This window comes from Callithrix jacchus, chromosome 1 (genome assembly GCF_049354715.1).
Source record: "Callithrix jacchus isolate 240 chromosome 1, calJac240_pri, whole genome shotgun sequence".
NCBI classification, from domain to species: Eukaryota; Metazoa; Chordata; class Mammalia; order Primates; family Cebidae; genus Callithrix; species Callithrix jacchus.
This window is the reverse complement of record NC_133502.1, coordinates 166,118,823-166,263,001: the sequence shown is the minus strand read 5'-3', so window position 1 is coordinate 166,263,001 and position 144,179 is coordinate 166,118,823. Positions and strand designations below refer to the sequence as shown.

Below are 144,179 nucleotides of genomic sequence, written 5' to 3'. Positions count from 1 at the left end.
ATTTCACAGACACTCTGTTGACTGAACCGTCCTCATTTTAATTTTTCATGGCACATCAAGGAGGAAGACACCTGTGGGTCATGAGAATGGACCAATCCTGAGCTTGCAGGCACTTACATCCCACCCCAGGGGCAAGTAATCTTTCAGAAGTAGACAGCTAAGTCGTTTTCTACTGTTCAAAACTCCTCTTTGTAAAAAACTCTATCATAAACCTTCATCTACCCCTTGGGATCCATGAAATCCTTCATAATCTGGCCTTTGTCTACTTCTCCTGCCTCAATATTTGATACCCTCTCCCATTCTTTTTCTGTTTAAAATATTTTGAATGAATAGTAAAACTAATAATTACTATTGGTATAATAATCATTTTAATTATTACTACTGCTATTAGTATTTACTACACTCTTACTATATATAAAACACTGCTATTCGTACTATATTTGCATTAGCTTTTGTGGCCCTCCTGACTGCTGTGGTAGGTGCTGTTCTTATTTTAAATGTGAGGAAAGTGAGTATGGGACCAGCCAAATTACTTTCCCCAAATCGAGCTCCCAAGAAAAGGAAACCCCAAGTTATACTGGAAGACCAAGTTCTGTCTTTTAAAATGCAAGGGGTTTTTTTGTTCTTGTTGTTGAATTCTATCCTACATTCATCTGTACATTCTTTGAGGGTAATTGTCTCCAACAACCAGCAGAGCGCTTGACACTTAGAAGTCCGTCAAGGAATCTGCTGGGTCAAGAACAAAGGAACATTCCTCTTTTTACTCAATTATAGCTAGCAGTGCTAGCATCTAGGAGAGAAAGGCTGTCTATATAGTCATCATAGCCTAGCTAGAGATGCAAATGGCAGTACTTCCTAAAACAAATGTCTCAAAGGACCAGAGTCCTTGCAGTGAAGTCCACAGAAATGCTCAAAGTAGGATCAGCTCAGAATTACTCAAAGATCTACTGAGCAGCTTGATGGAAAGATCTTTGCATATTATTCTGCTTGTCTTGGCCACACAGGCCAGGTATTCTCCACCTTAATAATATACTTTTTTTTTCCCAAAATGAAGTCTCACTCTGTTACCCAGGCTGGAGTGCAATGGTGATATCTCAGCTCACTGCAACCTCCACCTCCCAGGTTCAAGTGATTCTCATGCCTCAGTCTCCTGGGTATCTGGGATTACAGGTACGCACCACCATACCAGTCTAATTTTTGTAATTTTAGTAGAGACAAGGTTTCACCATATAGGCCAGGCTGGTCTCAAACTCCTGACCTCGTAATCTGCCCACCTCTGCCTCCCAAAGTGCACATTTCTTCAGAAATGTAAGATCATCTTATATGCATATATTTAAGGAGATACTAAGACTAACTGCGGTTTAAAGACTAACAATAAAAATAGTAATAATAGTGAAAATAAAATAGTAACTATTTATTACATGTCTAGACATACAGTAGTAATGTCTGATGCTATCCAAACATTATCTGTAGTCTCAGAAGAACACTATTAAACAAATTATTAGCTCCATTTGACAGAGGAAGAAACTGAGAAATAGTTTGCCCAAGATTAGCTATAACTTGAAAAAGCAAGAATTCAAATTTAGGTTGTTCTGACTCAAAAATATTTTCATACTGTTTCTAAGTAATGCTCACTACTTCATCATCTTTTATCTTAATTTTTAAATATGTTATTTAGGTGTTGCTGTTGACTGAAGGCTTATTTCACAATGAAGAGGATAAGGATTTACAGCCAAAATATAAAGGCTATTTTGGAGGGAAAAAAATGACCTTGAGTTTCATGTCCTTTATATTGCTGGCCAAAATTAGCCACATACCTCAGACTACAGTGGATGCAGACAGTTCAATTAACCAAATATGGGGAAAAATAGCATTGATTAAGTAGAAATCTTAAGAAGTGGTTAATTACATTTCCTGGATAACTGAAGACATTTTGTGTTTCAGCCCATCTTAATGAAAATCTAAATATATTAGGCCCTTTGCAGAGAACAGATCACAGTGCCTTTCTCTGTGTCCTTGAAGTTTATTTAATCAGGTTTTTTTCAGAACATATATACTGCCTTCTTCAGTGTCTCCACTATACTTGTGATATGTAGTAATGGTTTCTAATTCCACATTGTTTCCTAAATGTTTGTAATCATTTTGTGGTATGACATCACAACACTTGAAAGCCTATATCACAGTCAGGCATCTCTAACAATTGGGAATTCATATAATTTCAAGTTCATTCTTCTGAACCTCATCAATGTCTTCTTCCGAACTTGTCTCCATCTTATCCTAAACTCCGTTTAAGTCATTTTGGGGTAAAAAACATAGAGTTGTAAATGATTTTCTGAAAGGGAGATTGAGCAGGGACAATTCCCAGGGGGATGTCCAAAACTTCTAAATCCTTGTAGTTAATTTAAACAATAGATTCTTGGCAGCCCTACATTTTCTCTTTCTACTGTTGTAGTTGTGGTTATTTTTAATTTTCCTTAGCTTATATTTAGAGTATATGAGTTCCTGTGCTTTCAAGCCAAATGTATAATCTCACCAATCAATAAGTGTAGATATGGTAACATTAATATCAGTGCCCAATTTTCAGTTATTCTGAGCCTACTCTGCTGTGTTCCCTCAGCCCTGCCTTCAGCAGGATATTGATTCTCTTACAGGTTTAGGAGAAAGTTCACTTATTTTCTATTTTTCATACTGTTCAAGCCTTCTTCCCACTGCCCCTGCTTCATTGGGCATAGCCACCCGTACCTGCTGATTACCCAAGTTTGCAGAGTCATTGAGCTACACTTTAGTAAACAATAGACTATCGAGGGGAAAGGATTTGCCCACAGTTCAGACTTTATCAGATGGACTTCAGAGCAGAGTCCCCTGAGCCTGGAGTCTCTCACATTTTGCCTGAGCACCATTTCCTCACTTTCTATTTTGCTTAGGAGTTCAAATCCGATTCATTCACAGGTGGAAAAACATATGCCATCTCATCTATCATCTTCCTGTTCCCCCAGATGCTTTGAAGGAAAATAAAGAAAACCAACAATGACAATAACTGTTCCCCCTTCATTTAGCCCATCCCACTGTTGCCTTCTCCAGAGAAGATGCTGTAACAGTGTGTGAAGAACAAGATCTTTACTCTGCTTTCTGTCTAAGAAAAAGGGCATAAGCAGAATTGTGCAGAGAAAGAAAGTGAACCACAATGTAGGCCCAACAGTGCATCTATCGACATGGCAAAGAGCAAAGTGAACATTGCTTCTCAGACATTGCATGGTCAGGAAATTACATCCCTGCCTGGGTGAGTCACTGGATGTAGTATCCCCAGGAAGGGCATGACCTCTTCACGGTAGATTTCTGCAGTTGAGACAGACCCTGAAGAAGATGTCAGATTGAGGTCGTTTGCTGACAACACTCCTTGTAACAGAATAGCTACCACTTCCTTGTTTCCTTTGGCCCTCAAACAAAAGACCCATGCAGCTCTTTGGATAGAAGTGAATATATAGACATTTGGGTGCTGCCTACATCTTCTCCTAGAAGCATCTGAGCTTTTCACCGACGTAAATTTAAAAATTGACTTTTTATTGAATTTAAGAGGGACATATTCAAAGGCCCATCTGTGAAGAATATGAAAAATGCACCACAGAATTCCTAACATTTACAGTAATTTAAAGGACTCAGCCCATCTCAGTGATCACCCAGAGACAGATGGTGGAGCCAGAGAACAGTGGTCCGCCTAACCAGGCTTGAGTCTGGATCACAGTGTTAGAATACACAGTCCAAAGATATCAGAATTGGTGTGTTGAAATATACTAAACAAAGAGAGCAAGCATGGGGGCACAAGTATTCAGAGTCAGATTGCTAAGTCAAGGCCGTAGATACCTGAAATCAGAGATGAGAGGGATAGAGACTCATTTCAAGACGGAGACACACTGCTTGAAGCAAAGAAACACCAGAATGGCAAATTCTTTTTTCTTTTTTTTTTTTTTGAGACAGAGTTTCCCTCTTGTTACCCAGGCTGGAGTGCAATGGTGCTATCTCGGCTCACCGCAACCTCCACCTCCTGGGTTCAAGCAATTCTCCTGCCTCAGCCTTCTGAGTAGCTGGGGCCACCACGCCCAGCTAATTTTTTGTATTTTTAGAAGAGACAGGGTTTCACCATGTTGACCATGATGGTCTTGATCTCTTGACCTCGTGATCCACCCTCCTCAGCCTCCCAAAGTGCTTGAGCCACCGCGCCCAGCCAGAATGGCAAATTCTAATAAGATTACCTGAAATGCTTTGGCCTCATCACTAACATTGGTTTAGTTTCATTAGTAACATTGGTTTAGTTTCATTAGTAACATTGGTATAGTCTAACATGTTTAGGGGCATATCATGTGTAAGGCACTGTGTTGAATCCAGTCTACACATTATTTTATTCATCTTTAATATAAACCTACAATTTAGGAGTTATTCTGTCCATTATACAGGTACATGAATTGATTCTCATTTACGTGAAGAAATTTCCCTAAGTCAACAGCTAGTAAACAGTAGGACTTCTCTTCTCAGTCGGCTCCTACTTAACCCAAAGGGTACAAAAAAACACCGACAATTGTGAATCAGAGTGAAGATCTGGGTTAAGTGCAAGAAGCGTTATAATAAGTCGTCCAAACACAATTGGCTTTCCTGGTGAGGATCTCTCCATCCCTGGAAAGATTCCAACAAAGATAGGTGGCCATCTGTCATGCACATTGCAGAGTCGGATTCTGACTGGTTGGGCGGTTGAACTTCTGATTTTACAACACCTTTTCCAAGCCGGAGGCTCTAATTTTAAATCCCTGGTAACCCCTCCAGTTTCCATTGCAATCCTCCTTCTGAGGCATTATACAGCTGACATGCTTCTCTAATATTTTGGCTTTCTCTTGATGTAGAGTGGACATTTACAGTCAGGAATAAAATTTGGATAATTTGTACTTTGATACAATTTGTCCTGGAAAAAATAGATGCTTAACTGTACACTATGCCAGCACAAAACAGATAAAGCTGGAATATGTTAGGGTTCGCCTGAGTCCAGTGTCACATTCAGAATCCTAATTTAATATGAACAAATATTTGAAAATTTAACAGGCTATTTAAATCTGCAATTAAGTTTCAAAAAGTAAAAATGTGCCACTCATAATACTAAGAAAAAAAGTACCTGCTTAAAATAATTTTTCAAAGTGTATTTTCCTCATCCTTCAATGAAAGGTAGCTGCCCAGCAAATATTTTCTTTTCAAAATCCCAACCTCTTCAAACTTCAGCCCATGCCAAACTTTCCCACTCTCTTATGAGTCTACCTTTTTATCCTAAGGGCACCTCCTCTCTCTTTCTTGTTTAAAACAAGTTGATGAACATTTTTTCTTCTTTTTCCATTTAAACATTTTCACTCACTAACCCTTAGAAGGCAGGAAAGAAGGGTCTGAATATTCCTGTTTCATTATCAAACGTTAGTGATATCTTCACAGACTCCACCAAAGAAAGTAATAATGTCTTTTGTGCCATCTGTGCATCCTTATCATCTACCACCTGAACCTCTTCTTCCTGAACCTTCTTCTCATATTTTACAGTGGAATCATGTGGGATCTTCTAGAGGCTGAGCTTTGACTGTATCCATTAAAATTACTTCTAATAATCCCAGGTATGAGTAACTGAAACCTAAGTTCAGTAGCAATCATGTTGTTATGGGGTTCAATTACCTCCCAGTCCTGGCACTTTTCCTCCTAAGAAAAAAAAAAAGGAAGGTTGGTCGACTCTGCTGCCACACAGTTACAGTGCGTGTCTTGATGTTCCTCTTCATCTTTAGTTTGACCTTGATATTGTCTTTTCCATGCTGGGGTCTAGAGTCGACCAGGAAGCATCTTCCCTTGAGACTGATTTTATCATAATGAAAGCAGCTTAGGTGATGCAGTTTCTGCTTGCTCCTGAAGCATCGCTTTTGGAGTTGAAACCACTTACCTGTGCCTACCTGGGTCACACTTTGCGGGATCCAGATTCAGGAGGCTGTAACATGCCCTTAGCACCGCATATTCTCATGTCTTACCTAGAGTGTCAGTCTGAGTTTTGCTATTTGATTTGTTACCAGGGAAACATGATGGTCACCTTTTTTCCTTTTTCTCCTTTATCTAATTGGCTTTAGTAACAGCAAGAATTCAGACATCTCCTCATATAGGGGGTGAAGTCTGAAACAGTTTTTTAAACTCTTGGCTATAAATTGCTACTTCACTGACCTGATCTAGGAGTTTCTGATCCTCCAAGCCACCTTCCACCACCTGCTGCCCAATTACCAGCTACGGATCTACCTCCAGTCTGGAAGAGAATGCAGCTTATAAGTTACTTTTCTGTCAATGTGAAGATATCAACTAAATACAGACATTTCAGCCCCTATTCACTGTTTCTAGGAGGTTCTGTCAGGCAGTTCAGCAGCAAAATAGGTTGCAAAAAGTGCATAAATAAATCCTAATCTGAAACTCTATAGACTCTTAATTCCCAACATCTCTCCTCTTCCCTGCACTTCTTGGTTCACTGCAAGTTTATTTACAACTCAATGTTTCATTTGTCTGTTTGTTTATTCCCACATTGTCATTATCATGTTCCCTGCACATTGTCAAGTTTCTTGAAGTAATAGTACACTCAGGGTTATTTTGGTACAAGAATCATAACTTTACAAACATCCTATAATTAAAGATTAATCTTGACACAGGCTATCAGATCTTCCCATTTAACAGCTGAAGTCATGCTGCCCTTTGGCTCTCTCAAAGACAGTTTATAATTCATTGAGCCAACTTTCACATTATTAAATTCTTGATGAATTGTTTTTAATTTGGGTGAGTCACAGAGTGTTAAATATTGTGCACAAAGTAAGACTTATTGATACTTTATATGATAGTATGTCTAATTTGCAGAATTCAAATGTACATAAAATGCCTGTAATGTAGATTCTGCAATGTGCGTGGTGGAGCAGAGTGAAGCTGAAGCTTAATTCTCAGGGATTTTGTCTCAAAAATTTGTTCTAGGTAAAAAGTCTTGAGTTAATACGTGATGTTTTCTACTGACTATCTCTCTCTTTCGAGAAAGATCTATGACTCTTTAAGATATTACATCTACAGGAACAGGTAAAAACAATAGACACATCTAGCCTAAAATTTACTGTAGTAGCTATGAAAGTGCACAGCTCAAATCTCCTGCAGAAGTGGGAGTGGAGAAGCAACGTTGACAGATAGCCCCAGTGGTTGCACTAACAAATCTTCAGCACCTCTGAGGCCATGCATTTCACAGATGCTCTCAGCTGATGACCAAGGTCAATGAAGGGGCTAATGCTGAGTCCATTTCTGTGCATAGCAGGACTCCTCTAACAGGTGATTTGGCTCTCCTTGGAACTTCCTTAAGCCACCTAATATAAGACTGTTTTTACCCAATCCCCCCAATCCTTTTCTTCTCTTCTCTGGTGTCAGACCTGCCATCCCAATTGGAAATCTGTCCCTGCCTTCTGTGCTTTTTCCCCTTTACCCTTCCTAGACATTTCTCTTCCAATAAGTCTTTTGAAGATCTAATCTTATCTTTCCTTCTGCTGCTCTACAGTCATGTTCTTTCAACTTACTCAGTTTAGTGAACATTCACTTTTTCTTTTCAAAAGTCCCAACCTCCTCAAACTCCAGTCCATGCTAAACTTTCCCACTCTCTTATGAGTCTATCATTTTATCCTTAGTGGTCAACAGTGTCCCTCTGAAACTAATGATCCATTGATGGACCTATGGCACTTGGACACATCTGAGGATCACTACAGGACCACAGTGGCTCATACTGGATCAATATCCATCCATATGCCATACATCTAACAATTTGGCAGTCATGATGAAAACACATTCTTAGCTTCATTTCAGGATGAGGATTTGAGTTGAGTTGAAGCTGAGCATTGCACTTTTTATCCTAATTCCAAGATGAGTTTACCATGATGAAACCAAATAATATATTAAAACACCATTTGAATACAATGATATCTTTATAAGAAACTTGGATCTGACATTTTAAAAATGAAATGTATACCTTATTTTGTGGTCATTTGTAATACTTGAAATGGAGGTGTGAATTAAGAAAACACAAACATTTTGAAATACCAGTTGTTTAAATTTTCCAACAACTGCTACATGCCCTTTCCTCTTTCTCTCCAAACTTTCTGTTTATTTCATACTTACTGACTATGAATGCTTATATTGTTCTCAATCCCTCCACACAGTTTACTAGATCCTTCCTCTCTCCCAAGAGAAGCCCTGCTCTTTCCAGTGTAAATAAAGCTAGCATTTTTGTTTTTCATTTCATACTTTACTGATGGCCTTTTTTTCCTTAGGAAACAAAAAAAAATGAGAAAAAAAGTATCAGCATTATATATGAACAATTGTCTTTTTCCTGTCTCTACATAAGTAAATGTTACCCACATCTAAGTGCTTTTACTGTAGCATCTTCTCCTACTCTGAGCATCTTTCATGCCTGTGAAAAACTCAGACTGGCATTTGGTTCCTTCCAAGTGAGGATATCATGAAACTAGCCCAAACATTAGCAATTCAGCAGCTTTCGTGATGAAAAATCTTTTCGTCCAAGCAAATTTAGGAGGCAGCAGCATGTCTGGCCTTGTGGCTAATTCAGCAGTGATCTCACATTCACACTACTGAGATCTGGCAGCTCAGCTGGGAGTTGGCTAAGGCTAGAAGAGAAAGAAGTACATCCCTGCAGGCTAGTCATGGTCCCCCTCCTGCCACCCCTCCCTACTTCACACCCCATAATCAATCCTGGCCACCATTGCCAGCTTGCTACCACCTAGCCTGAATTGGTATTCTTCCTGCCTTACCAGTCTGCACTTAGATTTATGATTTATTTAGAATTGGATTACATCAAGGCTCAAGGCCAAGGCTCCATAATCCGTCACCGCCTCCAATGTGGCCAAACACAAACATTTGTTTTAGCTGCATCAGCATCTCTAAACCCTGTGGAAGGATACCCATTGTTAATCGCTATAGCAACTGCATGCTTTTGTGTTTTTTTCTTCCCTAACTGCAACCTCTTTGCCTCCCTCCTTTCCTCTACCAAATGAAAGCATTGACTCCATCAAGTAATAGATATTCATAATTTAACAGAATGGTGGCAAGTCTAAGCTATGCTGTTGAAATACATCACACACAGGGTTGCTTTGTTATTTGTTTTTGTGCTGAATATCAGCAAGTGTTTTAAGTTATGGGTCTTTCACACATATAACAAGGAGGAAGGAGGTATATGTAATTGTCACCAATATTGATGAAGGCTTCTAGCCTGCTGAGTAAAATTTCAAGCAGCAAAATTAGGATACTTCTTCTTTAACTAGTGTTCGTGTCTTTCATATTTTATTATTGTTTATTAATACTAGTAAAACTATTTGATATCTCAATAGTTCATCAAAGTTAACAGAAAGTAAATATTACCTCACCTAAACTTTACAATATTTTGTTAAATGAGGATGTTTATGTTCTGTTTTATTGATGAGGAAACAGGCTCAGAAAAGTGAAGTAGTGAGCCTGAGCTCACAGACGGAGAACTGAAGGCTGATCTTCAGATTCTAAACCGAGAGTTTTTTCTGCTACACCATCATTACCTCCTTAACAAAGGAGGCATCTATGTGGACTAATTAGCTCACACATCAATTTAAAATAAATTTCCTGAAGGGCAGCAAGTGTGTATCTCAATGAGATAGAGCTCTGTTAAGTTACACAAAAGTAGAAGTACAATGGGTTAAGTAACCAACACTTTTGAGGATCTAGGGCATGCCTAGGCACTGGAAAAACAAATCAAACAACAAATTATATAGAAAATGAAATGGACTGAGGAGGCCCAGCTTCTAGTCAAGCTCTGCTATTAACTCACTGCAAGCTATCTTTCTTCCCTGAGCTTTCGTTTCTTTGGGTAAAATGTGGGAGTTAAAATAGATTATCTCTAAGCTTAAAAAGTTTTATATTGTCTGAGTCTCTCTTAAGCACACATTGCATGCTTAACCTTGAGTTTGACACCTTCAGGAACAGAAACAGAAGAAACAACTGGTGTTTCTATCCTTCATATCATATAATATAACGAATGTTCACAAGGCTCAGATAGTGTCACAAACACATACCATCAAACAAAGCATCAGAAATATTTTTAAGTGTTATATTTTAAAGTTCATATGTAAAAATTGTAGTTGGCCAAAGAAAGGGAGTTCAGAGAGAGCTAGAATGATCAAGAAAAATATTTATGTTATAAGAAAAAACTAGCTGAATGATGATAGGTAAGAGAAATTTGAAGGATAGTGTATTGGTTGGTTCCTGTATTGTTATAAAGAAATACCTGAGACTGAGAAATGTATAAAGAAAAGAAGATCAATTGGCTCATGGTTCTATAGGCTATTCAGAAAGCATGATGCCAGCATCTGCTTGGCTCTTGGGGAGGCCTCAGGAAATCTACAATCATGGTGGAAGGGGAAGGGGGATCAGGCATGTCACATGGCAAAAGCAAGAGCAAGAGAGCAAGGGGGAGATGTTACACACTTTCAAATGTCCAGGTCTCACAAGACCTCACTCATCATCATGAGGCCAGTACCAAGGTGGGTGGTGCTAAATTATTTGATGTAGTTTGGCTCTGTGTCCCCACCGAATCTCACTTTGAATTGTAATAACTCCCATGTGTCAAAAGCGGGACCAGATGAAGGTAATTTAATCACAGGAGTGCTTTTCCCCATTCTGTTCTCATGACAGTGAATGAGTGTTCACAAGATCTGATGGTTTTATAAGCATCTGGCAATTCTCCTGCTGGCACTCATTCTCTCTTCTGCCACCTGTGAAGAGGTGCCTTCCACCATGATTGTAAGTTTCCTGAGGCCTCCCAACCAATGAGGAATGGAGACAATTAAACTTCCTTATGAATTACCCAGTCTTGGGTATTTCTTCACAGCAGCACGAGAACAAACTAATATACTGTCCATGAGAAATTCACTCCCATGATTCAATCACCTTCCACTAGGCCTCACCTCGAACATTGTGTATTACATTTCGGTATGAGATTTGGACAGGGATACACATTCAATCTATTAATATATCAGGTAGGAAAATGAAAGTCCATAACCAATGAAGAAGATAATGTAAGTGAAAGTTCAGTAAAGGGAGTGAACTAAAACATTTCCATCTAGCTAAGAGTACCATAGCTTTGCTGTGAACTTTTGAAATTGGACCAAAAGTAGGTATAAAGGGGACTAAAATAAACATATGAAAAAATGCTCATCATCACTGGTCATTAGAGAGATGCAAATCAAAACCACATTGAGATACCATCTCACACCAGTTAGAATGGCGATCATTAAAAAATCTGGAGACAACAGATGCTGGGGAGGATGTGGAGAAATAGGAACACTTTTACACTGTTGGTGGGAGTGTAAATTAGTTCAACCATTGTGGAAGACAGTGTGGCGATTCCTCAAGGCCTTAGAAATAGAAATTCCATTTGACCCAGCAATCCCATTACTGGGTATATACCCAAAGGACTATAAATCGTTCTACTATAAGAACAGATGCACACGAATGTTTATTGCAGCACTGTTTACAATAGCAAAGACCTGGAACCAACCCAAATGCCATCAATGATAGACTAGACTGGGAAAATGTGGCACATATACACCATGGAATATTATACAGCAATCAAAAATGATGAGTTCGTGTCCTTTGTAGGGACATGGATGAATCTGGAGAACATCATTCTCAGCAAACTGACACAAGAACAGAAAATGAAATACCAGATATTCTCACTCATAGGTGGGTGATGAACAATGAGAACACATGGACACAGGAAAGGGAGTACTACACACTGGGGTCTATTGGGGGGAATAGGGGAGGGACAGCAGGGTGGGAGCTGGGGAGGAATAGCATGGGGAGAAATGCCAGATGTGGGTGAAGGGGAGGAAGGCAGCAAAACACACTGCCGCGTGTGTACCTATGCAACTATCTTGCATGTTCTGCACATGTACCCCAAAACCTAAAATGCAATAAAAAAAATAATAATAATAAAAATTAAAATTAAAAAAAAATCATCCACCGTTTACTCAAAATTCAAGCTTATATAGGGAGAGGATGTAAAGAAAAGGAAAGAAGAATAGAAAAGAATAAAATATAAAACATAGCAAAATGTGAAATTTTAGTACTGTAGGGAAATGTGATCCTATCTAGTCCAATCAACTAAATACATATGGACAAAAGGGGGCCACCGAGATGAGGTGGCATAGTGTAATCTGGCATACACTGTGCAATGGCATAGTGTAATCACAAACACAGCATGCCCACGTGCTCCGTGCTCCTCATTCTGGTGTGCCATAGCTACTCTATGGAAGTAGTAAAAGAAAACTAGAAAGGAAGATAAAAAATAAAATGAGTGAAAAGGAATAGAAGGGAGAGGGGAGAAGGACAAGAAAAATATGCCAGTAGGAATTTTTACAAATGTTTGTGCTCACCCAGACTTAGGAGGGCTAATTCAAAGCCACCCAAAACAACAGAAAACTGGAATAAGGTTCCTGCTCTCTCCTTATGATAAGTTTTTCTTCAGGTATTTAGCTGACTGACAAGGAAAAGATGTCACCATAGTTATAACTTCATCTATTCATCTGTCTGCTTCTGTCTGTAATGGGCCCCCTGTTTGGAGAACTTCAGGTGGCTAAGCCGTTGAATCAGAACAAAGCCAATTTCAACAAATGGTGACCTAAACCACTGGTTCTCATTCTGAACATTGAAACATCTCAGGATATTTTGTTTTAATCATCAGTACAATTTTGTTTGTTTATTTTTCTTTCTCCAGATTATTCTAATTTGCACCTACATTTGAATGTCTTTGCTTTAAGGGGAGAAAATGAAACAGTAACATCAGTCAGAACCAATATCTGATTATCCCAGGTAGCTGTATCTGGAACATGAGCCAGGCACTGCCATAAATGGGTATGAGGATTAGGATTAGAGGATTGTCCTGACAATTCACTCTCATGCCAGGAAATTAAGTATTTTAGGGAGCTATGTATCCACGTTCTTGTCAGCATTTAAGACCCTTCCAGAGATGATGAGTTTCCTAAGAAAACACCGTAAGAAATGAACACTAAAGCCCCCAGGAAACATTCTCCCCAAATGGACAAAATCTCTGTGAAAAGGACTATTGGGCTCAATAATAATCTGTTAGTTAATGTCTGAACTGGGAAATATGTGGCTTGTTAAAGGTCACTTAGCTCTGGTGATGACTGATTTGAAACAAAAATATGAAATGATTCAAGCAGGAAGTGGAGACCTTGAGCGTCCCTCAGCTGGTCAACCCTTTCACTTCCCCAGGTTGGCCTAATGGAGCAGAGCTGGCTTTTCTAGAGCCCAGACCGTGGGCCTAAATTGGACATGTCTTTCTAAGAAGAGTGAAGATGAAAAAAGAGAAAGATGTTTGTCTGTGAGTCAGAGGGTAAAGTAGGCTCCTGTGGGTTGGTGGAATTCCTCTACCTGTGCTTTGGGCTGAGAACATCAGCACCTTAATAAGAGCTGTCAGTGCCTCTGACCTCTCGTGCACTCTTAACTCTGGAGTCCTGATCTCTCTTCTGGGGAACGCTGACCTCACTCAGTCTGCTTCTACCTAAAGAAAGCTGCACAGAAACTCTTTTCCCATGAACTGAACAGAGACATCATGGATGAAGGGAATTATGACTGCGCCTGGGGACATTCTGAAGGCAAAACATGCCAGCTCCCGCCACGGCACACATGAAGATTCCTTTTCTGAAAAATTCTGAAGTTTTCATCTGTTGGTCAAATTGATGATGATGATTCTAAATTATTTGTAAAAGCTTGCTGCTTTCTAAGCACCATGCTGAGTATATACACACCAACTTGAGAACAATGAAAGCTTTACTATTAACATGCATGTCTTAAGTATTGAACTGGAGAACTGAACAAAATGTTTTAGAAGCATTCATTGGGAATGGCCCATTTTTATAAGAAAGTTGTGGAGGGGATAAAAACACATTTCACAGAGGCAATGATTTCTGCATTAGATTTTGAGGGTGAGGTATTAAGTTGGGCTGGGAATACTGGTAGAAACATGCTGATTAGAGTTGAGATTAGGAAGATAACTCAAGATTTGTCTGACAACCCAACTAACTTGGAGAGATTGTCTAGCATGGCTTGGAAACACAGCTGGGGCGGCATAAACCACAGTGGTCACCTCACTCCCTGAAACCCTTTCATGGCTCTCTGCTATCCTTAGTACAAAGCTCAAACTTCCTAACTTGCAATACAAGGCCTTCGGGATTTTAGTCTGTGTTTCTCTGCTTAGACTCATCTTTTTCCTCATTTATGTTGGCTACCATTTAGGCCCATTCTTTTAGGTTTTTCAAACAGTTCATGTGTTCCTTAATTTCTACAGTTTCTAAAAGGCTTTTACATAAAATAACCATCCTCCTCAATCTTCATCTTGTTGATACTTCGCCCTGATATTTCAGTTTAATCACTTTCTTAAAAGGGCATTCCTAAGTCTTCAGATCAAGCTAGCTTTTCCTTCCATTTCCCCCTTTATAATATTTATCTTTAAAATTACTTTTTCAATTCCCACTAGACTGCAAAATAGGCTGTGTCTTTGTTACCTATGTGCCCTTTTTAGCTGGCATTTCCCCTAGCATCTAGTAGGTTTTCAGTAATACTTGTTTAAAAGAGAGGGTAAGGTAAGATTGCAAAGGTTGTTGAATGTCAGGGTCAGGATATAATCCTATAGCTGGCAGGGATATGCTGCAGATTGGTTTAAACTAGGAAGAATGCACTATTGAAGCTGAGTACTGACAGCCATCACTGTGTAGATGATGCTGGAATGAGTACAGTCTGAGTCTTCTTGCATAGAGAAATGCCTTGACTGTATCTTAATTTACAAGTCATATTAACCAGTCTATCCCTGGACCAAATCCTGTGTTGTTATTGTTTTTACTGCAGAAAATGATCCTGCTTTAGCATCCCTGTCATGGTCCCAACTGATGAAAAACGGCCAATCGGGTGAAGTAGGGATGAGGAAGGAAAAGGAAAAACCGGTTCTTCAATCACTTTCAAAATCTCCCCTGTGCTTTGATTTGCTTTCAGAGAACACTTTAGCTCAACAAACAATTGCAGAATACCCAGTTGCAAGGTAAAAGAAAAAGCCCACAGGCATTAATTATATATAGAGATATTAAAAAAGAAGCTACTGCTTAATTATTGTTTGCAAATCTCGGTATTTAAATTGACTTATTTGCAAATGTCTGTTTAGAAATTGACTTGGTAATTATAAAATCAGTGCAGGGATGTCTCAGGCCCTGGAGGAGTCTCTAACGAGGAATGATAATGTAACAGCCAGAGTGAGACACAGTGAGCTGCATTTTCATAACTAAAAGTGGTTGGTAGGGGGCTGAGATGCTTAATGTAAAATCCCTAAACTGGCAAATTAAGGGGCCAGGGTCTCTCTCTCTTTTTTTAAGGTTGGCAAGGGATCATTGGAGGAGACACGAGGGTGCAGGCAGGGAGCAAAGAATTTGAAGACGGGTGAGGCTGGGGCAACTGGGAGAGAGAACCAGAGTGTGTTGTGTTCTGTGTGGAAAGAAGTCCTCCTTTGAAACCAATTACAGAGGTTTCAGGAAATCATCTAACACCAGTAATGCTCTACCCAATTGTTGAAATCTAGAGGTACGATGGTAATATTATTTCAAAATGAACTGTGTCCCTCCAGAGTTCACATGCTCAAGTCCTAACCCTCAGTACTCCAATTTGTGTTATTATTTGGAAATAGGGTTCCTGTCGATGTTATTAGTTTAGATGTAGCCACATAGAAATAGGGTGGCCCCTTAATCTGATATGATTATTTTCTTTATAAAAACAAGGAAATGTGAATACAGACTCACACACAAGGAGAATACCATGTGAAGATGAAGGCAGGGATTAGGCCAATGCTTCTACCAGCCAATAAAGATTGACCGCAAACTACCAGAAGCTAGGGGAAAAGACGTAACACAGAATATTCCTTACAGTCCTCATGAGGAAGCAATCCTGTCAACACCTGGGACTCAGTCTTCTAAGCCTCCAGAATTGTGCAACAAGAAATTTCTGTTGTTTGAGCTGCCCAGTTTGTGGTACTTTGTAACCCTAGGAAACTAACAAAGCTGGCATATTGGACTCACAATGGCACTACCTAGCTCTATGAAGAAATGGGGAGATGGACCAATCTGGAGCTAACCGGAAGTTCTTTCAAAATACTAGAGTAGTAGACATGGAAGGGATTGACCTTGACACCCTCTAGAGTGATCAATGGATCTTGAACATGGTTATATTTTGGAATTACCTGGGGAGTTTAAAAAGTACCAGTGCCTATATTCTATGCTCAGAGATTGATTTAATTAATCTGGGTACCTCCTGGACATCAGGCTTTTAAAAGCACCCCTGGAGAGCTCCTTTGTAGCCGAGGTTGAGAACCAGCCTTCTAGATTTTACATTATCTCCCTCATTTAACAGGAGAGGAAATTAAGGCTCAGAGAGGTGAAGGAATAATTGCCAAGGGTCACATTGTTAATAAGTGGAAGAAATGAGAAATGACCCAGACACTCGGACTTTCTGTGCACTGTTCTTCCCGTTGAGCAGGATTTCTGTCCCTTGGCTCTGGATACAGAATACATGTACTGATTTCTGTTTCCCTGGGAGCCCTCTAGTCCTAGGCAAATGGTGGCCTTGCCCATTAATACTAAAGGAAAGTTGTCAACTCTCCATGTCCACAGTGAGTTTACAAAATACTACACACATACCTCATCCTATTTCTTTATAGCAACTTTATGGTATTAAGTAGGGCAAGTATGTCCCACCTGTTAAAGAAGATTAAGTATAGAGAGATGACACTGGCTCTCAGATTCCACTGTTGGTTAAAGACAGAACCAGGATTCAAATTTGGGCCTTTCTGAAATGACTCAATTATTTTTTTCACCACTTGCCCAGTGAGAGTGAAGTTAAACTATATTGGTCTAATCTTTGATCAAATATTTCTAAACAACCTTGGCCACATTTCTGCTTTGCTTCTACTTATGTCAATGTAATCCATTTACTCTGGAAAGATAAAAGACTTGCATGAACGTTGGGCCTTCGTTCAAATGTATTGCAAGGCTGAGTGGTGATGGAGAATGTGGTCATCACATTAGGGAAAGTAGCTCTGAAGAAGGGTAATGTTCTCATTTTCCATCTAAAGACAGGTCTGTTATTCTGCGTTAAAATGACCACCCCAGACATTCCACTTATCCCCACCACTAATAGACACAGATATCAAATTAGAGCCATTTGATTTCTATCTGTAATCCTAGTTGCACACTGAGTTTGTGTACTTAAGAGATATAGGTCCAAGTCTTGGAGTTACTATTCATGAATTACAGGACTGTAGGGAAGTCAAATACTTTGAGCTTTAATTTTCTCAACTGTAGAATGGAAAGAGGAATGCCTATTTCTTGTCTGGTGAGTAAAGCTGAGATAGCCAAGTATAAAGAGGTCCCCGGAGGACTTCTGACTGGCCTGCGCCCTGGGAGAATGGGGTGGAGCCTCGGGAAGTTCATGGCCTTTGGAAGGGGGAGGAGCCTGGCCTCTCCTGTTACTGGGTGGTTACTTGGAATTCAGTCTGTGAGATGGAGGCCTGTTAACAGCAACTTCTCTCGCTTCGTTTAGGTTTTTTTTTTTTTCCTTTTTACCCAATAAATTTCATTTTTCTCACACTTCAAAGTGTCTACGAGCCTAATCTTTCATGGTCATGTGACAAGGACTCTGTTTTTAGCTAGACTAAGGAGAAAGTCCTACAACAAAGTGACCTTGGGTAAATAATATTTCTTATACAGACACACCTTGAATTACAATGAGATTATATCCAGAAAAAAGCAATCATGAATCAAAACATTATAAGTTAAACCATTGTAACTCAGGGACTGTGTATATATATTATGTCCTCAATGATGTGAGTTTTAATCTTTTCTTCCACATAAGTAGCTAACAACAATGGTTTCAAAACAATCAATGTCTTGCCATGCTTTGGACCATTAGCTGTATTGTTCCTATTCCTAAGTCCTATTTTGCAATTTCACTTTTTTTGTGTCCCAGTTTTAAAGTCTTTGCTTCAGCAAACTATCCAGGACTCCATTTATTTGCATTGAGCCCAAGCTTTTTCTTACTAATTCTTAAAGTGACTTACATTTTCCTGATGATCCAGCTCCCATTTTTAACTTCTGTGGTACTCCTCTGGAACATCACTAAGAACGCTATTCATACTCTGCCTGCCTTCTGTGATTCTGCCTCTTGCCTCACAGTAGGTCTCCCTGGTGTTGACAACCTGAAGAGGCTTAGGTTTTAGATATTTCTCAAAGAGCAAGAGCATAAATGGAGTAACAATGGTAGAATGAAAACCTTCATGCTATTCAGGAATACTTATCTCTATAGGGCAAAGAGCAAAGTAAAGAAAGTGGTACACATATTGTTAAGGATCAAGTGCCCAGAATAACACTCTGGGTCCATGTTATAGGTCCAAAGCTCAAGTCTTGGATCCACTATGCATTACTGTAGGGAAGTCCAATACTTTTAATTTTCTCGACTGTAGAATGAAAAGAGTAATGCCTATTCCTTGTCTGGTGAATAAAGTAACCTCATGCAAACAATATTCCTTATACAGATGCACCTTGACTTATAATGGGATTATACCCAGAAAACCAGATCATTAGTCAAAACATCGTAAGTTGAACCACTGTAAATCAGGGACTCTGACTTATAATTATGGGAGAGGTGGTGTTTGATATCTCTTGAGTGATATCCCTCTTCTTCTAAGAAGCCTCTGGACTTACCTTCTTTTAATGTATTAAACCAGTCTGAGGAAAGTCATCAAGGTGGTCTGGCCCTCAGAGACTGCATAATTGGAAGGTGATGTGTACTGTATATAATTTATATTATAATTTAGAATTATATTTATAATGTATAATTATATTTATTATAATTTATTTATGATATCACTTTTAATATCCTGCAATCTGACTTGATTCCCTGAAACTGTTAAAAATGTTTTAAGTAAAGCTCAAAATTCCAGTGAATACTCCCAACAATATTTATGCATTTTATTTCTTTCTAGTATACAGGACATAACATTGGGGAATTACATATAAAATAATGTTAGAACCTGCAATCTGTAGGGCACTTTCCATGAGCCAAACATATGCTGAATCTTCGTAATATCATATGACAACATATGTATTATTACTGATTCTATTTTGCAGATGAGAAAACTGAGGCTTAAGAAAAAGTTACTAAGTTATTCAACACCGACTTAGCTCATCCCAAATCATGCAGTTAGCAAACAATAAAGGTGCAATTTGATGCAGCCCTGTTAGATTTCAATATCTATTCTCAGAACTACTAAATGATCCTATTTAGAAAACCAAAGAAAATCCACTTTCTCCAAACCCCTCACTTACTTTCTTCAGGAGAGAACAAGATAGAGATTCACCACTATTATTTATTTACATATATGGATATTTCCAAGCCTATTTCATTATCTGTAAAAGTAGAAGGCTGAGCTCATCTAGAAAACCCTTTGAAGCGCCAATATTTTATTATTCTGATACAAATGCTGCCAGTAAAAGCACGCAGCCACTGCTGAAGGGAAGACATTAATGCTCTACAATTAATAGCCCATTTCATTAACAATTAGATATGTTAAATGCCATTCAATTTTGTTTGCACCATCAAGTTCTGGGAAGATGTCTACGTTTCTTATAACTTCCCAGTAGTTCTCCATCACCAACTGGGTTAATTTTCCAAGCAGGCAGACAACAGATTTTAATTCTCAACCTTTAATATTTTCCAGCCCTTGGGACACTTGAGGACCTACATGAACTGATTCAGCTACAATCTTAATCCAAGATTAGGATACTTCCTTTGGGGTGAAGTCCATGTGGGCCCCTCCATGTACTAAAAAGAAAACCCTAACAAAGCCCATATATGGAATGGTCTCCATATCCACCCCACACCCACACCCACTGATTTTCTGATGGCAGATGCTGTAAATTTATGAGAGAGAGGGTTTTCAGACTATACATAAATATCATATGTATATCCTACATATGATAGGAGAAGGCTTATTCACTTAAGGCTTCTCCTATCATAGTTTTAAGTGAAAGAATCATAGAAGATCAAGTTTTAAAGAAGATACAGTAATAACAATAGTAATAATCCTAACAGCAAAGCAGCAAGAGAAACATTCATCTTTGCAGCTACTACATGCCAAATACAGTGGCTATCTGCTTTGTATACATTTTTGCTCTTAATCTTAATCCCAATAAGTGGGTACTATGGTCATCCCCATTTATGTGTGAGTAAATTGATTATTTACTTTATTGGTTATTTACATATTGGTTATTTTATTGGTTATTGGTTACTGATTGTTACATAATAAATTTAGCAGCATAAAACAATACATATTTCACTCAGTTTCTAAGGGTCATGAGCCTGGGAGTGTCTTAGGTGGATGATTCTGGCTTAAAGTCTCTCATAGGTTTGCAAACAAGATGTTGCTCAGAACTGAGTCATATGAAGGCTTGACTGTGGCTGGAGGATTGACTTTGAAATTCAGTCACGTGGTTGTTAGCAAAAGGCTAATCCCACCATGTGGGCTTCTCCTAACAAAATGGCCACTGGTCTCCCTAGAATAAGTAAACCAAGAGAGGGAGAGGCAGAATCTGTAGTTGTCTCTTATCGCTTTGAGAGTGACGTACCACCAATTATGCATTATTCTATTAATCATATATCCCATCTCTGTTATGATATGGGAGGGGATACACAAGGGCATAATACCAGGAGGCAGAAGTCACTGGGGACTACCTTGGAGTCTGTCTATTACACAAACTAAGATTATGCAACTAGTAAAGTAGCAGTAAGGAAGTGAGTTTATAAACTCAAGTTATGTCAACCTTATAACCCATGCTTTAAACTACATGTTTATTGGCTTCCTAAAATGTCTTCTGTATATCTCACTTTCTAAGCCTTTCACTTCAGGTCAGGGTTTGATCAGAGGAACAGAATCACTAGGGATGATATAGAATTAGGTATAGTAAGTTGTATAGCAAGCTGACATTTAGTATAATATAGAAAATTGGTATTATATAGTTCTGGATGCTGGTTATGAAGTCTTTGTGTGGGCTGGAGTCTACATGGAAGCCACTAGAATAAGAGGAAGAAGAAGGAGGAGAAGGGAGGGAGGGAGGGAGGAAGGGAGGGGAGGAAAAGGGAGAGAAGGAGAAAAAGGAGGAGGAGGAGGGGCAGAGAAGGTGGGCAAGAGGGGAGTAGGGGAGGAGGTGGAGGAGAGGAAGGAAAGAGGATACAAAGTGGAGAAGAGAAAGAACAAACTACAACCTGAGAAGACAAAATATAACTCACAAGGATGAAGTGGAACCTGCGTTAGGCTCTCAGTGCCTCCAAGCTTGCAAATTTAATGGGATATGTAGGTGATCTGTAGGAAAAGCTAGAGCTCTTTGTCATGGGAAGCTTGAGAAGATTAAGGAAGAGATCTGATGGTAGGTGAAGGAATTACAGGGGTGCTGCTGCCCCAGACCACAAGATAAACTAGGAGTAAGGAATAATGTGGGTAATCTGTAGCAACCTCTTGCACCCTGCACAGACCTTTCAAGTCTAAACAGAATACAGTTCCTATTTCCCTTCCTCTTTTCAAATCTCATATAAACTGTCTCTTGTGGCCCATGGTATTCCTGAATTATGCAGGGTAGGGAATCCTTGGAAAGTCAATACCAGCTTAACTCAATTGACAAATACAAACCCCTGTCTCCTCTGTTGTGTTGTCCTTTTCCATAGCAGCATCTGCAAGCCCATATCCAAATTGTACCCATAGACACACACTATCACTGTCTTGTCATTTTTAATAATTTTTGTGCAAGGGACCACAAGGTGTCATTTTGCACCAGGCCCCATAAATTAGATAAATAATGCTGCCCCAATCTATCCCTCATCCTCTGGTAGATATTTTTTCTTTAAAACTCACTTGGCAAACTCACCAAACTTATGTGTCACTTAGGAAAAGTTTTCCCACCCAACAATTCTACTCCCCCCGCCACCCCCCCACACACACACTTAAAACAAAAAATCATTCCTCTGAACTACTTCTGTGTGTTTGTTAGCTACTGGTTTGCACTTATCACATGAAAGGTCATTATTTACTTCTCCAGCTTTACTGTAAGTTATTCAAGAGGCTCATCTTTGTATTCCTGTGCCCAGCACGGAGCTTAGCCCACCAGCTGAGTTGAATACTTTACAGCACCTCTATCAGCTCACTTTCCAGCCTCTGCAGCAATGTCTTTACCGTGAGCTATGTCATTACTTCACTAAGGAGCCAACTTTCGACAGCTTTCAGCAGCTGTGGTAGCTAGAAAATTCTTTCTCATAAGGAAATCTAATTTTATCTACACTTGTCTTCCTGTAGATTCTACATGCTGATCATAATTTTATTCATTGAACATAGACAAAATGAATCTGCTTTCTTCTAATGATAGCTCTCAGGTATGTGAAGGCTACTCACTATTCTGCTTATATTTGCATACTTGTACCTCTCTGTGGCCTGGATCCATGACTAATCTATGTCTCTGTTACCCACAAGGGCTAAGAGTCCTTATATTAGGAGCATATCTAGACTGTCTGGGTCTGGGGCAACTGGAACTGCTTGACTCTTCTTCATGTGTTTCTTACCCTTCTGCAGGGTATTCCGGATATGTTTTCATGGTGAGAGAAGAGGCATAATAATGGTGACAAGCCTACCTAGCAAGTGCGTTGCTACTCTCTGCTTGTGTCACATCTATTGACCTCCCACTGGCAAGTGGAGTGACCAACCATCTTTACTTTTGTGTAGCTGAAGGCTGTCCCTGGGCCCAAGGGGCTTCCTATGGTGTAGGATCTTCAGTGCTAAAATGAGGATAATTGGTTACCTATTTAGTCATGTGACTAGGCTCAGAATCAGAGTGAGAAGCACTGCAAATTGGATGTGTAGATGATCTGCTCATCTCTTTGTTATGGGAAGCACATTTCTAGGTGCTGGGGTACAGCATTAAGCAACGTCTCATTGCTCATGGAGCCTGTGTTCTAGTGTAATAAGAACTTTCACTCCCAAACAAGTTGTTAGACCAAATCAATGCATGTTATATTCATTCTTCATCTTAAACTAAAAAGAGACCAGACAAAGCCACAGAAAATGAAAGGCATATTGCTGAAGAACACAGTGGGGTTTGTTTATTTTGAAAATTCTCATACAGCCATCTTTCAAGTTGATAGCAGAAGTCTCTTGCTCAGCTGCTCCCTAGAGCATTCCCCAAACAAGCCTATATGCTTTCCAATTAAACCCAGGTGAACTTAGCCCCGGCCTGTAGCTCAAGTGTCAGTGCAATGCCAAAACAACTGGATGAAAAATGTAAACTGCACTGAGCAGTTTTTCTTTCTGTGTTTCTTTTGCCTCCACGATTGCAAGCAATTTTTGATCAGGTTTTTCTCAAATCAGGCCAAATTCATGCACGATGACCTGGTGGGCAGACCCTTCAACTGCTGCCACCCACCTGTCCCACTTATTTCCCTTTTCTCTGCCTCATTGACACTCTGCTCAAAACAGGAAGTGCTGCTTCAGCCAGGTCATTCAGTCATTAGTCACTTATTGGAAACCCGTCATTGGCTGGTTACCGTGCTAGGCCCAGGGAATGTGGGGAAGAATAACTCTGAATCAGTAACCTGAAACAAGCCAACAACAGATACAGACTTCTATACAAATAACAAGTGAGAATATTTATATAAGATAAATGCAAAAGGCACCACCATAGACATATATGTAAGGTAAATGCAAAGGAACAAACTGCTCTCTTTGCCTAGGCAAGTCAAGAAAGATTTCAGAGATGAAGTGCCTTTGGATTAAGTCTTGAACGATGGTAGAAGCTCACTTGTCTTAGAGCAGAGCAGTTAAACACATGGACTTCGGAGTCAAACAGGCTTTGGAATGGTATTCTGTTACTGGCTATCTGCATGACCTTGGGCAAGTTAATTGATTTCCCATTTTTCTGAATTTTAAATGTTCTCATAAATAAAATGGTCTTTTAAGAATTACATGCGATGAAATTACGTGTGGGTGTATATTATATAAGTACACCCACATACAGTTCATAGCATTGTGCTTCTCAGAGATAAGTCCCTCAAAGTACAGCTATTACCATTGTAATCACTTCTGATAGTGGCAAAAGTGAATTGAGCAGAATATTTCAGATAGATAGATAATACAGTAAGTTCACGAGTATCAAAAAGCATAACATGTTCTTGGCTTTATAAAACAGAAATTTAACTTGGGCATTGAGTGTTATATGTCAAAATTAATGGCAGAAAGCCCAATAGATTGTTAAGAAGATAAGGTTGGAGAGGCAAAGGATACCTGAGGCTGAAGAGTGTAAAATTGTATGTCAAGTAATAATGTATGCAATTGGGAGGAGTTCATCACTAACCAATAGAAAGAGGTGAACTTAATATCCCAAGAGGATCCACTACAATGGAAGATGGATAAATACAAGGACCATATCTGGCTTACCACTTCCTGTAGGGACCCAACAATGCCTTTCTCCTTGTAGAAGCTCTACAGACTTTTGCAGAATGAGCAAGTGAAGAAGTGGCAGTGGTAAGTGAAAGACAGACAGAAGTTTGCTACAGCAGTTCAGTTAAAGAATATCAACCACTTGACCTATGGCAGAGGAATAGTTTCAGAAACGTTAGGAGGCATAACTGTGAAGACTGGGTCACTGACTGTGTATGCTGAAAAGAAGGGAAGCATCAAGGGTGATCTAGACTCTACCATGGGTCTTCAAAAACAGGATTAATAGTGAATTTACACACACACACATATAAATATATATATATTTTTTCTTTTTCAACTGGTCCAGTCAGGTGTTTCTGACATATTTGTGTACAACAATGTTGAGAGAAAGAAATGAGATCATAGGTTTGCAAGTGCTTTGCAAATTGTAAAGCAACTGTGTAATAGTAAATGATATTTATCCATTCACAGATAATTGGATAGCTATTGTGGGCCAGGCACAAATCTAGGTGCTTGCAGAGCATTAAGCAATGTCTCATTGGTCATGGAGCCTACATTCTGGTATAATAAGAACCTTTCTGATTTTAAGTTAGCCAAGAGTTACACATTCTCCTCCACTCACTAATAACTAACATGGATTAAATTATTTCATTATACCAGAAGTTTCATAGAAAGAATATTTAATTCTGGGAGAAAACATGAGATGAGCATATCATTCCTTATGTTGAAGATGAGAAAGCTAAGACTTCACATATTTGAGTAGCATTTCAAGATTCACATAGATTCAAAGTGGTAAAGCCAGTATTTGAAACTGGGTGGAGAAGGGGTTACTACAGACTCTTTGGGGTAATGCAAGAACAGCAAAATTCCATATAATTTGGAAAGGCATCATAAATAATACAAATGCGTATTTGGAAATTAAAATAAGACACTTTTTATCATTATAATATAAACTACAAATCTAAAGCTAAATCAGTCTAAGGTGAGAAGACTGTTGTGGGTATGAGTTTAAAAGTCTAGGAAATTCTTTCCTAGCTAAAATATTGACAGGACTTTCATAAGGCCCCTTCCCAGTTAAGAAACCCAGCCACTTTCATTTTCAACCTAAAACTATTAAAAACAACATCGCTACAACCCCATGAAGTTAAATACCCTTGTTAAAGTGATCACCTATATTTCAGCTAAATAATAGCCGTGGGAGAGGGCAATTAGCGGATTCGGTCAGGAGAGAAAAAGATATGTTTTCAGATGAGATTGGAAATGAGATGGAGAATCAATGAGGCAGAAATATACAAGACACTTTTTTTTTACCCTGAGGTTTCTTAAATTCTGTTACTAATGATACCTTAAGATTCTTAAAGCTCTTACCAGAAAAGACACATTGTGATTAAGGAGGTTCAAGGAGACTTTCACAAAGTCCAAGCACAACTGATTTCTACCTAACTCTTTTAGAAAGCAGTGTTCTTCCTCCATCCTTGTTGCATTTATTGACCACTTGACCTGAGAAAGAATCAGTCATTCTGGGCAAAAGAAGGTACAAGTCTCGTTTATTGAAAAGGAGAAGGGCATCAACCTGAAACAGCAGGCAAGGTACTCAACTCAAAGTCTATTCCCTGATTCCTGCAAGTCTGCTTCAATTCCACCACTGTTTGCCATCATTCTGGATTTTGATGGATTTTGGCCTTCCAATCTGGCTGCAGAAAGGCAAATATCTATTTGTAATCTTTCAGAGGATGCATTGTACTTTTAGTTAAAAAGATGAAGGAAGATGGTAGAAATATCTGTGGGTGAGTGAGGAGGGAAAAAGGATTTTATGTTTATGTGAACCTAGCTTTAATTTCTGACCCGTAAATTTATTAACACCTGCTCAACTTGTCCATCATTGTTTTTAGTGAACCAGGAAGGACAACTCAATAAATATTTGTTAGAAAATAAATGGATGACTTTGAATAGCTCTTTTCCTCTCTCATTTTCATTCTCACCTACTACTTTCTCTCTCATCTCACAGAAAAAGCCCATCAGTAATAGAATGTGAAGCCCTGAATGAAATAATATGGACAATTCTGAGCCAGCTCCTGGTTCACAATAAATGTCAAAAAATTACATTTCTCTTCCTCTAGAATTAAGAAAGTTTAATTCCCAACTACACAATGCAGTAGCCATTTCTTCGACCAGATCAACGATTCTCTGAGGCTTGGTTTCATCACTGTTACAAAGGGAGGGATAAACATCTGTTCCCATTCACCTCTCAGTTGCTCTGAAGATTACAAGAGTTTATGAAATTAGATACATTTGGTAAACAGCACAGCACTGTTTAAATGTTTATCACCATGATCCCTATCACAATTGCATAGATGTGGGTCAAATTCTCACTGGAGGCCCATGTTTCTTTGGTTGCGGGAGCATCTACTGTGTCCATGGCGATCTTAGAGTCATTATCTTTTAAATCCCACTATGTTTTCATTAACTAAATCTACCTTTAAGAAGCCGGATGCTTTCCAGTGCAACTAATTGCATAAAGTGTAAGATCCTAAAGGAATTTATGTGGCCTCAAGGAGCATTATTAATGGATGTCCCTCCTAGAGATGTAATTTTGGAAGCAATTTTCCATGAAATTGCTGAATGTGTGCATCCATATAAATTTGAGCCCATTTGATACAATTATAATTTAGCCCAATGATTGCACTAATGACATTTTCAGTAGATGTTCTGGTTTAAAAGAAGGGATTCATTTATTACATGTGTATGTAAAACATACTTCAAACTGGATTGTCAGATAAATATTTCCATGAGGGCTTCCATATGTCTTTTTTATTCATAGTCACTGACACATGACCACAGTGGGTTTTACAATTGAGTAAGGAAAATATCTGAGTCTGAATTGTCTTTAGTTAAGGCTGAAATATATCTCAACAAAAGGAATTACATTTCATCACATTTTGTGACCTGACAGACTAACAAAACAAGTGGTTTATAGGATGGATTTTGGAACCAGCCAGGGCCAGTTTTGAATTCTGGATCTGCCCCACATAGCAGATGGCACTGAGCTTTAGATTTCCACCCTTGAAAAGGAAGATAGTAGTATCAATCTTTAAAGGTTTCTCAGGGTTGTCAGAATAACAACAGTGATATGTGCAAATGTAGGTAAAGTTCTTAACACGCCTGGCATATAATGCACTCTTTAAGAGATTAATGTATATGACATCTTCCTAAGATACTGATGCCAGCCGGAACCAAATTAAAGTGTGTATGTGTGTGTGCAATGCACACTTCTCTGTGTGTGTGTATAACCAGAGGTTCAGAATGGTTGTGCAATGAGTTCAAATGGGTCTAAAGATACACAATTCATTAGGCAGTTGTGCTGGAGGCAGAATGAGCTTTGAGTGACCTCAGAGATGAGTCAGTCCAGTCTCTTATGTTTCAAGGACACTGAATTCAGAAGGAATAACTGACATGCCATAGCTAGTGGAAGCAACAAGACTAGCCTATTAGACTTCCCTAGTTGAATTCAATATTATCTCATTAAAACACACCTTTTCCCAGAGTGCCACACAGCCTATTCTCCAACTGCCTGCCTTCAGCTTATCTTTGCTTCATGTACCCAGGTTATTGCGCTTCTCTTTTACAAATGAAATACATATGGAACTCTAAACCATATGTCTTTTCTATTTTTTCCCAAGACAGCAGGAAGGTGTGGGTGTTGGAGAGTGTTTTTCATGTCTTCCACTTTCAGAAATTCAAAATACAGCCTTAGCAGCCTGTGTGTATATGTGTGTGTGTGCACATACATATGCATGCACATGTTTGATGTTCCTTTTCAATTATACTTCTGTAGGACATCAGGAGAAACTTACAGGTTACCATGCTCCTCCACTATCCTCAAAGATATCAGTATCAGAGGTGATCATAGTAGTGACAATGATTCTATACATATTGGGTATTCACAGTTATTTTGCTACCTTGATTCTACAATCAGTTTCTCTTGCCCTCAGTCAGCCATCATCATGACAACACCATTGTTAATTTCCACACATGGCTCTCTTATGCCCCTTACCCACTCACCAAGCCAGTCTACAACCTTCTATGTTCAGATGCTTCCAAAGTAAACCATTCTACCTATTATGTCTTCTCCATCATCCTTCAAAAGCTGATGGGGCTGACTTTATCCACAGGAAACGTAACATGTTGCCTCTGCATCCTCCCCACTTACATCCTCTAACTCTGTAGGCATGGTTTGTGCCTCTTTCTCTTTTCTGCTGTTGCTGTCTCTCAAGAGAGCAGACTCCCCATTGGTAGACAATTACTTCAGGGATCGTTTATTTATTTTTCCCTTTAGAACGTGTGGCACTAATCATCACGTTAACTCCACTGCTTTCTAACTTTGAGTCTTATACAGAAAAGAAGGGTGCTCATGATGAAAAAAGAATAAAACTGTGCTGATATGAGTTACCAAGAAGACTGACAAGAAAAAAAAGTCTTATTTTGATGCATTGCAGTTAATCCTCAAACTTAAACATGTACTCCAGGGCCGTAGTTCTTTCCTGTTATCCAAGATTATCACAATTATGGTGTTACCACTCTCCACCCCAGGGTTTAAACTTCTCCCAGCCTTTTTGACACTCACTTTAAAATTAGAGAGCCTTATGCCAGACTAAAGACACAGCATTGATAGCAGAGGCTAAATCTTCTCAGTTTGGGATTTATTTTCTTGTTTAATTTCATGTATGCATTACTTTTATACAATTTATATGAAATAGATATTTTCTCTCTTGTTGGATTTTGTTGACAACGATTTCTAGTGCCGTAGTTTTGCTGCAGTGTTTGGGCTTGAACACCTGACTTTTGTGTCTACAAGTTCTCATTTACCCCTACCTGTGAAATGGAATCAGCTAACAGGTTTTCAAAAATTTTAACAATAAAACCATTTTTAATAACAAGTTTTAGTCCACAATATTGAAATTTTACTGAGATTCTTATTTCATTTCCAATTTAATTATTTGATAAGATAATATAATCAGTATAGTGGATAATTATTTGGAATTTGCTGAAACATTTGGACTTTATATCATTAGATGAGACAAAATCATAAATGATTCATTTTCTTTGTATATTGCTAGGTTTATTAACATGAAATATTCTCTTTTCTCCATTATAATAAAACTTTTTGCCCTAAATTTCAGTTTACCTGATAGAAATATTGCTATTCAAGCTTTCTCTTGGTATATATATTTCAATATATGTTTTTCTCCTTTATTTTGAGATAAACAACTCTTGTAAGTAACATATTCCTGGCTGTCTCTATTATTAATTTTTTTGTTTACCTACCTTTCTCTTTTTAAAATTATCACTTTCCTGTTTCTTTTAAATTGATAAAGTTTGGGTTTCTGTTTTTTCCTGTTCTAGTTTGTAAGTTACCTATTTTGTTTCTATTATTTGTTTCCGACAATTGTTATCAAATATTCTATTAATTTATTTTTTTCTAGCAACGTCTAAGATTAATCTGTTATCTATCTAAGACTCAGTTATGCTTTTACCTCCGACTTGCATCACCTGGTTGGAAGCATGGGAATTTGAATTCCAGATCATTATAGAGAAAAAAGTACATATGTTTGCCTTTCATGTCTAATTTAGACGTGAATGTGTTATTTTCTTTACTCACAATCACTTACTACCTATTATTACTTCCTTTTGCATTCATTAGTCTTATACATGTGGAGTATCTTTAACTTAAAAAACCAAAATCCAAAAAGTTTCAGAACAGAACTCTTTAAGTGTTTACATGATACTCAAAGAAATGCTAATCAGAAAATTTGGATATTTTATATTTTCAAACTGGGTATGCTCAACTGGTAAGTATCTGCAAACATTTCAAGATCTAAAAAAATACAAAATCTTAAACACTTATTTTCCCAAGTATTTTGGATAAGGAATATTCAACCTATGGTATATTCTTTAATCATTCTTTAGAAACATTTTTGCTAGTGATTTTTTAAGTTTTTGTCTGTCCATAAACTTCATTATTTATTTCTCATATTCAAGTTATAATTTAATTGCATTTAGCATTCTTATTTTACATTTATTTGTGATATAGTTCCAGGGATTAAGTTCTGGATTGGGGACATTATTCCCCAATACCTGTGAGTCCTTGCTTGCCCCATGTTTCTTGGCTTCTCTTTTGTGCTTTAAATCTTCCTATACCTTTCAGATGCTGTGGTAGCTTTGGTTTTCCAGGAAAAGGATGCTGTGGCAGAGTTGACACGCTTGAATGGTAACACCTGTGAAATTAAAAGGGCGTGGCAGGATTGGGTGGGTGAGGGAGCTGTCAGCATACTATTTTTAGCTGGCAGCCCCTGATAGCCTGTCAGGGACCTGCAAGGTCACCCATGAGAGAATTTCCAGCTTCCCACTGTCTTGCTTAGTCTCTGGCTAAGGCTGCCCTGAGAATAGCATGATCTTGACTCAAAAGCTGGGGTGGATGCTTATGAAGCTCCTAGCTGAAGACTGTCAGCTAAGCACAGTCCTGCAGCTGGACAGTGAGTTGATCTGGAGGTGCATCTCGTGTTACAGAAATTCATTCTGAGATATTTTTACTCTTCCAGATCACCACTTTCTCCTTGACTCTGTCCATCCTACTATTCAGTCTCTCTCTTCTGCGGTTCCTGTTATTCTTTCCATTATATAACCATGTCAATTTCATTACTAAGACCTCCTGCTCCTTCTTTTATACAACCTCTTAATTTTGCTTCATGGACGCTCCACTTTCCTATTTTGTTGATAATGTTAATTATGCTTATTCTAAATTTCTTTTCTGCATTTTTCATCAGCATTTTCCCCCTTTATTCTCTCCCTTTCATTGTGCTAGTTCTCACATATCTTGTAAGTCATGTCGATAGCTTATGCTTATGGTTGACTTTAACTTCAAGACTATCAGCTAACTTTTTTTTTTTTTTTTTTTTGAGACAGAGTTTCTCTCTTGTTACCCAGACTGGAGTGCAGTGGCGCGATCTCAGCTCGCCGCAACCTCCGCCTCCTGGGTTCAGGCAATTCTCCTGCCTCAGCCTCCTGAGTAGCTGGGATTACAGGCACGTGCCACCATGCCCAGCTAATTTTTTATATTTTTAGTAGAGACGGGGTTTCACCATGTTGACCAGGATGGTCTCGATCTGTTGACCTCGTGATCCACCCGCCTCGGCCTCCCAAAGTGCTGGGATTACAGGCTTGAGTCACCGCGCCCGGCCATCAGCTAACTTTTTAAAGGGTGGAAGCCTCTACTGAAGTCTTTCCCTTGCTGTTTTCAGTAGGATTAAGGAATGGGTGGAATGCTGCAGGAAGAGAGGGATTTTTTCCACTGATCTCTCCAGATTGCTGGCCACTCAGGTTCTGTCTTGTCTACTACCTGAAAATGGTTCCTCTGTTTACAGCTTCTCGTTACTAAAAGCTTGGAGTGGGAATGACTCCCAGAGCCTGGGCACATCTCAGCCCCATCAATATCATTCTGCCCCTTGTGTGCTTGGCATTCCCAGCCAGGGGTAGGAAATGCTCATGGTGTCACCTCTATGCCCTTCAGTGCTGTTATTCAGTTTCAAGTCTCTGTACCTTCTGCTTCCTTTAATCAAATCCCATCTCTTCTTGGCCTCTCTTAGATTCCTACTACTCTTTATTCTGAACATGTTGCTGTACTTACACAATTAAAACCCTATTTTTGACATTTCAGGTCTTAGATGCAGGTCACAGAGAAAATAGCATGAACTGCAAATGCCATGTTGACTAGAAGACCCAGATTAATACAATTTTATTCTCCACTCCATGTAGGAACATGGAGCTGCTCTCCCCAAAGTGAAAGATGGGACCAGGATCCCTTAACCCCAGAGGTCCCTTTGCATCTCTCCTATGACTGCATGGAACATGGTATTTTAAATCATCAGGTTGGATGACTTCCAGGGTCACTTTGACTCATACATTTTATGATTTCAGGGTCTAAGAATGATGGTATTACATGTAAGAACTCTGAAGCCTCAAAGAGAAGGGTAAGTAGAATTCTTCTTTCTTTCCTATTGTTCCATAAATAGGCTATTGAAATGACTAGTAAAGAGCAGGAACATCTCATAGGCTGTTTCCTAGTTCCGATACTATACAAAGAGGGAACACCCTATCCTCACTTCCCTTTTAACATGTCACATTTCTTCCTTCATCTGTCAGTGAAAATTTCTCCATTTTTCCATATTCAATATTTATCCCATTTTATTTAATTATTAATTATCTACATTGAGTATTGCCACCAAGTTGAGGGGAACATGCAGAGAAGCAAGTTGTAAATATCAGTAGTATGTTTGGTCCAGGTTGGGGAAACTGCTTTAGAAATGACTGGTCACTTGTGGAAACTTGGCAACATCTCATTCTCATTTTGACAAAAAGTACAAAGTCAAGTCTTGTTTCACTTTTATTTTTGTTCACTTTAACACAGTTTTATTTTGAAAGCTGAGTTCAAGAAAAGGCCTTGAAAATACCAATTAAGTGTCTCTATTAAAAGCCACTGGTAGGAAAAAAAAAGTCTCTATTGTGTTTCAGAAAAAAAAAAAGTAAAAAAGAGAATCACAAAATTTCTATGAGAAAAACTCTGGGTACTATTAACCTTCTCCACACAACATGGAATAATATGAAGACAGGTTTCTTCTAGGTGTTCATTGAAACTCAGAGCACATGCATAAAGAAAGAATGTTGGCCAAAGCAATATTCTATAAGGGACTGATTACCTGATTCTGTCAACTCTGGAAACCTACATGTTTGCTACAGTGAGATATCAGCCTATGAAAGCATTTCTCAATGTGTGCTTTATAGAACAGTTATCTTACAAGATATGCTGTAAAAAAAGACCCTGTGATCAAACAAATTTGAAAAATACACCATATTCTCTCCTCCTCTTGGAGATTTACTATGCATATTATCATGTCATGTAGTTTAATTATCTTAACCCAGCATTTCTCAAAACTATTTCCCATAGCATCCTCTTTGTTCTGGTTACTTGACACCTGTTGCTAAGGGCAGGTGGTATAGCAAGGTGGGTAAGAGCAAAGCCGTAGAAAATGAAGAACCTACTTTCAAATTTTGTTTCTTCTACTTAACAAGTGAATCTCTTTTGGTTTCACTTCCCTTGCCTATAAAAGAGACACAATAATCATGATCTTGTGGAATTATGTTCACAGGCAATACTACATCTAAAGAACCCACTCCGTACCAGCCATGTGTGAAGGCCTTGGAAAATAGTAGCTAAAAGAGTATATAGTGATTCTTTGCTTGAACTTGGGAGGCGGAGGTTGCAGTGAGCCTAGATTGCTCCATTGCACTCCAGCCTGGGTGACAGAGTGAGACTCTGTCTCAAATTTAAAAAAAAAAGTATATAGTGATTCTTGAGGTTAGATTGATAACAATAATAGTAACCCAAAAGATTACTAAAGATCTGGAAGCCTAGAGGGTTGTAAATATTAATGCATGGATTATTTTGTTCTTCCCTCCCTTGGTCCTAGAAAAATGTTAGAATGAGAATAGCGACCTGGAAAAAGCTTTGCTTTAGAGAGACAGATTTTTAAGTACTTCTTAAAGTTAGTTTTTATTATTGCCCTTTAGTGGAGCCCTTTCTGCACTTATGTCCTTTCCATCAATGTCCATCCAACAGAATATTTCCTTTTTCTGTTCTGCCATTTCCATTTTTTTTTTCTTGAGACAGAGTCTCTCTCTGTCACCCAGGCTAGAGTGCAGTGGCATGCTCTTGGCTCACTGCAACCTCTGCCTCCTGGGTTCAAGGGATTCTCCTGCCTCAGCTTCCCAAGTAGCTGGGCCTATACCTGCCAGCATGACTGGGTATTTTTGTATTTTTAGCAGAGTCAGGGTTTCTCCATGTTGGCCAGGCAGGTTTTGAACCCTTGACCTCCAGCGATTCTCCTGCCTTGACCTCCCAAAGTTCTGGGATTAGAGGTGTGAGCCACTATGCTCGGCCCTCTGCCATTTACTTTTATACCTACCCCAACAAGGGAGTTGCTTTCTTTAACCCCTGTGTCCTTCTTGTTCCACTAGCACTTTCCCAGTGATGAACTCTAAAGGTTCTCAAACATAGTCACTGCTCTGTGTAGAGGTGCAAGAGGAACCTGAGGAGAGATGCGTTTTTGCCATACATTGAACCTCAGGTGAAATTTGAAGTGAGAGTTTTCAGCGGCCCTGTTTTCATAAAACAGCTGACCCTAGCAAGGGGCGGTAGGTTTGAATTTCACTGTTAGCTTCTTTATTGCTAGATTAGGTTGAAAAAAAAAAAAAAAGAAACAAAACATTCAAATGCATTTGGCAGGTGGTCTTATAACTCCTGCATGGGTGCTCAGGATTTCAGTGTTAAGCTTGGAATGATTCAGAATTCAAGGAAAGGAATATCGTGAAGTATAGAGTCCATGAGCTTTGGTGTTAAAATCTGGAATCTGCTTACGTGTGGATAAAATAGCTTCTACAGGACTCATTTTTCTTACCTTTAATTTTTAAAAATAAAATGATATCTAAATCTTAAGATTTCTGTTAAGTTTAAATGAAATAATGCAGAGTGTTTAGAGTATGTGCTATTCTGTCGGTTTAGGTGGCTGTTCGCGTTCAGGAAAACGTGTCCGTTGATAGACTTAGGAGTTTTTGTGTGAGTTAGATTGCTATCCTAAAATGGGAATTGTGCTGTTCGTCCATATATTAATGCATCCTCTGTCCCTAAAATAAGTGGCATACCAGGCCGTAAACAAGATGTTATGTTCCAACGTCCAAAATGTTAGACTAGAAGGTCAAATCTTTTCTGATATTTGACAGATTTTGCCATCCCAGAATCCATTTGTTTCTGAGGAAAAGTTACAGAAGATTTCTAACATCAAAGAACTTGAAGGCTGTTCTGCTAAATAAATGATTCGGAGCAGCTGTATAGGATGTGCTCAGGAAGTTGTGCTTGCTCTAATCTAGTTCTCTTTGACCCAGTCTAGTTTCAAGTATAGGGGAGGGAGAGAAAAAAGCAGTATAATAAGGCTTGGTCCATCGTTTTCAGATAAGGGACCCAAGGCCCAACTCAACCCATTCCCTCTTTGGTTGTGTTGAAAGTGCTATTTCATTGCTGTATTTTGTATCAGATGACTATTTTAATTTTGATTTTATATACCTGCTATATTTCATTATATTTTAGACATTTCTTATGGTTTTAATGCATCTTTGCGTCTGTTTTTTTCCTAAAAAAGACATACTGATTTTGTAGTTATATCATATGGTTCCATTAATTGAAATGGTAGCAGATCTTTATCAGCTGTTTCTTACATCTGTTCCCTCTTACTCATGGTGGATCATTTTCTTTTATGTTTTTTGCTTTGGGGTAGTAATCTCATCTTCCTGTGCAGCCTGAGGTGAGGGTATATCTCTCCAGAGAGTAACTGTGTTGGAATTTTCCAGGTGCCCAAAGGGGACCACAGACCTGGGATCATTTGTATGTTAATAGAAAAGCTTATGGCTTCACAAACCATAAAGAAAATTTAAATTCAAACCTGACTCCCAAAAGTGAAACAGGATTATGATTTTAATTTCACAGATTCTTGGAGGATTTTTTTCCACTCAGAGACTAGAGAGAGTTGGATATGTTTTCTTGAATTCATTCTATGCTGATAGCTAGTTTTATATACTCCCTTCCTTCCATGAGAAAGTACCACTTTAATGGATTTTACAACCAATTTTCAGGTAGACCTCTGGTGAGCCCAAGGTCACATCTTCTGTTTCTGAATGTGTGTTCAACACCCTAGTCCCTAGTTTAGGAGCCACCCTTACCCCAGCAGCAGTATTAGCTCATGCACTTCTACTCTCATTTATAGTTCTATTTTTACTCATAGCACGAGGGGATTTTTCTTTTGTTATGACTAGTTGGGCTATGCATGTAGAAGTTTGCACCATTTTGTTGACAATGTCTAAGTGTTTATTGCAAGAGGGTGCTATGATCTAAATGTTTGCATTCTCCTAAAATGTATATATTGAAACACTGTTATTAGTCAGGGTTCTCTAGAGGGACAGAACTAATAGAATATATATGTATATATAATTCTCTCTCTCTCTCTCTATATATATATATCTAGAGAGAGAGAGAGAGAGAGAGAGAGAGAGAGAGAGAGAGAGAGATGGGAATTTATTAACTCACAGAATCACAAGGTCCCACAATAGTTTATTAGCAGGCTTAGGAGCAAGGAAAACTAGCCTGAGTTCCAAAACTGAAGAACTTGGAGCCTGATGTTTGAGGGCAGGAAGCATCCAGCATGGGAGAAAGACGTAGGCTGGGAGGCTAGGACAGTGTCTTTTTTCACATTTTCTGCCTGCTTATATTCTAGCTGAGTGGGCAGCTGATTAGATTGTGCCCACCTAGATTAAGAGTGAGTCTGCCTTTCCCAGCCCACTGACTCAGATGTTAATCTCCTTTGGCAATACTCTCATGGACACACCCACTATCAATACTTTGTATCTTTCAATCAAATCAAGTTGACACTAAGTATTAACCATCACAAAATCCTAATCCTCAAAGTGATGATATTTGGAGGAGGGGCCTTTGGGAGAGGATTGGGTTATAAAGGTGGAGCCCTCATTAATGAAATTAGTGCCCTTATAAAAAAGACTCGAGAGAGCTTCCTCATTCCTTCTACCATGTGAAGACACAGCAGGAAGGCACCATCCATGAACCAGAGAGCAGGTGCTCACCAGACACCAAATATGTTGGCACCTTGATCTTGGACTTCCAGTCTCCAAAACTATCAGAAATAAATATTTATTGTTTATAAGCCACCCAATCTAGGGTATTTTATTAAGGGAGCTTGAATATACTAAGACAAAAGGGTCTTGAGTTTTTGTTGTCAACCTTATTGCCTTAACTCAGAGTCAAGTAGTGTTGTTTCAACCTAAAGTCCTTCAGTGAATTCTGGGGACTTAGCAGCACTAAAAAAGATATCCAATATGCCAGCTCTCAGACCTTCCCCTGCTCTCAGGGGCACTTCTTTGCTTTTGTGTGTTTTATATACTGAACTTTTGAATGACAATTAGTTACACATAATGGTTTACTCTTTCAAAATAAAGTTTTAAAATTCTGCATCAAGATGTGGTGTGACAAACACAAATCTCATTGAACAATGACATGAGCAATTAACAAATTTCAAACTGCCATAATTATTTTACAAATAAACTTGGCATCTCTTTGAGTACCTGGAACAGAAATTACCTCCCAACTTGAGATGCGGTTAAGACAATCACACTTCCCAAGGGAGTAAGCCACTCTAGGAAGAAGTTGAACAAGACTGGAGCCCTGTTAACACTTGTGAACTAGGACAAGTTTCTCCATTAATGTTGGCAGCGGTGGGGACCTCATATCTGGAGTCAATAATGCATTACACTACTTAAGCTGGAGAAAGAGTTCATCGACTATGTTTTTTTAAAGGCTCTCGTCAAGGGACTTTACCCAGGGAGGCAAAAACTCCTTGAGTCCCAGAGAGGCTCTAAATAAGGTAGAATATTGGCTGTGAGAACACTGTCCTAGAAAAAGCATAGGAAGGGGAACAGAACAAACACAGGGAACTGAAGAAACTTTGTAAAATAAAAGAAGATAAAAGTAGAAAGAGGGAGCATATGGCTCCAGAAGAGGGGACAAAAGCACACACTAATATGGGCATCGTCTTTGACATCAAATGTGAGAGGCTATTAATACACACATATTAGAGTCTAAGACATGCTAGTATCAGAAAAAAAAAAAAAAAGTCTAATGCAACTAACCTCCAGGTATAAATACTTATCATGTCTGACAAAATCTGACTAATCCCAGCCCTGCCTACCTCCAGCCAAACTCCCTCCCAATGGCTGGTTATTCTGGATTGGCTGTCTCTCTGTCCTGGGAGCAAGCCAAGCTCCTTCTGACACTGAGCATTGCACATGCTATCACTTCTACCAGTGGCACCTCTCCACTGGGATTTCTGGTCTTACTTTAAATGCTGCCTGTCCAGGGATACTATCCTTGCTCTCCACACACCTGCACTCAAAGCCAAATGTGGTTCTCCCTTGACCCATTTTCTTAGAATTTTAGGATTGCTGTTTTAACGCACTTATCAAAACTGTAATGGTATAATTATGCCTGTCATTTTAAAAAACATATTTTTTCCTTACTAGAGTATATATTTCATGAAGTCAGAAATAGTTTGTTCTCCATGTCCAAGGTAGTTCCTGACACTCAATAAATATTTCTTGGGAGAATAAATAAACAGATTAAAAAACAGAAAAACAGGTTTTTAAGAAAGTTAAATACAATCAGTCTTGTAGTCTTGTACTTTACTGAGTCAACTGTTGATTTCCCAAAGATCATCAGAAAAGTCTATTGATCAAGAAAAGCTCAGCTTATTAGATTTACTGGAGACAGTCTTAGTAGTGTCTCAAAATAGAAATAGATATGGTTTTGGGGTCTTGGGTGACTGGATTTAAGGAGAGTCTTACAAGATAGAAACTATTTGGGATTGAACAGAGATTATGCCATGATAGCTTTGGATTGATGGTCACAGTGCAGAGGGTCTTGAAGTAATTCTGGATGAGTCAAGTGTTATTCATGAGAAGTAAGCTGTTTAGTTTGTTCCCAGACTTATCTTCCAGAAGCAGGTATTTCCTAGAGCAAGAGCTAAATTATTTCTGTTTATTCTCAGCATTGCTTAGCAAAGAAAGAGGTAGAATCCATCATCCTAGACTTGTTTAGCTCAGAGAGAGGGAAATACGCCTGTTTCCAGTGTTGTCAAACACAGGGACAGAGAATTATTGTGTGTTCTTAGTCCACCTTTGAGTTGTACTGCAGCCTGAGCTTGGGAGTAGGTTATAATTGTCTTGAGATGTGATCAGTCCAGACCTCCGGTGCTGTTTGACTGTTGCGTCACCTTGTAGAGTGTCTGGTGGTAATCTTTTTGATACTGAAACGTATCAGATTATCTTATTTTTTCTTGCTGAAAGTTTGTGTCCTCTCATTTGATGGGACAGTGGCTTCATTTGTGCACAGTGACACAACTCTGAAAAGAGAGATTATAGTTAGATGGTGCAGTCCACTTTTAAACCAGAAACAATGAGATCTGAATTAAACTAGGACACAGGTCCCATCCCTATTTGAAAGTGCCCACAAGAAACTACATGTGGGGGATTTTGATAAAAGTCTAATTTCAGCTTATTTGCTCCAGCAAATCCCACCTCCAACATAAGATGATAAATACCCCAAAATCTTTTCTTTACATTGCCCAGTTATTCATATTTAGATTCAATCCTGTAAGCCTTGAGGGTTACCCCTACATGAAATACCCAGGGGAAGAAGTTGGAGAAAAGGGCAATTTGTTTTTTCATAACCTACTATGTGCTGCCATAGCAACCCCGTTAGTTCTGACAATAAAAATTGAGGCATAGAAAAGGGAACCACTTTTCTAGAAATGGGGAAAGTAATAAATATTGAACAACGGGGAAAGTAATAAATATTGAACAATTAATATAATCTGAGTCCCTCCAACTCCAAAGACTGTGTAAACCCCACTGTGCCATAAAATCTCCCTTTGAGGAATAACACCACAAGCCATTATCAGTAAACTCTGGGTATTTTTTTCTAATAATATAGTTATATCACTCTTGCTTGATATTTAAACAATTTATCTTTTGAAGGATAAATGGGGGCTTGGATTCTTCTTGGAAGCAATGGGAAGCCACCGAGGGGCTGAGATGGCACTCGCAGAATCAGTTTTGCTCTTATTGTAGCCACAAGTGGGATGATAGCAAACAAAACTGGAGTCAAAGACATCTCTAATTATACCCATAGAGGGTTAAAAACAAACTTTTTCTCCTTAGAGAGAAGGGTATCGGCACAGATTCATTGTCAGATGGGATGAGCCGTTGTTTCCCAACTTTAAGAAGGATGCATAATTTAGGCCAAGATAATCACCAGTGATGCATACAACAGAGATTAATTTGAAAATTTAATATCAAAAGATTGGAGGACTTGCTTATGAAGCCACAGCTTCTAAATTATAGTGAGGCATTGGTTGGTAACAAGTGCTCAGGAGCATCAATGTGCAGAAGAATATTAAAAGATACCACATGTCCTCTAATTAAAATCACAGCAAAATGGAGTAATGATTGCAGATATATTAGCAAAGGGTAGGAGGAGGATTGGAAAGCAGTGCCAGGAAGGCAACAGGGGTTGGAAACCGTGGCCTCCGTGGGGATAGGCCTTTTCCAAATTGCAGCCAAATCCCTGGAAATTAGCAAGAGCTAGAGGGAAAGCTAATGCGAGTTGCTGGCATTATAGGAAATAAAAACACTTCTCTATCACACATGATTTGGACAAAGGTTTGGTCTGTTCAGAGCAAAGTGACAACTGGGAGTAATTAAAAACTGAGCCTGAGTTTGCAAGTGACTCACACACAGTAATGGCAATGAGATGGTCACATGTACTTGATGCTTTAGGAATGTTAGGTTGGTTGATCGTAATGTCTTCTATTTTTTTTTGTTTGCTTTGTGATTTTTTTTTTGTTGTTGTTGTTCGTTTTTCATAGGGGAGGTTGGGGGAAAAAAACCAGCAAAAATGGGAAAAGCTTCCATTCATTACTAAAAAGGCAATATTGGGGCAAATCAAGAGGACTGGCAGACTTTTCACATTTATATCAATCCCTTTATGAAGCAGGAATAAAAAGCTGTGTTATTAGAATGTGCCCAGAATTTTAGAGGCATGCATTTGTAAGGCAGGGGAATGTATCTGGTATGACGTCAGAGAGTAAGGCAGAGTCGTTTTTTGTTGTTGTTGGGTGGGTTGAGGGGGAGGTAGTGGTTGTGTTTTGTATTAGTTTGTTTGTTTTGATTGTTTCTCTACAAATTCATGAAACCTCATGGAAATTAGAATGAATAATGGCCAATGAGGTAATATTAAGGCATGTGAGAATAATCATACCTCTCTTCATCAACCCACCCCTATTTAATCCTCCTAACTGAATGCTACTCTTCTATAGCTTGTACTTATCAGGGCCTAGCCAAATAATGCAATGGAGCCCAGAACAAGGTCATACATTGTTAGCAGGGTATATCATGTATGTTACACATATACTGTCACTTCCCCGTTTGATGATCACTGCAGATATTAACAATCCGTTACAGCATTTTTTCCTACTGACTCCAAATACATCCTAAGGATCCTTTTCAACAGAGAGTCCCAAAAATTGCTATCAGTATTCAGAGGTGACATGCAAGATGCCAACCTCTGCTAGGGAAACTCTGGAAGTTTAAGAGATTTCTGAATACTTCTCATCAACAGGAAAGGAAGACAGAAAGGTGTAGCAGTCAGAGTCTGGAGCTTCTATTTCCTCTTCTACTCACTACCCTTGTAATTTTGGACACGTGATAGTACTTCTTTGATTGTTAATTGTGTCACCTATAAAACTGAAGTAATATGTACTGGTAATAGTTCTGAAAGTAATACAACAACAAAATGCAGTAATTGAATAATATGTCGAGTCATGTGATGATAGGAAAGAGAGCTGTTATTAGTGTTAAACTGGTAATCACTAATTCTCAGTTGCTTGCCTCTTTTCTCAGTGGCAGCAGAGCTGCTAGTAGAAGTTCTTCAGTTATCCACAAACTACTTCAGTTATCCTCAAACTTGAATGGCCATCAGAATCACCTGGATGCACTTGTTAAAATACAAATTGCTGCCTGGGCACAATGGCTCATGCCTGTAATTCCAGCACTTTGGGAAGCTGAGGCGGGCAGATCACCTGAGGTCAGGAGTTCTAGAGCAGCCTGATCAACATGAAGGAATCCAATCTCTACTAAAAATACAAAATTAGCTGGACATGATGACACATGCCTATAATTCCAGCTACTCAGGAGGCTGAGGCAGGACAATCACTTCAATCCAGGAGGTTGAGGTTGCAGTGAGCCAAGATAACACAATTGCACTCCAGCCTGGACAACAAGAACAAAATTCCATCTCAGAAAAAAAACCCACGCAGATTGCTAGGCCCCACCCTCAGAAGAACTAATGTGGAGCCCAAGAATTTGCAGTTCTAATAAGAATTCCCTTTTGCAAGCATCCCCTGCAATGCCCATGGTTGCACTTTCAGGGACATTACTGTAGGAACCTCTGCATCATCTAAATTCTACATTACAAGGTTTAGCTCATTTTCCATATCTTTTAGGAAGCATCTGCAATAAACCTAACACCAGTTCTCATTTCTCAGAACTAGTATACCACTGACAGTTTTCTACCATTCCTGGGAGGCTTAGCAGGCTTATGTTTTTTAGGAACCTTTTTATTTGTACTTGTCTTGCCTTCCCAGAGAGACTGGGAAGTTCCTCGAGGCTTCAGCTTTATGAATTTTTGTCTCTTTTTCTCTCACTAGTGACATGGATCCAAGCACTCATCTGTTTTATTGCTCTCAAAGTATTTTCCTCAACATATCTCCTGGATAATTCTGAAGATCCCCTAGACTGTGGCCTAAAGGGTCCAGAGAACAGCCCCCAACCATCGTTTTTTAACCCCTGCCACTCCTATCACCACACTGCTGCCATTTGAGAGGTTATTCTTCCACTGGACATAGCTGCCCTTTGCTGGTGATTACCTTCTGCTACCATAGCTCTGGTCCCCCAACTGCCAGTCTCCTTTACCTCGAGACTCCCATAATTAGGTCTGACCCCTTGAAAATGTTCTTTAGTGGCAGAGAGGAGGCTATTCTGATGTAAATGATTTCTCTAAAGAGAAAAAATATATAAAAATAAGTAACTGCAAAGGTTAATTCATAATTAAAGCCTCGGCCCAGACTATAATCTTGGCTATCTGACTGGCCCCCGGGGAGTTTCCACCTGGCCAGGTCCTGCCACTCACAAGAAGTAATCCTATCTTCTTTGTAGGTTGAACTCCTAGATCCAGGGAATGAAAGACCATCCCCCCTCACTATAGTCCCAGTCACCCCAAGTCCTGGTTTTCCAGCCGCTGTCTCTTGTCAGGACTCTTCGAAAGTGGAAATATTCCATTCCTGCAGGGAAAGCCTTGCCTCTACCCAAAAAGAATGATTTCGCTCCACAACCCTGGTGATAAAGTCACCAGGACATCAATGCAGTTCTGAAATACCTATTATTGATTCTTACAAACTACCTCATATGCCTCATTAATACGGATACAATTATGATGCATCAATGAAAACTCAAAAAAATTTGAAAAATCTTTAAATGTTTATTATTTAAAATATCAATTTTTAAAACAAAATTTTTAGAACATTTATTATTTAAAATATCAATGGCCATTCCTTTCTCCATCTCTCTTTACCTAGATTAAAAAAAAAAAAAACCTTGGTGTTTACTTTTACCCAGAGTCATGTTGTTACATGCATTGAATTGCATTGAGAATGTATTAACAAATAAATGTGTATACATAAATGCTTATTAATTTGATCTATTAGTATTCACTTATAGGCCACTGTGTGTTGGGAAACAGATTTAAATAGTCGAAACAGAACTGCAGACTCTCCAGTCTTTCCTCTGCTCCTAATGTTCTTCCTGTTTACATGTAGCCAACTACTGTATCAAGGTGGTTCTGTAGTAGAGGAAAGTCCTTGAGCCCATTTGGTAACATAATGGGCCAGCCCTTTACTAATTCTACTCCCCTACTGAATAGTTCTCTGCTTTTCGTCTGCCAATGTTGTTACCCAGGCAGCCGCAGGTCCTTGCTTGGAAGGCCCTGCCTTGAGCAAAGATTGCTGGTTGAGCCAGAGCAGTGTGCCCCCTTTGCTTATTTGTTAAGATGAGCCTGTCCATCTGTCTGCATGCCACAGACCCTGGGTGGCAAAAAGCAATAAAAGCAACACACTCTTTGACAGCCCTCTCGGCATAATGCCGGCTTGAACAGAGGTTATTATCTTGTAATGTCACTGTTATTTCCAACAGCCCCCAGTGGATCTGCTGACTGGGCTAGACAAAAGGGGAGATGCTGTTAACACAGCCCTACACTTCCTAGGGGCAGCATTGTGCTGGGCTATCAGAGTGGCTTTTACTGCCTATCGATTGGAGTATTGACTGCAATTAAAGGCCCCCTCTCCCATTGAAGTTGCCATTGGTATATTTATTTAATAAATCCCAGCTTGGTCCCTGACCACTGCAGGGCTGACCTAGCTTCTGTGCTTCTTGATACACTGGGGAGACAAACGGGATAAAAATGTGAAGATGTCCTCTAGCCCCAGGCTTGCCACTAAATTGCTATGTGACCTTGAATGAATCACTTCTCTCTGGGCCTCAAGTCCCTCCTTATATTCCAGGTCTGACCCAAGAGCAGTCAACAATTCTGTGATTCTTATTTCAAGACGTCTGGCTCCCGTGGGTTGTGGCATGAACTGGTTGAGAAAGCCCCCAAAATAGCAGCCAAGTAACTGCAATGTATATTCTAATAGCAGCAGCTGTAGTAACAGAGCCACCGCCCTCGCTGGGCTTCCTCTTTAGGGGTGATATGCCAGAATGAGAAACAAAATTACTGTGTCTGTTCAGCAAATTCCTCCTGACAAAATCTTTAAGCGTTGACAAGAGTAATACACTGAAAATTAGTTTAGAAGTGTTTCAAGTTTCAAAAATCAATCAAAATCAAATTAGGTTCTGAAGATGCTGTCTGTTGAGTTTTAGGAAAAAATAAAGATTCGCTTCAGCAACTCAGGGAAGTGGCTTTGACCCTGAAAGAGGTGACTCTTTCACACAAAGTGATTGTTCTTCTTTACATCTTCCTTTAAGGCCTTTGCCAAGGACTTGCCCAACTATGTCCTTGTTCTATTCTCTCAACCATTTGTAAATAACTTACCAGCTGACCTACATTTTAATCCCATTTCTCTCTCTTCTGTCTCCCAACCCCTGAGCCCCATCCATAGTTAAATGAAGAAAAAAAACTAAAAAGTAAAACTTAGTCTTAATTCCAAGGATGGTTAAAAAAAAAAAAAGGCCTGGAAGTGGTGGGGAAAGGGAATTAATAGCCTGTGGCCTTTCTTAACTTGGTCTATTTGGCAAGTGCAAAAGAGCTATATTCCACATGTAGGCATGCATGCCTCTGTGGGGTTAAATGATGAACAGGAACTTCAGCTTTGGCTTCATTCTTTATTCTCATATGTAACTTAAAAATCAGGGTCTTTTGTAGCCTCAGAGGAAAATAGTAATCACTTTGACATTTATGCTTAAATGACAGTGGCTCATTGCTTCCTTCATACAATGACTTACCCCACGCACCCTACTTGCCCTCTGTTCTTAGTGGTTTTGGGGAGTTCTCAGAAAGTTTACCACATGTTAACAAACCAGGCTGGCAGCCACAGTCACCACAAAGAGGCCCTTGTGTCTTTTTCTCTTCTGTTTTTCAATGTCTATTATCTATGAAACTGTCATAGCTGGCATACCTCCTGAAAGCTACCATTGCCTGGGCCAAGGATGTCATTACTCGATGTTTCCAAAGTCTTTTATCCTCTGAGTAGAACTGGGAGAGTGGCCTCCCCCTACTCTGTGCAATATGGATCTCCAAGCATTTCTGTTTGATCTAGAATCTCTTTGTTCACAAATATTTTGTTAAAACAATGCATTTAGTTTCCAGCAAAACTCCTCTAACCATCAGGACTCCAAAGACTACTATACCAAAGACAAGGGATTTGACAGGATGTGTATTTGTATGTAGGATGTGTCTATGTGTCTATGTGAGTGTGCATGTGTACATGGGTATTGGCTGTGTGTGGGTTGAGTGATTAGAAGTGATACTCTGCCTTGCTATGTCCGCTTCATTCTAATCTAAGCTCAAAGCTTAACTTTGGATATATTAACATGGGTTATTAATAACCAATATAAATGGTTGGCAGTGGAGTTTGCTTTGTCTCATAATAAAGCTCTTTCAGCTAGTCACTTGGGAAAAGAGAACAGTCTGCTCCAGATAATAAACTTCTCCAATATTGAGGAAAAAAAAGGGAAAGAGAGAGAGAGAGAGAGGGAGAGAGAGAGAGAGAGAGAGAGAGAGAGAGAGAGAGAGAGAGAGAGAGAGGTGGGGGGAGAGAGAAATGTAAAGAAAAGAAATGCTGTTTATTTGGAAATGATAGATTTCCAAGTTTCAAAGTCTCAACAATCTTAGGACTCGTAGAACAAAGTTTCAGATGTTGCCTTCACTATATGTGAGATTTCCATCATGGCCTCTTCATGACGAAATCAGTAGTTTCTAACCTGTTCATTTAGAGCTTTATGCTCTGCCTATTCTCTATCCTACCTCAGAGGCATATACCTACACACAAATGTACCTGCACACAGACAGAGAGTTGCATTGTCAGATCTATGGACCCATAATTTCAAATCATCCTGTCTCCCTCTCCTCTGCATAGTTGATATTTCTGAAGGTTCCATTGATGTTTTAAATTAGTAACAACTTCCCTTAGACCCACATAATGGGTCTCACTTTTGGTATTTATGGTGGGACTTGCTTTTGGTCTTTATCTCAATTGCTTTTCATTCCACACATATGTGGAATTACATGAGATGTAGCTTCTCTACTACACCAAAGACATTTTCCCTTTATCTTTCCAAGCCTACAGCAGTTACTTCAGATACATGTGGAGAACTTATCTATCGGCATCTTCCCCCTCTACATAGCTAGCTCTATTTTTTGACAAATATCTTGAGAACCAAATGACCCCTGATTTGTCCTAATGCGCTTTCTTCCTTCGGCAAAATCTGGGGTTACTGTACTGCTTGATGCTAGCTCTCCACCAGTGACTTCGTGGCTTAGAACCTCTGGAAGACACAAAAATTTGCTCATATTCTATCCCAGCAGGCTAGAAAAGAACTTGGCACACAATGTATACTTGATCAATGTTCCTTGATTAACTAATGTAATTAAGGAAAGAAAGAAGGAAGGAACAAAGAAAGAAAGGGAAGAAAAGTGAATGACAAATTTAGTCTGTATTTTCTGGCAATAATAATCATAATAGTATCATGTTAAACAAAAGCCTGCCCTATTAAAACACAATTTTGTCTGCTTAATAAGTACCACATGGGCATTTGGGAAATTTAAATATACAGACAAAATTAAAAGTTGCAATTAATTCACTGTCCAAGTAAAACTACTGTTAAAATGTTTCTGTGTTTTCTTAACCAAATACCACATGTTCTCGCACATAGGCAGGTGTTGAACAATGAGAACGCATGAACACACGGAGGAGGGCATCACACACTGACAAAGGGAGGTGGGGAGGTTGGGGAGGGATAACATGGAGAGAAATACCAGATATAGGTGACAGGGGGATGGAGGCAGCAAACCACCTTGCCATGTATGTACCTATGCAACAATCCTGTGTGATCCGCACATGCACCCCAGAACCTAAAGTACAATAAGCAAACAAAAGAAATTAATTTAAAAAGTGTTTTTGTGTTTTTCTTTTTCTTTTAAATTCTTTAGGTTCTTGGATACATGTGCAGATCGTGCAGGTTTGTTACATAGGTATACATGTGCCATGGTGGTTTGTTGCATCCATCCCCCCATCATTTACATTAGGTATTTCCCCTAATGTTACCCCAAACCCTGTTATCCTTCCCTTAGTTCCCCCACCCCCCAACAGGCCACGGTATGTGATGTTCCCCTCCCGGTGTCCATGTGTTCTCATTGTTCAACTTCCACTTATGAGTGAGAATATGCGGTGTTTGGTTTTCTGTTCTTGTGTCAGTTTGCTGAGAATAATTTCCAGCTTCATCCGTGTCCCTGCAAAGAACATGAACTCATCCTTTTTATGGCTGCATAGTATTCCATAGTATATATGTGCCATATTTTATTTATACAATCTATTATTGATGGGCATTTGGGTTGGTTCCAAGTTTTTGCTATTCTAAACAGTGCCACAATAAACAGATGTGTGCATGTGACTATATAATTGAATGTTTTATAATCCTTTGGGTATATACCCAGTAATGGGATTGCTGAGTCAAATGGTATTTTAGTTTTAGATCCTTAAGGAATTGCTACACTGTCTTCCACAATGGTTGAACTAATTTACACTCCTGCCAACAGTGTAAAAGCACTCCTATTTCTCCACATCCTCTTCAGCATCTGTTGTCTCCTAATTTTTTAATGATTGCCATTCTAACTGTTGTGAGATGATATCTCAATTTGGTTTTGATTTGCATTTCTTTACTGACTAGTGATGATAAGCTTTTTTTCATATATTTGTTGGCTACATAAATGTCTTCTTTTGAAAAATGTCTGTTCATATCTTTCACCCACTTTTTGATGGAGTTGTTTGTTTTCATCTTATAAATTTGTTTAAGTTCTTTGTAGATTCTGGTTATTAGCCCCTTGTCAGATGGGTAGATTGCAAACATATTTTCCCATTCTGTTGGTTGCTGGTTCACTCTAATGATAGTTTCTTTTGCTGTGCAGAAGCTCTTAAGTTTAATTAGATCCCGTTTGTCTATTTTGGCTTTTGTTGCCATTGATTTTGGTGTTTCAGTCATGAAGTCCTTGCCTGTGCCTGTGTCCTGAACGGTATTGCCTAGGTTTTTTTCTAGGGTTTCTATGGTGTCAGGTCTTATGTTTAATTCTTTAATTCATCTCGAGTTGTGTTTTCATATGTCCATTTTACTCTAAGTATCAGCAACATATTTTTCTTAACAAAATTCTTATTAGTACATTTTGCTTTATAACCTCCCTTATTTTTCTACACTTATACTATAAGAGGTTTTTGTTATCTAACATGCTTTGAAGTTTTCTTGTAAAACATGGTTTTTAATGCATAGTATTCTATCTTAATATGCTCAGATTAATTTATAAAACTATATTGAACTAATTTCTTATTCTTTGATATTTTGTTTTTTTCACTTAAGTTATAGGCAAAGATGTTATTATTTATACATTTCTGTGCATCTATGATCGTTTTTAAATAAAATATTAGGTCAAAGGTTCTAAAGGGTAGACAGATGTCATGCAGGCAAGTGCCAGTGTTAGACATTCTCACTTTTGGGTACTCTTTGAATGCAATGAAAAAATGAACAAGACTTCAATTATAATTGCCTTTTATAAATCAATTACTTAAAAGTTATATAAATAGAATAAGCTCACAATTTCCCTGCACTTTAAAAGCTGGGAACAATTTTGATTCCTCCATCACCTTTCCTGACCTACAATGAATCATTAAGTCCCGACTGTTTCACTTTCATAGTGAGTTTCCCAAACATTCCTTCTTCTCCAACCCATCTGGCACTGTTACAGTCCAGGTCCCCTGTTTACTTTCCTGAGTTGTCAAAATTGTGCTTTGTTTAGGTATTTTGCCTCTTAACTTTCTTTTTACTGTAACATTTCCCAAAGTGTTTTCTATGAGACACTGGTCCTATGAGATACATGATGAAAGAAGTCCCATGACAAAATTATGCAATCTTACTTAATCTCTTCCCTCTTGGGGATATACCAAGCATATCAGTTTGCTAGATTTTCTAAAAAGTCCTACAGTTAAACAATCAAAACAAACAAAAACAATAAGAACATTCTTATTTAGCTTGCTTGAACAAAAATATACTAAATCCTAACTCACTCATTATTTCAACAAATAGTTGTTTGTATGATTACCATGGGTGATGGCCGGTGTGTGAGTGTGTGAGTGTAGAGGTATGTGTTGTGTGTGACATCTTTTAACCATCAGTTGAACCTGTGCCTTAAGCATACAGTTTAGGTGATACTTTTATGTTGCATTTCACACAGCTGATCAAATAATTTTTAAAAGAATAGATATAATTATATATTTTCAAAAACTCTCCAGTAGACACTCCAAATTACTACAATGGCATTCAAGATCCCTTAGAGTTTGCCTTAATCATAATTTTCATTTTATGTCCCACTGTGCCCCTGCATCATTAGAAAATCAAAATGTATCAAAGTTCTCTCTCCTCTCCAAATGTGAAATAGTTTCTCAGCTTTTTATGCCTGATTTTTGCTATTTCTTCTGCTGACCTTCTCCAGTGATACCTGGTTTACCACCAGTAGCAAACAATAAAATCTTGCAAAATCGTGCCTGTCTTCTCCAGTGGTCACTTAGCCCATATCCTTCAAGTTCCAATGATGGCTTCTCAACAAAACATTTTCTAATGCCCTGAAAAAGCTGCCTCTTCTGCCTTAACGGCCTCTAGGTAGGCAGACTAGTACTGCTTGCCTTCCTTTTGTATATGAGAAAACTGTTTGCATAATTGTGGGTTCTCTGCAGGTTCTATGGTCTTTGCTAACCATCTGATTACATTTCAGAAGATAAGAGGTTAGAGAGTGAGGAGTGTGGAGGGAGGGAGTGTCTAGAGACTTCTGGAATCTCAAAGGGGATGAACACTTAGCTAAGACACAAGAGGCCTTAACTAAATATCAAGTTTGTTTATGGCTGTCAGAATTGTACCTGCCATGTTCAGTTCTGATTTTCAGGGATTTACGTCCAGCTGGCAAAGGAAGTTGTATAAATTCAGGAAATGGGACAGGAATAAATATGAAAGAAAGCTAACTAATCAGAATCTATTAAATTCACAAAAATGTGTTGGCTTGAATTATAGTTTTCAGGGAGATATTATTAGTAACTATTGGCCTTTTGGGTCCCTAAATTAGCTGTTTACTGACTTATTTAAGGCAATCATAAAAATTTCCACATTCTGACAGACTGCAAGAATTTTGGGGCAAGCTTGATGAATATGGTTATTAACAGCCTATATTTTATTGATGTGTAACACTACATAGAATGGTTTTACATCTAGAACACTCACAATCACCATAATACCCATTTTATAGAATGGAAAGCTAAAACTAGCTTCTGATAATGTTAAGTAATTCTTCAGAGCTAACTTAAATAGGAGTGACCAAGTTGGGCTTGAAGCCATATACTATAAATCCTAGTGATGTCAAGAGGACTCTCATAGCTTGGAATGATTTAGTAAGCACCTACTTCTTAATTTTTAGGACCCCTCAGGCATGAGGAAGCAGAGGCATCCATGAGACAGAGGGAGGAAACTCAGAGGGCATGAAGCTCTCCAGACATAATGTTGAGGACAAGGGTAGGGGCCAGAGCCTGTCTTCCTGGTTTGTTCTTTCTGCTTCTGAATCTTGATTTTTATCAGGAATGAAAGCATTACCTGTGTTATCTGAACCATGCTCTAATCTCTTTCAGTACCTGGTGCTGAGATTGATTTGCTAGAACACATTGGGAAGGGATTGATGTAGGACTTGAAAATGTTATTAACTGCAAATAGCTGAATTTTTAGATAAATGATGATGAATATATGTTTATTATCTTGATCACTCATTTTATAATGTTTATTGAAAGTTTACAGTGTCAGACATCATGCATAGCTCTCAGATATATGAAACAGATGAAGCTCTTTGTATTTAAGGGGCACAGACTCCCTCCAGCAGACATGTGGTAAGGTAAATCTTAACCTATGTGGGGCATGTGGAACCGTTCAATAGACAAAAGTTATAGATATGTTTCCTGGAAACATAGACACACACATATATGTGCTCATACACTTTTATTTATGGGCATGGAATGACAAATTCAGAATCTATTCAGATTTCTCTAAAAATCACACATTTCCCTCCTAGATATCCATAAACTTCAGGTAAAGGATTCTAGGACAGAGCATCATTACTATGAACAAATTTTTATTGCCTCCTAGAGTATTTATGGCAGTAGAAGTAAAAGGGTAATGTCCCATTGACTGTTGTCAACTCACATCACTTCCACATCCTTCTAAGCCTCCTTGACATTGTGGAAAGGCAGCTGAATTATATTTTTAAGAACCTATTTGCCCAGTGTGGTAGTAGTTCTAGATTAGAGTTTGACAGACATTAGACATTAGATCTGGAAAGTAGAATGGAGAAAGAATCCATTATTAACTGAGATATTTCTAGCCAGTTACATTGGGAAGTCATGAGATTTACAATGGCTTGCCAGGAAGCTCTTGAAAAACAAATGTACTTCAGCTTTGTTCTTTTTGCTTAGGATTGTCTTGGCTATGTGGGCTCTCTTTTGGTTGCATATGAAGTTTAAAGTGTTTTATTCCAGTTCTGTGAAGAAGGTCAGTGGCAGCTTGATAGAGATAGCATTGGATCTATAAATTACTTTGGGCAGTATGGCCATTTTCATGATATTGATTCTTCCTAACCAGGAGTATGGAATGTTTTTCCATCTGTTTGTGTCCTCTCTTATTCCTTGAGTAGCACTTTGTAGTTCTCTTTGAAGAGCAATCCCATTACTGGGTATATACCCAAAGGATTATATATCATTCTATCATATTCACATTCCTAGGTATATTATTCTCTTTGTGGTAATTGTGAATGAGAATTTGCTCATGATTTAGCTCTCTGTTTGTCTGTTATCGGTGTATAGGAATGCTTGATTTCTGCACACTGTTTGTATCCTGAGACTTTGCTGAAGTTGCTTATCAGCATACGGAGATTTTGGGCTGAGACGATATGGTCTTCTAAATATACAATCATGTCATCTGCAAATAGAGAAAATTTGACTTCCCCTTTTACTAATCGAATACCCTTTATTTCTTTTTCTTGCCTGATTGCTCTGGCTAGAACTTCCTCTACTACGTTGAATAGGACTAGTGAGAGAGGCCATCCTTGTCTAGAGCCAGTTTTCAAAGGAAATGCTTCCAGTTTTTGCCCACTCAGTATGATATTGGCTGTGAGTTTGTCATAAATAGCTTTTATTATTTTGAGATATGTTCCATCAGTACATCATTTATTGAGAGTTTTTAGCATAAAGGGCTGTTGAATTTTGTCCAAAGCCTTCTCTACATCTATGGAGCATCATGCTACTTGACTTCAAACTATACTACAAGCCTACAGTAATCAAAACAGTATGGTACTGGTACAAAACAGAGATGTAGACCAATGGAACAGAACAGAGGACACAGAGGCAATGTCACACATCTAGGACCATTTGATTTTTGACAAACCTGAGAAAAACAAGTAATGGGGAAAGGACTCCCTGTTTAATAAATGGTGTTGGGAAAACTGGCTAGCCATGTGCAAAAAGCAGAAACTGGACTCCTTCCTGACACCTTACACTAAAATTAACTCCAGATGGATTAAAAACTTAAATATAAGACCTAACATCATAAAAAACCTAGAAGAAAACCTAGGTAAAACCATTCAGGACATAGACATAGGCAAGGCCTTCATGACTAAAACAGCAAAAACATTGGCAACAAAACCAAAATATACAAAAGGGATCTAATTAAACTCCAGAGCTTCTGTACTACAAAAGAAACAATCATTAGAGTGAACCAGCAACCAACAGAATGGGAAAAAAAATTTTTTTTCTACCCATCTGACAAATGGGTAATAACCAGAATCTACAAAGAACTACAACAGATTTACAAGGAAAAAAAAAAACAAACCCATTCAAAAGTAGGTGAAGGAAATGAACAGATGCTTTTCAAAAGAAGACATATACAAGGCCAATAAACATGTGAAAAAATGCTCATCATCGCTGATCATTAAAGAAATGCAAATCAAAACCAAATTTAGATATCATCTTATACCAGTTAGAATGGTGATCATTAAAAAATATGGAGACAACAGATGCTGGAGAGGATGTGGAGAAATAAGAATATTATTACACTGTTGGTGGGAGTGTAAATTAGTGTAACCATTGTGGAAGACAGTGTGGCAATTCCTCAAGGATCTAGCAGTTTGACCCAACAATCCTATTACTGGGCATATACCCAAAGGATTATAAATCATTCTATTAATATGACACAAGCACAGGTATGTTCATTGTGGCACTGTTTACAATGGCAAAGACTTGGAACCAACCCAAATGCCCATCAATGGTAGACTAGACAAGGAAAATGTGGCACATATACACCATGGAATACTATGCAGCCATAAAAAATGATGAGTTCATGTCCTTCATACGGACATAAATGAATCTGGAAACCAATATTCTCAGCAAACTGACACAAGAACAGAAAACCAAACACCACATGTTCTCACTCAAAAGTGGGTGTTAAACAATGAGGACACATGGACACAGGGAGGGTAGCATCACAAACTGGGATCTGTTTGGGAGACTAGGGGAGGGACAGTGGGGGTATGGAGACTGGGGAGAGATAACATGGGGAGAAATGCCAAATATAGGTGATGGGGAGATGGAGGCAGCAAACCACCTTGCCCTGTATGAACCTATGCAACAATCCTGCATGATCTGCACATGTACCCCAGAACCTAAAGTACAATTAAAAAATGAAAGAAAGAAATCTTCCTGATACTCAGGTTATAAAGACATTATTCTACCAAAAAAAAAAAAATGACAAAGGTGACATTACAACTGACTCCAAAGAAATACAAAAGACCTTCAGAGATAATTATCAACACCTCTATACACAAAACCAGAAAAATCTAGAAGAAATGGATAGATTGCCGGAAACACACAACCTCCCAAGATCCAATCGGGAAGAAATAGAAATGCTAAACAGAACCAAAGTTGAGTTTTAAAATTGAATCAGTAATAAAAAGCCTACCAACCATAAAAAGCCCTTGACCAGATGGATTCACAGCCAAACTATACTAGACATACAAAGAAGAACTGGTTCCAATTCACCTGAAACTATTCCAAAAAAATGAGGAGGAGGGATGCCTCCCTAGCTCATTCTATGAAGACAAGATAACCCTGATACAAAAACCTGGCAAAGATACAACAGAAGAAAACTGCAAGCCAATATCCCTGATGAGGAGCAAAAATCCTCAACAACATACCAGGAAACCAAATACAACAGTTCATCAAAATGTTAATTCACCACAATCAAATAGGCTTTATTCCTGGACTGCAAGGTTAGTTTGACATATGCAAATCAATAAATGTGATTTGCCACATAAGCAGAATTAAAAACAAAAACCATATGATTATTTTAGTAGACACAGAAAAAGCTTCTGATAAAATCCAACATCCATTCATGATAAAAAACCCTAAAATATCTGGGCATGGAAGGAACATACTCATAATAATAAGAGCCATCCATGATAAGCCCACAGTCAGCATCATATTGAATGGGCAAAAACCGGCAGCATTCTCCTTAAGAACAAGAACATGACAAGTATACCCACTTTCAAAACTATTAAGGTAGAATAGAAGAGAATAATTATTTTTAATTTTTATTATACTGTAAGTTCTAAGGTACATGTGCAGATTGTGCAGGTTTGTTAGACAGGTATACACGTTGCATAGTGGTTTGCTGCATTAATTCCCCTGTCATCTACATTAGGTGTTTCTCCTAATGTTATCCCTCCCCAATCCCCCTACCCACTGCTATCCCTCCCCTAGACACTCCCCAACCCCTTGTCGGGCCTTGGTGTGTGATGTTCCCCTCTTTCTTAGCAAACTGACACAAGAACAGAAAAGCAGACAACACACGTTCTCACTCATAAGTGGGTGTTGAACAGTGAGAACACATGGACACAGGGAGGGGGAAAATAGAATAATTATTTGGATTCAACAATCCAAATAAGAAAAGAAAGTGTCAAATTATGTATCTTCAATGGTGACAGGATTTTATACCTATTAAACCCAAGAAACTCCATCAAAAGGCTTCTATAACTAAAAAATGCTTTCAGTAAAGATCTAGGATACAAATCAATATACAAAAATTAGTCACATTTCTGTACACCAATAACATTCAAGCTGAAAGCCACATGAAGAATGCAACCCCATTTACAATAGTCACAAAGAAAATAAAATGCCTAGGAATACATTTAACCAGGAAGTATAATATCTCTATAAGAAGAATAACAAAACTGTGCTGAAATAAATTATAGATAACACAAACAAATGGAAAGACACTCTATGCTCATGGATTGAAAGAATCATATCACTAAAATGGCCATACTGCCCAAAGAAATCTACAGCTTCAATGCTATCCCTGTCAAACTACCAATGTCATTTTTCACAGAATTCAAAAAAAAATTTTAATTCATATAGAACCAAAAGAAAAACCCAAATAATAAAAGCAACCCTAAGCAAAAAGAACAAAGCTGGCGGCATCACATTACCTGACTTCCAACTATACTATAAGGCTACAGCATAATGCTGTTACAAAAGTGGACATCTAGACCAATGGAACCGGTTACAGAACACAGAAATAAAACTATACCCCTACAGTTATTTGATCTTCAACAAAAGTAAACAATAGAAAAAGGACTTCCTAGTCAATAAATGGTGCCGGGATCACTGGGTAGACATGTGTAGAATAATTAAAACAGACCCCTACATTTCATCACATACAAAAATTAACTCAAAATCAATTAAATATTTAAATATGAGACCTTAAACTACAAAATCCTTAGAAGAAAACTTAGAAAATACTGTTTTTGACACATTCCTTGGGAAATAATTTGTGGCTAAGTCCTCAAGAGTGATTGCAACAAAAACAAAAATTGACAAATGGGACCTAATTAAACTAAAGAGCTTATTTTGCACAGCAAAATAAACCATCAACAAAGTAAACAGACAGCCTCCACAATGGGAGAAAATATTAGCAAACTATGCATCTGACAAAGGTTTAATATCCAGGATCAATAAGGAACTTAAGCAACTCAACAATCAAAATACAAATAACACCATTAAAAGTGGGAAAAGGACATGAACCAGTAATTCTCAAAAGAAAACACACATGCAGGCAACAAACATGAAAAAATGTTCAACATCACTAATTATCATAGAAATGCAAATCAAAACCACAATGAGACATCATCTCACATGAATCAGAATGGTCATTACTGAAACATCAAAAAATAACAGATGCTGACAAGGCCCTGGAGAAAAAAGAATGTTTCCCTACTGTGGGTAGGAATGTAAATTAGTTCAACCACTGTAGAAAGTAGTTTGAAGGTTTCTCAAAGAACTTAGAACTGCCATTTGACCAGTAATCCCATTATTTGACATGCACCCAAAGGAAAATAAATTATTCTACCAAAACTACACACATATGTTCATGTGTATGTTCTTCACACCACTATCCACAATAGCAAAGACATGGACTCAACCTAGGTTCCCATCAACAGTGGACTGAATACAGAAAGTGCAATACATATATGCCACAGAATGCTATGCAACCATAAAGTAGAATAAAATCATGTTTCTTTTGCAGCACATGGATGGACCTGGAGGCCATTATCCTAAAGGAATTAACACGGAAACAGAAAATCAAATACAATATGTTCTCTTCTACAAATGAGAGCTAAACACTGGGGACACATGGGCATAAAGACTGGAACAGTAGGCACTGGTGACTACTATAGAAAAAAGAGTGGGAGGAGGTCAGAGGCTGAAAAACTACCTGTTGGGTACTATGCTTACTACCTGGGTGACCGCCTTACTCACAATCCAAACCACAGCACCATGCAGTAAATGCGTGTAACAAACCTGCATGCGTGCCTCCTAAATCTCAAATAAAAGTAGAAAGTGTTAAAAACAAAACAAAATGTATTGTACCCTACCCAAAATAAATTTGGCATTGTTTCTTATAACAATTTTAGTTGGATTTTAGCTCTTCACTGTTTATATTTCATCATGTTTTATTGAGTTTAATTATAAACCCATACATGTTTGTTAAGAAATGCTGGTTTGATATTTTCCAGTGACAATCACATTTTATCCAAAGGAAAAAGAAATGTATTTGAATAGAAACTGCAAAAAACTTTACACATAAAAATAGTGAGCAGGCCAGATTTGTCAGGCAGGCAACGTTTTGCCAACTTCTGCTTTAGAGATTGAGTTAATAACATTTCTCAGTTCATGGCTTACGGTCCCACTGATCCATGCAAGTTCTCTCTGCAAGTTTTCCCATTTGATTTTTTAAAATTTATTTATTTCCTATATACCTATTCACCTCCTCTATTCCCTTCCTCGCTAGTCATTCTTATGTGATAGATAGATAAATAGACAGACAGAAGATACATGATTGATATAAAATGGGTATTCATTCATTTTAATATGTTCAGTATAGATTTTTCCTTAGTGTAGGTCTTTACAAAACGTGTATAGGTATTTCACATATTTTAACTTTAAAAGAAATTAACTTTTATATTATATTGTTTCTTTCTTCATAAAATGTCATGTCTTTAATAGTACACTGTACAGTCATAATGTATTAATTTAGTAGGTTATTTCTAACTGATAAATAGGTAGGAGTGGTAGATGTTAGTATTGCTCACCAATATCTAGTTCTCATTTCCAGAGATATTAAATAAAGTGATTGTTGACCCAGAATGTTTGTCTAGACACTCACTGGATTCTGTATCAGTAAAAATTAAATACGTTAGTGTTCATTTACTACCAGAGTATTACCTATGCTATCCTTTTATGTTGCTTTTAAGTACTCCATCGTGTACGTCCAAACCATCAAACCCATCTAACATCCTAGGAATGGATCACTGGTTTGCTTAGGCAGTGTAGCATAGTGGTTAAACTCAGTCTCTGGAATCCAGGTGTTTGGTTATAATCCTGATGCCACCACTTACTAAACATGTAATTTAGGGCATGGTTGCTTACATTTTTGGCTTCAAGTTCTTTGTTCCTTGTCTGTAAAACAGGGGAATTTATAATGCATACTGTGTGGGGTTATCAGTAAGGTTAAATTATTAGAGCCATACTTTAAAACCTTAAAGTAATTTTTAGCATTTAAAAATTGTATGTTTTTAAATTTAAAAAATAAAATAAACTGCATATCACCAACATTTTTAAACTTAGGATTTAATCTGTTGGACCTTTCTGTAGTAAATATTTCATGCTTGCTGAGGATGAGCATGGCAGGTATCGTGCCCACAATTTGCAGAAAAGAAAACCAAGATTCAAGAAGTGAAGTCGGTTCTCTAAGATCATGTTGCTTGTAATAACAAAGCACGATTCAAACCTGTGTCTTCCCGGCTCTAAAACAGTAACTCCTGAGTTTCTTTAGTCCATAGTAATAAGGGACTCTATGTATGGAAAAACTATTCCACAGAACCTATTATGACGGACATTAACGCAAGAGCTCCAAGGGGAAGACTTGCTGAATTCTAACCAGGCAGTGGTGGAGGTGGGGAAGTTAAGGGAGGGAGAATGAAAGACAGGAGTGTGGGAGGGCAGAAGCTGCCAGTGAGGTTAGGAGAGATATTTCTCCAAGGATGGAGGAAAGGAAGGTTAAAGGGATATTGATCTTGAGTGGGAAAACATTCTCCTGACTTTTTATCCTGCCTTCAGATTATCTGGCATCAAAAAAGGGTCTGTTACCAAGCTCAGCTTTGGAGATGGGGCAAAAGATACAACAGAGGAACAACCATTTGCTGACATGGAGGGCACCAATGTGGTTTTTGATGATATGAGCTAAGCTGCAAGATAGATGCAATGTAGGACCTGATAAAACATGCTTCTAGTGGCAGGCAGGCTGTAGCCAAGCTCAAGCATCATCTCAAAAAATAACCCATTTCCTGACCTAAATATGGGGCTGGCTTTCTTTTCAAAAGAAGTTGCAAAACATCCAGGTCAAACACACAGGGGCAACAGAGCATGTTATACTTTCCAAGGTGCTTCCCCTACAATTACCTTCTAGAATTCTCAGAGCTATCCTGTGATAGTAGGCTGGGCTCTATTTATTGTTCTCGTTTTACAGATGATGAAACTGAGGATGAGAAAGGACAAGGACACAGGACCACAGAGACAGTGGGAGAGGTAGGAGCAGATCACGACTTCCTTATAATTGCCCGATTATCTTCGCACCAGAGCACATTATATCCGGCCAAATTGACTTTTCACAAGGTAGGGTTGATGGTGTCTCTGTGTGAATATATATGAATGTACCTATCAACCTAACTCAATTGTATATTTATGTGTCTTCATTTCCCATTCATCTTTATAATCTATCACCTATAATCAATTCCCATTACCTGTTAATATTTTTATAATTATCTGTATCCAAGTAGCTATAAATTATCTGTCTATTATATCTTCTGATTGGTCATCTTTACAGAGCTTTTACACTGACTCATGTGTTGTATGTATGATTAATCACACCATGAAAGAAAGCACAAGAGCATTGAAAACATCAATCTATGGTTATAACCCTTGTATTCTTAACATTGTCTCACTGATTTACTTAACCTCCCTGAGCCTTAGTTTTCTACCTTGCCAAGTAGAGATAGAAACATCCCTCTCCTGGGGCTGGGAAGCTCTCCCAAGATAGTGGTTATAGGATGCTGGGCATAGTGCCTGAATCAGAGTAGACTCCCAGATGTAATTCTTCCTTTCTGCTTGCCTCCACCAGAACCTTGTTTTCTCTTAAGGTTGTTTAGTTTTTCTATTATTTCTAGTTGGTCTTCATTTATCTTACCTCTGAACCTCAATGTCATATATCATATGAGTGGATTATTTCAGCATTTTTTCATGCAGTTTTGAGAATTACCAATTTTAGGTCAGATGCCATGATTTGCCAATCAGGCTGTAAGCTTCCTGAAGGTAGAGCTTCTCATTTATCATTTAGAAAACCGAGAAGTAATCCTAAATTCCCTACTCTGAATCATCTGAAAAACTTTGCATAGGGCTTTACTCCTAATCAGTATCAAGTGAATATTTAATAAATTATAGAGAAGCATTCTCAAGGAGCATATTTGAGCTCAGGAGAATGTAGGCATATAGGCATACAGGAGTTGATTTTCCACATACATACAAGAACTGGGATGGCAGAATCCTCTGAAGTTTTCCCAGAATAATTATTTAATCAATTCCTTCAGTCTGTATTTCTTGACCAACTAATCTATGCTGGGTCCTGTGATATGTGCTGGGGTTTCAAGGGTAAACCAGACACACGTCTGCAATGTGCACAATAAAGAAACAATCTCATTCTATTATGATAAGGGCTGGGACAGAGAAATGCATTGGAAACATAAGCAGAGAAAGATAGAGGGCGTGGTGTTGGACATCTGGTATTTTCTGCCAGCATTCTTTTTTTTTTTTTTTTTGCCCCTTCACCTTGTAAGAGCACACATTTATTTTGAAGAGCTAAGTTTCCATCATTTAATGGTGTTCCTGGCATTCTCGTGGCCACTGTAAACCCCTCCACTCAAATTTGGGCATGTGACCCAAGGTGATCCAATAAGGTCCTTTCCAAGGTCCTTCCCTGGAAATTTACAAGCAGATACTAATAGGATATCTTTCTTTTCTCTGGATTACCAAAATCACTTAACACAAACTGGGAGATACGTGCTGCTTGACCCACCACTCTACCCATTGTATGGAAAGCTACTTCATGATATAAGAAAATAAAATCAAACCATAAGGTGAAGCGGGTAACTGTGATAAAGAATAAACAAGTTCCGGATAAGTTTTAAGTGTCTAGAGCTCGCTGAGGTCGTTCTATCTTTGTATTTCCCAGTCACATGAGCCAGCAAACTCTCATGTTTATTCAAAATTTGAACTTCATATACAGCTATTTTTATATAGCTGTTTCACTACTTCAAATCTGCACAGTATTTTGTACCATTATCTTGTGTGAATTCCAAGACAATATTGTGAGATCAGTTGGTATTATTTTCTAATTCTATTTTCATGAGAAAACTGAAATCAGAAAAGTAAAGATGCAACTGAGTTTGGTGAAGGTAACTGTGGCTGAATATGAGAGATAAATAAAACTTTCTGGTATTTAGGACAGGGTTTATATCACATTCATCCTGAGGTCGGATTATCAGAACACACATTTTAGTGTTCATTCTTGGCATGAATATGAAGCCTATCACAATATCCTACTATCTCATATCCATAAATATTGGTTGGAGTTCAGTTAATACTTCCACATTGCTAACAATATGTGAGTTTAATGTTGCTCTCTCTCTCATATATATGAGATATTTATAGCATATGAATATTTGTATGAGAGAGCCAGAGAAATGGCATGTATATACATGAGATACATATAAACACACAGGTTTAAGTATATATAAATTACATACATAATATATAAAGTAACAAATAATATGCATGTAAAATACATATATAATGTATACATATATGTATATTTGTGTGCATATGCTATATTTATATGTATATCTGTGCATAGGCTATATTTATCATTCTGACTCAGAGAATTTCATTAAGAGAATTTCATTAATTCTAATTGCTTTAGAGGTGTTGAGCAGAATTCCCTAGATAAGTTCCATTGCAACTACCACTTAATAATGATACGTTTCTCGTGTTTCCAAAATATGGCCTGTCAGCCTTACATTGAAACAGGTTGATGCAATGTGGTCACATTACATCAGTGTGACTTTAGATACAGTGGTAGGTTTGAAATGTAAATGTGTGATTGGTTTTAGTCATGTCTTTTAAAAGCTTGTGGTCACTAGTTTTGTACAAGCCAGTTTCTGAATTACTGGATATGCTTGAAGTACCTGGTCAGCTCCTCACTGGCTATTGTTGAAAGACACCAATTACCTGATCGCAAGTGATATCAAAAGCCTTTCAACTGACCTCACTCCTGGGAAGAAGCTAGTTAAAAAGCTTGTTATTGATTTCTTCTTCCAAATATTCTATCTTTAAATTTTTATTAATTAGACTGTCAAAATCTTATTAATTTAGAGAGCATCCATATAAATTGATTCTTTTATGGTTTTAAAAATATACATGTATCTATTAAGATTTTAATGTCAATATCTGCAGTATTCTTGTTGCTGCTGTTATATGGATGTGGGGATGGGAGTTCCTTGTTGGTTGGTTTGTTAATGCAAGGCTAGAGTATAAAAAAAAATACTCTCAGAAGATTGATTTTTTTTCCAGTCAAAGCCTTGTCTAAGACATAATTTAAAGTGCTGTTCATTGACCCTTGTGAAACACCCAAGCGATAACATCTATTTAATGTGTATCAGAAAAAAAATTATGTCAGGAATGGGTATGCTTACTGTGTCAAACCAAGTTTTACCTATTCTATACCACCTTCCTTGAAGGTAAAATATACATTTAATGCTAAATAGTGGGTTTTTTTCTCCAAACTAATTTATTCAATAATCACTATATCACAAGCACCACTCATTGAATGATGACGGTCTGCTAAGCCCTTTGCTGATTCCTTCCATTCATTATCTCATTTATCTCCTCCATGAAAAATTTTTTTGGATTTCAAAATATATACGTCCCCATGGTTTTAAAAAATGATCAGAATGGTTTATAATGAAAAAGAGTATTGCCATACTGCATTCTTTATTCCTGATATTCAAAAGGAATCTCATTCTCAAAATCAATGCTGCCATTATTTTCTAGTATTTAGCAGCATACTTCTAAAAGTTTATGTGCCTGATAATACTGTGTGACTTATCGACCTTGGGCATGTTTCTCTCCACACTTAACATCTTTCCATAAAGTAAGCATAATTATATTAAGTTTCACTTAAAATAAAATACATATGTTCATATTGTCATATTTACATAAATGAACATAAAATTTGTTTTTTCTTCCTTAAATATTTTTGAGCACTTTAGTGAAGTTAGTAATTGCCTATCTTTACTTTCACAATATTCTCTAAGCTAACATCATTTTTTTTTTTAGACAGAATCTTACTGTGTTACCTAGACTGGAGCACAATGGCACGATCTCGGCACACTGCAACCTCCACTTCCATGTTCAAGCGATTCTCCTGCCTCAGACTCCTGATTAGCTGGGATTACAGGCACCCACCACCATATCCAGGTATTTTTTTGTATTTTCAGTAGAGATGTGGTTTCACCATGTTGGCCAGACTGGTCTTGAACTCCTGACCTCAAATGATCCTCCCACTTCAGCCTCCCAAAATGCTGGGATTATAGGCGTGAGCCACCACACCCAGCCACATCATTTCATAATACATCATTACATATACTAAGCACACACCCATTTTTTTCTCTTAAATGATTGTTTCAAATCATCTATAGTTTTTTCGTTATTTTTTAATTCCATGTGTCAGACCTATCTTATCTTGTTCTTTTGCTCCATTTTCAACAGTCTGTTCCCTGAGTCTGATACAAAATGATTCACCTAGAACTTCTTTCCAACATAACTGTATGACTTATTTATGAGATTTTTTCTAATATGAAGAATTATTAATTAAAACATGATATTGCAGTAATGAGGAATTAGCTGGTAAAAGGTAAAGATAGCAGATATAGGTAGGGCCACAATCCCTAGGGTTATAATAGAACATCAAGGAAAAATCTCTCCCTTACTTCTCAGGTGGATCTACATTTCACTGGAGACGACGTGACCATGGATCACTGAGTGGTAGAGAAGTTCACAGAGGTGCTTTGCCAGCAGGACTTACCACAGTCTGTACTCCGTAGTGCCATGGTGTAGCCTTCCACAGAGAGGTACCATGCCTATAAACACAACATAAAACCACATGAAAGCATTCTGGAGAAGTGAGGGAGGTCCCCTGTACTACTGACCACTGGGCCACCTCACTCTACAGGGGCTGGGTGCTGTAGAAGCTGGGTGTGCTACAGGAATCTCGGGAGAAGAGCAAACTAGAACCTGGAAGAAAAGGCCCTTCATTCTCTAGTTTTCCTCCAGTTTCATGCCAACTGGCAAAGGGGAAATATTCATAAGGCCCACCTCCCTTGTCTTAGAGAAGGCTATAAAGGATGCATTTAGAGCTTACAGGAAGTACTTGAAAACTGTCCCACACTCTTTTTAACTTTTTGCCATTTTCTACTATCTGAATATTTTCTTAACTTTGTCTTGTAACTTTTTATTGCATTAAAAATTTCAGTCAATGTATGCATATGTACATATATATGTACATATACACATATAATTTAATAATTATTTTCTGGTTTTTATTATCTTTTATGTCATCCTCTTTATACAGATACACCTTCTAGGCTTACATTATTAATAAGCTTTGGTTAAGAAGTTTTATTTCACTCCCTGTCATATCTGTTTTCTTCCAGCTTTTCCTTTTGTTTTTATTGGTTTAGAATTTTCCCAGTCATTTTGGATGCCTCTAAACTATCAGTTGATCCTTTACCTGTTTTTTACCTTCTAGGTAGGAAAAAACTAATTTGAAGCTTTGAGCACATTGGAGGGGTTTATGACTGGGCTTTATTATTAAAGTGAAAGCGTAGGAAATTGCTAATTTCAATGGCTGATGACAATAACCATATTTGAAAGTCTTTTTCTGGAGCCATTCAGATTTAATCCATTCTGCCTCTGGTCTCTGGGCACACTGCTGTGTGGCTTACAAGAACTCAGGAGATAAGGTGATGTTCAACTCCTTCATACAAAGACATTTAATCAGCCCCCCAATTTTTATCATCCTCACATATCTGTTGTTATGTATTGACTTCTCAGGATGAATTGGTTTGCCTTTCAACAGTGTCTCCCTCTGCAGGCACTTATTTTGTAGTTCTGTCTCTGTTGAATCTTCCATCTTCAATTCCTAAAACTTGTTGAAGTCTCTTACATAGTGCCCTTACTTCTTGCATGCTATTGGTTCTTGCAGATTTATATGATTTTTTATTTCTTTACTATCACTTGAGAGACGCATTGGGAAAGGAAAAGATAAATGTGTTCTTCTATTGTATGTTATTTTCTGATTTAACCACCTTATTGAACAATTGTTTATTGAAGCCAAAATTATTCTTAGAAATGATCTAGTCACAAATAATAAATATTAGAAATTAATCTTGAGAAAATGATAATGTGGAACGGTAAGAGAATACGTGAAGAAGGAAAAAGTTGGGTGAGTGAATGAGGAAAGGAATGAAAGCAGAAATAAACATTTGTCATATCGGTGGAGAGCTGGGTGTAGTAGAAAGGACAGTGGGCTGGCAGAATCTGAGTCCCTGGTTTGTGTTTCACTTGCTGTAGAACCCTGGGCAAATCAGCTTTTCAACTGATCTGAATTTTCTCATCTGTACAGTGGGTCAGGAAAGGTTGGGAACAGAAATACGAAAGCTCCTTTCAGGACTTACATTCACCTCTGCTCCTTATCTTCATTTTTTTTTTTTTTTTTTTTTCCTGAGACAGAGTCTCGCTCTGTCACCAGACATCATGCTGGAGTGCAGTGGCCTGATCCTGGCTCACTGAAACCTCCGCCTCCCGGGTTCAAGCAACTCTCCTGCCTCCACCTCCCAAGTAGCTGGGATTACAGGTACACGCCACCACGCCCTGCTAATTTTTGTATTTTAAGTAGAGACGGGGTTTCACCATGTTGGCCAGGATGGTCTTGATCTCTTGACCTCGTGATCCACCTGCCTGGGCCTCCCAAAGTGCTGGGATTACAGGTGTGAGCCACTGCGCCCAGCCTTCATCTTCTTTTTTTAAAAAAATAACAAATACGTTTAAGAATAAGGAAGCCCAGAATTTTCTTAAAGAACTGGTTCTCAACAACTAGGGTGCCACAGACCCCAATGAGAAGCTGATAAATCTGATGTGGTCTTTAGGAGCATGTACATATATACAAGGAAACATTCTCTTTACAATTTCAGAGAATTCTCAGGCATCTGAAGACTCATGAGAGGATTGTCATTGCCACGAGGGAATGTTGACCTTAGAGCTTTTGTTCTCCTCCAAGGTGATCTCTGGCCTTTGTCTTCAGCCGGGGAATGGTGAGGTATGTTTCCTTGCGATTTTGAGGCAAACCAGAACATAGTGAGAAAATGGCAAAGAAGATTTTTCTTGCTTATAAACCTTGTCATTCAGGTGAACCAATTTACTCTTTGTAAATCAGGACATTTGCAAATGTTTCATTAGCTTTGGCCCAGATAACTCCATAACAAATGCATTTGCTGTGTGGTGCAGATAATGTATCGCACAAACAGCTTTCTGGGCCCCCATTAATTATATAGGGAGAATGAAGGAATTATGAAGATGCAGTCACAAAAATTCCACTTAGGGTTATATTTCCCTGGGAGAACTAGGTACTCCACATTGAAAGAATCCTATAAGCTATCTGACCTATTTTTTTTTTTCAACAAACATGACAGTGCATCATTCATTCTTTGTTTCATTTAGTTACCTAATATTTATTGAGCATCAAGTAAGGATGCTAGGTGCTAGAGATAAATAAATAAACAAAAGAGATATAGCCTTTGTCCTCATGGCACTAACATATGGAGGTGATAGTAAGAAAACTATTGCAAAAAAGAATATGAAATTACCGCAATTATCAGTAGTTAAAAGATTTAGGGGGTGGAACACATGTGTTAAGGAGAGGTCAGGACATTTTAGCAAACGAAGTTACCTTAGAACTGAATTCTGAAGGATAAGTTGGAAGTAAATGGGCTGAAAGTTTGGGGGGAGGGGAGGTAAAGAATTATAATACCTTGGGCTGTGGTACATGTTCAATATTTGTTGAAAATAAAAAAAGTCCAGTGATGCAGAAGTGTAAGAATATAATTAGAAGAGATTGGAAAGGCATAGGGGTTACCCATTCAGGGTCTATAAATATCTGAAAATTTTGATTTTTATTGCAGGGGCAATGAGAAGCCTATCGGGGAATGGAAAGGATACAGATATTAATCAAAACAACAATGCAAAGAACTTTAGGTCAAGAATTGGCTGGCACGAGAAAAGCATTTTCCTGAATGTTTCCTGTGTGTACCATTAGAGGATCAACAGGCAAACTTTTCTACCAAAGGTTACACAGTAAATATTTTAGGTTTTGTGCGCCGTAATGAGTTTTTTATGTTGCATTTATTTGTTTTTGTTTACTACACTTTACAAATGAAAGCCAATCTTCTCTCAAAGACAATGTCAAAATAGACTCAAGGCAGGATTTGGGCCCCCAGTGTGTGCTGTAGTTTTCCAACCCTTGCACTAGATGGCCATAAGCTCTATGAGGAAAGAAAGATAATAGTTCTCAGCCGGGCGCGGTGGCTCACGCCTGTAATCCCAGCACTTTGGGAGGCCGATGCGGGTGGATCATGAGGTCAAGAGATCCAGACCATCCTGGTCAACATGGTGAAACCCCATCTCTACTAAAAATACAAAAAATTAGCTGGGCATGGTGGCGCGTGCCTGTAATCCCAGCTACTCAGGAGGCTGAGGAAGGAGAATTGCCTGAACCCAGGAGGTGGAGTTTGCAGTGAGCCAAGATCGCGCCATTGCACTCCAGCCTGGGTAACAAGAGCGAAACTCCGTCTCAAAAAAAAAAGAAAGATAATAGTTCTCTCACTCATTATAGAATTTTCAGTGCCCAAAACAGCACCAGAACACATTAATTTATTAAATTAATTAATGGCTGAACCAGGTGTTTTAATTACTCAGTATATCTACCAATGACCAAGACAATATGCTAGTATCATTGTCATTGACTTTTTCATTATCGTTGCCATTGTCATTCTTGCTGTCATTATTCACAAGTCAAGGATAAGAAAATAGTTAAATTTGCCCAAGATCATATAGTCAATAAGTGACAGAGCCAGAATTTAAACAAAGTACATTAAATTTCTAAGCCTATGCTCTTTCTTATGATTACTCTGCCTTTTTGTAAATGACACATAAACACTGTGTCCTATTAATAAACAGCAGATGACAGAACCACCACCAAATACTAAGGGGAAAATGTGACATTCAGAATGGGGAACAGAGAACATCCACCAATCTCTTTCTTCTTCCTGAGATGGCAATGACTGTTAAAGAATGTTTATGGGCAGAAAGCTTGAATGAAAGAGAGAGAGAGAGAGAGAGAAGAAAGAAAGGAAAGAAGGAAAGAAAGAAAGAGAGAAAGGAAGGAAGGAAGAAAGAGAAAGAAAGAAAGGAAAAGAAGGAGTGGGGGGTGGGAAGAGGGAAGAAAGGAGAGAGCACAGGAGAGAATAAAACAAAGAAAGTTTGATTGATGAGAGAAGCCAAACACTTTTCAGGATCAGATGAGACCACTCACTGATGAGGCAGAGTGTGTATGCATGAAAGGGATTTTCACTGAAGTAATAATTACCTGCCTAATATGTTACAGATACGAATCTCTCTTATAATCTCCTATGTTCAGGTATTACTGCAGGCTCTGTGGATTTTATCTATCAGGGAAGGAAAGTGTCTATCTCTTCTCGTAAGCATTTAAAATATTTATGTTATTTTCTAGGCATTCCTATTACTTGGCTTGGAAGATGTTGGAAGACGTCCCTTTTCCTTGTCTCATGGAAGAAGAAGAGGAAACAACTTATCCAGAAAATTACACTTTTCACAATGGCAGCAAAAAGTCAGGTGACTCAAACGCCTGCCTGCCATCCCCTTTACCTACCCTAGTCTTCTTAAGCAGATTGAGGAATGAGGAAGAGGGATGCTAGTGTTGTAAATGGAGGGTTGTTTGCCGGTTCCTTGCAAGATCTAGGGGTCAGACATGAAGGAGTATGGCCCCAAAGTTGATAATTCTTAGGTTCTGTTTAGAATATAAGTGACAGGATATTTTATCTGTAGCTTTGGGACTTAGATACAATTTAGACCACATGAATAAACATTTCATCAAACAGCTTATTATAGCAATATTCCATCCAGTTTGGAAAAATAGCACCGAAAATTACAGGACATTTTCTGAGGGATACTGATGGTGGGAGTGATTTGACAGACGGTCCAGTGTAATTGTTAGCTTGGAAAGACCTGAAGATATCATAAAAGGACAGAGCATAGAGAAAAAAAGATATTCAGAAATCCTGGAAATAAACACATACCCCAAAAACAATAATATGCTTAAAATGTAAAGCTAGCTAAAGCATGACATAATTTTGAGCTATTTTATGATTGTTATCAGCAGAGTCTACAATTTTACTTGTATTGCAAACATCCCCCTTGGCCTGATGGTGGCCAATGCCATCAGAAGCAATGTGAAAGCAAAGTCGTAGCATATTCTTTAGCTTTATGTTAATTCAGTTTTCTTTTCTATTTTTATTTTTTTCTAATGGAGTCTCACCTCGTTGCCCAGGCTGGAGTGCAGTGGCACAATCTCAGCTCACCACAACCTCCACCTCCCGGGTTCAAGTGATTCTCCTGCCTCAGCCTCCTGAGTAGCTGGGATTACAAGCGCATGCCACCATGCCTGGGTAATTTTTTGTATCTTTAGAAGAGACAGAGTTTCATCATGTTGGCCAGGCTGGTCTTAAACTCCTGTCCTTGTGATCCACCTGCCTTGGCTTCCCAAAGTGCTAGGATTACAGGTATGAGCCACCACACCTGGCCAATTCAGTTTTCAACTTCAATGGTTTGAAGCAGACTAGAAACACACCACAGAGGACTGAATTAGGTGGCACTCTCAGGGTCCAAGTTCAGCCTTTGCTCTACTTTCCCTCTTAAAATTTTCCCCCTTATTACATTGCTTGCCTGACCTTAGTCCCAGTTCTAGCATTCCTGACCACTATGTAAGGTTACATTATTTTATCTTTCTGTCATCACTAAAGCAAAGCGACTGGCATCATATAAGCCCCTGCCACTCAAATAGTGGTCCAAGGACCAGCAGTACGAGCTTCCTCTGTAATTTTTGTGAAATGCAGACTCTTAGGTGCTACCCCAGAACGACTCTAAAAGTTTAACATAATCTCTAAATAGATCGTATGTTCATTAAAATTACAAATCACACTGCCCTACCTCAATTTTCTTTCTTACCAAGAACCTACTTACTCTTATACCCATTTAAACTAGTTGTTTGGATTTTGTTGTTCTTGTTGTTGTTATTTTAAAGCTGTCACTATAAAATACAGAGAAATCTCAGAATGAGAACTGGAAAGGAAGAGTAATACAATGGTGATGATCACACAGTTTGGAGTAGGGCAGCGTTGACTTCTAGTTTTAGTTTCACCAATATATAGCTGGGCTCCTATTTACCTTTCCTTAACTTCAGTCTTCTCCAACAGGCACATTAGTCAGTTCAGGTTTGGCTACACTGTGTAACATATGGATCTCAAATTTCAGAATTCACATCTATATGTCTATGTATGGCTATGACTCTCCTCTGCGTTTTCTTTGCTTTGAAAAGTAGGCTGACTGGGCAGACTCAATCTCAGACCTTGTCAGTCTAATAGCAAAGAAAAATGAGATATGACAAAGCCCACTCAAAATCTTGAAGCTTCTACTCAACAGTGACATCTGTCACTGCTGCTCACCTTCTGCATCACCACGTCAGCCTTCTGTGATCAAGAAGCATACTCCTCTCACAGGTGGAGGCACTGCAGAGAGGCAAATGGGGGTGCTAGGCAAAACAGTAATCAACAATGGAAAGAATAACAATACTACCTACCTCTCATATTAGTTTGAGAACTGAATGCCTTAAGACAGAAAAAGTCCTTGATCTTTTATTCCATAGCTGGGTAGCCATTTCCCCTTCCAGAACTTCAGTTTTCTTACCCGCAAAATGAGAATAATGAAATAGCAGCACATAATAAACCTTTAAAACGCATGCCTGTGTGGCACATAGTAGGTACTTAGCGAAAAGAGACTATGGACACAGCAGAAATAATTATCTTTTTTTAATGCTTGCAGAAGTAGAAAATGCCTAATACAAAAAAAATTCTGAGTTAGAGGTGCTGGAGGAGGCAGACAAAACTAAGAGTGCTTCATTCTCTCTTTCCTCTGGGTTTGCATCCTTCTTTGCAATAGCTTGTCAGGAAGCCTGGTATCCTTTGGAAGCACAGGATGGAAGAGAGTGTATGTTTGCAGAGATAACATGGAGTGAGTTCAGGGGTTACTAATTGGGTGTCTGCTTACCTTTCATATTCATTCAGAATCCCAACCAGAACAGGTGTTACAGCGGCCTCCCTCCATCTCTCTCCATCCTCTTCCCATCTGCTGACAGTACACATGTCTCTTCCAAAGTCACTTCCCCACTTAAATTGTAAGTCTAATCAGAAACTGATGTGGCTGCAAAACTGGGGAGAGACAAACATGTTGCCTATGAAGATATTTTGAGCTTGGATTTGATTGTACAATAAAAGTCCACACAAGGAATGTTTAACTCTCTCCTAGAAGTGGAGTCTGACAGAGCCCTGACCCTCTATGTGGCCCACAGTTACCCCTTATAGTCTGATATTAGATCACGGAATTTAGAAAATGATGTCCAATTGCAAAATTCTTTCGAGTTTAAGAATCGCTTCCATGCAGTGCAGTTCATTTAATCGTACCTAGAACTCTAAGGAGATAAATGTAGCTATCATGATTCTAGTTTACAGATGAGGACACAAAAGATCAGCAAGGAATGTAACATGTTCTCGAACTGCTGTTTTTTGGTTTTTTTTTAATTGTTGTTGTTGTTTTATTTTGTTTTGTTTTGTTTTGAGACAGAGTTTTGCTCTTGTTGCCCAGGCTGGAGTGCAATGGTGCGATCCCAGCTCACGGCAACTTCTGCCACCCAGGTTCAAGGGATCCTCTTGCCTAAGCCTTCTGTGTAGCTGGGATTACAGGCATGCGCCACTGTGCCCTACTAATTTTGTATTTTTAGTAGAGACAGGGTTTCACTATATTGGCCAGGGTGGTCTCCAACTCCTGACCTCAGGATCTGTCCACCTCAGCCTCCCAAAGCGCTGGGATTACAGGCATTTGCCCAGCTGTGTGACATGCTCTCAAGGGCACGATTAGAAAATGGTGAAGGCAGGGGGAAAGCCCATGTCCTTTTACTTCCTTGTCCTTCACATGGTGTACACATTCCCTCTGCCATTTTTTTCTCCAGAATCCCATTACCTTTTGGTGCAGAGTTAAAGTAGAGTTTCTGGAGCCATAAACCTGAGAGACCAGACTCTAGACAGCACTGACCCCTCTGTCAACCCCTCCACTCTCCTGCTCCATCTGATGAGGTTGTTTATTTTCCTATCACCTCTGTCACTGCTGCCATTTAGCCTCCTGGCTTCAAGCCTTTACTAATTATATCCACAAAGCAACCAGAGGAATCTTTGTCATGCAAATCTGACATGTTACTTTCTTCTCTATTCCTTCAAAATGTTGCTTAAAAAAAAAAAAAAAAAAACAGGTACTCTGTGATATGACCTACAGTGCTTATTTCCTGCTCCCCTCTCTTACTGTGACCCTCTCCATTTTCTTTCTCACTTTTGTGCTTAAGCCAGACAGAACTGTTTGAGAATCTGATTAACCCAAGTTTCTTCTCTCTTTGCATTTTGCAAATCCTGTTCCCTCTGCTATATGGTTCTCCCTTCACTTCTCTTCCTGTTCAATCACCTGTCACCTATAGAGACTCTACTAAGGTGGTGCCTAGAAGTGTCCATGATATACTCCTCGTCAGGGAGGGAAAATGTTCTGAAAGTACTCCATGTCCCCTGCAACTCAGTACTTCTTGCCACACTAGCACTCTTCCGCTACTTTCCCTACCCTTAACAGACACACTAGACTGGAAGATCCTTGAAGGCAGGAACTTTTCTTACCCATTTCTATACTCACAGCACTGAATAAAGCCCTACATCAGTCAATTTGTTAAAAACTAAAAATTCTTAGGATGAGAGATTCTTCCACTTAATCCAGATCACAGAAAAGTAGAGTGTGAAGCTATCTCCGTCTTTCTGTAATTCCCATGCTTTATATCATCCAAATTGCCTTGAACTTAAGGCTTAAGAAGATTTATGTGCAATCCAGCCTTCCAGCTTCATCTTCCTCTCTCTTCCTTTATCCATCACATCCTCTATCTGAATAAGGGGACACATATCTTATGAATATCTAGAGGACTTTTTCTCCTGTTTGCTCACTGTTTCACTTCTAGAACCGAGAAGAGTATTTTTCAACTCTGGCTGCATATTACCATTGCCTAGGAGCCTTTTAAAACATACTGATGCCAGAGCCCCATGCCATGCCAATTAAATAGAATTACTTAGATGGGCCAAAGATCAGTATTTCTTAAAAAGTACACTAGGTTATTTTATTATGCAGCCAGGATTGATAAACCCTGGAACAAAATGCCTGGCAACAGAATGGGTATTTAATAAACATTTGTTTAAAGAATGAATCCATAAATACATGAACAACCTGTGTTAAGATGTACTTACTAATATGCATTCTTTATCAGCCCTAAGCCCCAAATACACATGCATATACTGGCTGGGAGCTGCTTGAGGGTGAACAAACTGTATTACATATTTTTGCTTCTTCAATTCTAACATATAATAGAAGCTCAATGTTTATCAAATGAATGTGCTGTTGTGTATACCCAGGACAAGAAGCAACAAGATCTACTGGACAGATGGAGAAGAGTGATGTAAATGAGGATGCATGGAAAGAGGACACTTTGGAGTCAGATGGATCTGATTTTGAATTCCAACTTTATTACCTACCAACTCTGTGAACTCTAAGCAAGTTTTCTCATTTCTAAATGGGGGTAAATTACCCCTCTCAGCATGATTGTGCATCTTAAATGGAAAAACCAGCATGAAAGTATTTATCCCAGTACCTCATACATTAAAGATACTTAGATAATGTCTTTTCCCTTCTTTTTTCTTTATCTTCTCTTTAACACAAGTCTAGCTAGGCTGATTATGTTGAACTTTGAGAGATGATCAGAGAAAACTGGAGAGAGAGAGAGAGAAGAAAGCTAGAGAGAGAGAGAGAGAGACAGGCAGACAGGCAGAGGAGGGCAGTGGGCAAAGACAGAAATGAGTCAGAGGAAAATCAGATGATGGTTATAGAATAATGAAATAACTGTTATCGACCACAGCCAAGACAAAGCCCAGTCTTTAAGCCTTGCATTAGGCAGCCTTTTTCCTCTGCCCAATCCAGACTTGTAACATAGCCATAAATCACTGTCCTTCTTCATAAGCACCAGACAGTAAGTGCCATAAACTCTAGTGACACTATTTATCACTAGGTAAGCAATTCCATATAGGGGTTGCTTGGGACAAGCTCCTAACCATTTGGAAGAATTCCAAACATGATGCCTCATACCTTCTGTCCTAGGCTTTCTTGGAACAAGGGTTGAAAAAACAATGCTGACCAGGGAATGTAAAGCATCTGGGTTTAGCTCACTTTTTATGTGGTCACAAAAGTATTCACCTCTATAATGGAGGCAGGGACTCAGTGAGATTGTCACTCAATGTCCCTTCCAGAATTTCATAGATCTGGGGCTCTGGGGCTCACTGAAAGTGTATTTTATCTCATTTAAGCAGTTAATACATTTGGCCAATGAGAGTACTTCTAAGGATATTTTACTTGATCTCATCTATGGTGACGCTAAGATAAATTATTTTTTTCCAATGGGTTGAACTACAAATTTGAAGTGAAAATAAGAATTTTGTAATAGTTCTAATAATTTACACTAGTTTGCACTTGCCTTAATAACATGAATTCTAACTTTTGAAACTTCTCTACTCTTCTGATTTGACCAGAACCTACAAGGTTTCCCAAAAAGAGAAGTTACTCCAAAGTGTAATATAAATCTGAAACTCTTCCAAAGGGGTTGTTACTAACTTAATCCTTTCAGGGTTGTTATTTTTCTTTAGAAGCAATCTCTCTCTCTCTAGCTTTCTCTCTCTCTCTCTCTCTCTCTTTTCCTAACCTTCCCTATATTTTTTTCCCTTTTTAAAAGCTTTCCTTAAAAATGATATATTAAAATTTCCCAACCTTCACCAAACTTGAAGCTAGGCAGAGCCAAGGAAATACCATATGTCGACAAATTAGATCAGCTAAACTTACGGAGAAAGTCCTTTACTTCTGATGTATCTTTCTTTGAGTTTCTCTTTGGACATGGCTTTTCTCATCACAGTGGTGATTCATTGGTAAGGGCAAGAGTAGTCAACCACATGGCCCAGTTTAGCTTACGATATAATCATTCTGGAGTTTTGAATAAAGAATATGATGAAAGTACTCTGTTTCTTCTCTGTCTGTCCCCTGTGAAAATATGCTTTTCTTAGTGCTCTCATGGGCATTGGCTGGGTCAAGAGAGAATTTCAACATTCAAGAATCCAGGGTTGCATCAATTGCCACCATTCCCACTATAATCTACAGATACTAGAAGAAGATACTGAAGACTAGAAAGTGTACGTATGCAAAATTGACAAGGAATTAGAAATCCAGTTGGTAACCAAATATCTTTCCAAAGGAATTTATTCTTCCCTACCAAAGAAATACTCTATACTAATCTTTGGTTTTCTTTTCTCATTGCAATCTGCTCTTTCTTACACTTCCTAAAGCTTGCATACCCTCTCTCCCAATCTCTGTCTCCTGCTTCGTTCTTAGCCTCATCTCCCAATATACTCCCCTTGCCCAGACCACTCCAGCCACACATCCTCCCTACAATGAGAGCCTCGAGGCATGCTTTACCCACTATGGTGGAATATTTTAACACTACTTTCCCTCCCCACACCCAAACATCAACTCCAAACACAATTTTTTTGTCTGATCTTTTGCTCCATGAAGACTAAGATTTTGTTCTGTTTTGTTGCTATAGTTTCCATGTTTGTCCCTTCTAAATCTCATGCTGAAATGTGATTCCCAATTTTGGAGGTGGAGCCTGTTGAAAGGTAATTAGATCGTGGGGGTGAATCCTTCATGAATGCTATAGTAACAAGACTGTCACCCCTTGTGATAAGTGAGTTCCTGCTCAGTTCATTCATGTGAGATTTAGCTGTTTTTAAATGTGTGGCACCTCCCTGCAGCATCTCACCATGTGATGTGCCTACTCCCCCTTCACCTTCCACCATGATCAGAAGATTCCTAAGACCTTGCCAGAAGTAGAGGCCAATGCCATGCTGCCTGTACAGGCCACAAAACCATAAGCCAATTGAGCTTCTTTTCTTGATAAACTATCTAGCCTTAGGTATGCAAAAAGGACCTAATATGTTTGTTAGTGCTGTATCTCTGGTGTTTAGAACATTTTCTGGCACACAGTAGGTATTTAATACATCTGTATTAAATGGATGAATGCCAGCACTTTTTTATTTTCTATTTAGAAAATAAGGCAATTTGGCAATTGCACAGAATTTTAAAAATCATAGATATATTAAAACCAGGCAGAGGCAGCTGGGCAAAGGAGGACAAGCAGACAAGCTCAGAGGTCATCTGCTCAGCCAAAAGGCCAATGTTGAGAGTGGAGGCTCCTCCCAACCACCTGGTACCAGTCAGAGTGACAAGACTTCTTTTCACAGGGAACAAATTCATTTGGAAATGAAAATAAATAAAACTTTATTGAAATATGAAATTGCAAATGGAAATGGCTGGTTGGGGCCCTTTGCAGCAATTATGCAAAAGGCTTTCATTTGCTTGTTTTTACATGCACGTAAAAAAGATACTTTATTTTTGTAATTTATTTACTTAGGGACATTTAGCAGGGCTCAGAGGTTTGCATGCATCTTGGCAGCCTGGCTCATCCAATTTTCCAATCAGCTGAAAGGACAATGTAGTTTCTTTAAGCACCAAGATTCTTCTAGCGTAGGAAGTGGCTGACTCCTTAACTTTGATCCCTGCTGATTCTATAGGGTGATAAATAGGTTGATAAATGTCATAGTCAATTATTAAAATCGGGTCTCCTTTATACCACTGGATTGAGTATATTGGTGCAGTAGTAACAGAAAAATGCACACACTTTATGTTCTGCTCCCCATCTCATCTCATCTCACCTTCAAAATGACTAGCTTTTCTCACCGCATCAGGAAGTTTATCATTAAAAATGGAGTTTGAATCATAGCACTGGCTATTCTGGTGACAGTGTTGGTTATTGGTATGAGCTGTAGCCAGGTATGGTAGTGGCTAAGATAATTATCCCTGGAGTCAGAAGGACCTGATTTTAAATTCCATTCGGACTCTTGCTTGCCACAGGGCTTTGGGCACATTCTCCAAACCAAATCTCAGCTTCCTCATTGGTAAATGGAGATAACACTGAGAAGATGTATACACAGTAAGTGCCTGGCATACAGTTAACTTTGCATTGCTGTAGCAGTAAAGAGTGATGGTAGAAGCAATGTAAGTGACATACCGAAAGGAGCAAAATTTTGTAAGTTCAGAAAGACCCTGTTTATACCCAGAATCAAGATGCTTCATGATTTTGGACAAGTCATTTGATCTTGCTAAACTTCAATTTTTCTAATCTGTGAAATATTGACAATAATGTCTAACTTCACAATATTGCTTTTGAGATTAGCTTTGGTGCTTGTCAAGTTTCCTACCTAGAGCTTGATTTATAGAAGGTACTAAAAACTAAAGGGAGTTGTTTTTATCATCATAGTTACTATCAAGACCATGCTTCCTCATTACTCTCTATGTGTCTTAGTTTCCTTCCTGATAAAATATAATGGTGATGAAAACCCTGTTCCAATGCTACAATTTGTCTACTCCATGATTCATCCATCCCAGATGTAACTTCACTGCTGAGAGCACTGGCCTTCAGCCCAGATTCTCTGCTCCTATTTTACCCTCTTCCCCTGTGCTCTCATTAACTACTATTCTTTACAATTAAATTGTGCAATGAATGTCGAGTACCTGGCTTGAAAGAATTCTAGCTTACCACACTGAGTATAAATTTCCACCAACAGCCTTTCCGGTTGGATCATAATTCAGAGGTCATTAATCACCTACCTGGCTTCCAGAACCCAGCAGAGGCAGAGGAGTTAATAAAGACTTCTTAGAGGGAAGAAAGAAACCTTATAGCCAGTATAGGAAGATCTTTTGATGGTCACTGAGTGGGCTGCTGATTGCTGGAGAAAGCCCCGGGTAATTAGAGACCGTAGAGATAGATATAGCATAGGGTCTTCTTGATGTAGCAGTAGTTACTGTCATATGTAAAGACATAGGCAGCTTCTGACTATGTGGTCTAGATTAAGAGCCATTTGGCAAGAATACCTTCCTCTAGCCATAAATTTCCCTGTGTCTACCTGTTATAATAACTACAATTCTACTGATGGAGGTGAGTCCCTCTCAATCATTATTAGTAACTTTAATCATGATGATTACATTAATCCTATATAACATTCTAAAACACTTTATAAACTTCTTTTCAGTTTGTCATATTTAACTGTCAAATCAGGTTAACTGGAGATACCCTTTTTTCCATTTTGTAAAGGAAGAAACTGAGGCATTAAATGTTTATGTGGATTTTCAGTGGTCTCAAAGCACTAAATGGAAGATCAGCAATTCCAAGCCACACTTCTGGACAGCACATCCATGGCTTTTCCTATATGCACCGTATTGCTTAGACCGAAAAACAAGTTTCAGGTCTAAGTGAAGTTAAGCATTGGTAATAGCAATCTAGGAAGATGGGAGGAGAATACTTATGAAAACATTAAATAGATGGTGATCTCTCAGAAAGAAATTAGCTGCAGCTTTGCCTGGACCCAGAGAAAGATCATAAATGCCTCTGGTGCCATGTTTTGTTGCTTGTCTCCTGAGCAAACCATGGTAAACTGGAAGGGGAATAGGTCTTGGTTTCAACGGATTTGGCTTTGCTTCTCAACTCTTTTTCTTGAGACATGGCATTTCAGTTCCCTCGCTAAGAGAATAGTATATAATACCAACCTAGCATCTTGGTCACAAGACTTAACTGAAATAACTAACGTGAAGTGACTGGTAAATAGTAGTTGCTCAACTAACGACAGAAATTATTTGTTTTGCTGGACTCTGCTCTTTGATTATTACAGCCTCCCACAATTACGTTAATAAGGACAACTTTAGTTCAAGTAACAGAAACTTAACACAAATGGGGTTAAGTAAATAATTTTTTTTCACCTGACAAACTTTCTGAGACCACTAGATTCTCATGTACATCTGATATTATCTTCAGGATAGGAAATAATTCACGTGTTGTAATATAGTCCCCAAATATTCCAAATATTTGGCATTTCCATGTCTCTCATATCTCAGTTGTAATAAAGAACCCACAAATATCTAACATTCAAAGATTTGCTTTTTGGTTTATGATACACATTGGTGATAGTTTAAGTTATTGTTCAACAAATATTTCACTTCCCTTTCCCTCCCACTATGATTGAGTCTATTCTTTACCCCATTAAATCTGGGCTTCATTATGACTAGCTTTGGCCAATCAAACATTGGCAGGCATCACATGAGCAGAGGCCAAACACATGGTGATTCAGTTTGGCACTTTTGTGACACCATGAAAATAAAATTGTGTAGATAGCTATTGCCTATCTCCCTGGCCCCAGATTGGCAAACATAGGGCAGAACTCAATTCCTTTGAGGCTACTGCTCTAAGAATAAGAGATACCTGGAACAGATCTGAACCTAACCTGCAGCCTGGATCCTGGAGTCGAGCCTAACCCAGCCAAGATGCACTCAGTCCACAGACCAGTACATTTGATAATAAATGGTCAATGTTTAAATGACTGAATTTTGAGATGATTTGCTATGTGACAGTATTGTGGCAAGACTCATATGGATAAGTGTAAGCTCTTGGTGGAAGAGGTTCTTTGCTCTACTAGGGTACTCAGGCCAACACAGGCTGTAATTTCCTTATATTTAACAGTTTTATTGCAGCCTAATTGACATATAATAAACTAAACATATTTAAATTATACAATTTGATACGCATGCAAATTCTGTCACATGTATCATCACAATCACAATCACTACAATCAAGAAAATAAACATATCAGCTGGGCGCGGTGGCTCACACCTATAACCCCAGCTCTTTGAAAGGCTGAGGTGGGTGGATCACAAGGTTAAAAGATCAAGACCAGCCTGGCCAACATGGTGAAACCCCCTCTCTACTAAAATACAAAAATTAGCTGGATGTGGTGTCACACACCTGTAGTCCCAGTTACTCTGGAGGCTGAGGCAGGAGAATTGCTTGAACACTGGAGGCAGAGGTTGCAGTGAGCCGAGATCGTGCCATCGCACTCCAGCCTGGTACCTGGCGACAGAGCGAGACTGTCTCAAACAATAATAATTTTAAAAAATATATCTAACACCTGCAAAAATTTAATATCTCTTTGTTATTTCTCCCTAACTCAAACATTTCCCTTACCTCTGTCCTCAGACAAGCAGTGAGCTTTTTCTATTACTTAGTTTGCATTTTCCAGTTTTTATAAATGGAATCTTAACTCTTCTTTTTTGTTGTTTTACTCAGCATAGTTATTTTAAGTTTCACTCATGTGTGTATCAATGATTTATTCCTCTAAATTGCTGAGTAGTATTTTATTTTACTTTTAAAAGCATTTTAATCCATTTATCTCCTGATATACATTGATTTCTAGCTTTTGGTTGTTATGCATAAAGGAGTTATGAATACTTGCATAGAAGTCTTTGGACATATGCTTCATTTCCATTGAGTAATACTTAAAATTCTAATGACTGGGTGACATGGTAATTGCTTATTTAACTTTTAGCCCCCTCTTTTTAAGATGTGTATCTCATCAACTCATTTGGGGGTTACCACTTACAAAGGCCTAGCCTGAACTTACTACCACACTGCCTTGCCTCACTACAGGGTCTGAGGAAGGAGGAATACACCAAGCTTCACCTCATCGTGCCTTTGTCTCTCAGCATCTTGGTTCTGTTTCTCTTTCTGATAGCTTTTTCTCAGCAAGCCTCTTATTACAACATGGCCAGGTTACTACCATATCAGGTTACCCATCTTACTAGATCAGCAACTGCAAGGAAAAGAAAGCACCTTTTTTCCTATATGTTTTAGCCAAGTCCATTGTTCACTTTTACTTAACTGGTGTGATAAGCTTATTCATGAATCGGTGGAATAAGCCAATTGTCAGGCTGATAACTGGGAATTGGATAGGCCCCACTAGAAAACATAGTCAGGGACTTGGAGAGGGATCATTCTCCAACGGAAAAGCAATGGCATTCAGCCAAAATAAGAAAGAGCTAGAAAAACACATACTTAACAAACAAAAACCCCTGCTACAGTGTAATAGTGAGATCATGCCAATATCTATGACTTCGTTTGCATCTAGAGCCTCTCAATGCCAAATTGAATTATGCCACTCTACCAGGTTCTCCTCTTTCTGCCTTCCAGTGGGCTGGAAATGCTCATTATGTTAACATAATATTGGACTTCAAATCCATCTGTCTTCCATATCAGTAGGATATAAAAGGAGGCTTAACCAAAATAAAGGCAAAACATAAGATAAACCCTAAAGTTTTATCTTCCACTAATTGTCTATCAGCCTATGATTCTACAACTCTTATATTCTGGAACGCTTATATTTTGCTGTAGAAATCTCTAATATTAATATTCCAATGTGTCTCCATTCTTGAGACAGCACATGCTCTTGAGCAGGCCATACTCTCACCTTGTTACCAGGTGAGGTTGATACACATCTGAGGACAGACTGACATCTTGATATTGCTAGTTAGTAAAAACTTGAACTGAGGAAGCTGCATTAACAAGCAAATAAATTTATGGTATGCCAGTGCTAAAATGAATCTTGCTGTTTGTCGGCAGCTTTTAAAAAGTGAAATATGTATGTCGTCCATAGAAGTAGAGAAGCTCTCTGTTCAAAACGTTTTTCTCTTTTGCTTCTCTAAATGCAGAAAGAAGAAAGAGAAAGTTTCAGATACCGTGTAACCACTGGTGGTTCTAAGGAATGGAAGGGTCCTTTGATTATTTTCTCTGCTCCTAAGTCAGCCTCTACAGCTCAGACTGGGTTGCTGAGCACCTCTCTTGTTCTTCACACAGATCCCAAAGGATTCAGCATGATTCCTTCTCCTCAATAACTAATAATTTCATACTCAGTCTCCTGGGATTTCTTTTCTACAAGAGGATAACAAATGGTATATCTTTTCTATAAGAGGGTTATGTCTCGAAGACCCTTCTTTTTTGGCAATACAGCATTGTATATAGGGCTTTGGTTTTAGAAGACCTGAATTTGAATCTGTAATCTGACACTAACTGAGCCTTGCAACAAGTGTCAGTGACCTTATGTATCCTCCTTCATAACACCTTCACTGAGATTTAGCGAGCCATCCTACAAACAATGCTGGGGACAGAAGAGGTGCAGAATAAATGATAATTCTCCTCCATCATTCCTTCCTGTTTCTGAAACTAAAGAACTTAAAGATTCTTTAAAGTATGTTACCATGAAGAATAGTAAATGGGTGGGTATACAAACTGTAGAGGGATGTTATAAAGGTTTTCTCCCCTCCCAATCCCCCAGGGCACTAAAGTTTAAATACCATGTGTTTCATGTTGTTTGATTTCAGTTGACATGGAATAGAGTGGAGCCCTTCTGCCATGGCATTGTAATCAAACCAATTAGACTTTCTGCAACAATCTTAGCTTCAGATATCAATTCTTTTATCTAATAAACCAATGCAATATTCAGAAAATTAAGCATTTCAAAATCTAAACCATATCTATGATTCATATACAGAAGTCATTCATAAATCTTTTGTAACATTTTAGTGTTCAGGAAATATGATCACATAGAACTCCCTTTCTTGATGCTTGATGTAAAGAAGTGACTGAAATATCATTGTATCAGGCACTGCTAATCATTCCTTTATTATCCCATTAGATTTTCAACAGCCCAAAGATATAGATAAGGCAAGAATGTCCTCCACTTAACGAATGAGGAATTTATAGCTCAAAAGTTATAAAACAACTTTCCCTAAGTCACTTATATGAGATGGTGCCATGAGAATCAAAGGAAAAGCAATTGAATATTAAATAACTCTGAAAACTAGAAAAATACATTAATTAATATTGTTAAATTAAATGTTCATATTATTAAAGCAATCTACAGATTCTAAGAAATTCCCATCAATGTCCCAAAGATATTTTTTACAGAAATATTAGAAAGAATCCTAAAATACACCTGGAACCAAGAAAGAAATGGCCAAATAAATTTTGAGCAAGAAGAATAAACCTGGAGGCATCATATTTTCTGACTTCAGAATATATTACAAAGCTACAATAATTGAAACAGCATGCTAGACCAATTCATCAAAATAAAGAGCCTGGAAATAGACCCATGTATATACAGTTAATTTATCTTTGAGGAAGGTGGCAATAATATACAATGAGAAAAGGACAGTCTCTTTAATAAATAGCACTGGAAAAGCTGGACATGCACATGCCAAAGAACAAATGAAATTGAATCCTTACACCAGGTACAAAAGTCACCAAAAACATAAAGTGGACTAAAAACATAAATCTAAGACCTGACATTATAAAACTCCTAGAAGAAAATGTAGAAAAAAATGCTTCTTGACACTGACTTTGGCAATGATTTCTTGCGTATGACCCCAAAAGCACAGGTGAAAAAAAAAAAGCAAAAATAAGCAAGTGTGATTATGTCAAACCAAAAAGCCTCTGCACAGCAAAGGAAGCAACCTACAGAATGGGAGAAACTAATTGCAAATCATATGTCTGATAAAGAGTTAATATCCAAAAGTCTACAACAAGGTAATACACTCCATAGCAAAAAAAACAAATAACCTGATTTTTTAAACAGTTTAAACAAATGACTTGATCTCTCCAAAAAAGACATAAAAATGGCCAACAGCATCAGGTATATGAAAAGTTGCTCAACATCACTAGTCATCAGAGAAATGCAAATTGAAAACACAATTTTATATATATATATATATATATATATATATATATATATATATATATATATTTTTTTTTTTTTTTTTTTTTTTTGAGATGGAGTTTTGCTCTTGTTACCCAGGCTGGAGTGCAATGGCATGATCTCGGCTCACTGCAACCTCCGCCTCCTGGGTTCAGGCAATTCTCCTGCCTCAGCCTCCTGAGTAGCTGGGATTACAGGCACGCACCACTGTGCCCAGCTAATTTTTTTGTATTTTTAGTAGAGACGGGGTTTCACCATGTTGACCAGGATGGTCTCGATCTCTCGACCTCCTGATCCACCCACCTTGGCCTCCCAAAGTGCTGAGATTACAGGCGTGAGCCACCGCGCCCGGCCCACAATTAGGTATTAATGAATCCCTGTTACAAGGCTTATTATGAAGAAGACAAAGATCGCTTATGTTGCCAAGAATGTTGAAAAATCAGAACCCTTGTACATTGTTGGTGGGAATATAAATTGGTGTGGTCACTATGGAAATGGTATAGAAGTTCCCTCCAAAAAATAAAAAAAATAAAACTCTTACATGATCCAGCAATCTCACTTCTGAGTATATACCTATGGAACTGAAATAAGAATCTCCAAAAAAGACCTGCGTTCCCTTGTTCATTATACCATTACTCATAATAACCAAGACATTGGAGATTAAATGTCCATTGACAGATGAACAGCTAATGAAAATATGGCATATCCATACAATGAAACAGTTTTCAGCCTTAAAAAAAATCCTGCAATTTGTAACAATATGGATTCAACTGGAGGACAATACACTGAGTGAAATAAGCCAGATAAGGAAAGATAAATACTGTAAGATACCGCTTATGTGAGAAATCTAAAATAGTCAAACTCATGAAAGCAGAGAGTAGAATGGAAGTTTCCTGGGCATAAAGGGAGGGAAAATTTGGGAGGTTTTCTTTTTTTAAAGCATGCTTTAGTATAGCATAAATGATCATTATTTTTATTGGCACAAAGTCCACAAGAATTTAAGTAAGATGCTAAAGAAATGTCCCTTCTCAAGTGTGGCTGATTTCAAAATATGGCCACAAATTTCTTTTATCCTTTTATGCAATGTAACACTGACTGTTTTCCTACTAGGAGGTTATTTCTGTACCCTTTGTAATGTTGAACCCTGTTAAATATGATCTGGCCTTGTGACATGCCTGGACGAGTAGTCTAGATGATTTGTAATTTCTAAAGATGCCCTTGAGAAAGCTTGCAGCTTTCATTCACAATCTCTTAAAACCCAACTGCCATGTATGGAAGCTTGAGCTAGCCATGTGGACAGGTTGCATGCATAATCAAGGTGATATAGTTTGGACATCTGTCCTTGCCCATATGGAACATGGTGGGAGGTGTTTGGTTCATTGGGGAGGATTCCTCATGGACAGGACAGGTGCTGTCCTTGGGACACTGAGTGAGTTCTTGCAAGATCTGGTTGTTTAAGCCTATAGCACCTCCCACCTGCCCCCTCCCACTATCTTTTCTCCCTCTTCTACCCTGTGATGTGAATGTTCCCCCTTCACCTTATGCCATGGATTGTAAGCTGGCTGAGGCCTTACCAGAGGCAGATGCCAGTGCCATGTTTTCTATACACCCTGTAAAACTATGAGCCAATTAAACATTTTTTCTTTACAAATTATCCATTCTCAGTTATTTCTTTATAGCAATAGAAGAATAGCCCAAAACAAAAGGCATCTAAGCCAATAGCCCCAAAGAACTGTTAGACATGTAAGTGAGGTCATTAGACGCCTTCCAGACAACCTGTCAATAGACTAAGCAAGAAAATATGTATTTAAGGGTCCATGATGCTTTTTAAAACAGGTCATTTCTCACTGTTTCCTTCTAGCCAACTTATCAGAATTTATTATACACAATATCATTAAAAGTTGTTGAATTAGATTCATACAATAAGGAAAGCTTAGAATTTGAAGTAACCAAAAAAAAAAGTATGTGTATAGGGTGACTAAATCTCTTGGTATGTCTGCTATCCTCACAAAGTTACGTTGTCTTCTCTATTTCTCGCATCTTAAATTAATCTCATTTTGGGAGAATCCAAACTATGGAGAAATATCATCTATAATATTTCAGGTATACTCTGCTTGAATATTTCCAGCCTCAAGTTGATCATGACTTCAGAAGCCATTCCACTGGGGAGTAGGTGCTCCAATTGATTTTAAGTATTTCCTTTTATTAAGAAAAGACCAGAATACTCATTTCTCCTACTTACCGGTTTCTGATATTTGATGGCAACTAACTATCTTCTCTGACATCACTAAACTCACAGTCTTACATAAGAATACACAAATACATACAAAGCCAGTTTTCTTCTTAGTTAACAATCCTAAATCCTGTAAAATTTCTCCCCATGTAAGAGTTAAACCCCCCTTAGTTATTTTTGCCATCCTCTTCTCTGAAAATGAGATTGTAATAAGACTTGAGAGTCAACCTTTGGATAGAGATTGTGGGTCCCTTCTCTGCCATTCATTCATTAACCAGAAATTTCCCATTTCATGGAATTTTTAGCAAAACCTTCCAATGCCTTGGCAAGGATGTTCCAGTGTCATTGATTGTGTTTATAGGAATACTGAGCAGAAAATTTGTATCTATGGAGAATGGAATAAAATAAAATGAGTTTATTTAGTAATTAAAGCAGCAAAACTGTATCTGGAGTGAGGAAATTTTTTTTTTTTTTTTTTTTTTTTTTGGTGCAATGAAACTTACTGAAACTTTGAAAGAGTATGTAATACAACTGATTCTGTAGTAAGGGACATTGGCTTCACAGTCTAATAGAACTGAATTTAATCTATGTCCTACTCTCCATTTGTTCTTGTGTGGGTTCTTTAATTTCACTGAGATATGTGTCTGTTCATTTTACAGACACATCTATAAAATGCAGATTTTGATAATATTCATCATGCATGGTTGTAGCCTTAGTACATTGTGTGGCACTTAATTTTTTAAAGAATGCTTATTTTTATTATTTGGAATTAGAACTGGAAACAAATGTAAGCACTATCTAATAGCTGCTATCATTCCTATAAGTTCCTTAACCTCTTTGAATGTCAATTCTTTATTTGTATAACCCGATGCATACCACTTATATCATAGGAATGTGGACTATTTAATTAAGGGATTCAAAGGTTGATAAAGCAGTCAAAGCATAGAAAAGTTACATAAACTAGGAAAATAAGTAACTTTGACATCAGTCAATGACCGATAGAGCCCTCGCTCTCAAGGATTGTGTCTGAGACAAGTAAATTATCATTTTTATAAGAGCTATACTGGGGAAGAACAGAGTGTTTTGGGAGCCTAGAGAGGGAAATGATCAAGCAAGATTTCCCAGGGGAAATGATGCCTAAATTTATATGAAAAAGATGGGTTGATGAAAATCAGATGAAGGGAAGTGGTGGGGCATGAAGAACAGAAAGTAATAGCACAGGAGTGAAAGAAGGAACCAGAGAAAGCCTAGCAAGTTTGAGAAGTAAAAGCAGTCCAATACGTCCAGGGCTACAAGTATATATCAGACACTAAGTGAGGCCCCTTAAAATTATTATCAAAATTGATCTTTCTATAGCCTTATGAATTAAAGTTATAATTTCCCCCTCCAGAATGAGAAAACTAAGCCAGGCAGAGTGGCTCGTGCCTGTAACCCTGGAATTTTGGGAGGCCAAGTTGGATGGATCACGAGGTCAAAAGTTCAAGACCAGCCTGGCCAACATGGTGAAATCCCATCTTTACTAAAAATACAAAAATTTAGTTGGGTGCAATGTCAAGCGCCTGAAATTCCAGCTACTTGGCAGCACTTTGGGAGGCTTAGGTGTGTGGATAACAAGGTCAAAATACCTTGAGAATAGCTTGAACCTGGTTTAAGCAGAGGTTGCAGTGAGCTGAAATTGTACTCCAGCCTGGAGATGGAGAGTGAGACTCCATCTCCAAAATAAAAAATTAAAATTAAAAAAAAAGAATGAGAAAAACTGAATGCCAGTTAAAAGTGATTACTTAAGTAAAAGAAATAAATTTAAGAAATATAAGAGACAGAATTAGAATTAAAGTCTTCCACTTCCACAGCAAATGTTTTTTTCACTGCCCAAGAGAAAAATAGAGCTCAAAAAGAGAAAAAAATTGGAGGAGCCAGTAATCCTAACTTCGAGTTTTCCAATTGGTAATCCTGAGAGCCAGGGTGGGCAGGTGACCATGGGCCCCCAATGCATGCTTACTGACGCTGGAAGGATGGAGGAAGGGGTAGCCAGTGTGGCCTCCCCAAGAGATTATCCAAAGCTTAATCCTTCTGGGAGATAGGAATAGTCTTTGGCAAGCATGATTTTCAGATGGTTCAGATGCTTAGGAAATGCTAAAGAAGCTGTGAGGAGGACAGAACAGGCAGGCCTCCCAGTGAGAAACATGTCTTTAGACAGGATCCTAAACATTTAGACCTGATCTGCAACTGCAGTCTCACTGGGAATTTGTGTCCCACTGTGAGCGATTACAGCTTTCCTTAAGCACAAGTGGCCTTCCTGATAAAATTCAGCTCCAAGGAATTAAGAAAGAAGCCCTCATTTGGTTATTTTTCAAGGCCCTTCCTATCTCAGGCCAGCAGCTTTATTGTTCTGTGGCTGCTTCAAACGACCTTCTCTGGAAAGACCAGCACATTCTCTCCCTGCGCCTTATCGGCCTCTCTCAGACCAGCTCATTTGCCTAATGGCATCTCCACAAAAACAGTAGAAAGCTCCAAATCTGAGCTGAGCAACTTCTCACTTTTGGCCAGCTGCAAGAATTCCCCTGGCCTCTGTGTTGGAGGCTCAGACCTCACCAAATATCCCTGCTTTCCCACTTTTGACCTTGCTGCAGTCAATGCAGACATGAGAATCTGCTGGGACTCAGAACTTTAAGACCTACTGGGTTCTCCAACATGTCCTGTTCTCCAATATTTATGAGCTGGCAATGCACCTAGTTATCATGGACTGCTTGATGTTTCACTTTTGTGTCTGGACCATGAGCAGAGATCAGAGGTGGATAGAGACAATATTGTGTGATGGGTAATAGTTTTCTGGTCAGATGGATTTAAGGAATCTTATACCTAAATGTTTGACTTTATATGCTATTTAGATTTTCAAAGTTTCATTCTCATTCAAAAAACAGTTACACCCACTGACTTTAACTCTGTCCACTCCCTCCTTGGCCATACCAGCCTACTTACCTTTCCTTGAGAGGGACAAAGATACCACTGCCCCAGGGCCTTAACAATTGCACCTCCCTTGGTCTGATATGCATTTAGGTCTTCTCAAATGTCAGCTGATCAAAGAGGTCTTCTCTAATATAAAAAGCAACTCTGCCTCTCCTGCAATTCACTAAGCCCTTAAACAACGTTATTCACCATACCACCTATTGCAAGCTGCTATACTATTATGTTTTAAATTTGTTTTATTTTTTGGCAACCCTACAACATAAGCTTTATGTGGACTGGGAATAAATTTCTCCCTTTTTTCCAGTTCTATCAAATTACACTTTACATAAAATTATAACGCATTTGCTCATTTTAATGCATAGTTTCACGAGGTTTTGAAAAATAAATATACTGTGAATCAGATACAGAATATTTTTGGTCACCCCCCAAGAGTTCTCTGTGGCCCACTCCTCATCCTACACAATACAGTGATCTGCTTTCTATAACTATAAATTTGTTTTTGTCTTCTCAAATTCATAAAAATTATACAAAAAGTATTTTTTGTGTCTGGCTCCTTTCATTCAATATGTTTTCAAGATCTATTCACGTCCTTCTGATGAAGAGTTCTTTTTATTAGTAAATAATATTCAATTGTGACAAATATGCTACAATTAATTTATTAATCTGTTGACGAACATTTAGGTTGTTGCTAGGTTGGGGCTACTATAAATAAAGCCGCTATGAAAGTTGTGTACAATCTTTTTGTGAATATATATTTTCATTTTTATTAAACACCTAGGAGAATTGTTAGTAGGTAATGTTAAGTGTATGTTTAACTTATTTCTAAATCTCCATTATTTTGCTGATACATTCCTACTATTTAGAACAGTGCCTAGCATGTTCTAGGCATTCAATAACTATTCCTCAATTGAATAAGCTTAGCAATTAACTATAAGAGTAGATGTAAGAACAGATCACTCTGTACCCCAAGTTAGAGCTTTGTTCACTGCTCCAAGTTGATAGATGGGGGAAAATTTTTGACGTGTAACCTCCATCTCAGACTTGGGTGGGCAATGCCTATGTGAGCAGCCCCTATGAGGGGACTGAAACCATTCATGATAGAGCATGAGTGGAGACAATCCTGACACCCTGACAAGGGGCAATGTTTCCCTGGCCTTTATATTTAACAGAACTTGCCTGGCTGTTTCCTTGCCACCAGGGAGCTGCTGTTATAATCCCCAGAGTTCTTCCTCTCCAGACTCTCGCAATCCCATTATCCTCCTGCCTGGAGAGACAAGCTCCTCTGACAACGCTGCCAGCACAGAGACTCATGTGGATGTATTAAATTCACCACCTGGTGACTATAATTAAAATTCCTCTCCTTTGATTTATTTTGGTTGGGAGAAAGAAATCATTTACGTTCTTGGAGGTGCAGATAAGAGATGATATATGTCCCATCTATTTCCATGATAGTAACACTTCCTGCCGCTAACACAGATGGAAACGCAACTTCAATCACATCCACACTTGACTACCCGTAGCGGAGGAAAGATGAGGTGGTAGAGGGGGAAAAAAAAGAAGAAAAGAGAAGCAGTCTAGAGGAAGAAGGTAATGAGAAACATGCACGATATTTCCGAGAAAGGGATTTAAACCAGAGAAAGACGTACATCTGCTTGATACACAGAATCGTCTTTTCCAACTGAGAATGCAGCCCCTCTTTTCAATCAGTTGAGGAGACAGATATCACCTTGAAATCCAGGAGTTTTTATCCTGATATCTGGAGGTATACTTGCAGAGAATTAGGAACTTCCAGACACTGAAGAGAGCAGAAAAGGTACCTAGCTTTCCTTGATCTCTCAAAGGGGTCTAACGACTACAAAGACATTAACTAACAGACCTAATCAAATCCCCAAATTTTAAGTTGAAGATACTTAAATCCAGAGAGATAAGGAACTTACCCAAATACACACTGCTGATTTATGTCACAGTTAAAACCAACACCCAAGTTTCCTGACTCTTCTATTTGGTCCATTTCATCTTAGTGCTTGTCTGCACACCTGTTGGAGGCTCTCTGATTTGCTCTATATTCGAATCAGACCTCCATAACAACTCCTGGAGGTGGGCAAGGCAGGTGTAACTAATGCCTTTTGATAGAAGACTAAAAGGAGCTCAGAGCAAATCAGGCTACTCACTTATTCAAGATGTACTTAGTAGCCTTAAATTGGTGTGGCTTCAGGAATCATGATTCTGACTTCTCCTTCGATCAACAACAGATCCTTATACCCTCACGTCTGCTCCCCATCTCCAGGCATGCACAAGAGTGGGTGTGGCTTCAGAGTATTTGGCCAATCAGAATATGTCACTCTCCTGGTGATTTTGATTGACCCAAGGTGTGAGCACAACGTCCAAGCTGAGCCAATCAGAAACCTCTTCTGGATTTTGTTTTTAAACTGAAATTGGAGGTGTGTTCTTGCTATCTGGTAAATGACAGAGGAAGTGACACTAGATGAAATGATTGCTGGATAGAGAGGGCTAGAAGAATAAGACTGGCACAGCATGAAGGAAAAAAAAATAGTGTCTTAACATAAATTCTTTGGTCTTTTTCCTCCAAAGCTCACTTTTCATCACTTCCTTATCTATGCAATATCATAGTATGCTCCTAATAATTACTCTTTTGGGAGGTGGTGAAGTAGAGAAAAATGTTTGGATAAACTACATCCAGGGACATATGCTATTTGCACCTGAGTTCTACCTAACAGAATGCCTAAGTATTAGTCAGCTGGTTTAAGCCCAGGCTGTCTCCCCTGGGCTTGTTCTCTTAGAAAAAGCCTTCAGTGTTATTTTAAACAAAGACTTATATACCTTCATTGTAGCAGGAAGCAGGAAAATGCCTGGGGGACCTGGTTTACCACTAAATGCAGGACCCCAAGAAGAGCGGCTCTCTCTCTTCCCTCTAATCTCAAAGTTAAGAGGAGGGTTTCTCATTCCTTTTCTCTCTCTCTAACTTCCTTTCTCCGTAGGCTGGCTCCCTGGCATCTGTTACTATCCGTGGAGTTCTGATGCCCCCTGCTGCTGGCTGCTAGCTGCTAACTGCAGGAAACACAGCTTTCCCTGGTTGCAGGCTCTGTGTTGATGGTGCTGGTTCTTCTGCCTCTCATTATGTTTCTGTCTTACGTGATCTACGTCTCTGACTCATTTTTCTCACCATCTTTCTGTGCCACTTGTATCTTTCCCCCACGTCCTCGTCTCAACATGTTTCTCATCACCTCTTTCCTCTTTCAATTTCGGTTTATTACTTTTTCTCTCTGCCTTCATCTGTATCTCAGTCTATCTCTCCGAATTCCTGGTTCCTGCATCTTGATCTGTGTCACTAGCTCAGCTTCTGTTGCACACTCATTCATCAGTGGAATATTTTTGCTTTTTTTTTTTCCACAGAGAGATTCACCACATGTTTCTTTCATTGTCCTAAGAAAATTTAACAAGCAGGTGTTTGGCCTTACTGAAGAGGCAGGGTGGCTAGCTCTTTGCACAGAAAGTTCTTCTAACTGAAAAATAAAGCATTTTTCCAGTGTTCTAGAAAATTAGATTTCTTCCACAGTTTTGTGTAATATTTGGCAATTCTTTTTTTCTTTCTGAGCTCTAGGATTTTAAAATTGATACCTGGTAGGAACTAGAAATGGGGAGGAGGTGAGTATTGAAAAGCTCTGGGGCATGTTCTAGACTGGAGAAGGACGTTATAGAAGTTACGGTTCCAGGGCTCCCTGTGAGAGGGCAGAGCTTGTCACATCTGTGCCTGAGCTGCTCTGCATATGCAGTACCTGTTCAGCAGGTCCTGTTGATGGATCGAATCTTTGGCTAATAGGAATAATATTCTAAGAATCCCACTGGCCTGGGTTTGTTTTTCTGCCAAAGGGAGCTATCATTAGCATTTGAGACAAATACCCAGGCAACATCTCCAAAGTGTACCTCCATCCATCTGGGTTCACAGGAGGAAGGGTGTATGCTGGCTTATGGAAAGCATATGACTTACACTATGTGCCTGGGGCTCTCCAAAGGAGAATGCAGCTTGGAGGCAGCATGAAAGGGTATGTACCAAACATCACCAGGTCAGGTGCACCACATACATGATTCCACTGTCACACTCACAAGCATCCTGCAAAGCGTTGTTTTCTGAATTTAAAAAAAAAAACTGAGCTTCAAAGAGGTTAGGTACATTCATAGCCAGTAAGCAGCAAGGTTGAAATCTGTCTTTCAGGTGCAAAACTATCAGGAATATAAATCAAAAGGACAGGTTAGGTCATAAGGAGACTATAAAGGTGATGATGGACTCATCTCTTGATATTCTAGGGTCTCTCTCCATTGTAACATATTAAAATTCTGTCACTCTGTCTGTTACTACTTTCCCTGACACCTTTCCAATTTGTTCTGCTGTTTAATTTATGAGAACATGTATGTGTCCGTAAATTGTACATTAGTGGGTTTCTCTGAAGACAAAGATTATATCATTGTCAAGCTTTGATTTCTCACAATGTTTAACACCTTGCTGCTCTAAATGTAGCTAAGTTTTTGTTTTTGTTTTCTGAAAGCAGGAGTGGGAAGAAACAATTCAAGTATGGAAGCTAAGGAGAAAATGCAAAAGAAAGGAAGAAAGGAAGGAAGGGGAAACATTAAAATGTGTTTTATTACATCACAAGACTCATTTCAGATGTAACAAAAGCAGGCCAGGTGCAGTGGCTCAAGCCTGTAATCCCAGCACTTTGGGAAGCCAAGGAGGGTGAATCACGAGGTCAAGAGATCGAGACCATCCTGGTCAACATGGTGAAACCCCGTCTCTACTAAAAATACAAAAAATTAGCTGGGCATGGTGGTGTGTGCCTGTAATCCCAGCTACTCAGGAGGCTGAGGCAGGAGAATTGCCTGAACCCAGGAGGCGGAGGTTGCGGTGAGCCGAGATCGCGTCATTGCACTCCAGCCTGGGTAACAAGAGTGAAACTCGGTCTCAAAAAAAAAAAAAAAGATGTAACAAAAGCTTCATTATTTGTTCACTTTTTGCCTTTAAGTGCTGATTCCTAAAAATGACCAAAAGCATTAAAACATGAAGAATTAGGAGCCTCCCGAATATCAAACTGGGGATGAAAATGTCAAATCTTTCAAATTAGAATGAAGTCCAGGAAGAAGACAGCATTTGTTCTAAAGGGTTACATCTTTGAAATCACCTTTGTAGGTATACATTTATCCTACAAAGCAAGATGCCTCTGGAGTGCAAACACGCTTTTCCCAGCTTCAGGGAAACCACTCAGCATGCCACAGCCCCTGGAGGTGCCTGTTCCCGCCATTATCACTGCCTCCACGCAGAGCAGCCTCTCCAGGACAGATGCTAACAATCGATGGCAGACACCTCACACTTAAATCCATCAATGAAAAGACTGTTACAATAACAGCAGTGATTTTAAGTGGCTACTGATTTCTTTGGGGCCTCCCAAACCCAAAGGTAAGAAATAATAACAGGTCATTTTTCATCAAGACAGACAACGCAGAAGGATGATTGGAGCAGAGGTGCTTCCCATGAACTGTGCTGCCCAGGCCAGCACTGCCAAGAAAAGGAAAAATCCCGCCTCCCGAGAGGCTCCTGTTTTTAGGCTGGTGAAAAAAGCAATAGGAATCCTCACAACACAATAGTCAAGACAGCACCAGGTAATACCACATTGATGGGCAAACCCATCGCTGTTATTTTATCTAAGTCTGCAAATAAGGTTGTGGGACTGGTAAAAGGATAACTATTATTCCTCCCACTTCACAGACAGACAAGAGACTCATGGGAGCGAGTGGCAGAACTAAGGGCTGGAACACAGAGCTTCTTCCTCGTCATCCAGAATTTTTTTTATCTACTTTTTTCTCCCTTGAATTGAACAGCAAGGAGACAACCCAGTGATATAGATCTAAATATTAATGGAATCAAACCAAATTGTGTTTTAGAAGAATATTTAATGACCTGGGGAAATGTTTACAATACAAAGTGAAGTTAGACAATAACTATGTGTGCACGTGTGTTATAATTCTGATGGTGTAAAAATTTTATGTAGACATATACATACATTGTAGATCAACCAGAAAGTACCTCTGGATATAATGAATGACAGTGACTTATTCCTTAGGCTTTCTTTTATGTTATACATTTCTTACATTCTACACATATTTCTAATGTCTCTAAAAGTTAAGTTGAATATATAATTTGAATTAATAATGCATATGTGTACAAATACACACCCACATACAAGTCCAAATTAGATCATCTCAAGGGAAGAATGTTTCCTTACTTTTTCTCTTGCTTTCTTTTATGGAGGACATAAAACCAATCAGTGATCAAATCCAAGGTCCATGCTAGACTACCAACCTTATGACCTAAGTCAAAGGCTTCATCTCTCTGAGCTCACATTCTTCATCTACCAAAAAAGAGACATATTCCTATTTATTGACTAATATGGATTTGAAAAAAATAAATGGAGAATCAAAATTTTGTACCATGAGTCCAGATGTACAGGCAAACAGGAAGCCAGTATGTGATGAGAGAGGGGGATCCCTGCTCTTGGAACCACAAATTTATTCAGAATGTCTTCCTGTCTGCACCAAGCTGTAGGCTGAAGCAGCCCCCGTGATTATCTCTTGCTAATCAAATGGGTGCCTATCTAGGGAGGCAGATGTAGTTCTGGTGGAGGGGTGGGAACCTCTAATTGCAGGATTTACATGAGAGGAGATTCCCCAGAGGCAGAAAAACAGACAGTGGAGGAGACACCACAAGCTATTTCCTCAAGCAGAAAAAGACAAGGAAGCCTTGGGAAGAGGCTGCCCTATTTCTGGCCCTCAGGGTCTTTGTAGGTGGGAAAGGAAGTTAAACTGGGACTGGGTGACGAGGGCTTGAATGAAATTTAATGTAACTTTATTGAACAGCTACTTTCTGCAAGGCATCATGGGCCTGGAAAGGGGGAAAATGCAACAGCAAAGAGTTCAGAAATAAGATTTTTCTAGCACCTAGTGTGTGTCAGGAAGTCTGTTAGGGTCTTCATTTAAATGATCAAGTTGAATCTTGAAAAATAATTTGTGAGGTAGTGATTAAATAGGCAATATCAGGCACACATTAAAAAGAGCCTCCTAGAATAACTGCAGGTCTGCAAACATGCCTTGCTTGCCTGCACTTGGCTTTCTTTTCAACTTGGCTTCCTTACAACATCAGTGCTTTTCCTTTTACCTAGGATGGCCTTCCCACCCTCCCGCTTGAGCAACTCCTTCAGGACTTAGTTCAGCTGCCACTTCCTCTTAGAAACCTTCCTGTACCCCTCTACTCTCAAGCTAGTTGAAATTCTAAACTTCTATTGCACTCTGCATTATTTTTTTAATTTTGTGTTTGCTTGTCTGCACCCCCCACTACATTGCACATGTTATTTTGTGGGTTTCGTTGCTGTTGTTGTTTAGTTTGTTTTCCCCTACCTTTAGAATCTCCGGTGCCAAATAGAGTGCCCAGAGAAAAGAAAGTTTTCAATAAATAAATGTGTGTACTCTAAATAAGAAACTGGCCAGGCAGGATGGCTCACACCTATAATCCCAGCATTTTGGGAGGCCAAGGTGGGTGGATCACCTGAGGTCAGGAGTTTGAGACCACCAGCTTGACCAATATGGTAAAACCTCGTCCCTACTGAAATTACAAAAATTAGCTTTGTGTGTTGGTGGGTGTCTGTAATCCCAACTATTTTAGGGAGGCTGAGGCAGGAGAATCCCTTGAACCCAGGGGGCAGAGGTTGTAATGAGCCGAGATCACACCACTGCACTCCAGCCTGGGGAACATAGCGAGACTCCATCTCAAAAAACAAAAGAAGAAAAAGAAAAGAAAAAGAAACTGGATGAAGTCATGGAAAGAAAGCCAAGGATATATGGATAAATAAATGAATGAATAAATAAATGTGTGAATAAATACAGTAGTGAAAGAAAGTATGACTGTTTCTAATACAGCTCTGAATCTTATAGATACAGAAAGTCAAAAGAAATAAAAACCATGGGAACTGAGCAAACATGGCAAAAACATACAGGTCACAAAGACCAAAATCAAAATAATGCCTCATCCAGGAAAACCATGGCTATTTTTAGCCTGCGGTTTCCCAAAAACAGCATCATATTTCTTGCAATTGACCTGTACATTTTGAAAATTCCCAGTCATCCTGCCAATTTTGTATCTGGTGCATCCTTCGGGGGTCATGTAAAAGCTCCAGGCCCCCAAATTTGGAAGGGGACAAATAACCTTCTCCCCCAAATTTGGAAGGGGGCAAATAACCTTCTCTGATCCTTCTGAATCAAGTTGTGCATGCATGTGGCTTTCCAACTGATTCTGATCATTGGTTTCATTTACGATCAGTAATGGAAATTCTTGTACCAACAGTTAATAAGGTTGCTTTAAAAGCTAGATAAAATTTTTGTACCAAAGGGAAGGATATACTAAAGATAGTCTTCTATACCTCCATGAAATTTAGCATTTTTTGGTTTCACAGTAATACAACCAGCAACCATAAAACCGTATTTCATTTTTAAAAAATATCTTGCCATTGACAAAGAGATTTAAAGACATCATGTGCATGTTCTAATGTAATCTTCATGACACCCTTAGTGCAGTGGGTATGATCATCTTCCTTTGAGAGATGAAGCAACTTAGGTTCAATGAGATAACTTACTTTTCTTTTGTCTTAGCTCCTGAGACCCTTTGTGGATCTTCTTTCCTTTCCAATTCTCTTTTCTTCCACAGTAGAGACATGCTTACACATATCTGCTCCTCTCCTTCTGGACACATAGACTATTCTTCCTGGTCCCTTCTAGTCAGGAAGGGCCATGTTACTAATTCTGGTCAATGAGCTGTCAGGAGAAACACATGTCATTTGAGGATTTAAAGCATTTCCCTGCTGATGCAAGAGCCTCCAATACCCACTCCCACTCTCAAGGTCACATGTACCCTTCTTCCTCTATTGGAGTCTCATGTTGAGAAAGTGGAGCCACAAAACCAAGGCTGCCTGGGTAGCTGAGCTATGACCCTGAAGAGGGAAATAGATTTGACATGAATGAGAATTAAACTTTTGTGGTGTTAATCTGAAGGACTTTGGAGGTTATCTAGTAGTGCAATGTATCCCATTCTTATCTGACAAATGTAGATGCTCCTACGAAAAACTGCAAACCTACTTTTCAGCCTCCACAGCCCCCATCACTTAGGGTTTCTGCATCCACACTTTCCAGAGGTTTTTCCAGTTCTTGTTACTTAGTGCTCCCCTAGCGATCCCCTACAGAGCGTTAATCGTGGCTCTATAATCATCTTTGGAAGTGCACTTAAAATTTAGTTCCTGATCAATACTCCTCCCCTCAATGCCTCACTTATTCTCCTCTCCCCTGTGTCACTAAAATAAACAAGCTGGGCTATCCCCAGGTTGCTGTACTTGCCAGCTTCCTATCCATTTCACTCCAGACGCACTGACCTAGCAATTACAGAAAAGACTGGAGTCAGAAGATCTCTTGCAAATTTGAAGATTTTTGGAGCTGAAAGAAGTCATCCAGTGGTAGAATTAGGAAAATAGGGGATGGAATTTGTCTACTCCAATGCTTGCATACCCTCTACAGCAGAGTAGGAAGGTGACACTCAGTTTCCCACAGAACCACCTCTAGGGGCAGGGCGTTCACTAGCTCACAAAGCATTTCTTCCATCTTTGAACAATCTGACTCCAGATAATTATTTGTCTGCATATTCCACACAGGTCCCTGACTGTACCACTTGAGGGTCAAACAGAGAAATCCATTCTTCTTCCCCATAACAATTCTTTAAGAATTTAAAAACAGTTGCCAGGTCTTCCTCAATCTGCCACTGTTATCTACCCTTTTAGCTTAGGTCTTCTCAATTTTAACATAAGAAAAATAATTATTAAAGAGAAAAACACTTACTAAGAATGCACAGCTAGTCACTGAAGTTTCTGGCTCCCAATCCAGTGCTCGTTATACTTATTTATTCATCTTTTCATTCAGTAAATATTTTATAAGCATATAATATATACACAACGGTAACACAGGGATTACAATTTAAATATGATTCAACTCCTGCCACAGGAGAGCAAAAATTTTAGTAAAATGTGAGATGTGTGGACAGTTAGCTCCTGTAGTTAGAAGGAAGTAAAAAAAAATTCATTAAATGCTTTCTAAATGTCAAGCGCTACCAGGTGCTTCAAAATATCATTTCATTTAATTTTCAACTGCAGTCTGAGGTTGACAGTATCACACCATTTTGCTCATTTAAGAACTGAAATACTGCTCCAGACTTTGTTTTAATTGCTGCATAAAGGACCACCCAATCATAGTGGTATAAAACCATTCGATCATGCTCATGGATTCTGTGGGCCAGGAGTTAGAACAGGATACCACAGAAGGAGATTGTTTTTGCTCAAAGATACCTGGGACAGTGGGGAGGTCTCAAATGTCAGAGGCTGAAATCAACAAGAGATTTCTTTATGTACAGGTCCGGAACCTGAGGTGAGCTGACATTTGGGCTCAGCTGAGATAGCCTATCAGAGCCGCCTATCTATGTAGAGGTCTTTCTATGTACCTTAGCTTTCTGGTGGCAGCTGGGCTCTTCTGACAGTATCTGAAATCATGCAATCCCACTTCCATTATAGTCTAATTGGTTTAGGTACCTATAAGGAAAACATGGACTAACTCAGAAATTAGACTCCAGGCTGGGCACAGTGGCTCATGCCTATAATCCTAGCACTTCGATCACCTGAGGTCAGGAGTTCAAGACAAACCTGGCCATCACAGCGAAACCCCATCTCTACTAAAAATTAAAAAGTTAGCCACACATGGCGGTGGGCCTCTGTAATCCCAGCTACTCAGGAGGCTGAGACAGGAGAATTGCTTGAACCCAGGAGGCATGGAGTTTGCAGTGAGCCGAGATTGTGCCATTGCACTCCAACTTGGGTGAAAGAGCAAGACTCCGTCTCAAAAAAAAAAAAAAGAAAGAAAGAAATTAGACTCCAGTCCATAATGAGGAAGTAAAAAGGTCACACTGCAGAAGAAGCTGTGGTACCAGCCATATCACTGCAGCAAACACTGAAGGCTTAAGATCTGCAGCTGATGTCTGTTAAAGCAGGTTATGAATCCAGTCCACTTTGGTGCCAAGAGATTTTCTATGAAACTTCCGAAGATGGGTAGATCATTATGCTACTCAAGAAGGCTCCATGGAGGAGGTACCATTTGGAGTGGGCTTTGAAGGAGGGGAGAGATTTGCATGTGGAGCACTCTACACATGGGGTAAAGTGTGACTAAGTCATGGAGGCAGCATCTTGATCTTCCTTCACTGTCTTCAGGCTATTTTCTATTCCAAATAAAGAAACATAGATAATTATCCCCTCCCAACAGTTAACAGAAGCACCGGGCATAAGGAAGTTCTTGTGACTAAAAGCTGGCATTTTTGCCAGATGGCGACTTTTCTGGGTGACTATTGCGCATGACATAGGCCACTGAGCTTGTGACACAGCCCGGCCACAGGCAGACAGAGAGGACTGGGCTGAATGGAAGAAGAAGGAAGAAAATCTCACTTTGGGAGACCAAGAGTGGGCTGAAATCATCCATGATGAGGCAGAGTATGATGGCAGGTAGAACCCATTGCCTGTGAGCTCCTGGGTAATCAAAATTCGCTCAAAGAGCATTTGGAATGAAAATTTCAGATGTTGGCAACAGTGGACCCCGTACAGAGAGAGTCAGGCAAAAGGCAGGTTCAAGCCCAAATCATAGGAAAAGAGGCCTTCATGGGGATATTATGAACTACTTTGCATGGTACCATTCTACAAAGAATAGTTTTTCCCATTGCATATTTTAAACAAGTTGTTATTAGTGTATAAGAAAGCTGTAATTTTAGTACCCATATTTTTGAAAATGGTAATAACACAGAAAAAAAACATGAGCACAAAAATGCCAACAATTTTCAGTGTCCTCTATCATCAATTTCATCACCTACATAAGACATTTCCATAGCCACGGACACCTACACCATAACCTATTCCATTTTATATTTATTTCATTACTTGTTTATTAACTGTCACCCCCATGAGAATACAAGTTTCATACAGAAATCCGCTTAGTTATGTGTCCTCAGTATCAAGATAGTCACTTAATGTCATGGTCATGCTTGCATATGGTGTTCACTTAATATTTGTTAAGTAAGTCAGACCCTAGGGATAGGAGAGAAGGACTGACAAGCTGACTTCTACAGGCTTTTTCCTTGTTATGGAAGTGAACATCTGACCCTGTAATATCGTCAATGAGTAAAGGTTGGTTTTCTTACCATATACACCACAATTCCAAATTCTGTATGGGAAACTTGACTTCAGACAGATTTGAGATGCAATCTCAGGTCTTCTACTTAGTAGTGGTATGACCTTGGCCTGTCACTTAGCTTTCCTGAGTATTAATTTCCTTGTTTGGGAAAAAAAAATATTTTATCATAAAGCTAATATGAGGATCAAACCATGAAGGTATTTGCAGATGATGATGCAGTAAGGGCCTCAGACATCTGACTGGACAAACCTCAGGTTATTTGCTGCCAAGCTTGGACAAGGGGAGGAGAAGAACAAGGAAACTTACAAAAGGAGGCAAAGAGAAAGAAAAGAAAAGAAAAGAAAAAGCCAGCGCGGTGGCTCACGCCTGTAATCCCAGCACTACGGTGAAACCTCGTCTCTACTAAAAATACAAAATTTAGCTAGGCATGGCAGCACATGCCTCTAATTCCAGCTACTTAGAAAGCTGAGGCAGGAGAAATGCTTGAACCGGGACCTGGGAGGTGGAGGGTCCAGTGAGCCAATATTGTGGTACCGCACTCCAGCCTGGGCTACAGAGCGAGATTTTGTCTCAAAAAAAAGAAGAAGAAGAAGAAAAGAAGGGAACAAACAAGATAAACAGGAACAAGAGGAAGAGAAGGACAGGTGAGAGGAAAAACAGATACATATTTTAAAAAGAGGCCAAGTGTAGTGGCCAAGGTTTGCAAAGCCAAGGCAGGAGAATTGTATGAGGCCAGGAGTTCAAGACTAACCCGGGCAACATTGGAAGACCCTGTCACTACCAAAGTTTTTCTTTAATTAACCAGGTGTGGTGATGTGTGGTCGTGGTCCTACCTACTTAGGAGGCTAAGGTGGGAGAATGGCTTGAGCCCAGGAGTTTGAGTTTACAGTGAGCTATTATTCTACCACGGTAGTCCAGGCTGGGTGATGAAGAGAGACACTGCCACTAAAAAAAAGAAGAAGAAAATGAGATTAGAAAAGAAGTAAGTAGAACGAGGATCAGTGGTCAAAAGTAAGGAGATAAGGAGAAGAGGGAGACAAGAAGGAGGGGGAAGAGGGCAAAGTTGAGGAGTGTGAGGTAGGAAGAGAAAAAGGTAAGAAGAAAGAGAGAAAACACAATGAAGAAAGAAAGTGGGGGGAGAGAGAGGGGGGAAGGGAGGGAGGAAGGAAGGAAGAAAGGAAGGAGGGAGGGAGGAGGAAAGGGAGGGAAGGAGGGAGGGAGAGAATAGGAAATAGGAAACAGGAAGGAAAGGAAAGTTGGGGAAGACTAAGGAGGGAGAAGATAATTGGAAGAAAGAAAGAAATGGAGAGGACCCTGGCAGAAGGATTCCCACAGTTACTTTGGGATTCAGGGATTGCTAACTGGCCCCCAAATCCAGACTGTAGACCTCTCTGTGGGAATATTTGTCCCTTTCTCTGTCCATCCTTCCACAAAGAAGGCCATCCTTCCACAAGCCTCGGCCAGTCCTTCCACAAGGAGCTCAAGCCGGCCAGGATGCAGAGCCAGGGTCCCAATAGAAGCTGGAACTCACTCCCCTGAACTAATCCTTCATTTCAGGCACCCCAGCCCAGCGGACTGAGTCAGTCAATTAGCACAGCCCTGGCTGGGATGCACCTCTGTGTTTATGACATGATATGGGCTCCAGCAGACACCATTAGCCCTGACTTTATGGGGATTTATTCAGCCTATTACCACGACTCATACTTCAGTAATGAGGTCTCTCTTCGGGGACTCAGCACTTTGCTGCCAGCATCCTCCCTCCTTTCCCCAGTGGCTCCATTTCCATTTTTTCCCCAGAATTTCCTAGCTTTCTTCTTTGCCTCAACCTCTATTTAGAGGTGGGGAACAGGAAGCAGTCACTGTAACTTCTAACTTGCAAAAAACCTGAGCCCCTCAGAGACATGTGGCTAGACCAAGACTACAAACAAGCAGTGAGAAAACATGCGATGTGAACAAAGTTGGGCTTAAGTTTTAGGGAAATAGGAAGAAAGGCTTGGACCTGCTACCAAGACCCAACATCTGAAAAGATGTTGATATCCATAATGTAATCTAGAATGTCTGAGCTGGAAGAGAACCTAGAGACAATACAGAATCTTAGCAAATAGATGGGGAAACTGAGGCTTACAGAGAGGAAGAGGCTTGCTCAATATCTCACAGTGAGTGGTAATTACATCTTGAACTCCTATCTCTTATTCCTCTTTTCTCCCTATTCTTTTAATTTATTAATTCATTTACCCATTTAAGCAAATACTTGACACAAGATCAAGGCCTAGCTCTAACCTGAAGCCTTCCAAAATACTTAGTGTTAGCTAGGCCCCCGCTCCGATTTTGTGCCTTCTAAGCCCTTCACAATTACACTGACATCAAGGACTTGATAGCTGCATTTATAGATTTGCGTGTGAGGAGCCTCTCTCCTCTACTAGACTGGGTTCTTCAGAATAGAGACCAGGTCTTATTCACTTATGTAGCCCTGTCACTAGCTCAACGTGTGACATTAAGTAGATGCTAAATAAATGTTTGATGAAGGAATTAATAAATTAACAAGCTCCATTGCTGCAAAATTCTGATCACCCATCAAGCGGCAGCAAACATTGAAGTTTCAGGAGACTAACTGTCCCAACTGCCTCCTGCAAGATGGCCCAGACCGTTCTGTGAGCAGGCACCATCCGTTTCTCTTGCCCTCCTGATCCTTGATTTTCTCATGCTACCTGGGCAGTGTGTTCCACCTTCCTTTCAAGAGACCGATTTGGACTGATTTAGAAGTTATGGAATGTTTATTTGAACTTTAAGGTGAAAGAATAAGCCCTTAATCCCATAGGAGCTGGCATGACCATTTTTAAAGTTCAAAGTTCTCTTTACCTGTTTTAGTAATCACTGAGGACTTTCCTAGGCAAACTGAATCAAATACAGCTTTTAAGAGAAACAACACTGGGTCCTGAAATCCCAGCACAAAGAAGGGAAGAGAAAGCAGCAGAGAGATGTTTAACTTACCTGCCAACCTGATTTGGATACTCTCTGACTTAGTCCAAGGGAAAAAAAGAGAGCTCTAAGGAAAAAAAGATCCTGCTCCCAAGACAAAGTCCTGCAGTGATCTGCAAGTGGGCAAGATACACAGAGGCAGCCATTTCCGCCAGGTAGGCTATAAATTCAGCCTTTATTACCTTTTATTATGTTGTTTCAACAGACTCTTAAAGACAGCACAACGGTCGGTTGATAGCTGCACTAAATCTCTTTCATTTTCTCCCCATATTACTTTCGCCTCCTGAATTTTTTTCTCTCTCTTCATGAGTCAAATTTTATGGGTCTTCCTAGAGAAGCACTGTGGAATGGAAACATTGTTTATGATTGAGAAAGAAAACCCAACAACCCTCAAACCTCAAAACTATGAGCTACAGTGAATGTGTGTTTGTAACCTATATGTGTAGACATTTTATATTTATATGAATATATACACATGTATGCATACACATGCACACATAAGGCAGAATAGCAGAGGAGATGCACAAATCTGATTATGGCACAGTGGGGCTTGAGGTTGTGTATGGAAGGAATGAACATAGGAACCATCTACTGCCAACATTATCAAAGGCTGAAATGGAATTAAAATAAACTAAGGGTCACAAATTTTTAAAGCCCTACTTAAAGAACAGAATGCCGTTATGGGCTGAAAAGAAGTCCCAAGAATACTGTGAGGTGGAAGTGAGGCAGAGAGGGAAAATGGGAGAGTAGAGAGGAAGAGGCAGAGAGGAGGAGGAAGAAGGAGAGAAAGGAGGTGGAAGAGGAGGAGAAGGAGAGAGAACAGGAGGGATGCAAAGGGGGAAAAAGAGGGGAAAGAAAGAAGAAAAGGGGAAAATGGGAATAGAATGAGAATGAGTATGAATTAGGAAAAACTAAATTCCAGAATCTTTCTGTCTGGGCTCTAAATTAAGGCTCAGAATCATTTTCATTGCACTTGATAAAGCAAATATTAAACAGATAATAACCATAGATCTTTAACAAGTTTCTATTTTGTTAATCAAATATTAGTGCCTCTTAGGACATCAAATTCTAGATGCTGATCTCCTTACTATCAGCATACAAACACACAGTGTCCCCACCCCCACCCCCACATATATTAGACATTGGCAGTCACCTTTCTTGAAGACCCTGTAACCTACCCTGTACTTATTCTTAAGGAGTCAATTCATGATCCACCTCATCTCTGACACTGACCGCATCACTCCGATTTTTCTCTGAACCCTTTGTCTTCTTTCAGAAGTGCGTCATAATGTCTCTGGTCTAAGAGACTTGGAAGATTTTTTTCATATTTGCACTGTTCCTTCTCTCAGATCTAATTGTCAGCTCCTTGATAACTGGTATTATATGTACACCCTCAAGTTGGGCTGCCTCATTCAAAGCCTGCCTCTACATTTACTAGCTGTGTTATATTGAGAAGTTACAATCACACTAGAACCTGTTTCTTCATCTACTAAATGGGGGAAATACTACCATCTACATCATGGAGTGGTAGCCAGAATCAAATAAGATGATGGATGAGAAGTGCTGGCTCTATCCTGCTGTCTAATTCTTGCCGCTTTCTCACTGAAAGGCAATGGGGCAAGCAACCTAGGTTTTGAAGTTTGCTTTACTCATCAGGAAAATAAACATAACAACCTACCCTGGGGGACATCATAAGGTAGTATAATACTGTGGTTCTAAGTTCAGATTCTGGAGCCAGACTACATATATTCAAATGCAAGCTGTCCCACTTACTAATGTATGACCTTCAGGCAAGTTACTTAACTTCTCTTTGCCTCTATTTCCTTATTTGTTAGAAAATGTTATTATTACCTACTCCATAGTGCTCTTGTGGGGATTAAATGAGTTAATTCAAGTAAAGTGCTTAGCACAGCTCCAGACTCATAGAGAGCTTTAATATATGTTAACAATTATTATTGTGATTTCAGTGAGAGGTACACATGAAGGACATAGACACATGGTAGAAGTTCATCACGTGGCAATTGCCACTCAGGAGATAAAAATCCTTCCACTCCCGGAGTTCAAGTCTATCAATGCATTGCAAGGAAATGGAATTTGTATCTCCTATAATCTAGGTGAATGCTTGATTACTTTTCATTTGTATTTCTTATGCATCAACATTTTGCTCAGGAGAGCACCTGATCAGGAACTTGCAAATTCACCAAGTAGAAAACTTTTGTTGTTTCTAAAGACGAAACCAATTCTTTAAGCCTTGTTAGAATTGCCAAACAGGGTTTCCTGCTGGGCAGCTTCATTTACTTGGCATCTCCTACTGAGAAACACCAGTACCATTCACAGATTGGGAAACTGAGAAGACAGACAACTGAATGAAAAATACCAACTTAAATGCTGAAATTTGTCATCACCTTCCAGAGAATAGGAACAGATTGTTTTTTGAACAAAATGAATTTTAGAAGTTAGGCAAATTCATTGCATTTATATCATCTGAAAATGTCAGAGCTAAACAATGAAATTGAAGAGCTCCTGCAGTGGCAAAGCTCCAATTGATTGATATAGCAGCTACTCAGAGCAGTGAGGAGAGAGTGATTCTGAGGCTACTTCCTAGTTCAGTGGGCAAGTGCTATAATCCATTAGTGATGCCTGCCATAGCCAAGGAGTTGGACAGTGTTGGACCCACTTGCCATATTCTTTCTGTTTCTAATCTAGTCAAACTTCCTAATGCTATAGATGATTTTAAATTCCCTACATTGGGAAAAGAGGAGTTTAGACTATGTTCATTTTGAAATGCCATTTAGTACAATCGAATTTACTGACATATGAAGAGTTGAATAAATAAGAATGATTTGTGTATTCTTGGCAAGCAATTGGATACTGCTAAACATATTTTGTAAACTCTTGAATAATGATGTTGTTTCTTGGATAGTTTAAACCATCTTTTCTCTAGCCACATGGGTAATTTCGTTTTTAATCTTTACTGCCTAGGAAACCTATTAAAAATAGGCTGATGCTCATTTAAAATCTTTAATAATTCTCTAACAGTAAAGTGTACAAAGAAATCAAACTTTACCAAGAATTCAGGAATAAGCAAAACATGCCAGCATGTGGTCACCACAAGAAAAACATATATGTTTATTGTGGGTAGTCATCTAAGAATTTTAACTTGAAGAGGGGTTAAGATTTTCTTTTCAAGCGGTTCATGGATTCATGGACTTTTGTTTTTTTGTTGCTGTTTTTGTTGTTGCCCTACTAATGTAATACTAATGATAACAACCATTTGTGTTTTTTAAGCACTCTCCGTTATGTTATTTAATCTGATCTTCACATTAGTCTCTTGAGGGAGGCATGATAAGAATTATTATTCCCATTTTACAAGGAGAAACTTGAGCTTCAAATGTAATGGGTTGAAAATACCAATGAAATTCTATTTTCTCTCTATCTATCTCTCCATCTTGGGAAGGAAAGTAGAGACTGAACAAACTAATGGCATTGATTTGATTCAAAATTTCAGCCTCCTACCCCTTCATCATCAATCTTAATATCCCTTGACTTAAACTAATTTAATATTCTAACAAATATTTAAATAGAAAATATTTAATATCCTAATAAATAGGTTTAAGTCAAGTTGCATATTGTCAAATGATAGGTAAACAGCACAGGATTTTAGAATAAGTAAATGAAGACAGTTACTTTCAGTGGTGGATTCAGAGAAGGATTCATAAATGAGAAGGACTTAGTTTGATTCTCAAAATTAGATAAAACCAAAAGACATGGGATGAAAGACATCTCAGAAAAGTGGTATAAAACCCTTGTCTTGAAATTCAATAGAGAAAAAGATACCACACAGTTCCCTGGAGTGAAACAAATGGAGGGACATAATTGGAAAGCGATTTCTGACTCCTCATGATTTTTTAGTTACACCCATAGCTGGCATGTGGTCGCTGATCTTGCTCAAACATAACACATGGTTTTTAGTGACAAACAGGCCTGTGTCTTAATCCATTTTTTGCAATTCGCTAGATGCATGGCCTCAAGCATATAACTTCACTCCCAGACTTCTTTTCTTTTTTCTTTCTGCTTTTTTCTTAATTTGCCTGGATGGAAAAATGATATGTTTCCCAGGGTTGACATAGGGTCATTACAACCTACAAAGAGCACGTGGCATATAGCATGTGCTCAGTGCATTCATTCTCACCATCATTTCTTACTGTCACAGGCACCTATCTGACTCTAAAGAAAATATTTGATTTTCTCTAAGCAGTACCAAACCTGCAGATAAGAGTATCATTGCTGGAATTGAACTTCATGTGTATGTGTGACATAGAGTTGAACATTTCATCAATTTCTAACATTGTTCAGCTAGAGATTTAGGGAAGATCTCCAGGAAAGCATGGAAATGACTCTAAATTAAATCAACCTGGTAAATTGCTCAGGGATTGTGATGCCTTGCCGCCGATAAAAAAAAAAAAAATCACTTCTAGTCTCTAATAGTTTATAGCATGAACTAGCAGAAGTAATTTTTCAGAAATTTTACTAAGTGCTCATTTAATGAGTGTAAGGTGAGTGACACAATCAAGTACGTATAAAAACAGATAATGCTCATTATAATAGACCCTATTTCTTAGAATAAAACTTAATGCATATGGACTCAATGAGATGAGGTAAAAAAGGAAAACTTAGAATTTCTGGATTTTATGAAGATAAAAACACATGCACATACATCTTTACCTATATCTATACTTGCATATATATGTATGTATGTACTTACATAATTATGTATGCATGTATTTATTTTTGAGATGCATATGGCAATTTTACCAACTGCATCAAAATATTTTCTCACCAAAGATCCTCATAGCATAGATAAGACATGATTATAATTAGCACACCATTTTACACTATGCATGTGGCTATTTCTAAAGAACAGAGAACTAATTTTTGCTATTAGGCTGTTTTATCATAGCTTACCCCACAATCACTGTTTGTTTGTGTTTTTGAGATGGAGTCTCACTCAGTCACCCAGGCTGGAGTGCAATGGTGCTCTCTCAGCTCACTGTAGCCTTTGTCTCCTGGGTTCAAGAGATTCTCCTGCTTCAGTCTCCCAAGTAGCTAGGACTACAGGCTCATGCTACCATGTGTGGCTAATTATGTATTTTTTTTTAATCGAGTTTGGGTTTCACCATGTTGGCCAGGCTGGTCTCACCCTCCTGTTCCCAAGTGATCCTATCACCTTGGCCTCCCAAAGTGCTTGGATTACAGGTGTGAGCCACCACACCTGGCTCTCACAATTATTTTTAATGCTATATCAATTACTTAGTAAAACTCTTTTAATAAGATCTGGAAAGGCTTAGTTTAGCCAGATAGCTATACTGTACAAGTTGACCACCATTATGGATCAATGGTCAATCAGATGTTAGAATAAAATTTCTCTTTAAAGAAGTGACATGTTGATCTACCATTAATGCTTAACATTATAACTGGAAGTGGCTTATTAAATATCATCAAGGCCTTAGGAACAGAAAATACAAGGATAGATGATGTTTCTTAGGGAGGATGGGTGGAAAATAAAAGCTACCTAGAGAAGGTCAAGTGGTTGGTAAGAGGAGCCTGTGATGGCATCGATCATCTAACGTGGAATAGAAATGGATAAGAGGAATTAGCTCTAAGAACAGAAGTAGATGATGGGCAAAGGTGTCCACCCAGCTTCTTTCACGTATTCCACAAATTTTTTGAGCATATACAATGTAGCAGTATATATGTTTATGCAATAGCATAAGTATATCACAATAGCAAATATGAAAATCAGAATCCTTGCCTCTAGAGCTTATGTGTAATCCATTCTCTCTAAAGTTGTGTGACCCCCTGCTCCATCCAGCATCATCAGTACCACCTGGGAACTTTCCAGAAATGTAAATTCTTGACATCCATCCAGACATACTGAATCAAAAACACTAGGGTGGGACCCTGTAATCTAGATCTTTAGGAGATTTTTAGAACCACTGCTCTAATGGAAAGTGTTCTATAAATCCGGTTCCTCAAAGCTACCCGGGAACAAAAAATGTGAGTGGGAAATAGCTTAAAATGGCAGAGAAGTTATTGATAAGGCTCCTTGAGCTCCTTGATTCCTGCCTGTCTCTTTGCCTACACAAATCATTTGGTATATCTGTGATGTTGCCTGATGCATGGAGTCCCAAACTTTCCTGCTCACCAGAATTACTAAAGAGCTATCCATTCATTTACTCATTCATTTTTATTTTTGAGATGGAGTCTCTCTTTGTTGACCAGGCTGGAGTGCAGTGGGGCCATCTCAGCTTACTGAAACCTCCACCTTCTGAGTTCCAGCTCTTCTCCTGCCTCAACCTCCCAAGTAGCTAGAACTACAGGTGCATGCCACCATACCCAGCTAATTTTTTTTATTTTTAGTAGAGATGGGGTTTCACCAGGTTGGCCAGTCTGGTCTCAAACTCCTGACCTCAGGTGATCCACCTGCCTCAACCTCCAAAAGTGCTGAGATTACAGGTGTGAGCCGCTGCCCCCAGCCTCATTTATTCATTCTACAAATACGTGGGAAACGTTGCCATTAGGCATAGTTATGAAGATGCAGTGGCAAAAATGACAAGCATTATCTTTGCTCTTAAGGAATTCAGGGTCAAAATGGGATGTCAGAACAGAAACAATGACATAAATAATTATAAAAATTACAAAAACAAATAAAGTGTTATAAGACAGTCTCTATGTGTTGTATTGGTGGGGTGTGCAACTTAATCAGAGTCAGGAAGTACGTCTCTGAAAAAGTGATATTGAAGCTGAGCTGAAGAATGAATAGACATTATCCAAAAAGAGAGACCAGCCTTAGCAAAGTTTTAGAGAAAGACAAAACCTCACAGTGTTCAGGGAACTAAAAAGGCCAAGTGTGATTACAGTGAAGAGCACAAAGGAAAAAATGTCCTGGTTTGAGACGGAAATGGTATAGGTTGGTAGGAACCAAAGCGATGGAGCCTGGGAGGACATCAAGAAAAAGAGGAAAAAGAGAAGACTCAATTCAAGTTAAGATGGTCACTATGGCCTCAAAAAAAAAAAAAAACTGTATGAGAGCAGAGCAATGAAGCCTGGAAGACAAGTTAGGACAATCTGCTGCTGTAGCCCAAGTAAGAATCCAGGTTATGAATGATGGCATGATGGGGAAGGGGAGTGGCTGCCAATCCAATAGCTTACAAAGCAGGAATCAGTCCACCTAGAATAGGTTACCACTCACAGTAATGGCCTCCAAGCTATTACGACCCAGAGATAACCCTGGACTTGGTAACGAGGTAGAGAGAAGGGGTATTCACCAATGTAATACTCTTTCAGTGACTTTAGGCAAGTCCTTGCTTGAAATCTCTTTTCCTTTCTGCCACCAATCCACTCTTACCCCTTAGTTTCTTTTTCCTAAGCATGGCACCCCCACTGTTCTTTTAAAGTGCACATACCCTGGGGAAGTAAAGCTCTGAACAGTGTTTGAGAACGCTGAGCACATCAGTTCCCTCTTGACAGAGGAGGGTTACAAGGTTCCTTGGTTACAAGGCTAATGCTCTGCTGTGACGCTAGTTTTCCTCTAACCCAGGTCAGGACAGGGATGTGATGCGCCTGACACTTCTTACCCCACATATGGCCTCTGATGACTGAAGGTTGACACTTTCACCAGCCCTCCCCCTAGGGTGCCCCGTCATCTCTCCTCCTAAAGCTGACAGCACATTGGCATTGCTGACAAATGACTCATTTCCAGCCACATGAAATGGCTTCAATCTTCTCTTTTTGAAGTCTCACAGATTACCTCCTCCGCCTCCTGCTTTTCTGACAACTTCACTCCAGCAGTGCATTATGTTAAAAACCACACTTATTATGCCAGAGTGGGTCTGGCACAATTAGAGTTCAATTTTTATAACAGATGTTGATATCCCTACAATGACCTGCTTGGCTCAATGCTCCTGCAGGCCTGTGACCTGCTCAACTGGAGTCACAGGACCCAATGTCCTCCCTTCAGAATCCCCATCCCGAGAGGGAGAAGACACTGACCCTCCTTCTGCATCCTTTTCATTCTATATGGATGTGGGGTGCCACCATGAACTGTCACCCAAGTCAGAAACCAAGGTGTTCACTCAGATTCCTTCCCCACCTTTATCCCTCTTAGTCAGTCACTGAGTTTCCCTATTTTTGCTTTGACACCTCTCCGAAGGCCCACTCCCATGTCCCCAGATCACACCACCATCACCCTCCTCCTGGAATGTTGAATAATCCTCTATCCATATCTCTGTCTCCAGTCCTGCCCTTCCAAAACAGGCTCTGAAGTAATTATTCCAAAATGCAGAATTATTTACCTATACTTGCTGTTCTCAATCCTTTATAGTATCCCATTGACCTTGGGATAAAGGCTTAAGCTTAGAATTAAAAGTTCTCTCGAAAGGCCTCTCCTGTATCTTTACTCCAGACCACCTTCATTCAAAATATGTTATGCAAGTTGGTATCAAGCTATTTGGAGGTTCCCCCAAACACTCTACTCCGGGGTTCCTTTGTATCTTTGCTTAGGCTTGTTCTTACCTAGAATACCTGGTTTTCTCTTTTTTTTTTTTTTTTAACCTCACAAATATCTTCTCATTCTGCAGGGCTCATTTCACCTCCAGTCATCTTTCATAAAATGCCCTCCCCAAAGGTATTAAGAGCCCCTTTTTGAGACTGAAAGAATCTGTGTTCCCCTGTAACCTGCCATGAATCTCATTAATATATTGGTTCTTTTACTTGTCTTCTGTCCCACTGAACTATGAGCTCTTTGAAGGCACAAGTAGTGCCTTAGGCAACTTAGCACACCCAGAGACATATAGAGAAAGAGGTAATTGACTATGGAACTCATCCTTCCAGCTTGCAGTTCAGCTTTGATAATGGTTGGCATGTGCATCATGGTCCCCCATATATGACACATTTCAGCATCTGCCAGCCAATTTAATCTTCACAACAAACCTGTAAGGAAGTCATTTTAACTGATTTTACAGATGAGAAAACTGAGCCTCAGGGAGTCTGAATAACTTGCTTTCACGCAGCTAGGCAGAAAGCAGTGCAGTACTTGCTGAGGGACATCGACATGGATTTGGGTAGAAAACCATTGTCTCTGTAGAGCTAAGCCATGAAGGATTAGAAAGAAATGGTCAGTTGGAGTAAAGCGGGGTGAGTGGGAAGGTTATTGCCAAAAAGCAAAGAGTGTCTTTCTAAATACTGATGTCATCATGAACAAAGGCACAGAGCTATGAGCGAGAGATGCAGTTAAAAATAAGTCCCGGTCTGAATAGGTTTCTGCCAGTTACTAGCTGTGTGGTCTGGGAGGGTTGCTTAACCTCAGATTTTTTACATATAAAATGAGAATAATGAAAGCTCTGAAACCCTTAGATTAATATAAAGATACAATTAAATACATGTGTATTACATAGTATATAACTGTGTGTGTGTGGACAGATATAGATGTGTGTATGTGTGTGTATGTGGATAGATATAGATGTGTGTATGTGGATAGATATAGATGTGTGTGTGTGTGTGTGTGTGTATGCATGTGTGTGTCTCCCAAAGAAAAAATACTCTGACAAGCAGCAATGGCTCAATGTATGTTAGTTATTTCTAGTATTGCTATTCCAATTATCTATTGTTATAAAAGAAACTACTCTAAAGCATAATACTGTCAAACAACCATGTTTTTGTGCATTACAGGAGCTCAGCTAGAAGGTTTGTCTCTGACCTATGCAGCATGAACTGGAGCACCCACTTCCAGGATGACTTCTTCACTAACTCATTCTGGTGCTTATGGGCTGGGTTGTCATCTGTGTAGGATAAAGGTGCTACTTGTCAACCAGGTATCCAACTCAGGCTGTTGAGCAGAGCACTAGCAAAGACCAGATTGATCAGGTTGGTCTTTCCATGTGGCTTGGGTCTCTCCCTGAGTTGTGACTTGTTTCCCAGAAAGGAAAGAGATGTGAGCAGAAGCTACAAGGCTTCTTATGAGATAGCTTCAGAAGTTGCAGAGAGTCACTTCCGACACATTCTGTTGGTCAAATTATTAGGACAGCTATCCCATTTTCCAAGAGAGACAATTAGATTCTACCTTTCAATGAGAGGTTGGCAAAGAATTTGTGGCCATCTTCGCTATACCACACAACTGGTATAGTGGTACTACTGGCACTATGATGACATTTAGAAGTGACTGCAGATACTCCACTGTGATGAACATACGAAGTGTACATTAAAAAGGGATGACTGGGGGATGAAGCTGCTACGAAACTGCTACACCGACATGGTAGAGTAGAAGCAGAAACATTCTAGTCTCTTCACTACACCCCATAAAGCCAGTGCGAACTAAGCAAGTGAATTTCCCAACCCCAGGGGGTGCACATATAAACCAGGGAGTCAGAAGCTACACTCTGAAAAAGAGTGAGACCGCTAGGAGCATCCCTGGGATTTCTTTTCTGACTCACCTGAAATGAAACAGCCAACTCTCCCTAGCCTCTTTCTTTCTGTTACTTGATGGAGGTCACACTGAGTTATTTTTCCAAACTTTGGAGGTAAGAGAATGAAAGGTCTCAGCTATCTTGGCCATCACAAGCCAGTTACTCATGGGGAACAAGGCAGAAGGCATAAAGAGGATACAGCAAAGCAGATGTTATACATAAAAGACACTTTCTAGCACAATGTAGTTCACATTTCTTCCCTTACTTACTGTGCTGATCTTTTTTTTTTTTTTTAACCATATGGGTTTTTGTCACCACAAGATATGTATGACCTCTTTTCTCAGTTCAATGATCTGGTAAAACACACACACATACACACACACACATCTTTGGGGCCAACCTGTTCTTACCTGTTAATTCTATTAATATCCCTGTTATAAGGCTACAGTCTAAGAAAGATCTAAATAATTTAATGATGTTTCCTGTACTTCTGTTCTTCTTATTAATTCCTGACACCAATAACATGTACAAAATTAAATGCATTTTTATAAGTACATTCAAACACATACTTTCATACACACAGACACACACACACAAACACACACACATACCCCCCGCATATTTCATTCTCAAACATGTCTCCATTTGGGTGATAAATTACATGATTGTCTAACTTTCAAGTATACAAAGTACACTCCTCAGCAAAACATACCATAGACAAACACACAAACACACTGGATTCTTCTCTTTGCAAATATACACAAAATGCACACACAAACACACACTCATAACACAGAGATGCCCTTAATTTCTAAATGCACACTTTCAAATCCTTGCCTAAATCATCTTCCCCATACAAATAGCACACACCCATTCACATACTAATACTAATAGTTTATCTTATACCCACAAATACCCAAGAGAGAAATCTAGGAAAACAACACACACACACGAAGAAAAAATATATGGAGAGACATGTAGACTAATGTACTCTCTGAGTATTCCCTATACATATGACACCTCTCAGGAAGCTGTTGATACTTCCTGGACACACAAAAAATCTCAAGTTCAAATGAACTTCTCCACATCCACATACTACAGACAAATCCAAGCATCTCTTTTTTATTTTAATTGTGATAGAATCAAGCATCTACTTTCAAATACAAAATTACACATAGGCTATAATAAATAAAACACACTCATGCATAATTATACACACACACACACACACACACACACAACTCCTGGTCTTAAGTTCTCTTCTTCCACCAGCACTGCCTCTTATTTTGTCTTAAAGCCCAGGCTTCCCTCAGAAGATCATCTTTATGGAAATCTCCTCAGAAACAAACAAGTACTCTCTTTTTAATACCTAGTGTGAGTAATCCCTCTGCCCGAGATGGCTTCTGCCTCCCTTGTGTCCCACACTAACTGCCCTGGCCACCAACAAAGACCCTAGAAACACTTTTTGCAATTCTTTAATTGGCCCCAATTTAGACAGACTAATAGCTCCGGAAATCTCAGAGGAGAAAAATATAACACTTAAGAAAGATGACTGCTTAAAACGGAACAAAGACATGTCCTTTGCAGGGACAAGGATGGAGCTGGAAGCCATTATACCCAGCAAACTAACATAGAAACAGAAAAGCAACCATGCATGTTCTCACTTTTAAGTGGGAGCTGAACACGTGGACTCAGGGCGAGGAACTACACACACTGGGCCCTGTTGTCCAGTGGATAAGGGTCAGGAGAGGGAGAGCATGAAGAAAAATAGCTAATGCATGCTGGGCTTAATGTCTAGGTGATGGGTTGACAGGTGCAGCAAACCATCATTGCAGACGTTTACCTATGTAACAAACCTGCACATGTATCTGGGAACATAACAAAATAAAATAAAATAGAAGGATGACTGCTAATAATGAAAGCAAAGGGCCAGGTGCTGAGGGAAACAACGGAAACTCGAGTCAGGACTTCAGCTCTAGTCTGATCTCTACTACAGACTTTCTGGGGAACCTGGGACAAGTTCCTCTCACTCTCTGGCCCTGGTCTCTCTACCTGGGAAATTAAAGATTTGGATGTGAGTTTCTGTTTTCTCAGATCTTAAAGCTGTAATCCAAAGTATGTGAACATTTCTAGACCAAAACTATTAGCAATTAACCATTGTTATTTTGATTAGAAAAGGGTGCTGAATCCTTCTGTCTAAGTGGTATAGAAAAAGATGTGCAAAATTTGGAATTTAAAAATCTCAGTTCAAATTTTTTCTCTGCCTGGAATTAATTAAATGAATCTATAACTATTTAATAATTCAGCAGCTACCTTGCACCTGGTGTGGTGCTGAGTACAGGACAAAAGACTCACCAGAAAGAACTTCTGTCTTTGCAAGTTAAGTGAAAGAATAAAGGACAGTACGTGAACAAAGAATCTGGGTGTAAATTATTTACATGCCATGAAAGAGATATTCAGTCACATTTATCACACCTTCAAATTCAACTTTCATCTGCTTTTTTCATGATTCTACTTTTGACTCTGGCTTAACCATATCTTGACTTAACCAAAAGCTCAGGGCAAGCTCAAAACTGCTTCCCAACTCATCTGTGTTTTGACAATGAGCCTTTAATTTGTCATATGGCAGGAAAAGCTGAGCAGCCCGTAACGTGTTCTTGAAGTTGTGCAGTACTGCACAGCACTGATACTAATTTCATTACTCTTATTCATCCAGCCTTGGATACTTCAGCTCTTGGGTTCCAGCCGCGATTAATTGGTAGAGCTCCCACTGACTCCTGATTAGCTGCTTTTGATTAGGGCCTAATGACTTCATTTGGTCCCTAATTCAGGGGGATGAGTTGTAAAACTGCCAGCAAACTGCTCAGACAGAATTACATTTTTCCAAGCCCTGAAGATATCTTTTAAACTCTGCGTACACAGTATTCTCCCTCCCTTGCTCCTCTTCCTGTTGCCTCTGGACCACCCTGCAAAGAAGCAAGACAAAAAGGAAACTTGTGACCCAGCTCCCGGCTGCTAGAGCAGATGTCACACAAAAAAAGCCTGGAATACGACAGGCTGGCTCCTAGGAGGAAGTCATCCCTACAGCACTAACTCCTGTGCAGCGCCCGAAGGAAAGTCTTGGTATGAAAGAATTTCCCTGAAGTCTTCATCTGCCACATTTGCTGCTTGCCTTCTTCAGAACAAGACACTCTCTTGATCTATGCCTTAATCTTCTGCTACAAATACCTGGAAACCTTCAAGCCTTCAACCTGTAACCCACAGCAAAGGTCAGAAGATATAGAGAAAACAGTTTCCCCCTCAGAATCCAAATGGACAGTTGCTGTTGCTGGTCCGTGAAAGGGCTCTGACTTCCCAGACCACAGATCCTAACATTGTGTACTAGGGAGCAAGATAGTCACAGATACATAATCTTGCCTACAGACTCAAATCCCCTTGGGGTGCATGTTTAATACATAGATACCCTAGCTTTGGAGGTGCATTTCAGAAGATTGGTTTTTTGTTTGTTTTTCGTTTTTTGGGTTTTTTTTAGTGGAATCTTGCTCTGTTGCCAGGCTGGAGCACAGTGGCGCAGTCTCGGCTCACTGCAACCTCTGCCTCCCAGGTGCAAGTGATTCTTCCGCCTCAGCCTCTCAAATAGCTGGGACTATAGGCGTGTGCCAAACGCCCGGCTAATTTTTGTATTTTTAGTAGAGACGGGGTTTCACATGTTGGCCAGGATGATCTTAATCTCTTGACCTCATGATCCACCGGCCTCGGCCTTCCAAAGTGCTGGAATTACAGGTGTGAGCCACTGTGCCCGGCCCAGAAGGTTGTTTAACATTCTATTCTATAGATTTCTTTATTTTTCAAAAGTAATCAATTTGACAAACATTTATTTAACGTTTACCATGTGCCAGACGCTATGTTAGTTTTCAGGTAAACACAGGTGACCAAGACTACATCTTTAGCAGCTAAGAGCCCATTGTCTACTGTGGAGGCAAATCATTTGATTGATAGGATAACACTCTATAGTCAGTGTCTGGAGTGTAATAAGTGATAATTACAATGATATATTTATGTATATATATGTATGTATATGCATCTTTATATATGTATATATGGTGCATATACATGTGTGGCTGCATATAGAGTGTGTACATATGTGAATATGCTAAAATGCACACCATTTAAAATGTCATAAAGAAAGAAGTATTCTCTCTTCCCTCAGCCCTAAAAGTGCTCTCCCCAGAGTCAACTGCTGTTAGCCGTCACTTGTGTTCATCTGCAAACATTTCATAGTCATGTACATATTTTTAAATGAAGAACATTAAATTAGAAAAAAATATGACTTTTTCCAAAGAAGGGAATAATGACAGAGGCTGTTATGGCTCCTGCACTTTCAGTCATGCTCTTTTCCAGGAAGCTTTTAATGGTGTTGCCTGGCTCAAGAGGCTAGTCCAGAAAGTATTTGTTGGTTAGATGCAACCTCAAGAGAACTGCACCTTGCAAAAGAGCTAAAAGAAAGACATGATGGGGATAGAAGGTGCTGGGAGGTAGATCAAAGAAATTCACAGGAGCTCCTAGACTAGAAAATGTCACCCATACAAATTCTTCTAGAACTGTCAAGGGCTGTCCCTAATTCCTGTCCATTGCCTTCTTAGCAAGGCTGAACCAGGCATTGGGCAGCTCCTTAGAGCCTGGTGCCTACCCCCGTATGGCCTTGACTTCCGCATTTGACTCTAAAGCAGGCCATCCCAAATGCTGATTTGCCCTATACCAGTGAATGATGGTACTTAAGTCATGCTTCCTATATATTCAAAAATCTCCAGCCCCTGTTTGTAATTCTTTGTGTGTGTTTGGGCTTCAACAGCTTGCAAAGACCCTTTAATTCAAGTGAATGTCATACTAAGCAATGATATACATAGAATGCCCTGCAGTGAGTGAGTTAGCACAATGGGAAAATATGAACTTCTTAGACGCATGGACCTGGTTTCTGATTTCAGTGATAAACACTGAGTAAATTACAGAACTGTAAAATTCAGTTTCTATGTATAAAAAAGGAATGATCATATATCTACTTATCAAACTTTTTGGAGGATTGGGTAACATAAGGAAATTTTAATGTGTCTGATATGTAATAGGTGTTCTGGGTGTTCCATAAATAATAAACACTATTATATTCTCCTCCAGTTTATTTATTGTTTATATCATTTACTAAAACACACAAGCCCTGGTGGCCAGTGACTATGTCATTTCATGGATATTTGTTTGTCCAGCATCAAACACTGTGGCTGATAACACAGTAAACGTTTAATAAATAGCCACTAAAAGAAAGAATAGATGGAAGAATGAACAAATTGTGTCCTTTGATTGTTAGCTCAATCTGAACTAAAATGACAACTCTTGATTTGGGTCTCAGAGAAAAATAGAAGGCATTTCAAGCCAAGGGAAAATTACAAGCAAAGGCAAGTTAGTATAGGGAGGCCATACATTTAAGGGTCTATGAGAAAATCAATGTGTTTGGAATAGAAGATTGATATACATCACTGATGAGTGAGATGTTGCCTATGACAACAACCCACACAGAGCAGCTCTTCATAGATGTTTGATAAATAATGCTGAGAATAAGCACACACCAAACTGTTGAGAAAGACTGAGGTGAACCCAGCAATTTTGTCAAATTTATTCAAAATACTCATTTGGGAAAGCCATGAAGTGGGCTTCCTTTGTGTCATCCCTTGGAGCTCCAAAGAGGCTGACGTAAAGCTCCTGATCAATAAGCAGAGGCTACACATGTCAGGCAATGATCAGACAGAGAGAGGTGCCTGCATTTAGGTCTTGTAGAATCTTCAACATGCTATAGCTTACTTTCCATCTCTTTACCGTTTTTCCCTGCACCAATTGGGCAAAGGGAGGCAGCAATAAATTGATGAAATGTACCAAATTGCATTGTCTTCAGTTTGTTGAATTAAAGTTTTTCTCCCAGCAAATGAAATTAGGGGGATTTCAAGCAAGCATTATCCCTGGGGGAATTAGTGATGTACTCTTAGCAAATCAGATACAAAACACTGGTATTTTTGGTGATGTTTAGAGATGGATGGGGCGAGGGACATCATTGAAAGGATTAGATAAAAGGTGTGGCTGCAGATAAGCTGGCTACTATTGCCAAACCTCTCATTCTATGATGCTACCATGACATGTGTCTTCTTCAATAGCATTATTTGTAAGCACTCCTGCCATTTATTGTGCATTTGCCAAGTACTAGGAACTGTGCTAAGCATTTCGCACACATTATTTAATTTAATCTTCATACTACCCTGTGAGGAATACATTATCATCTCCATGTAACAAATAAAGAAACTTCAAACCAGAGAAGCCAGTGAACTTGCCTGGTGTCACATTGCAAACTGGTGACAAACTGCAGTGCTAACAGAGGTCTCTATGATTCTAAACATTACGTCCTAATACTTTCACTGTATTTCTGTTGCAAGCCCCGATGTGAGGTCCTGCTTTAGGGCAGTGTGAGAGTGTCTGCACCATAGTGAAACAAACAGACTACAGTGAGGAACTGTTTGTCTCTATTCTACTTTGTAACCCAGCAAATTTTAAGCAGCTTTCAAAAATATCCATGACACAACTGAAAACTGCAAATGCAGGCAAAACAGAAGATCTAGACCAAAGTAAAAAATACTGGAATCTAGATATGCAATGTCTAGCATTTAAAAGTTATCAAATTTAAAGAATAAAATCAGCATTGAGCATCCTTTATGCTGGAGTGAAAAGGAAAAATAATTGGTTACTTATTGTCCAGTATTTATAAAGAAAAAGCATATCTATTCCTTAGAGGAAGCAAAATCTTACCATTCCATAAGCTTGAGAGTTCACTCTGCATCAGTCACAGAGTGAATGGCTAGGAATATGATGGGAAACAAAACAAGCATCATGACACCTGCCTCTCGGAGCCTGCAGTCTAGTGGAAGGAGGCCCTTGAAAACACAGTCAAATTTTAACTATACAAAGAGGTGTCAAGACAACAGTGTTACTTAACTCAGTCTGGGAGGAGTGATGAGGATTTCCTAGTGAAAATGATAGTCAACCAGGGGCAGAAATAATATTCAAGCAGAGGTAGAAAAATGAATACTAGATAGATAAAAGGTAAGGACTTCAGGCGTTGGGCAAGGGGAATGTGACCGACAGAGAAATGACATTTGCAAATGCCCAGAGCTGTGTGATATGGTTTGGCTGTGTCCCCACCCAAATCTCATCTTGAATTGGAGTTCCCATAATTCCCACATGTTGTGGGAGGGACCTTGTGGGAGGTAATTGAATTATGGGGACAGGTCTTTCCCATGCCAGTCTCATGATAGTGAATAAGTCTCATGAGATCTGATGGTTTTATAAAGGGAAGTTCCCTGCACATGGTCTCTTACCTGTTGCCATGTAAGCTGTGACTTTGCTCTTCCTTCATCTGCCATGATTGTGAGGCCTCCCTAGCCATGTGGAACTGTGAGACAATTAAACCTCTTTCCTTTATAAATTACCTAGTCTTAGGTATGCTCTTTTAGGAGAATTAGAAGGGGCTAATATGCTGCATGAGAGTATTTCACATTCAAGAGTGAAAGAAATCCAATGTGGCTGTAATAAAGTAGGAGACAGAATGGAAGATGAGGTTAGGACACATGTAACAAGGTGGTACTGGGGCCAGTTCATACTACTAGCTAGTGATAGCCCATTGTGCCTCTCTTTTCCAACTAGGGTAGTAGCTTCAGATCCGCCACAGTGGGGATCTTAAGAAAACAGCAAACAGCATATATGAGGGCTGTTTATTTCCTGCACTAGTATTCAGCATCTCACCACCACATTTGACCATAATTCTAGGTGGTGGTAGTTCTGCCAAGAAAGAAGCTTGGAGGGAAAATCAGATATGATTGAGATCATGGAAGGCTTCATAGACGTATGGCTTTTGGACTGATGGCAACAGCAAGCTAAAAGTCCAATGCAGCAGGCTGGGACACTGAGGTTGGATAGCTAGTCAATGCCAACAAGTGGTTGAATCGCTTGAATCCAGGAGGCAGAGGTTGCAGTGAGCTAAAATCTCGCCACTGCATTCTAGCCTGAGCAACAGAGTGAGACTCTGCCTCAAAAAAATAAAAATACAAATAAAAAAGGAGTCAGTATTAGGAGACCAAGTAGGAAATTATCACTTACTCATCAGCCGTCTAGTATTCCAGAAGAGGAATATGGTCCATTGGCAACAGGAGGCAGGACACTGAGACATCAAGTGAGGCTCAGTCCTGCAGTACTGTCAAGCTGGGCAGGTTATTTAGATAAGGACACAGGGATGACATTTGAGGCCCCAGGTGAATGTCTTCCTTTTAGGAAAATTCAGGAGCCCTAGAGCTAGGTCATTAGGGAACAGGCACACAACCTTGATAGGTACAAAATGCTCTGCTTGCCATCCTGCCTCTTGTTCACTTTGTGATGCATCAAATAGCTTGGGACTAAGCTGCATGCTGGCCTCCAGTCACTCCAGGTGTGTGGAAGGAGGAGGCAAAAGCTGAAGCAGGCTAGGATTCCCTGAGGTGAGGATATGGATGGATGATGGAGTGAACAAAGTGGTAAAGGCGGGTAAGGGCCAGGGAAATAAGAAGAGCGGCTTTGCGTGAAGAATGGCAGTTCTAGCAGATAAATTTGGAAAGGTTAATTAGGGCCAAGATGTTATGTTCCTTAAATACTTGGCTAAGATGCTTTAACTTTATCCAGCAGCAATGGGAGCCATGGAGAGTGTACATGCAGGGCCTTTAATGACATGTCCAGAGCCACACTTTGAGACTAACCTGATGCTGAATCAATATACTTGGGAATGGGCAGGAGAGGAGCTGGGGGTCCTACAGCACTCGAGTAGCACTGACAGAGGGCACTTCTAAAATGCAGTGAGGAAAATGGCAATTGAGCTTGGTGACATCATTCCTCACTGGTGTAAACTCTTTCTTCTTCTCATATACCTCTCTTCTGTCCCAACCTACCCACCGATGTATTGAATTCCTTTTCACTTACAGGAGATTGCCTTATGAGAAACTAATTCCCCAGAAAAGTTTGACTAACTTCAGTTTTCCTCAAAGTTTAAAATTTTACTCTGTATAAATGTGACCATGATATTTTTCAAAATGCATGTGCTATTTTCTGTTCCCTATGGCAAATTGAGACAACATGTTGGAGGTTAATTGGCAAAACAAAAACAAAGAACCTTCAATTCCTTCAAAAATGCTACATGTCATATTCTATTAAATTTTCACTAAAGAAACCTACAAGAAACAACCTCAAAACTCCATCCTTAGCAAATATAAATCTCAAGACTATAGAGATGATCACTCTCCTAAAATTGACCACTGATGAGACTAGTAATATTCCTACATCTGAGTCAGAAGAGCTGGATTTAAATTTTGGTTCTGTTACTTTATAGCTGTGTGATTTTAGGCAAGTCACATTGCCACTATGAGCCTCAGTTTCTCCCTCTGTAAAATGGGACTGAAAATCTCAGGATTGCCTGAGATAATTATTGTGAGAATCAAATAAGATAATGTGTAATAAAGCTTTTTTGTTTTTAACTGCAAAGTACTGCTCAAATAACAAGGAGAGATGCCATTATCTGTGGCTTCTTGTCTTTGGGGATTTTCATGCACTTCCAAACCTAAATGAGAAGTTCATGGCACAGTGTAAGTTAATACTCATCAGATGGATTAGCTGACCTTCGCACTGACTGCCAGTAAACCATCATTTTCCTCTCCTTCTGCAGAGATTCTTTTTTCACTTGAGAGGAGGGTTATGAGGGAAAGATAAAAAAAGCAGTCTCAGATAATAAATCCCAGCTTGCCTGACTCCAAATTGCAGTTGGCTAAGGAGGTGATTGGCCCTGGTTGTGGAAGCTCCCTCCTCAGCCACATTTGGCTCTGCTTTTTGTAGCCTCAACCCTTGAAGGCTGAGGGAAGAGGAAGGTCATACCCTTTGGATCTTCCTGTCTGATTAGATCTAGGCAGGACATTGCAAGCTTCCCTCCCAAGATGAGGCAGCTCTGTCAGATCTGAGAGACATTTATCTTCCTGAAACACACACTAATCTGTCAGTCACAGATGAAGATAAGGAGATAATGAGCAGGAAGGGAAGAGGAAGTGGCCATTCTGATGGTCAGGGAGCACATTGTTAGGATCATGCCTCCTTCCATGCTTGTAGAGGAAAGATAGTTGATAGAACATTCATGGAGGAGAAAGGGGAGGTGTGGGAAGCCCTGCGGTGCTTGTGAGAGGAAGAGTTCAAAGACCAGAATGCAAATTTCAGCCTGGTCACCTCTCAGCTGGGTGACTTCTCTGAGCTGCAGTTTCCTAGTCCAAAAAATGAGAACAGTGATGGTGGTGGTGACACTTTCCTAAAATCACAGGATTATCTGACAATTCTATGAGACAAGCGGTGTGACAGCATACTTCCCCATGCCTTCCTTATTCCTCCTGCATCCCATATCCCACACCCCATGCTTTTTCCACAAAACTGATCCTTTTGTGTAAGTGATAAATATATTAACCCTTGCTGTTGAACATGTTGGTGCAAACAGTTGATATTCCAGCCTATCTGATGAAACAGGGTTGCCTTGTGCATTGTCAACAGCCTTGTGATGTCTTCAGTTATTTAATTTCTGTACTAAAGGGAGGTATCAGGAATCCCTGTAATGCTGCATAGGGCAGGGGGGCAGAACTAGAGAAGCCTGAGTAGGCAGGCTTCGTGAGTTCATCTTTCACTTCAACTAAAGCAAACCACTTATCTATTTTACATATTAGATTTCCTAGAATCACATACCTGAATAGAGGAGAGCTGCTTCAGGTGGTGGAGGGGGAGAGATAATAAAATTTTAGGCGGGATGCAGTGGCTCATGCCTGTAATCCCAGGACTTTGGGAGGCTGAGGCAGGTGGATTGCTCGAGTTCAAGAGTTTAAGACCAGCCTGGGCATAATGGTGAAAACTTGTCTCTACCAATAAATAAATTAATTAATTAACTGGTTCTGGTGGCACACATCTGTGGTTGCAGCTACTTGAGAGGCTGTGGTTGGAAGATTACTTGAGCTTGAAAGGGAGAGCTTGTAGTGAGCTGAAACTGCACCACTGCACACCAGCTTGGGTAACAATGAGATTCTGTCTAAAAAATCATCATCATCATCATTGATAAGGTTTGGCTGTGTTCCCACCCAAATCTCATCTTGAATTTTAGCTCCCATAATTCCCAGGAGTCATGAGGGGGACCTGGTGGAAAGTAATTGCATCATGGGGGCAGGTCTTTCCCATGCTGTTGTTAAGATAGTAAGTAAGTCTCCTGAGATTTGATGGTTATTATAAGGGGGAGTTTTCCTGCACAGGCTCTCTCTTTGCCTGCTGACATCCATGTAAGATGTGACTTGTTCCTTCTTGCCTTTCACTATGATTGTGATGCTTTCCAAGCCACATGGAACTGTATATCCAATTAAACCTCTTCTTTTGGTAAATTACCCTGTCTTGGGTGTGTCTTTATCAGCTGCTTGAAAGTGGACTGATACAATAATGATATTTAAAACTATCTAAGAAATACAGTGGCAGAAAGGGGGATAACGCAGTGCAAACCTGTGTAGGCCCCCCAGTAGAGATTAGAAGGTCAAACATAAATATGATATAAATAGATGAGTGAACAATCAATGAACAAAATTGTTTAAATAGGGACTGCGTCCCATGATGGAGGGCAGGAAGTGAGACATTGCTCACCTGGCCGTGTGTTGCTGCCATCATGCACACTCTCACCTGTTTTTCTCACTTTCCAGAAATCACCCCCACTGTCCTGTAGACAGGAGCTTCCAACTTTCTTACAGGGGCTGATGAAGGAGAAATTGAGAAAAGCAGCAATTTGATTTCCTGCTGAAGGCTTCCTCAAGGAAAGTCCGTTTCCAGATTTTCACTCATAAAAGCATTAGAGTATCCATGATTCCCCAGAGGAAGCAGGACCTCATCTTCTATCCATCTGGGTCCCCACCAACCTTTTCCTTCATGAATGAACAGCTGCAGCAGTCATAATAATGATAATGCCAACCTCAGCAATGGTGTACCAGGCTCCATGCTAAGTACTTACACATATTACCCCCTTTCCCAAGATTATTCTGCAAGATAGACATTAGCACCTCCCTCTTATAAATGAAAACAGCAAGGCTCACAGCAGTCATATATCTTGCCCAAAGTCATATACTGCTAAGTAAGAATGCTGAGATCTTTCACTTCCAAACCTAACTTCATTGTGCTACACTAAGCTGACTTGGACATTATACTACCTTGGACCTTCACATAACCTCTGCGTGAACACTTCTCAGGGTTTTGCAGAAAGACCACTGTTTCAGCCCTCTCTATCCGTATATTTTCACATTAATTCTTATCTCCTTGGTCTAGTCAACTGAAGACTAAAATGGGACAAACCAATGAGTGAATGATTAAAGAAATGCACAGGTAAATGAGTGAAGGACAGAGTAAGTGAATGAATGAGTGAGTGAGTGAAGGTGACATATTGCAAAACACTGAAATCCAGCTGTTAAATCAGTGATTCATGCAGTTGAGGCCAGGGTTTGAAATAAGTATGAGAGAATTGTACTGGAGGTGCATGTTGGAGCAGTGTGCACAGTTTTTGAAGGGAAGAGTAAAAAATTTCACAGAGGTATTTGAAAGCTGGGACACAGGCTTGTTTTATAAGACAGGGAAATGAATGCAGAGATCAGGTTTGAGGCTGCTTCAAATGTATCCCACTGATAAATATACACAGGCAGAGTGTTCTGTCCTGGTGAAAAGAAGGGGACGGTGGCAGCTATAACATCCTGCTTGGTGCCTTTGGCACAGGACTCACTGCAGGCTTTATTCCAACTTGTGTCATCAGGAACAGGATACAGGTAATGAGAGAACCACAGGTCCTGGGAAGACCAAAGGCAGACATTTTATGCCTCAATTAAATTTCCCCTTGTAAGGCTTTCAAACACAATTTAGCCTTTCTCTGCTGGGCTGGGCTAGACACAGAGCCATGCACTGGATCTTTTTGGAACACAGAGCCCATGAGCGACTGTAATTAACAGTTTCCTCCTGCTAAAGGGAATAGGTTTTTGGTACATAACATGGCCTATTTGTGAGAATGGAAACTGTACTATTCATCGCAGGGTACCCAGTGGGCTGTCTGCCCAAGACTGCCTGTCACAGCTCTATAAGGATTCTGGGCACAAAACTTTGAGAGAACGAATTAAGAGATAGAGTTCTAGACAGGAAGAGGGGTGGGCATACAAAGGATGAAAATTCACCATGTATGGTATTGCGGAAAGAGCATCCACTTAAAGTCAGAAAACCTACGTCTTATTTTCTGGCTTCACTACTTTCTGTGCTGCCTTGAGAATTCACACAGATCCTAAATACTACTTTCTTGTAAGAAGGGAATAATAAGACCTCTCTCAAGGACTGTTGCATTAAATCTGTACTCCCTTTCTGGGAAAGTTTTTGTCAATATGCTCTTCCAGGATCATACTGATTCATTGATAATCCTCCTATAAAGCCCTGAATAAGTAATCATCCTTCCAAATAAGTCGTCCTGGAGCAGAGTACCAGCATTTTCTCTTTAACACAGTACAGTGCTGAATGCTTTTGGATTTCCTGTGGGCTGAACCATGCTTCTAAAACAGAAGCTGCTCAATATGACAGGGGTGGCTTTTACAAAGCTGGGTTTATCAAAGTATGTAAGAATATTACTGTAAGGATATGAAGATGGGTATAGCACAGACAAGCTCCACCAATGAGAGCCAGTGTGAAGGAAAGCACTGGTGATCTGCGAACTGTTAGAAACTCAGCCTTTGTGCAAGGATTCAGAGACTTATTTCACTTAGCATAATGTCCTCCAGGTCCCTCCATGTTGTCGAGATCCTCTAGCTAACAATATCATATTGTATATTTAAAATTTACTAAAAGAAGAGGTATTATACTAAGTGGTCATACCACAAATAATAATAATATCTGTGGGTGGGAGAAAATGTTGGGAGGTGATGGATATGTTTACGCAATTGATGGTGGTGATGGTTTCACACCTGTATACTTATCCCCAAAGTCACTGAGTCGCACACATCAGGGGATCCCCAACCCCACCCTCATCCACCACCACAAACTGGTACCTGTCTCTGTGGCCTGTTAGGGACCAGGCCATACAGCAGGAGGTGAATGGCCAGGGAGCAAGTGAAACTTCATCCTTATTTACAGCCACTCCCCACTGCTCGCATTACCACCTGAGCTCTGCCTCCTGTCAGATCAGCTGCAGCATCAGATTCTCATAGGAGCATGAATCCTTCTGAAAACTGCACATGCAATGGATCTAGGTTGCACACTCCTTATGAGAATCTAATGCCTGATGATCTGTCACTGTCTCCTACCACCCCCAGATGGGACCGTCTAATTGCAGGAAAACAAACTCAGGGCTGTTACTGATTCTACATTATGGTGAGTTGTATAATTATTTCATTATATATTACAATTTAATAATAATAGAAAGTGCACAATAAGTGTAATGTGCTGGAATCATCCCCAAAACCATCCCCTGCCCCCACTCACCCCAGTCCATGAAAAAATTGTCTTCCACAAAGCCAGTTTCTGGTGCCAAAAAGGTTGGGGGCCACTGATATACATTATATATGTACAGCTTCTAATATGTCAATCATAAATCAATGATGTGATTAAAAAAAAAAAACAGGAGTCAGAAGAAGCACAAATACAAACTCTAAGGTCTATCCTCTGGTGCTGCCTCCTTGAAGGAAAAGACAGGAGGGTTGCTATGAGCTGGACACCTTCACAACCTTAGGTCACTGCAGAAAATCCAGACCCCAGCTGTGTGGTTACAGAGCCTACATTCTCACCACTGAATCTTCCTACCTCCTTTCCTGCAGAGACCAAAAACCCGGGGCAAAAGAAGAAAAGGAAAGGTTTTGTAGCTGTGAATCTTTCCCTTTTCTAACAGAAATGGGATTTCCAAACCTCGAACAGTGTAGGGAACATCCTGTTTAATTCTACATGTATTCTTACGTTCTTCCTCACCCCAATCTGTTCCCTAAGTAAAATGATTATCATCGAGTTTTGAAAGCGAGGAGGAAAACTACACACACACACACACACACACACACACACACACACACACATAGTGCGTGTATATATATATATATATCTTCCCCAACGAAACACCTTCAATGTTCTCACTTCAAATAGCCCATTCATCTCCCAGCGGCCAGTGAGAACTCCAGGAGCCGGAACATTTCTTGTGTAAATAAAGGAATGGAAACCGTGCTCAGGAACACCCACCAGACAAAGTCTGCTTTTCATTCTCCCATCAACGCAGGCGCGAGCCGCAGAGGCGGGCACGTGTCCCAGGCCGTCCTCTAATAAAAAGCCGAGTTCCGTTCTCCAGTGCGGAGTCAGGGGAGTCCAACCTTTCAAAACACACTTTTGAAAGCAGCCGGCGGCTTGAAAGGAGGCTCAGATGTCATTTGCGCGGCCGCGCCAGCTGCACAATGCGCTGCGCGCAGAGCCGGGTCCCCGCGGGGCTGCCCAGACCCTGTGAATGAGTGAGCGAGCGAGCGCGCAGAAGCCGTGGCCGCCGCTCCCCGAGCCCCGCGTAGCCCCGCGAAGGTGCTGGCGCTCCAGAGGCTCAGAGCCAGGAACCCCGGCGTTTCCGTCTTCCGTGGCGCTGATGAGAACGGCCTGCGCTAATGAGTTCCACCAGGTGACTGTGGCTAGGCTGCCCACGGGACTTCGGGGCATCAGGCTGAGTTTTCAGTTCTTCTTTTAAGTTCACTTACTTCAAAGTTTTCCATTTGAAGCTGTTGAGAGAGCCTGATAGACACCAGAGAAGAAAGGACAGCAAAGAAAAGAAAGACTGAAAAATGCTTCAAGCAAAGAAAAAAAAAAAGTAAAGAAAAATTTTAAAAATAGGTCAAGCAACTGAAAAGACCATGATGAAGACATTAAGCGCCTCCCCACCTCATACCTGATGCACTACATTCTGACTTCAAGGAAAGGTAATTCAGTGAAAGATGGAAGTCTTGGTCTTACCAGGAACTGAAGTAAACCCGAAGCGGGGCAATTAAGAGGGGAAGTCACTGACAAGAACAGTAGTGGCTTGTTAGAATAAACCACATATTTTCTCCTTGGGAGTTTTGCAGATTGACAAGTAAATGTGGGAAGTATTCATCCCTAAAGGTTCCCCAGATAATTCGCTTCCTCAATGTCATTGACGAATCTTCAAAAACAGGTTTTCATTTGCTTACATCACAGATAGGAAAATCAAAGCCCAGAAACGTTAGGTGACTTTCCCAAGTTAACAGCTCCTGTAGTGCTGAGGACTGGATTACCCAAATACAGCCCTGGTGTTTTTCAACATGCCTTTCTGCCTGTAAATAAGTAAGTAAACAGATAAACCAAAAAATAAGATAAGAAAGAAAAGAAAAAAAGTTGACCAAGGTAAGGCTTTAATCCAGTGCTCTAAAGAAACCGGAACCTGAGCACAGATCCACAGTCCACTTCCATACAGCATGGCTCCATTAAATAAGGGAGAATCATTTATTTCATTTATCACCCAGCATATGAACAGCATCTATCAAAAGCAAAGGCCATACAAGGCTTTACAGAAAAAGTACTAAGAAATCAAACAAGGTTGATGTCAGAGCTCTGGAAACTCATGGTGCAGTAGAGAAGTAATACATGTAGTCACACCTATAGCCAAGGAATGAAGAAGAGCAACGAGTAGAAGCTAGCATGTATTGAGAGATAGGATGAGGCAAAAGTAAAACACAAATGATAGCCAATGCTGATCAAGCTTAGGCAAACAGTGATCAATAGCTCAGAGTCCCAGTGCTACCATTTCCTCACTGTGTGACCTTAGGTACATCAGTTAACCTCTCAGTTCTTCAGTGTCATATGAGACTTAAAATAAATAATATGTGTGAAATGCACAGAAAAGTTATTGGCACATTTCAAGTAGTGAAAAAAGTAACCGGCTATAATCCTTGCTGCAAACACTTTGCATTTATAACCTTGTTAAATCTTCATGACAGTGCCATGGGATATATGAATGTAGCTTCATTTTATAGATGGGGAAACTGAGGCACTGACTTTTTGCCACCTGACGAAATTTGCTGACCTAGTAAATAAGGAGTTAAGCTCTAGGCTCAGGGCAGTCTCACTGAGGTTCATTCCCTTCATAACTATAAAACATTGCTTCCCAGGACTCACACCAGAAGTGAAAGTTTAAAATTTACTCAATCCAAAGTAAATGTTGGATCATTTCACACATGATGTAACATTTTCCCTATGCCAGGTATCTGTTAGCTTATTGGGGATATAGAGAAAACAGCATAGATTCTAGCACCAAGTTCCGGAGAGAATATCATAACTATCATATCCCTGTGGAAATTGAAGATTTTTTTAAAAAAGTAAGTATTCCAAGTCTGGGAGCGGTGGCTCAAGCCTGTAATCCCAGCACTTTGGGAGGCCGAGGTGGGTGGATCACGAGGTCAAGAGATCAACACCATCCTGGTCAACATGGTGACCCATCTCTACTAAAAATACAAAAAATTAGCTGGGCATTGTGGCACATGCCTATAATCCCAGCTACTCAGGAGGCTGAGGCAGGAGAATTGTCTGAACCCAGGAGGCGGAGGTTGCGGTGAGCTGAGATCGTGCCATTGCACTCCAGCCTGGGTAACAAGAGCGAAACTCCGTCTCAAAAAAAAAAAAAAGTATTCCAAGGTTAGCTCCCATAGCTTTCCAATACATGGCTTTTATTCAAACAGACTGTCATCTTGGGGCCAGTTTGCCTTCCTCCCACCCACTCCTCCTATGTCATCTACCAGATTGAAAGCTTTGCTGTAAGCCAAAGAAAATAGTAAGACAAGGACCCTAAGAATGGGAAGTGACCTATTCAAGATTCTTTTAATAAACTTCCCATCTAATACAAAGATTTTTCTAGCAACATCTGCAGTGGTTCTTGAATATCTCTAGAGACAAGAGATTAACTACATTTGGAAAAACATCTCTCTCCATGGGCATACAATTCTGAGTTCCAGATATAACTTTCTATGAAACTGTAAATTCTACCCACAATTCTAGCTCTGTCCACTAGGCTACACAAAATACAACTAATCTCTTTAATCAGTGATGTAAGCAAATTTTTAAAAATTGCACCCATTCCCTCACTTTATTCAACTTCTCTGTTACACTAGATTCTTCCTCAGAGTATGGCTTTTAGGCATGTCCCAAACACTCCCCTGAATAAAGTATAGAGCTTGTCAGTCTCTACCTTAAAGATGCCGTACAGAAGCTGACTTTCTGTCCCACCAGAGCCTTATAGCTAAACTTCTACTTGAGCATTCTAGCTTTATCAATGCTGTCTGAGTTTGTATTAGCTCTCCTCCACCTTGGGAAGAGAGAATTCAGTGCCAGAAACAATATCGTTAGTTCATCTGCATCCCTGTTGGGGACCAGAGAAGCAGGTAATTAATTGTTTCTCTTCTGTGCAAGGCAGCCGGCTTTCTTTGGAAAAGTTCATTCCTCATCCAGCAATGGCTTCTGCAATTAAAGCTATCCACAGCCAGGAGTTTGATTAATAGCTGGGAAGTTTCTCCTTTGCTGACAAATGAGAAGAAGAGAAATCAGATAGGGAGAAGCTAAATGCATTTGCTTAGCACAGAGCCTGGCTAATGCTATTTCCAGAGAAAGAGCTGTAGTAATTCCAAGGGACTAAGAGGGAGAGAAAATCTCTTAAAGGTTTGCAGAGTAATGGATCCAAAAAACCAGATGTGCCTGTTCCTCAGGAGAAGAGCAGAAAGGGCTGTAGTCGGCAGTCTCTGGAGCTGGAGAGGATTTCTTCACACAGATGGGAAAACCAGGGCCCAGAGAAGGGAATCTGATTTTTCCAAGGTCACACAGCCTGCCAAGAAAATCAAGGCCAGCTGTGGCCAAACTTCAAATTTCACAGTCATAGAGTCACTTTCCTCAAGCCGAAAGAGCAGTGGGACAGTGGTTAACTAGTAAAATTGAAGAGACTAAAACCCTGAATCCAGAATCCTAGTTCACCAGGCAATCTTTTTCTATGATATCACAGTTGCCCATGGCAGAAGGTATATTTAGTGACCTAGAATAAGAAATGTATAAGAGAAATTGGCTACTTCATAAATTCTACTCATGGTTCCTAGTTTTTCCCTATGTGACTCTACCTAGTAATTAAAATCTTCTTCTTTACAGCTTAGAAGACAGTGATTCCCTCCCTAAAGCAATGGAGCATTTTTCTCTCCCCACTGAGCTCTCAAGTTCCCAGAACTTCTCCTTAAAGAGCCTAAAGCAGGTGGGAGATGGGGAGTGGGAGCTTGAGAATAGCAGGTTGGTGAAAAATGTCTATGGACCATGGACTAAACTGTCAGCATCAAGGCAGATCAGCAAAGGCAACGAGGAGGCAACGGCAGGGCAAGCCAGAAAGGTAGTAGAGGCAGGCTGGAATGCTAAGGGCACAGCTGTAGACAGGAGATAGTGAGTGAGAATGTGGCCCTATGTAGTCCAAAGCAAAGGGCAAGTCAGAGACTAGGACCAACAGGGTTTATTGGGAGGTCTGGGAGCTAGGCTGGCAAAAGTCGGTTCCAAGTGAATTCTTGTCGACATTGCCTCATTGCAATCATTTCACTAGGGAAGTTCTTGAAAGTCCTGGAACCTATTCCACAGTGGACCATTAGGTTTGATGGCCCAGGCCTCCGAGAACAGGGCTTGACAGAACCCGTTGGACATAGAGACTCTCCCAGGTCAGAAGGCTGGAATGTTGATGAGAAGAAAAGCCATGCTATGTCTGTAAGAGTCAGAAAGACCCTGGATCTAAATGTCAGCCATTCTTACTAGCTATATGACCTTGAGCAACTCAATCTGTGAGCCTTGTTTTTCTTATTTATCGTAGCTTTTGGTGGTGATTAAATAAGGTTATATATTTAGAGCTTAATATAGTACTTGACACATAATAAATGATAAAAATCACTGCCAATAACAGTAGCAGTATTTAATGCTACTAATGTAGCAATAATATAGTAATAATGATAAACGAGCACAGGTAATAATAATTAGAAAATCTACCATTGTAGCATGCACAGTTAGTTGCATAGATTAAATGAGGAATTGCAAACTATGGCCTACGGGCCAAATCCAGCTCACCACCTGTTTCTGTGCAGCCCATGAATGACAAGTTCTTTCACATTTTTTAAGGGTTGAGAGAAAAAATCAAAAGAACAACACCATTTCATGACACGTGAAGAGTATTCCAAATTCAGTCATCAGTGTTCATAAATAAAATTTATTGAAACACAGGATGCCCAGTCATTTACATTTTATCCGTAGATGCTTTTTTGCTGCAACCGCAGAGTTGAATAGGTTCAACAGAGACTGTGTGGTCCTCAAAGACTAAAATACTTACTATTTAGCCCTTTAGAGAAAAAGTTTGCTGGCCCCTGGATGAGACTCTCCGCTTCTTGCTTCCTACCTGCCATCTCTTTTAGGCTCAGTGCAGCCTAGACCTTCACACTCTACAGGCTGTCACAGGCATGTTTTGCTAGCTCTGAATGTGCACTGCAATGGCCAGGCCGCAACCCTATTTTTGCATCCTCTGGCACAGGCACAGTGATAATTCTCCATGTGGATGTGGACTGACAGACAACTCCCCGCAGGGACTTGAAATAACTATTTTCCCCCAGAGTGCAACGTCCTCCTCCCCTGTGCAAACGCACATGCTCTTTGCAAAGACCTAACAATTCAAGTCATAATGGAAGGGAATCTCACCTATTTTATTGCCATAGTTACCGAGATTGCAAGTTTAGATGCTGTATTAGCAGTAAGTGCACGGTAATAATAGAAGTCAGGGAGGAGGGGACGAAAAGGATTCTGGCTCCTGTTTCTCCCTACAGCATCCTTCAGGGCAAATATACCAGAGACAGTTTGCATTAAATTGCAAAGTTGGCAGTTTTCTTTAAAAAAAATCCAAATAATTGCTTTAAATTCTCTTGTCTTCCCCCTCCCGGTTAACCCTCACGCAACTCACCTCATTCTGAAACAATGAAAAGGAGGTTAAAAGAAAAATAAGTGGCCAGGGTTACCATGGAAACCAAAGTGGAAGGCAAGTGAAAGTCAAATTAAGGTTTAAATGCATATGAAGCAGATGTATGTGTGCGGACATATTAGCATATAGATATCCATCTCCCCTCCTCTCTGCTATCGATAATGTGTTCTTCCTTCCAGGCCCACCTCTGGACCGTCCACCTCCAGGGAAATTGTCCTGACAATTTCAAGCCCCAGTAATCTCTCCCCCTCTGGAACTCCATTTGAACTGCACTCTGGACACAGGATCGGCCTCTTAATATACACTGCCCTGGAAAGGAACCGGAAAAACCTTTGAGGTCACTGAATACTCTGTGCTGGCTTATCTCTGTGCCTTTGCTCTTGCTGTTCATGCCTCCTGGAACGTCCTTGCCCACTTCCTTCCCCTGAGTGATTCTTATTATCCCCTAAGTCTCCACGTCGACAGTGATTTCTCTGCAGTGCTTCTCTCAATTCCTGGCTTCCTTCAAGTTTCCTCATACTCGGTTATGGATGCTTCTTTTATGTTCAAATAGGTCCATCATGACTAATTACACTAAGTTGTAACTGTTGCTTACAGAACAACCACCCTTCCCCAGACTATGGAACATGGGCAGACAAGGGGCTGTTTTACTTTGTGTACCCATATTGCCATGGATGAAATACTTTAGTATGAATAATTCAAATCACACAATCTAGGTCAAAACATCTATTTCCACATGCAAAAACAGTTGCTAATGTTATTATTAATGGTGCTTATTGTTATGATTACCTTCAAATGAACAATGTTCAACTTTCCTTGGTTGCTCCGAAGGAAAATCTTGAATACATGAGGTAGGTGTGGAAAGGGGAAATGGAAGGGCTGGGATGGGGGAAATCTTACCTTATCAAAAATAGTTAAAGGACCTAGAACTTCTGGCACAGATGAGAAGCTCAAAAGGTGTGTTTTTCTAAATTCATTTCTCAAAAACAGTCCTGGGTTAGAACATTTTCTTCAGGACTCCAGAGAGTAGGTGCAGGGGGAAAACAAAAGTTATGGAGCAGAGTTTGTGTTTCATAGGAAAACATATGCAGAGCTTTAAGGCTGTTCAACATAAGAAAAGGCTGTCATGTGAGATAAGAGAGTCCCCCAGCATAGGAGCATTCAAGTAGGCGTTGCATGAGTACATACACCAGGACATCAGGGAATAAAAAATATGATGCGTGTTTAATCATTTGCAAAGAGAAAACTGGAGTTCCAGAATACAGCGGTGGCTGTGGCCAGAAGTGGTGAGGAGTATGCTGAACTGAGTGGAGAAGTTAAAACTGTAGCTTACAGACCGAGCAAAGAGACCTGTGTTTTACATTATTATATATGTATTTGCAGGAATTGGGGTCCATGGAAGGATTTGAGGTGGAAAGTGACACAATTATTGATATACATTTGGAAGTTCACTCTGCTGGCTATAATCAAGATGGAGTGGAGGGCACGAGCCTGGAAAATATTATGCAACTGCTCCAATAGTCCAGGTGAAGGAGGCCCGAATTAAGGCAGGGGCTGGAGGGATGATGAGGAGCAGGGATGTTAGGGACATACTGCAAAGGTGTAAGGGACAGTCTGTATCAACCAGTCCTTCCAAGTAGCTTCCACTCACTGTCTCCCACCCCTATGTCTGCCATCCTGGAAAACAAATCAGCCTTCCTTGTTTGCAAGAGCAGACTCAAACTGTCACTAGGCTGGGAAGGTTGCAGTCACCTTGAGTGGATTCCCCACGCAGCTCAGTGAGAAGCAGAGCCTTCCCTCCCCTGCTCTGTCAGCTCCACTTTGCATCAAAACCGCTTTGTGTGTCACCAAGTTATTAAAGTTGTGGACTGCAGTGCTGTGTCAGGCGATGTTGTGCTAAAACTGGGTCAGCAAGGGCTGTCTCTTCGGCAAGACGTGGGCTCCTGGTGTCCCCACATGCCAACCCCAGCTGCAAAGACTCCTTGGCTGCCTCTCCCCACTGGCTTTGAGAGGAGGACATAATAACCCTCTACCTTGGCCTTTGTATTCAGCAGCTCCAGCGGTAAATAATTCCCTACGAGAAGATTGAAAGGGCTCCTCTGTTCTCTCGGTCATTCTTTGTGTCCATAAAGATGACAAGGTCTTGGCTTTCTCAATTCTCTTTTGAATCCTTCTTTTTCACAGATAGAACAGCTATAGAAAGTGAATAATCAGCTGTTTCAAAACCAGGCACCCAAGTTTCCCCTCTCCTGTTCCAGGGAGCCGAGGAACAAAAGGGAAACAGAGGGGGCACAAACAAGCAGAAATATGTTCACAAAGGGTAAAAGGGTATTAGGAAGAGACACAAAACTCCACTGTAGAAGGAATGGTCTCATGACAAGGGAGACGCAGAGATGCAAGTTTGGGGACAGAAGAAGAAATAAGTTCCCAGGGGCCTATTCAAATTCAGAGGGAGCTACCTCAATTCGATTCAATTCAATTCGATCCAGTTCATATTTATTGAACATCTACTATGTCATAGTTGTAGATACATTCATGAACAAAATAAACAAAACAAAGATCCCTGTCCTTGTAGAGTTTATATTCTAACAGAGGGAGGAAAACAGTAAATGATAGATACAAATAAGTATATTATTATGCAAAAAATTACATAATGTAAATCATATGGTATGTTAGAAGGTGATAAGCTATGGAACATTTCCATAGGTTAAATCCATTTAAAGATCTATGGAGAAAAAGAGAGAAAAAGGAAAGGAGGAATGCCAGGGGACAGGATTATAAACTTTAAAAGAGTGTGTAGGCCTCATTATAAAGGTAATATTAAAACCAAGAAGTGAAAAAGGTAATTAAGTTATACTAATGGATTATCTGAGGGAAACATGTTCCAGGAAGTGGGAAGACCCATTTCAAAGGCCCTAGGTAGTAATAGCGTATCTGGCAGGTCCTAGGTACAGCAAAGAGGTCATTGAGGCTGGAGCTGCATGGGTGACAGGGAGAATATAGAAAACGAAGCCAGAGCAAGATTAGCGAGCACCTATAGGTCTGTGTAAGGACTTCAGTATATACCAAGTGTATTATAAGGAGCTCTTGCCCCAGAAGATCATGAAAGCTCAGCATAAAGTGGAACATAATCTAGAAAAATATTCTAGAATAACGGTTCTCAAATGAGGATCATTTTGCTTCCCAGGAGATGCTTGGCACTATCTGAAGACATTTTGGTTGTCACAACCAAGGCAAGTGTGCTACCAGCATCTAGTGAATAGAGGCCAAGAATGCTCTTCAACATCCTACAATGGACAGGACAGCTCTGTACAGCAAATAATTATCCAGCACATATGTCAGTAGTGCCGAGGCTGAGAAATCATGCTCTAGAAGAAAGTAGAGCTTCAGTGACTGGCAGACTACATGATCTTTGAGTAAAATGCTCCATTGCTTTTAGGAGAATCTAACAGGCCAACTTACCCTTTAGGTATGGTAGGTATAGTGCCTAAAATCCACGATATTTTCAGAGAGCCACGATAAGTTTTAAATTTTTGATATCAAAAGAAAAATACAGAGTTAATTTTGCATTGCATTTATCTTTATTTCAAAACAGTCTTAAAATAATGCATTCATTTTTTTTTTTGGTGGACCAAAAGGAATTCATAAGGGGAAAGGTGCCTAGGGAAAGATAGGCCTGGAACTCAGCCTTCTCTGCCCTTAGACTTGGAACTCCTCTATTCTAGAGTTCTTCATCCATCAACTGTGCTCCCAGGCCTAACGAACTGAATCTTGTCCTGCTCTCTCTCCTTTCCAGGTGTGTAGAGTTCCAAACATAACTTACTACAAAATTCAGGTGAGCAGAATTCATTTTCATAGAACCACAGAAGAATGCTGTCAAGCTAGAAGGGTCTTTGGAGCTTAGCTTCTCTGGCTACCTCATTTCATAAGGCAAGGAAAGCGAGTCTCAGACAGCAGAGACGAACTGATTAATTTGCACCGGAGTTGGAACTCAAGGAATCATCTCAGGACCCATTTTACAGCTTTCATTTTCTAGTCTCATGCTTGATTTACACCAGTTTCCTCACAATGAGTCTCATGATATCCAGTGTAAAAAATAAAAACCCCAAACTCTTAACGTCATTCTGTGCAATTCCATGACACTTTTCAGTTTTCAAAGCTCTTGAGTACACTACTTCATTTGAGCTTTGCAATAACCCTGTGAGATAGAGAGAAGGCAACTTTTTCATGCCCGTTTCCGAGATGTGCAAACTGAGACTCAGGGAGTCCACATGACATGCCCCAAATTACAGAGTGAATATGAGGTGGTGTTACAGACTGAAATGCCAATCCCCCGACTGGTGTTTCAAGACTGTCTTCCAAGTCATCACTTTATGTTATTCTCGATATGTCATGTGGTATCTAGAATGTACGTTGCATTCAATAAATGCTTATTGAGTGTATACCTGAACTGTTTTGTTTCACAAATTAAATCATGTTTCCAGAAACAGGTAAAAGTCTGATACATTGTAGTAAGATAGATGCTGGTCTTGCCCACAAAAATATCAGCAAAGAAAAGGCCAGTAGAAAGGCATTGTAATTTTAGTTCACTTGAAACAGAAACAACATTATACTTTACTGTTTCTTGTATTATTTTCATAAGAATAAGTACAAGAAAATAAGTATGAATATGAGAAAAAGATGAAAGTTGATAAGGTGTCAAAACTTCAGATTGTCTGGGAATTACTGCTTAAGGGAGCCAAATAAACAGATTGCTCTACGGACTTGCTAGTCTTCCTGCCCTATATTGTTCTTGTCTTTTATGCTGGAACCATTCAACTCTGGAGATTAAAGAAAAAAAAAATCCTATCTATTTTATACTAGGAAACAAGTAGGAAGAAACAAACAAAATTGGTTGTTAAGCGAATTCTGACCCGATCCTACACACTGGGGTTCCCTAGATGACCTGTGCATATGTCCCTGCCATATGGCCTAATTATAGAAACTGGGATTTTTCCTCATTCATTCACTCATTACAGTCTAATAGTGAGCATCTCCCATTCGTCCTCATTGATTCTTCCATTTAGTAGCAAATATATATTGAGCACTCACTATTTGTTAGGGGTTGAGTCTGGTCCTGAGAGATTGAGAAAAGAAGGCATAGTTCAGCTCTCTAGAAGCTCATAGTTCAGGTTGGTGTGTGGGAAGTGCCCTGTACGTAAACTGAAAGCTACAAAATCAGGTGATTAGACCTAGAAACAGAACATGGACAGAGACCTCTGAGAACAAGTAGTGGGGAGTGATTGATTCTATTTAGCAAAATAGGGTGATTGGAGAAGGTTTTGCAAAAGATCCCAAAAAAGAGACATGGAAGACACTTCAGAAGGAAGTGAGAGGACATTCTGGGTGTAGAGAGCAGCATAAGCAAAGTCAGACATGTGTAAGAGGCCATGTCACTCCTAAGAAAGCTAAAAGTATCCCAATAATAAGAAATTCCAGTCCTGATTGCTTATGAAGGCCTAGACCATGGGTTATTTTACACACACAATCTTGCCGAATCCTCCCTTCAGTACTGAGATTTACCTGACTATAACATGGACAAAGAAGCTCTTGTCATCGACAGGAAGTGGGTGATCTACAATTGATATTATAGCATAGCTATTAAAATGAGCCAGTAATTGGACACTGATCTGTCTGTTTCCAAAGCCCCTGTACTGTGCTGCTACCCCATTTTATTGATGGGAAAACTGAGGTTGAAGCAGGTGAATTCCATTGCTCAAGGATCACGTGGCTGTGACAGCTGAATCCAAAACTCGGTCAAGGTCTGTGTACTTTCCACGGCCCCACCCTGTCATGAGGTGCAGGCACTCATTAAAGAGATTTCAGTGTGGAGGCAGAAGTGTTTGTTTTGTTTTGTTTTTCTACCTTAGTGACAAGAGCTGAGCTACACAGCCTCAAAAATAAATGTTACCCTTACGGTGTGAATAGAGATATCAATACAAATTGCCTCTGAGTCTTTTGCATCATGAAAGGGAAAATATACTCAGCTGGAGCAGTTTCAGGAAAATATGAAAGAGAAAGAAAAATAATAGGCTGACTGAAGAAGGATATGGAAGTCCTTTGGGAAGAAATGGCAAAAAAGAAAAGGCAGAAGATTTTAGGTTGAGGCAGTGGGAGAACTTGGGAGTTGCGGGAGAGGGTAGGCAGAAGCCAGGAATGTACAAGATACAAGAAATAAAGAGGACGGCGAAGGCTGCTCTTGTATAGAGAAGCAAACAGAACACACATCAGTAAAGACGGCTTTGTCTCAAATCCACAGAGGGGAAATGAGGAGGAGTATTCTAAGAAATTAATGGAGGGAATAGCAAAGAGTTGAGATTGAGAGTCCCTCTGGTGATAGAGCACACATCCCAGAAGAAGGAAAAATGCATAACTGAGAAAGTTATAGTCTAAGAAATAAAGTAGTAACACAAAGTAGAAAAGCCTAGAGGCTTAGAAAGGAAGCCTTGAAGGATGACAATAGAATCACACAAACACAGAGAAATTACAGGCTATCGTAAGGGGGCATATAACACAACTAAGAAACAAACAATGTGAGCCCTGAGTGAAGAGCAAGTGCAGATCACTTGAGCATAAGAAAGAAGGCAATGCAGGATGAGAAAATATAAATGATTCATGAAGGGAGCAGGGGTCGATAGCTAGCACTTATTGATCATCTGTAATGTGCCCAGTATTTTATATATGGTCTATTATTTAATTGTCCTAACAGTTCTATGTTGTCAGCATGTTTAGACATATGTTCCTGATCCAGGAGAAATTAAGTGCTTTAACCAAGGTCACACCTCTCCCAGTAATAGAGCAAGGTCAAGGACTGAGCTGTGCCTATGTCCAGAGTCACTCCTTTACCTGTATTTCAACCTGTC

General features: G+C 39.5%; 1 long non-coding RNA gene across 2 annotated transcripts; it reads right to left on the bottom strand.

The window, feature by feature from the left end:
* Positions 1-37,731: 37,731 nt before the first annotated feature.
* LOC103794720 (uncharacterized) lies at positions 37,732-132,250 on the bottom strand. Of its 2 annotated transcripts, XR_008472961.2 has the most exons (6): positions 132,178-132,250; positions 131,493-132,023; positions 81,383-81,487; positions 72,403-72,563; positions 65,030-65,084; positions 37,732-39,723 (listed from the first exon to the last, which is right to left on the bottom strand). It is a non-coding gene; the product is annotated as an uncharacterized LOC103794720 (long non-coding RNA). The 2 variants fall into 2 exon arrangements; XR_013527196.1 differs by lacking the exon at positions 81,383-81,487 and adding an exon at positions 99,060-99,237 and having other exon boundaries at positions 131,493-132,250.
* Between the last annotated feature and the right edge of the window lie 11,929 nt (positions 132,251-144,179).